General features: G+C 48.8%; 2 protein-coding genes across 3 annotated transcripts; one reads left to right on the forward strand and one right to left on the reverse strand.

Annotated features, from left to right (window-relative positions):
* Positions 1–922: 922 nt before the first annotated feature.
* On the reverse strand, positions 923–22,924 carry LOC134984341 (zinc finger protein ZFP2-like). The gene is made up of 6 exons (XM_063949943.1): positions 22,705–22,924; positions 21,507–21,538; positions 11,412–11,490; positions 11,196–11,293; positions 10,305–11,040; positions 923–2,325 (listed from the first exon to the last, which is right to left on the reverse strand). The coding sequence occupies exons 3-6, from the start codon at positions 11,443–11,445 to the stop codon at positions 1,019–1,021; spliced, it is 2,175 nt and encodes a 724-aa protein (XP_063806013.1). The 5' UTR covers positions 11,446–11,490; positions 21,507–21,538; positions 22,705–22,924; the 3' UTR covers positions 923–1,018.
* A 396-nt stretch (positions 22,925–23,320) lies between these two features.
* LOC134984340 (zinc finger protein ZFP2-like) lies at positions 23,321–91,556 on the forward strand. 2 transcript variants are annotated; one of them, XM_063949941.1, is made up of 5 exons: positions 23,321–23,361; positions 41,783–41,860; positions 41,980–42,077; positions 42,234–43,329; positions 88,898–91,556. In XM_063949941.1, the coding sequence occupies exons 2-5, from the start codon at positions 41,827–41,829 to the stop codon at positions 90,295–90,297; spliced, it is 2,628 nt and encodes an 875-aa protein (XP_063806011.1). In that variant the 5' UTR covers positions 23,321–23,361; positions 41,783–41,826; the 3' UTR covers positions 90,298–91,556. The 2 variants fall into 2 exon arrangements, with proteins under 2 accessions (XP_063806011.1, XP_063806012.1); XM_063949942.1 differs by having other exon boundaries at positions 88,901–91,556.
* The last annotated feature ends 52,623 nt before the right edge of the window (positions 91,557–144,179 follow it).

Raw genomic sequence — 144,179 nt, forward strand, 5'->3', positions numbered from 1 at the left:
TCTGAGGTGGTTTGTTTTGGGGGGGTTGTTTTGATTTAGTTAGAGACTGTAGGGTTTTGTTTTATTCTGCTTAGATTTATGGCAGATGTCTCCGGAATTATATATATATTTTTTCAATATTCCTTCACTCTATGCCTATTCTATTCATGGTCTGCAATATAGTTATCTCTGTATCTCTATATTCCTCAGCTATAGGTTACTCTCACTTTATCCTAGATATGTGAGCTCACATGGCGCCTGTGTGCTCCTATTGCTTAATGTTATACTGATGAGTGCTTTATATATCCTGTTTTTGTTGGGCATGTATTGTAATTTTATTTGGTATACATTGTCTGACAGTACTCCTGTCTGCATATTGCATGCTCTACTGTATCTGCCATGATTGTGACGCACAAAACGCGTTGGAGGCACAGAGCTACAGTTTACCATCTGACCGGCCCGAATTCCCTGACGCCGAGCCGCAGTGTGACGTCATTGAGCCGCGACTTAACAACTAACCGCAATCTCCCACCGCTGGACGCAGTGGCACGGGAGAAGAGGACTTACCATACTACATCTTGGAGCCCTGCATGGTACCGGTTAGCAGTTAGGGAAAGTTAGAACTTCCACATTTTGTGAAATCGTGACGGACTGAGCTTAAATTCTCCAAAAGGAGCTGTAAACACGTTTTGTATTAACAATTTTTTCTTACAGGTGCCACTTTCTTATAATTCTCATAATTTTAATAATTGTTTGTTGTATTATTTTTTTTTTTTTGGGGGGGGGGGGGGTTAAAAAACTTACAATAAAGAATACACAATTTTGGAAAAAAAAGAGCTTATTTCCCACACCCAGAACAGGAATATGGCTTCTCACCTGTGTGAATTCTCTGATGTGTAACAAGAGCTGATTTCTGTGCGAAACATTTCCCACACTCAGAACAGGAATACGGCTTCTCACCTGTGTGAATTCTCTGATGTGTAACAAGAGCGGATTTCTGTGCGAAACATTTCCCACACTCAGAACAGGAAAATGGCATCTAACCTGTGTGAGCATGCTGATGAATAACAAATTGTGATTTGTGTGCAAAACATTTCCCACACTCAGAACAGGAATATGGCTTCTCACCTGTGTGACTTCTCTGATGACTAACAAGATCTGGTTTCGATGAAAAACATTTCCCACACTCAGAACAGGAATACGGCTTCTCACCTGTGTGACTTCTCTGATGTATAACAAAATGTGATTTGTGTGCAAAACATTTCCCACACTCAGAACAGGAATACGGCTTCTCACCTGTGTGACTTCTCTGATGTATAACAAGATGTGATTTCCGTGCAAAACATTTCCTACACTCAGAACAGGAATATGGCTTCTCACCTGTGTGACTTCTCTGATGTATAACAAGATCTGGTTTCGATGAAAAACATTTCCCACACTCAGAACAGGAATATGGCTTCTCACCTGTGTGACTTCTCTGATGTATAACAAAATGTGATTTGTGTGCAAAACATTTCCCACACTCAGAACAGGAATACAGCTTCTCACCTGTGTGACTTCTCTGATGTATAATAAGAGCTGATTTCCGTGCAAAACATTTCCTACACTCAGAACAGGAATATGGCTTCTCACCTGTGTGACTTCTCTGATGACTAACAAGATGGTATTTCGATGAAAAACATTTCCCACACTCAGAACAGGAATACGGCTTCTCACCTGTGTGACTTCTCTGATGTGTAACAAAATGTAATTTCTGTGCAAAACATTTCCCACACTCAGAACAGGAATATGGCATGTCACCTGTGTGACTTCTCTGATGTGTAACAAGAACTGATTTACATGCAAAACATTTCCCACACTCAGAACAGGAATACGGCTTCTCACCTGTGTGACTTCTCTGATGTGTAGCAAGAAATGATTTTGTTGCAAAACATTTCCCACACTCAGAACAGGAATACGGCTTCTCACCTGTGTGACTTCTCTCATGTCTAACAAGATATGATTTATATGTAAAACATTTCCCACACTCAGAACATGGAAATGGCCTCTCACCTGCCTTAGCTGGCTGATGAGTAATAAGGTTTGTGTTCTGTGTAAAACATATGGCATCTATAGAACAGGGAAACACTGTATCTACTCTCAGAGCTGTAACAGATGCACCAATATCAGAGTGATCAGGAGAACATTTCCCAGGATCAGAGGGATCAGCTGATAGAGCTGGATGAATAATTGGGGTAATGGGGTTAGCTCCTGGAGAATCCTGTCTACTGTCATTATCTGTTATTTCAGAATCCAGGGATAGCATTAGATGTCCTTCTGAGATATTCCTGCTTGTGTGTCCATCTGCTGGAAATAAAATACATTAATATATATAATGAGTAGACAAGACCCAGGGTGTTACAGCATACAATAAATAATTCTATAACTGACATTTTTATCTGTAATCATTGCTTTTATGTTTATTAAAAAACAAATAAAGCTAGGATGCTTAGACTGGACCTTGATCAACACTGAACGCTCATGTGAGTTTACTAGAGGGGACGTGGACGCTCATGTGGGATTACTAGAGGTGACGTGGACGCTCATGTGGGATTACAAGAGGTGACGTGGACGCTCACGTGGGATTACAAGAGGTGACGTGGACGCTCACGTGGGATTACTAGAGGTGATGTGGACACTCACGTGGGATTACTAGAGGTGTCACGGGCGATCACGTGGGATTACTAGAGGTGACACGGGCGATCACGTGGGAATACTAGAGGTGACACGGGCGATCACGTGGGATCACTAGAGGTGACACGGACGCTCATGTCGGATCACTAGAGGTGACACGGACGCTCATGTGGGATCACTAGAGGTGACATGGATGCTCATGTGGGATTACTAGAGGTGACATGGACGCTCATGTAGGATTACTAGAGGTGACATGGACGCTCATGTGGGATTACTGGAGGTGGCACGGACGCTCATGTGGGATTACTAGAGGTGACATGGACGCTCACGTGGGATTACTAGAGGTGACATGGGCTTTGCAATAATAAAACACCAAAGAAGAGATAGTGCTGTCCTGTTTGCACACTAATAAATAATATATAACCTTTATTAAGTACAGTAAAGTATGTAAGATAAATCAGTGATATATTAAACACAAAGGTAAATGTATAAAGGTGAATAATGTAATAAACAAACAAGTGTATTTGTTGTTAAACATCGGCATGTATATTATATTGGGTGATAACTGATTCAGTGCTAATAATCCTGTTCAGTAAGAATATATTTATATATTACACCCATACGAGGATGGGATAAATTACATTCAATTATATTGTGGCAGAGTTTCCTCCAGCGGTAATCTCAATGTAACATCACACTGTATGTATAAACATTTTATGGGGGGGATTCAGTTCATCGCAAAAACTCCCTATCCAATTAGCCGCAAAAAGTTATTGGTGATAATTCTCCATAGGTTTTTTATTTTGCTCACAAATATCTGCGCACTGAGCAGTTGTGCGGTGTTAGGAGGAACTCATTTATAAAGGCTTTTTAGATGTTTCCTACTGTATTGTCTTACTGACCAATAGTTTCCTACTGTAATGTCTTACTGACCTATAGTTTCTTACTGTATTGTCTTACTGACCTATAGTTTCCTACTGTATTGTCTTACTGACCTATAGTTTCCTACTGTATTGTCTTACTGACCTATAGTTTACTACTGTATTGTCTTACTGACCTATAGTTTCTTACTGTATTGTCTTACTGACCTATAGTTTCCTACTGTATTGTCTTACTGACCTATAGTTTCCTACTGTATTGTCTTACTGACCTATAGTTTCCTACTGTATTGTCTTACTGACCTATAGTTTCCTACTGTATTGTCTTACTGACCTATAGTTTCTTACTGTATTGTCTTAATGACCTATAGTTTGTCTTACTGACGTATAGTGGCTTACTGTAGTCTTTCTGACCTATAGTTTATTCTGTATTGTCTTACTGACCTATAGTTTCTTCTGTATTGTCTTACTCACCTATAGTTTCTTCTGTATTGTCTTACTGACCTATAGTTTCTTCTCTATTGTCTTACTGACCTATAGTTTCCTATATACATAGTTTTCCTGTCTATGTATGATAGGTATGGAAGGGATACCTACCATACATAGACAGTATATATAAGCCTCAGCCTCTCCCTTCTGAAAATGATAATGAATAAGGTGTATGTGTGGATACCATGCACATGTAACTGATTCTATTTACAGGAAACAATAGGGAGAGCGCACGGCTGTCTGGCAGTGTTCTAGATGGTAAAGTATTACACATATGAATATATTTCTTCTAAATAAAATCATTTTCACCCTGATTGATATAATACTGATAGTAAGACAATTCAGTCAATAGTAATCTTTCTTTTAATTAAGTAGGATCAATTTATATGAATTTTTAGTGAATATTTCCTAAAGGTTATATTTTATTTGCAATTAAATTAACAAGAGTGCTCCCAAAAAAACGTCCGAACTTACAGTCTACGGACCCAAAGGTATCAAACTTGTCAAATTTCACGAACGTGTGGGCTGAGGACCACGTCGCCGCTCTGCAAAGTTGAGTAGTGGAATTGAATGGGAGCAGCATTTGGAAGGCATGCTGTTCCTTGTAGTGCCAATGGGAGATCCTGGGGGTGACTCCAGGGTAAGTTAGCTCTCTGTCTGGAAGTGTTTTAGTAATAGCCTTTATCATGAGGCCTACTGTGACAAATTACATGGCCCTATGTGGGCACTGCTATTATGTAGGTTAGGACTGCTGTATCAGAGAAGGCGTGACGTGGCTCAGCAGCTAAACATGTGTTTGCAAACATTTGTGACTAATTCTCTGAATTTTATTAACAGATAGGTTCAGGTATGGTTACAGGGTAATTTTCAGTGTGCGGAAGGGAATTTAGGGGAGGGGATTTGCACCCACTCCTCTTTGTCTGTTGAGTAGTGGAAACACGTCTGGCAGCCGCCCATGAGGCACCCACTGATCTGGTGGTATAAGCACCCGTCTGAACCGTAACCTGTTTGCCACAGGAAATATAAGCTTGCCGAATGGCAAGTCGAATCCATCTAGACAAAGGCTGTTTAGATGCTGGCACCCCTTCTTTGGCCCATCATAAAGAACAAACAATGGTCCGACTTTCTGAAGGACGACGTAACTTGTACATATACCCTTAAAGCTCAGACAACATCCAAGGACACTTCCCCATCTGCGAGACCCTGAAAAGATGGGACCACAATTGGCTGGTTTACGTGAAACAAACCTTAGGAAGGAAACCTGCTCCTGTACGGAGTTCTGCCCTATCCTCATGAAACATTCATAGGACTCTTACACGATAAGGCTCCCAACTCAGAAACCCGCCTGGCCGAAACCAAGGCAATCAATAATGTGACCTTCCAAAAGAGATATTTCAGGTCTGTTCTTGCTAACGGCTCAAAAGTTGGAGATCTCAAAAATTCCAACACCAAATTTAAGTCCCATGGCGCAGTGGTAGGACAAAAAGGGGGTTGTATCCTCAGAACCCCCTGTAAAAAGGTTTGAACCTCTGGCAAGAATGCTAACCGCTTGTTGAAATAGTATAGAGAGAAACGAAATTTGAACCTTCAGAGGGCCTAGCCTCAGTCCTACATCTAGACCGGCCTGAAGGAAAAGTAGAAGTCTGGATAAGTGGAAGATCGTTGAATTCCACCCACATTCTTGACATAAGTCCATGTACCTCTTCCAAATCCTGTAGTAGTGCATGGCTGTGACCGGCTTCCTAGCAGCAAACATTGTAGGAATGGCCGTTCTTGGTATCCTTCTGTTTCTTAAGATCCGGGTTTCAATAGCCACGCCGTTAAATGCAGCCTGTGCAGGTGTGGGTGTTGGAACAGTCCCTGAGATAGCAGGTCCTCCCTCTGAGGTAACCGCCAAGGATCTTCCACTAGTAACCCTCGCAGGTCTGAGTACCAACTCTTGCGGGGCTAATCTAGTGCGATTAGAAATGCCCACACTCGTTCTCGTTTCAACCGTTTCAGAACCCTGGGTATGAGTGGGAAAGGTGGAAAAATGTAAACCCTCCTGTAACACCAAGGAAGTGTTAATGCGTCCACTCCTTCTGCTGCTGGATCTTTTGTCCTGGACACATATCTAGGCAGCTGATGGTTTTGCCAAGACGCCATTAGATCGACTTGAGATAGACCCCATCTCCTCACAACCATTTCGAAAATCCGTGGATGTAGGCACCACTCTCCCGGATGCATGTCCTGGCGGCTGAGATAATCTGCTTCACAGTTTTCTACACCTGGAATGAACACTGCCGAGAGGATGATGTTTCGCCTTTTTGCCCACAAAAAGATCTTTGTGGCTTCCTTTAACGCCATCCTGCTCTTTGTTCCTCCTTGATGGTTTATGTAAGACGTCATCGTGACATTGTCCGACTGTATCTTTAAGTGTTGACCCATGACTAGGTCTGCGGCTAAGAGAAGCACATTGTAAACTGCTCTCAGTTCGAGAATGTCTATGGGTAGGCTGCTCTCCTGTAACGTCCATCCTTTATGTCCATGGATACCATGACCCCTTCATGTTCTAAACCCACAATAACTGACTGGATTTATTCCATCTTGAATCTGCAAACCATTAGGAATTTGTTCCACTAGGACGGCACCGCAACCTCTGAGAGTGGTGTCCGTTGTCAGGATCCTCCAATCCCAAATGCCGAATCTCTTGCCTGCTGCGAGATTCTTGTGCAACGACCACCAAATCAAGTAGGTTCGTATGTGTGGTGGAAGCTGGATTCTTCGATGTAGAAGCCAGTGCGAACCTGCTCCCTGAGCAATGAGTTTCATCTGGAATGGTCAGGAATGAAGTCCGCCGTACCGGAGAGCTGCGAACGGCGCCACCCTCTTCTCGAGAAGTAGCACAGAGGTGTAGAGAACCCGTCTGTGTCCTTAGTACCTGAGCCACTAACCTCTGTGGGTCCTAGATCTAGTTCTCTGGTAGGAATACTCTTAATTGTATCGTGTCCAAGATGAAATCGAGGAAATGAATCTGTGGAGTTGGCATGTGGTTGGATTTCTGGAGGTTCACAATCCACCCATGTTGAATGAGAAATTGATGAGATGCCTGAGCATCCTTTATCAGCTGTTTCTGAGATGAGGCCTTGATCAGTAGATTGTCTAGATAAGGTATGATCGTGACCCCTGTCTCAATCCTGTCACCACTATTGCTTTGATCTTTATAAAGATTCTTGGAGCTGATGATAGACCGAATGGCAGGGCACTGATTCGGTAGTGATCCCACACCGGTGCAAATCTTAAGTAAGCTTGGTGAGGGGTCCAAATCGGGATATGAAGGTATTTTGCACTACCAAAAGTTTTGAATAAAATCCTGTTCCTCATTGAGGATATGGGACTGGCGACTTAACCCTTTGTATGCAGGAGTCTTTGAAGTTGCCTCCTGTAACGCTCCTGCTCACAACGGGCACCTAGGCCCTCGCGCTGCAAATAAATGGACTGTGTGGACGCTCTTGTAACTATCCTGTAACCCTGGGAAATATCTGGATGATCCAGACGGCTGGTGATGTTTTGGTCCAGGCGTCCCGAAAACCTTCCAACTCTGCGCCCCCCAAGGGGGACCCCAGGTGAGCAGGAAAACCATCATACCACGGGTTTGTCAGCAGGTCTGTCCTGCTTTTCTGGTGTCGACTGTGAATGACCTCTACCTCTGGTTCCACGAGTCTGTTGCTCCAAAACCTCTTCTGGCTCGGTACGACAGCGATCAAATGAATTTAAACACTGGTCCCGAGCAACCTCCTCTAACGTGTGACGTGGTGCTCGAGTAAGAAGTAGGTAGAAACGTAGATGTCACTGCAGTTGCTTGCGAAATCCACTTGTCTAACTCATCAAACATCATCTAACCCCCAAATGGAATAGCCTCTACTCTCTATAAAAGGGGAGCGGCGGAGGAGCTGCGCTGCTAGCCTACCAGGTCTTAAGTTATAAGGCAGCAGCGTATGAGAAGCCGCTGCTGCTCGTTCCCCCGTCATCTTTTCCAGCCCTCCGCGCCCTCGTACTAGCGCCGACGGTGGGAGGAAGTGTGCGGGGGATATAGCCCGGGTCCCGGCGAGTGCAGGAGAAGCTGCGGCTGCAGCCATGAGAGATATGTCGTTTCAGCGGGCGGCGGGAGGGGATGCTCTTTTCAAGCGCCCCGCTGTGTGTTTAAGAGGCGGCGGTATACGCTGCCACTGACATCCGCGCTGCGTCTCCCTCAGCCCTCTGTCGGTAGAGGAAGGAGGGCGGGGAAGCTGACATGAAGCGGGAGTGTATAGCCGGCCAGGAAGTGTTTCAGACCGATTGTTCTGTTACAGCGGCAGCGGAAGGAGGGGGGCGGCGGGGAATCTGCGCTGCTGAGTCCCAGGGCTAAGAGCCAGAAGGTAGCAGCGTTGTGTGCGGTCCGTGGGAGGAAGTCTGTCAAACTGCCTCCTGGATCCATGAAGAAGCTATGGTTACCGTAAGTGTAACTGTAACTAGGGCCCCTTTACAACCAGTACTCACTGCTGACTCTGCGCTCCGGATTTTCAGAGGAGAGATGCAGATCCCCTTTAGTAGGGATCATTGTCTCTCTATTCTGAAGACTTTCGTCCCCCTTTACATTAGGGTAACTCAGTCTCAGTACTGAAATGGAGGAGGAGCTCCCTTCTTGTGCTTGTACCTCCTTGGCACAATTTTTCAAACTGAGGGATGTGAAGGGGGAGGAGCCGGCTGTGCAGACAATACTAATTTTTAGATTGTGCCACACCTCCGGTTGCAAGCTTCACACCCCTACTGTATAAGACTCCAGTGTCCCCTAGTGGATGAAAGAGAAAGGATGTTTACTTCTTTCTTTCCCGACCGCTCTTCTATGCAGAAGGGAAATATCTGCTGTTTATTGAGAGATGCTCCCTGTAAGGAATATAGAAATTTGCCACTTGTAGCTGAACTTGAAAAATACCCCTCCCAATTTGCATCAGTTAAACTAAAAGTCTCCCATGATTATGACTTCTCCATTTAAAGCCATTTTAGTGATGTCCAACAATAGATTCCTGTCCAAATCCTGCCCCTGGCCAGGTGGTCTAGAGATCACCCCAATGCGAATAATGGGGGGTAATTCCAAGTTGATCGCAGCAGGAAATATTTTAGCAGTTGGGCAAAACCATGTGCACTGCAGGGGGGGGGGGGGGGGGGCAGACATAACATTTGCAGAAAGAGTTAGATTTTAGTGGGTTATTTTGTTTCTGTGCAGGGTAAATAATGGCTGCTTTATTTTTACACTGCAATTTAGATTGCAGATTGAACGCACCACACCCAAATCTAACTCTCTCTGCACATGTTATATATCTGCCTCCCCTGCAGTGCACATGGTTTTGCCAAACTGCTAAAAAAAATTCCTGCTGCGATCAACTTGGAATTACCCCCAATGTCCTTCTCCCCGGTTTCTGTGGTGACCCAAAGGGCCTCAGATTTGTCTTCAATGTTTTGTATTAATTGAAGTAGCATTTATGCTTTTTCCCCACATACATGGTTACCCTTCCTCCTATACTGACCATTCTATCCTTCCTAAATAAATTGTATCCTGCTATAGCTATGTCCCAGTCATGATTCTCATTGCACCATGACTCTGTAATTGCCACAATATCCAGGTTATCCCTGGTCATTATCACAATTAGCTCTGGAATTTTGTCTCCTAAGCTCCTAGCATTTGCACACATAGCTTTAAGAATTATGTCTGTGCATATGTTAGTAGCAGCCATGTCCAGACAGTACAAAATAAATGACAAGTTTAAAGTTGAAATTACCTGTTTGGTGATGTTGCTCTGTATTTGGTATTTGTTTTTTTAACTAATCAGGAATCACACTCTGTCCTTTACACCACGATTACACCTCGCTAAATGTAATGATATAAACCTGACCACAAATGGCCAAATAGGTCTACTATATACAAGGAGTTATTTAATACCTGCATCATCTAACAAAATGAAGGTTATTTAATAAAAGGTTGCTAAACTGAGAAATTTAGATCCCATACAAATTAGACGCTCCACAAAAAACACACTACTACTTATATATGATCCCTAAAAATAAACTTCTGCTTGTTACTTTTAATAACAGTATAGTGATGTGTGTAATAACTCTCTTCATCTGATGTTTGTCATGGATAACCTTGTGTTATAAACACCCAACTGAGAACAGGGCTGGTGGCGGAGGAGGGTGTAGAATAAAAGATTGCTGTAGTGACTGAGCAATGAGAATATGTGACTTCTGTAATAAGTGTTTATTACTCACCTGTGCTGATATCTGTAGGGATCTCCTCCTCCTTACACTGCTGGTCACCCCTCACATACATCTCTTCTTCTCCATCTATATCTTCTGCCTTTATATCAGTCACATACGTCTCTTCTTCCTTCTGTATATCTTCTGCCTTCATATCAGTCACACACGTCTCTTCTTCTCCCTCTATATCTTCTGCCTTTATATCAGTCACATACGTCTCTTCTTCCTTCTGTATATCTTCTGCCTTCATATCAGTCACACACGTCTCTTCTTCTCCCTCTATATCTTCTGCCTTTATATCAGTCACATACGTCTCTTCTTCTTCCTCTGTATCTTCTACCTTCATATCAATCACATACGTCTCTTCTTCTCCCTCTATATCTTCTGCCTTTATATCAGTCATATACGTCTCTTCTACTCCCTCTATATCTTCTGCCTTTATATCAGTCACATACATCTCTTCTTCTCCCTCTGTATCTTCTGCCTTTATATCAGTCACATACGTCTCTTCTTCTCCCTCTGTATCTTCTGCCTTTATATCAGTCACATACATCTCTTCTTCTCCCTCTATATCTTCTGCCTTTATATCAGTCACATACGTCTCTTCTACTCCCTCTATATCTTCTGCCTTTATATCAGTCACATACGTCTCTTCTTCTCCCTCTATATCTTCTGCCTTTATATCAGTCACATACGTCTCTTCTTCTCTCCTTATATCTTCTGCCTTTATACGAAAAAGACGTTCTACCTAAATAACCCAAAAAATACAATGGCATTTGCATACTGTTTGATTAAATTGAGGTGAAACAGTATAATATCAGTGTATAAGACACACAGCTTCTCTAAACATCATATAGTGACAGTCACTTTGGTGTATTGGATGATACCCTAAATCCCACCCACCTGATCCTCCTGTGGGGTCCTGTGATTATTCTCTGTACAATCCTGGGAATACAGAGGACGGGGACATCTCTCTGGGGTATCTCTGTTACTGGGTCCATCTGTAGGAGACACACAATGACTGAGTACAGTGTGTATATGTGATTATCAGGTGATGTGTGTATATAGGGGCCCCCATACCTGCTCTCCCCTGTACAATACATGACAGTCTCCTCTTACCCAGTGATGTGAGGGGCCGGTGATTCTCCATCATCACGTCCTTGTACAGACCCCTGTGTTCCTCTATATACTCCCCCTCCTGCATGGAGACATAGACAGTGACATCCTGATACCTTATAGACACCAGACACACACAGTGATAGAGTCATCACCCATACACATCCCCTGGTGTTACTGTATAATGTCCCATTCCCAGCAGTCACCTCTCCAGTCATCACCCAGACACTTCCTCTGGTGTTACTGTATAATGCCCCATTCCCAGCAGTCAACTCTCCAGTCATCACCAAGACACTTCCTCTGGTGTTACTGTATAATGCTGCATTCCCAGCAGTCACCTCTCCAGTCATCACCCAGACACATCCCCTGGTGTTACTGTATAATGCCCCATACCCAGCAGTCACCTCTCCAGTCATCACCCAGACACGTCCCCCGGTGTTACTGTATAATGCTCCATTCCCAGCAGTCACCTCTCCAGTCATCACCCAGACACATCCCCTGGTGTTACTGTATAATGTCCCATTCCCAGCAGTCACCTCTCCAGTCATCACCAAGACACTTCCTCTGGTGTTACTGTATAATGCTCCATTCCCAGCAGTCACCTCTCCAGTCATCACCCAGACACATCCCCTGGTGTTACTGTATAATGCCCAATTCCCAGCAGTCACCTCTCCAGTCATCACCCAGACACGTCCCCCGGTGTTACTGTATAATGCTCCATTCCCAGCAGTCACCTCTCCAGTCATCACCCAGACACATTCCCTGGTGTTACTGTATAATGCCCCATTCCCAGCAGTCACCTCTCCAGTCATCTCCCAGACACATCCCCTGGTGTTACTGTATAATGCCCCATTCCCAGCAGTCACCTCTCCAGTCATCACCCAGACACATCCCCTGGTGTTACTGTATAATGCCCCATTCCCAGCAGTCACCTCTCCAGTCATCACCCAGACACGTCCCCCGGTGTTACTGTATAATGCTCCATTCCCAGCAGTCACCTCTCCAGTCATCACCCAGACACGTCCTCTGGTGTTACTGTATAATGTCCCATTCCCAGCAGTCACCTCTCCAGTCATCACCAAGACACTTCCTCTGGTGTTACTGTATAATGCTCCATTCCCAGCAGTCACCTCTCCAGTCATCACCCAGACACATCCCCTGGTGTTACTGTATAATGCCCCATTCCCAGCAGTCACCTCTCCAGTCATCACCCAGACACATCCCCTGGTGTTACTGTATAATGTCCCATTCCCAGCAGTCACCTCTCCAGTCATCACCCAGACACATCCCCTGGTGTTACTGTATAATGCCCCATTCCCAGCAGTCACCTCTCTAGTCATCACACAGACACATCCCCCGGTGTTACTGTATAATGTCCCATTCCCAGCAGTCACCTCTCCAGTCCTCACCCAGACACATACCCGGTGCTACTGTACTCCCAAGTCTCCTCAGACCCCAGTCATGTCCCTGTATTATTACTATAGATATAAGTGACGTTATTGTGACGCTCCCAGATCCCCTCACCTCCCCAGTCATGTCCCTGTATTATTACTATAGATATAAGTGATGTCACTGTGACACTCCCGGTCCCCTCACCTCTCCAGTCATGTCCCTGTATTATTACTATAGATAGAAGTGACGTTATTGTGACGCTCCCAGATCCCCTCACCTCCCCAGTCATGTACCTGTATTATTACTATAGATATAAGTGATGTCACTGTGATGCTCCCAGATCCCCTCACCTCCCCAGTTATGTCCCTGCATTATTACTATAGTTAGAAGTGACGTTATTGTGATGCTCCCAGATCCCCTCACCTCCCCAGTCATGTCCCTGTATTATTACTGTAGTACTCTAGTGATCTGAAGGCCTTGGGACACTATGAGGGGGCAAATCAATTAATTAATGTGTAGATCTATAAGGTAATAGAGATGCTGCCAACTGATGTATACCATATATGTGATAATAACTTGGATCTTTCTAGTGATCCAATAATGTATAGTGTGTTTATGCATGTTATTATTCTGTGCCTGCTGAAGGTGAGGGGACTCTGGTAAGCGCGCAGTGCGGGGGAGATCATGGAGAAGCTTCCAGAGGTCCCGTGTGCTGAGAGAGGTGGCTGGGCGCGTGTACTGGCGGTTTTGTTGGTGGGCTGACTAAGGGGAGAGAAAAAGGCTGGCGGCTGAGACGAGGGAGCTTACAGGAAGGCGGTTCCCTGCGAGTGAGAGAGCCCCTGTGGGGGAAAGGAATTGGATGTCTCCCGCTGCGGGTGAGAAGCGCTGTGTTAATTTCCCCTGGTGGACGCCGAGCAGGGACGTCCCGGTGCATGGCTGTCACGGAGAGTGCTGGGAGGCGGAGCGCTGGCGGGGCAGGCTAGTACATGGAAGGAGATCGCAGTGCGGGCAGCAGCTACCAGGAGTCCAGCAGTAGCAGACAGTGTCCCCCCGAGGCAGAGCTGTGTCCCTCATTCCATCCAACCCATAGGAAGAGCCCGGTTGTTGGTGGAGGCGGAGTCGGGGGGGGAGGTCCAGACCGGGCACACTATCATTGTGCAGGATGCCCCCATATAAATCCTGCTAATCTGCATACTCCCTTATCATCCTTTAACTATTAAAGTACCAGCCCCCAGCACAGTAGCACAGGGACCAGCAGCATCGGTGGATCGGAGGAGTATAAATATCACCTCTAGAGACTCCATATCCATTAGATAATGACCAGCCGGGTACCAGTCATAGAGTGCGGTGGTGTATAATGATGAAAGCAGCTCGGAGAGGGCGCAGGGTCACCTAAACTTGGAAATGATACACTAGGAAGACTAAGCACCCCTCACCTATCAGAGACAGGTGCCAATAACCGGGATTTCTGTATGTTCTGGAGCCACCCCCACGGATCTACTGTGGGGCTGTGCTTATACTGGGACAGGTAACACAGATCATCACCCCACTATATGTAACGAGTAGACCATGGGTGTCAGGGATTCCAGGGTGGAGAGCTCCACGTACTACATTCCTGTTTCAGGTTGTCTAGGAGCACTACAATTAGATCTTCCATGGAAACCATGCTATTCATTGCCATGAAGTAGGGATTGCTCAACAATCGTGAGGACAATTGCTCCAAGTGTGTTAGGCGCCGAGGGTCCGCTCGTCAGTGCGGCCCGGTGCCTAGCAACGGGGACGCCACTGTCGGACCGCGTTCCCCGTTGCTGGGTCTAAGTTAATCACCTCATTGGTTTCCTGGCTGTGTAGCATGCAGCTGCACGGCATGTTGTAATTAATCACTCATCTGTTTCCCTGGCCAGGCAGCTTGGCAGCTGCATGGCATTTAATCCAATCAGCCTCCAAACAGCTGGTTGGAGGACTCTCTGTTAAGAACACTTCCTGGGCTTCTCACAGACGCCGGTAATAGCTTCCTGTTTGCTGTCTCAGTTACAGAGAGTTTCCAGTCCTGCTCTATCCGGTTGTTCCTGTCCTCAGTGGTCCAGTACTCGGAAGTTGTCATCTATTCCTGGAGTCCGACCGAGCACCTTTAACATCCTGTGGTGTTCGTGAGTCACGGCGTAGCCGTGTGTTGCGGCTTGACCGCTTACTGTTTATTATTTAGTTATATTGTGTTCGGAGCTTTTGCGGAGGATTCCGCTCCCACAAATCCACTCTGGTATCCAGCGGTGCTGGATAGGAGTAACGGATTAGTGGATTTTTGGTTGTTCTTTTCCCTGGCGGTTGTCCGCACATACTTTTGGTTTAAGTTAGTTAGCTTGTAGCCCCTGGCCTGGTTGCTTAGTCAGAGGGCCCCTTGTTATCACCCTGTCTCGGATTTCCCTTTGTCTCCCATTAAGACCTGAGGGGGCATCGAAGTTGGGCAGACATAATCCGCCCTTCAAACGCGGCTGCCATGGGCTCAAGCAACCATAGTCTCGCAGGGGATTTCTGATAACACGGGCGAGACAACGGAGTTAGGGCGCCAGGGGTTACTAGGCTTTCCTGATCCCGTTACCAGCATATCTTTCCAGTACTCAGACCTCTGTCATAAGATCTCCTCTGGTCTGGAGTACGGGAATCATAACATTATTACCGGCCAGACTAAAATTTAAAATTAAACAGGATTTAATTTTTTCCCTTATTCAGTTGGAAGATTTGTCGGCCTCATGAATCCCACCGGTGTTGGGCCAAATCCTGGCCAGCTTCTAGTTAGCCAGATTCAAGAACTAACTCAGATGGTTCAGGATCTGTCCCTTCGGGTGAGGTCACAGGAAGATCTGTTACGGACTTCCCCGAGGGTCATTCCTGAACCAAAAATGCATTTGCCGGACCGTTTTTCTGGGGATAGAAAGCAGTTTTTTAATTTTAAAGAATCCTGTAAACTGTATTTTCGTTTAAGACCAGTCTCCTCAGGTACGGAATCCCAGCAGGTTGGAATTATTATTTCTTTACTTCAGGGGGATCCCCAGACCTGGGCTTTTGGTTTAAGATCAGACGATCCGGCATTATTGTCTGTAGACGCCTTTCTGGGGTCTTTAGGGCTATTGTATGACGACCCTGATAGAGAGGCATCCGCCGAGAGTCAGTTGCGTGCTCTCAGACAGGGTAGGAATCCCGCAGAGATTTATTGTACGGAGTTTCGCCGTTGGTCGAACGACTGTGGATGGAATGACCCAGCCCTGCGCAGTCAGTTTCGCCTCGGCTTATCTGAGTCTATAAAAGACAGTCTCCTTCAGTATCCCGCTCCTGAGACTCTCGATAAACTCATGGAGCTCTCTATTAAGATTGATCGTCGTCTCAGAGAGCGGAGGGCTGAAAAAGGAGCACCTGTCGGGTCTACTCCTTGTGTGTTTTCCATTCCGGTGGACATGGAGGAGCCCATGCAGATAGGCCTCTCCAAACTGTCTCCTGAAGAAAGAACCAGAAGGCAAAATTCTGGTCTTTGTTTATACTGTGGAGGTAAGGGACATTTTGCCCGTAATTGTCCGAATAAGTCGGGAAACGCCTCGACCAAGTGAATTGTGAGGGGGTTCACTTTGGTCTGCAGCTTATCTCCTCAAATAATTCACTGTTAGTCCCAGCTAAAGTTTCCTTTGGCAGCCTCTGTTCCTCGGTGTCAGCTTTTGTGGACAGTGGAGCTGCAGGGAACTTTATGGACTTAACATGGGCCAAGGCCTTAGGTATTCCTCAGTTAGCCTTAGGTAGGTGTATCACCATGCATGGTTTAGATGGGAGTCCCTTGTCCAATGGGGTTATTTCTCTCTGTACACCTCCTGTTCTACTTTCGGTAGGAGCTCTGCATTCTGAAAAGATTGAGTTTTTCCTTACCCATTGCCCAGCAGTTCCAGTGGTTCTGGGTCACCCTTGGCTGGCCTTTCATAATCCCATCATTGATTGGCAGTCGGGGGAGATCTCACAATGGGGTACCATCTGTAATAAGGAATGTATTACGTTTCCCATCAGAATAGCTGCTGTCATTCCCGCACCCATTCCTGTAGAATACCAGGATTTTGTTGATGTATTTTCCAAGGGCAATGCGGACATTCTGCCTCCCCATCGGCCTTATGATTGTGCTATTGAGCTAATTCCTGGTGCCACTTTGCCTAAGGGAAGGTTATATGCATTGTCCGGACCAGAAACTGTGGCCATGAATGAGTGGTATCCGGACTCCAGGTCGACAGCACAATGGTCGACACACCTTAGGTCGACACCAATTGGTCGACACACATTAGGTCGACAGGGCCAAAAGGTCGACAGGGTCAAAAGGTCGACAGGAAAAAGGTCGACATGGAAAAAGGTTGACATGAGTTTTTCATAATTTTTTTCTTTTTTTGAACCTTTTCATACTTAACGATCCACGTGGACTACGATTGGAACGGTAAAGTGTGCCGAGCGAAGCGGTAGCGTAGCGAAGGCACCATGCCCGAAGCATGGCGAGCGAAGCGAGCCATGCGAGGGGACGCGGTGCACTAATTCGGGTTCCCGGTCACTCTACGAAGAAAACGACACCAAAAAAACATAAAAAACTCATGTCGACCTTTTTCCATGTCGACCTTGTTCCTGTCGACCTTTTGACCCTGTCGACCTTTTGACCCTGTCGACCTAATGTGTGTCGACCAATTGGTGTCGACCTAAAGTGTGTCGACCTTTGTGCTGTCGACCCTGAGTCCCAGACCCGAATGAGTATGTTAAAGAAAGCCTAGGGAAAGGATTTATCAGGCCATCTAAATCCCCTTTAAGTGCAGGCTTCTTCTTCGTGGAGAAGAAGGATGGATCACTCAGACCGTGCACTGACTTTAGAGCCTTGAATAAGATCTCAGTAAAAAATACTTACCCTTTGCCGCTGATTTCTGTCCTCTTTGATCAGCTACGTTCGGCTGTCATTTTTTCTAAGATTGACCTGAGAGGAGCATATAACCTTATCCGAATCAAGTCAGGGGATGAGTGGAAAACGGCATTCAGTACTCAGTCGGGTCACTATGAGTATCTGGTCATGCCATTCGGCCTGTCTAACGCTCCGGCAGTCTTCCAGGATCTCATTAACGATGTGCTCCGTGAATTTCTTGGAAGATTCGTTGTAGTCTACTTAGACGATATCTTGATATATTCTGACTCTATAGAAAAACATGTTACCCAGGTGCGTCAGGTTCTAAAAAAATTACGTGAAAATCACCTTTATGCCAAGCTGGAGAAGTGTGAATTTCATGTCACGGAGGTATCCTTTTTAGGGTACATTATTTCCCCTCGGGGATTCTGTATGGAACCAAAGAAGCTTCAAGCCATCCTTAGTTGGGCGCAACCCACCAACTTAAAAGCAATTCAGCGCTTTTTAGGGTTTGCGAATTACTATAGAAGATTTATTCACTCTTTCTCCGACCTAGTTGCTCCCATTGTGGCACTGACTAAGAAGGGAGCAGATTCCACCAATTGGTCACGAGAAGCTGAGTTATCTTTTCAGGCCTTGAAACAAGCCTTTGTCTCAGCCCCAGTCCTCAGACATCCCAACCCAGAATTGCCTTTCATTGTTGAGGTTGATGCCTCGGAGGTTGGAGTAGGGGCTCTCCTATCTCAGAAGGATCCGGATTCTCTAGAATTACATCCTTGTGCCTTTATGTCCAGGAAATGCTCATCTGCTGAATCCAACTACGATGTTGGTAACCGGGAATTACTGGCTATCAAATGGGCTTTCGAGGAGTGGAGGCATTGGCTTGAAGGAGCCACTCATACCATTTCAGTTTTGACTGATCACAAAAATCTTCAATACATTGAATCAGCTAAACGGCTGAATGCCCGGCAAGCTCGTTGGGCTTTATTTTTTACTCGTTTCAAGTTCATTATCACCTTCAGGCCAGGTTCCAAGAATACCAAGGCAGATGCCCTGTCACGCAGTTTTCTCCCAGTTCAAGATAACAGTCCTGTTACTCCCATACTTCCGTCTTCAGTCATCCGGGCAGGCCTTACACAAGATTTATTTACCCAGTTAAAGCAGCTTCAACATCAAGCTCCTGGAAATACTCCTGCCGGTCGTCTTTATGTCCCTGAGTTTTTGAGAGCAACTGTTTTGACGGAGTTTCATGATAGCAAAGTTGCTGGGCATCCGGGGATCGCTAAGACTTTGGAATTAGTTTCCCGCTCAGTATGGTGGCCTGGTCTTTCCAAAGACGTTAAGGAATTTGTTTTTTCTTGTCAGGTTTGTGCACAGCATAAAGTTCCCCGTTCCTTGCCTATCGGTCAACTTATGCCCTTGAATGTTCCTCTTAGGCCATGGTCTCATATTTCCATGGATTTTGTGGTGGACCTTCCTCTGTCAGCCGGATGCCGAGTCATATGGGTGGTAGTGGACCGTTTTAGCAAGATGGCCCATTTTGTTGCTCTTCCCCGATTGCCATCCGCCCAGGGATTGGCAGTCTTGTTCCTCCGCCATGTTTTCAGACTCTATGGGTTACCCACTGATATTGTTTCTGATCGGGGTCCATAATTCATTGCTCAATTTTGGAAGTCTTTTTGTGCCTCATTAAAGATTAAATTATCTTTAACGTCTGGCTACCATCCCCAATCCATCGGGCAGACTGAGCGAGTTAATCAGTCATTGAAACAATATCTGCGTTTGTACTAGGCCAAACTCCAAAATGACTGGTCTGAGTTTCTTCCGTTGGCGGAGTTTGCTTACAACAATGCCTGTCATTCCTCCACCAATGTGTCTCCATTTTTTACAGTTTTTGGTTTTCACCCCCGAGCTAATTCCTTTTTTCAACATTCCTCTGTCTCCTCGCTGACCTTGACCTCTCATCTCAGACTCATTTGGAGAAAAGTGCACCTTGCTCTCAGAAAAGCAGCATTTCGGGAGAAATTTTTTTCTGACAGGCTCCGGCGACCGTGCACTTTTAAAGTAGGAGATAGGGTATGGTTGTCGACTCGCAACATTAAACTTCGACAAACCTCAGCCAGATTGGGCCCTAAATTTATTGGACCATTTCATATTATAAAAAAAGTCAATCCAGTTGCTTTCCGGTTACGTTTACCAAAAACTTTACGGATCGGAAATACCTTCCATTGCTCCTTGTTGAAACCATATGTTTCGTCCAGTAGATTTCCTCGCAAGATCTCTCAGGGGAAATCACCAATAGATGTACAGGGTCAGCAGGAGTTCTTGGTGGAGAAGGTTCTCGATTCCAGGTTGTCCCGGGGAAGGCTTTATTTTTTGGTACATTGGAAAGGTTATGGTCCAGAAGAAAGGTCTTGGGTCCTGGATGAGGATCTCCATGCCCCAAGGCTCAAAAAGGAATTTTTTCGAGAATTTCCTCAGAAACCCGGCCTTAGGGGTTCCCTGACCCCTCCTCAAGGGGGGGGTACTGTTAGGCGCCGAGGGTCCGCTCGTCAGTGCGGCCCGGTGCCTAGCAACGGGGACGCCACTGTCGGAACGCGTTCCCCGTTGCTGGGTCTAAGTTAATCACCTCATTGGTTTCCTGGCTGTGTAGCATGCAGCTGCACGGCATGTTGTAATTAATCACTCATCTGTTTCCCTGGCCAGGCAGCTTGGCAGCTGCATGGCATTTAATCCAATCAGCCTCCAAACAGCTGATTGGAGGACTCTCTGTTAAGAACACTTCCTGGGCTTCTCACAGACGCCGGTAATAGCTTCCTGTTTGCTGTCTCAGTTACAGAGAGTTTCCAGTCCTGCTCTATCCGGTTGTTCCTGTCCTCAGTGGTCCAGTACTCGGAAGTTGTCATCTATTCCTGGAGTCCGACCGAGCACCTTTAACATCCTGTGGTGTTCGTGAGTCACGGCGTAGCCGTGTGTTGCGGCTTGACCGCTTACTGTTTATTATTTAGTTATATTGTGTTCGGAGCTTTTGCGGAGGATTCCGCTCCCACAAATCCACTCTGGTATCCAGCGGTGCTGGATAGGAGTAACGGATTAGTGGATTGTTGGTTGTTCTTTTCCCTGGCGGTTGTCCGCACATACTTTTGGTTTAAGTTAGTTCGCTTGTAGCCCCTGGCCTGGTTGCTTAGTCAGAGGGCCCCTTGTTATCACCCTGTCTCGGATTTCCCTTTGTCTCCCATTAAGACCTGAGGGGGCATCGAAGTTGGGCAGACATAATCCGCCCTTCAAACGCGGCTGCCATGGGCTCAAGCAACCATAGTCTCGCAGGGGATTTCTGATAACACGGGCGAGACAACGGAGTTAGGGCGCCAGGGGTTACTAGGCTTTCCTGCTCCCGTAACCAGCATTTCCTTCCAGTACTCTGGCCTCTGTCATAAGATCTCCTCTGGTCTGGAGTACGGGAATCATAACAAAGTGGATACCCATATAACCCAGAGGACTTCTTATACACAGACACGAAAGGGCCCCAACCGTGCACGATTATAGTAAGAGATCCCGGGTGGTTTTTCAAACACAACCCCACAACTTTCTTGTGGAATCGTATTTTTTGTATTGCATGTATTACCTTATGTATAGGTGGGGTATATTATTATGTATAGGTGGGGTATATTATTATGTATAGGTGGGGTATATGATTATGTATAGGTGGGGTATATTATTAGAACGGTTCATGGTTTGAGTATTATATGATATAAGGTGGCCTATAACGTCTTACATATGAAAGCTAGTATACTTACCTGTGGAATTGTCTCCGTATCTGTGGAAGAGCCTGAAATCACAAAGTAAAAAGGTCTGATAGGTAAATGTGCATAGTCCTATCTGGTTACATCACATACTAATGTTATAAGCGACCCCTACAGGGGTAGGTTATTTCTTAGGTGATTAGAGTATTGGGCTCTAAATAGCTTGGGTGGAGGCACATTGCATATACACTGTACCCCCATGTAAAAGAGGGGTTACATTACTATAGATATTAGCGATGTCACTGTGGCACTCCCAGTTCCCCTCACCTCCCCAGTCATGTCCCTGTATTATTACTATAGATATGTGATGTCACTGTGACACTCCCAGTTCCCCTCACCTCCGCAGTCATGTCCCGGTATTATTACTATAGATATAAGGGGTGATCTCTGGAGGGAGAATAAAATAGCGTGGCGCGCCACTGTGCCCGTAGCGTGGCGAGCCCGCAAGGGGCTCATTTGCGCTTGCCACACTGTCAGTAAGCCGGCGGTCGGGCTCCCGGCGCCGGTATGCTGGTCGCCAGGAGCCCTACCGCTGGCATACCATACTGAACCCGATATAAGTGATGCCACAGTGACACTCCCAGATGTGTGATATACATTTGCTTCATACTGAGCAAAATTTTCAATCCCCACAATTAATAATAATAATAATAACGACACTAAAGGCTGCACCCCAGTATAAAAATAATAACAGATGTCTTTAAAAGCAGGACACCTCAGACCATTCATCCTCTATTGTAGGAAATCACCATCACTCCCAATGTATAATAATAATACCAGGACACCACAAGATGCTCCACCAGTATAATAATAATAAAAACAATAATAATAATAATAATAATAATAAGAGGACACCACAGGCCGCTCCCTCTGTATAATAATAACAACAGGACAACACAGGCTGCTCCCCCTGTATAATAATAACAACAGGACACCAAAGGCTGCTCCCCCTGTATTATTATTATTATTATTATAACAACAACAACAATAAAAACACACCACAGGCTGCTCCCCCTGTATAATAATAATAACTGGACACCACAGGCTGCTTCCCCTGTATAGTATTAATAACAGAACACCTCAGGCTGCTCCCCTGTATAATAATAACAGGACACCACAGGCTGCTCCCCCTGTGTAATAATAATAACAGGACACCACAGGCTGCTCCCCCTGTATAGTAAGACGCCATTACCTGATGGTAGATGCTAGAATCAAGTGGGCTAAGGGACCTTTTCCGTAAGGGGGAGGAGTTACGACGCAAGGGGGAGGAGCTAGGCCAGCGGGATAGTTCCTCTACTATCCACGCCACCAACTATTACCTTTAGTAATTAGGTGGTGAGCGAAGCGAGCCCGCGAGGGTACTTTTCGGGTACCCTGTTCGCCCGTAGCTCCTCCCCCTGGTGACGTAGCTCCTCCCCTCAATACGTCACAAGGTCCCTTCAGCCCCTCCGATATAGAACTAACCATTACCTGATCTCCACGGACACTGGGAGGCTGCAGCAGTCGATGAAAACTCACTTCCTGTATGTGGAACGCACAGTCCGGAAGTAAGGTGGAACGCACATGCAGGAAGTAGGGCATGGTTGCCACAGGCTGCTTCCTGGTTACTGGCCCCTCCCCTCCTCCACCCTGCCCACAGCCCCGCCCTCTGTACTAGTCAGCAGTCCTCAGTGCAGGAGGCCGGCGGCCATTTTCTTGTGGACTAGTCCAGCAGCAGCAATAGGTTCCCTGGCCGTGTAGTGACGTCAGGAGCGGCGGCCATTTTCCCCTGGTCTGAGCTCCGCCTTCCTTCTATCATTCCCACAAGGCAGCAGGAGCAGAGAGCAGCCATTGCTGTGTCTGGCAGCAGGTAATGATATTATTATTATTATTATTCTATAGGCTGAGCAGCTCTGGTGTCAGGTTCTGTACTACAGGGGGAGCAGCCTCTGGTGCCTTGTTATAGTGCAGCTGGAGCAGCCTCTGGTGCTGCATTATCCCTGTAGAGGTGGCTGACACTCTAGTGTCCTATTACTGTAATACAGGTGGCGCAGACCCCGCCGTTACCGTAATACAGGTGGCGCAGACCCCGCCGTTACCGTAATGCAGGTGGCGCACACCCTGCCGTTACCGTAATACAGGTGGCACAGACCCCACCGTTACCGTAATACAAGTGACGCAGACCCCACCATTAACATAATACAGGTGGCGCAGAGCCCGCAGTTACCATAATACAGGTGGCGCAGACCCCGACGTTACCGTAATGCGGGTGGTGCAGACCCCGCCGTTACCGTTACACAGGTGGCGCAGACTCCGCCGTTACCGTAATACAGGTGGCGCAGACTCCGCCGTTACCATAATATATGTGGCGCAGACCCCGCCGTTACCGTTATACAGGTGGCGCAGACCCCGCCATTACCGTAATACAGGTGGCGCAGACCCAGTCTTTACCGTAATACAGGTGGCGCAGACCCCGCCGTTACCGTAATACAGGTGGCGCAGACCACGCCGTTACCGTAATACAGGTGGCGCAGACCCCGCGTTACCGTAATACAGGTGGCGCAGACCCCGCCGTTACCATAATACAGGTATCGCAGACCCCGTCGTTACCGTAATACAGGTGGCGCAGACCCCGCCGTTAACGTAATACAGGTGGCGCAGAGCCTGCCGTTACCGTAATACAGGTGGCGCAGACCCAGTCTTTACCGTAATACAGGTGGCGCAGACCACGCCGTTACCGTAATACAGGTGGCGCAGACCCCGCGTTACCGTAATACAGGTGGTGCAGACCTCGCCGTTACCGTAATACAGGTATCGCAGACCCCGTCGTTACCGTAATACAGGTGGCGCAGACCCCGCCGTTACCGTAATACAGGTGGCGCAGACCCCGCGTTACCGTAATACAGGTGGCGCAGACCCCGCCTTTACCGTAATACAGGTATCGCAGACCCCGTCGTTACCGTAATACAGGTGGCGCAGACCCTGCCGTTAACGTAATACAGGTGGCGCAGAGCCTGCCGTTACCGTAATACAGGTGGCGCAGACCCCGTTGTTACCGTAATACAGGTGGCGCAGACCCAGTCTTTACCGTAATACAGGTGGCGCAGACCCCGCCGTTACCGTAATACAGGTAGCGCAGACCACGCCGTTACCGTAATACAGGTGGCGCAGACCCCGCGTTACCGTAATACAGGTGGTGCAGACCTCGCCGTTACCGTAACAGGTATCGCAGCGCCCGTCGTTACCGTAATACAGGTGGCGCAGACCCCGCCGTTAACGTAATACAGGTGGCGCAGAGCCTGCCGTTACCGTAATACAGGTGGCGCAGACCCCGTTGTTACCGTAATGCGGGTGGCGCAGACCCCGACGTTACCGTAATACAGGTGGTGCAGACCCCGCCATTACCGTAATACAGGTGGCGCAGATCCCGCCGTTACCGTAATACAGGTGGCGCAGACCCCGCCGTTACCGTAATGCGGGTGGTGCAGACCCCGCCGTTACCGTAACACGGGTGGCGCACACCCCGCCGTTACCGTAACACAGGTGGCGCAGACTCCGCCGTTACCGTAATACAGGTGGCGCAGACCCCGCCGTTACCGTTATACAGGTGGCGCGGACCCCGCCATTACCGTAATACAGGTGGTGCAGACCCAGTCTTTACCGTAATACAGGTGGCGCAGTTCCCGCCGTTACCGTAACACAGGTGGCGCAGACCACGCCGTTACCGTAATACAGGTGGCGCAGACCCCGCCGTTACCGTAATACAGGTGGCGCAGACCCCACCGTTACCGTAATACAGGTATCGCAGACCCCGCCGTTACCGTAATACAGGTGGCGCAGACCGCACCGTTACCGTAATACAAGTGACGCAGACCACGCCGTTAACGTAATACAGGTGGCGCAGAGCCCGCCGTTACCGTAATACAGGTGGCGCAGACCCCGTAGTTACCGTAATGCGGGTGGCGCAGACCCCGACGTTACCGTAATACGGGTGGAGCAGATCCCGACGTTACCGTAATACAGGTGGCGCAGACCCCGCCGTTACTGTAATACAGGTGGAGCAGACCCCGCCGTTACTGTAATACAGGTGGCGCAGACCCCGCCGTTACCGCTATTCTATACATATAATGGCATTGTACTATATAGGGGAGCGCTATGTGTTGTCCTACTCTACAGGGGGAGCGACCTGTGTTGCCCTTTTATACAGGGGGAGGTGCCTGTGGTGTCATGTTACTATTATTATATAGGGTAAGCGGCATGTATTGTCTTTCTATACAGAAGGAGTGGCCTGTGTTGTCATAATTTACAGGGGTAGCATCCTGTGCTTTCATAGTATACAGGGGGAGTGGCCTGTGTTGTCATACAGGTGGCGCAGACCCCGCCGTTACCGTAATACAGGTGGCGCAGACTCCGCCGTTACCGTAATACAGGTGGCGCAGCCCCCACCGTTACCGTAATACAAGTGACGCAGACCCCGCCGTTACAGTAATACAGGTGGCGCAGACCCCGCCATTAACATAATACAGGTGGCGCAGACTCCGCCGTTACCGTAATACAGGTGGCGCAGAGCCCGCCGTTACCGTAATACAGGTGGCGCCAACCCCGCTGTTACCGTAATAAAGGTGGCGCAGACCCCGCCGTTACCGTAATACAGGTGGCGCAGACCCCGCCGTTACAGTAATACAGGTGGCGCAGACCCCGCCGTTACCGTAATACAGGTGTCGCAGACCGCACCGTTACCGTAATACAAGTGACGCAGACCCCGCCATTAACATAATACAGGTGGCGCAGAGCCCGCAGTTACCGTAATACAGGTGGCGCAGACCCCGACGTTACCGTAATGCGGGTGGTGCAGACCCCGCCGTTACCGTAACACAGGTGGTGCAGACTCCGCCGTTACCGTAATACAGGTGTCGCAGACTCCGCCGTTACCGTAATACATGTGGCGCAGACCCCGCCGTTACCATTATACAGGTGGCGCAGACCCCGCCATTACCGTAATACAGGTGGCGCAGACCCAGTCTTTACCGTAATACAGGTGGCGCAGACCCCGCCGTTACCGTAATACAGGTGGCGCAGACCCCACCGTTACCGTAATACAAGTATCGCAGACCCCGCCGTTACCGTAATACAGGTGGCGCAGACCGCACCGTTACCGTAATACAAGTGACGCAGACCACGCCGTTAACGTAATACAGGTGGCGCAGAGCCCGCCGTTACCGTAATACAGGTGGCGCAGACCCCGTTGTTACCGTAATGCGGGTGGCGCAGACCCCGACGTTACCGTAATACGGGTGGAGCAGATCCCGACGTTACCGTAATACAGGTGGCGCAGACCCCGCCGTTACTGTAATACAGGTGGAGCAGACCCCGCCGTTACTGTAATACAGGTGGCGCAGACCCCGCCGTTACCGCTATTCTATACATATAATGGCATTGTACTATATAGGGGAGCGCTATGTGTTGTCCTACTCTACAGGGGGAGCGACCTGTGTTGCCCTTTTATACAGGGGGAGGTGCCTGTGGTGTCATGTTACTATTATTATATAGGGTAAGCGGCATGTATTGTCTTTCTATACAGAAGGAGTGGCCTGTGTTGTCATAACATACAGGGGTAGCATCCTGTGCTTTCATAGTATACAGGGGGAGTGACCTGTGTTGTCATACAGGTGGCGCAGACCCCGCCGTTACCGTAATACAGGTGGCGCAGACTCCGCCGTTACCGTAATACAGGTGGCGCAGCCCCCACCGTTACCGTAATACAAGTGACGCAGACCCCGCCGTTACAGTAATACAGGTGGTGCAGACCCCGTCATTAACATAATACAGGTGGCGCAGACTCCGCCGTTACCGTAATACAGGTGGCGCCAACCCCGCTGTTACCGTAATAAAGGTGGCGCAGACCCCGCCGTTACCGTAATACAGGTGGCGCAGACCCCGCTGTTACAGTAATACAGGTGGCGCAGACCCCGCCGTTACCGTAATACAGGTGTCGCAGACCGCACCGTTACCGTAATACAAGTGACGCAGACCCCGCCATTAACATAATACAGGTGGCGCAGAGCCCGCAGTTACCGTAATACAGGTGGCGCAGACCCCGACGTTACCGTAATGCGGGTGGTGCAGACCCCGCCGTTACCGTAACACAGGTGGCGCAGACTCCGCCGTTACCGTAATACAGGTGGCGCAGCCCCCACCGTTACCGTAATACAAGTGACGCAGACCCCGCCGTTACAGTAATACAGGTGGTGCAGACCCCGCCATTAACATAATACAGGTGGCGCAGACTCCGCCGTTACCGTAATACAGGTGGCGCAGAGCCCACCGTTACCGTAATACAGGTGGCGCCAACCCCGCTGTTACCGTAATAAAGGTGGCGCAGACCCCGCCGTTACCGTAATACAGGTGGCGCAGACCCCGCTGTTACAGTAATACAGGTGGCGCAGACCCCGCCGTTACCGTAATACAGGTGTCGCAGACCGCACCGTTACCGTAATACAAGTGACGCAGACCCCGCCATTAACATAATACAGGTGGCGCAGAGCCCGCAGTTACCGTAATACAGGTGGCGCAGACCCCGACGTTACCGTAATGCGGGTGGTGCAGACCCCGCCGTTACCGTAACACAGGTGGCGCAGACTCCGCCGTTACCGTAATACAGGTGTCGCAGACTCCGCCGTTACCGTAATACATGTGGCGCAGACCCCGCCGTTACCGTTATACAGGTGGCGCAGACCCCGCCATTACCGTAATACAGGTGGCGCAGACCCAGTCTTTACCGTAATACAGGTGGCGCAGACCCCGCCGTTACTGTAATACAGGTGGCGCAGGCCACGCCGTTACCGTAATACAGGTGGCGCAGACCCCGCGTTACCGTAATACAGGTGGCGCAGACCCCGCCGTTACCATAATACAGGTATCGCAGACCCCGTCGTTACCGTAATACAGGTGGCGCAGACCCCGCCGTTAACGTAATACAGGTGGCGCAGACCCCGTTGTTACCGTAATACAGGTGGCGCAGACCCAGTCTTTACCGTAATACAGGTGGCACAGACCCCGCCGTTACCGTAATACAGGTGGCGCAGACCCCGCCGTTACCGTAATACAGGTGGCGCAGATCCCGCCGTTACCGTAATACAGGTGGCGCAGACCCCGCCGTTACCGTAATACAGGTATCGCAGACCCCGTCGTTACCGTAATACAGGTGGCGCAGACCCCGCCGTTAACGTAATACAGGTGGCGCAGAGCCTGCCGTTACCGTAATACAGGTGGCGCAGACCCCGCTGTTACCGTAATGCGGGTGGCGCAGACCCCGACGTTACCGTAATACATGGTGGTGCAGACCCCGCCGTTACCGTAATACAGGTGGCGCAGATCCCGCCGTTACCGTAATACAGGTGGCGCAGAACCCGCCGTTACCGTAATACAGGTGGCGCAGACCCCGCCGTTACCGTAACACGGGTGGCGCACACCCCGCCGTTACCGTAACACAGGTGGCGCAGACTCCGCCGTTACCGTAATACAGGTGGCGCAGACTCCGCCGTTACCGTAATACAGGTGGCGCAGACCCCGCCGTTACCGTTATACAGGTGGCGCAGACCCCGCCATTACCGTAATACAGGTGGTGCAGACCCAGTCTTTACCGTAATACAGGTGGCGCAGTTCCCGCCGTTACCGTAATACAGGTGGCGCAGACCACGCCGTTACCGTAATACAGGTGGCGCAGACCCCGCCGTTACCGTAATACAGGTGGCGCAGACCCTGCCGTTACCGTAATACAGGTGGCGCAGACCCCACCGTTACCGTAATACAGGTATCGCAGACCCTGCCGTTACTGTAATACAGGTGGCGCAGACCGCACCGTTACCGTAATACAGGTGGCGCAGACCCTGCCGTTACTGTAATACAGGTGGCGCAGCCCGCACCTTACCGTAATACAAGTGACGCAGACCACGCCGTTAACGTAATACAGGTGGCGCAGAGCCCGCCGTTACCGTAATACAGGTGGCGCAGACCCCGTTGTTACCGTAATGCGGGTGGCGCAGACCCCGACGTTACCGTAATACGGGTGGAGCAGATCCCGACGTTACTGTAATACAGGTGGCGCAGACCCCGCCGTTACTGTAATACAGGTGGCGCAGACCCCGCCGTTACAGTAATACAGGTGGCACAGATCCCGACGTTACCGTAATACAGGTGGCGCAGACCCCGCCGTTACTGTAATACAGGTGGAGCAGACCCCGCCGTTACTGTAATACAGGTGGCGCAGACCCTGCCGTTACCGCTATTCTATACATATAATGGCATTGTACTATATAGGGGAGCGCTATGTGTTGTCCTACTCTACAGGGGGAGCGACCTGTGTTGCCCTTTTATACAGGGGGAGGTGCCTGTGGTGTCATGTTACTATTATTATATAGGGTAAGCGGCATGTATTGTCTTTCTATACAGAAGGAGTGGCCTGTGTTGTCATAATATACAGGGGTAGCATCCTGTGCTTTCATAGTATACAGGGGGAGTGGCCTGTGTTGTCATACAGGTGGCGCAGACCCCGCCGTTACCGTAATACAGGTGGCGCAGACTCCGCCGTTACCGTAATACAGGTGGCGCAGCCCCCACCGTTACCGTAATACAAGTGACGCAGAGCCCGCCGTTACAGTAATACAGGTGGCGCAGACCCCGCCATTAACATAATACAGGTGGCGCAGACTCCGCCGTTACCGTAATACAGGTGGCGCAGAGCCCGCCGTTACCGTAATACAGGTGGCGCCAACCCCGCTGTTACCGTAATAAAGGTGGCGCAGACCCCGCCGTTACCGTAATACAGGTGGCGCAGACCCCGCCGTTACAGTAATACAGGTGGCGCAGACCCCGCTGTTACCGTAATACAGGTGGCGCAGACCCCGCCATTACCGTAATACAAAGTGCGCAGACCCCGACGTTACCGTAATACAGGTGGCGCAGACCCCGGCGTTACGGTAATACAAGTGACGCAGGCCCCACCCTTACCGTAATACAGATGGCGCAGACTCCGCTGTTCCTGTAATACAGGTGGCGCAGACCCCACCGTTACTGTAATACAGGTGGAGCAGACCCCGCCGTTACAGTAATACAGGTGGCGCAGACCCCGCTGTTACCGTAATACAGGTGGCGCAGACCCCGCTGTTACAGTAATACAGGTGGCGCAGACCCCGCCGTTACCGTAATACAGTTGGCGCAGATCCCGCCGTTACCGTAATACAGGTGACGCAGGCCCCACCCTTACCGTAATACAGATGGCGCAGACTCCGCTGTTACTGTAATACAGGTGGCGCAGACCCCACCGTTACTGTAATACAGGTGGCGCAGACCCCGCCGTTACCGCTATTCTATACATATAATGGCATTGTACTATACAGGGGAGCGCTATGTGTTGTCCTACTCTACAGGGGGAGCGACCTGTGTTGCCCTTTTATACAGGGGGAGGTGCCTGTGGTGTCTTGTTACTATTATTATATAGGGTAAGCGGCATGTGTAGTCTTTCTAAACAGAAGGAGTGGCCTGTGTTGTCATAATATAAACGGGTAGCATCCTGTGCTTTCATAGTATACAGGGGGAGTGGCCTGTGTTGTCATACAGGTGGCGCAGACCCCGCCGTTACCGTAATACAGGTGGCGCAGACTCCGCCGTTACCGTAATACAGGTGGCGCAGCCCCCACCGTTACCGTAATACAGGTGGCGCAGACCGCACCGTTACCGTAATACAAGTGACGCAGACCCCGCCATTAACATAATACAGGTGGCGCAGAGCCCGCAGTTACCGTAATACAGGTGGCGCAGACCCCGACGTTACCGTAATGCGGGTGGTGCAGACCCCGCCGTTACCGTAACACAGGTGGCGCAGACTCCGCCGTTACCGTAATACAGGTGGCGCAGACTCCGCCGTTACCGTAATACATGTGGCGCAGACCCCGCCGTTACCGTTATACAGGTGGCGCAGACCCCGCCATTACCGTAATACAGGTGGCGCAGACCCAGTCTTTACCGTAATACAGGTGGCGCAGACCCCGCCGTTACCGTAATACAGGTGGCGCCAACCCCGCTGTTACCGTAATAAAGGTGGCGCAGACCCCGCCGTTACCGTAATACAGGTGGCGCAGACCCCGCCGTTACAGTAATACAGGTGGCGCAGACCCCGCCGTTACCGTAATACAGGTGTCGCAGACCGCACCGTTACCGTAATACAAGTGACGCAGACCCCGCCATTAACATAATACAGGTGGCGCAGAGCCCGCAGTTACCGTAATACAGGTGGCGCAGACCCCGACGTTACCGTAATGCGGGTGGTGCAGACCCCGCCGTTACCGTAACACAGGTGGTGCAGACTCCGCCGTTACCGTAATACAGGTGTCGCAGACTCCGCCGTTACCGTAATACATGTGGCGCAGACCCCGCCGTTACCATTATACAGGTGGCGCAGACCCCGCTATTACCGTAATACAGGTGGCGCAGACCCAGTCTTTACCGTAATACAGGTGGCGCAGACCCCGCCGTTACCGTAATACAGGTGGCGCAGACCCCACCGTTACCGTAATACAAGTATCGCAGACCCCGCCGTTACCGTAATACAGGTGGCGCAGACCGCACCGTTACCGTAATACAAGTGACGCAGACCACGCCGTTAACGTAATACAGGTGGCGCAGAGCCCGCCGTTACCGTAATACAGGTGGCGCAGACCCCGTTGTTACCGTAATGCGGGTGGCGCAGACCCCGACGTTACCGTAATACGGGTGGAGCAGATCCCGACGTTACCGTAATACAGGTGGCGCAGACCCCGCCGTTACTGTAATACAGGTGGAGCAGACCCCGCCGTTACTGTAATACAGGTGGCGCAGACCCCGCCGTTACCGCTATTCTATACATATAATGGCATTGTACTATATAGGGGAGCGCTATGTGTTGTCCTACTCTACAGGGGGAGCGACCTGTGTTGCCCTTTTATACAGGGGGAGGTGCCTGTGGTGTCATGTTACTATTATTATATAGGGTAAGCGGCATGTATTGTCTTTCTATACAGAAGGAGTGGCCTGTGTTGTCATAACATACAGGGGTAGCATCCTGTGCTTTCATAGTATACAGGGGGAGTGACCTGTGTTGTCATACAGGTGGCGCAGACCCCGCCGTTACCGTAATACAGGTGGCGCAGACTCCGCCGTTACCGTAATACAGGTGGCGCAGCCCCCACCGTTACCGTAATACAAGTGACGCAGACCCCGCCGTTACAGTAATACAGGTGGTGCAGACCCCGCCATTAACATAATACAGGTGGCGCAGACTCCGCCGTTACCGTAATACAGGTGGCGCAGAGCCCACCGTTACCGTAATACAGGTGGCGCCAACCCCGCTGTTACCGTAATAAAGGTGGCGCAGACCCCGCCGTTACCGTAATACAGGTGGCGCAGACCCCGCTGTTACAGTAATACAGGTGGCGCAGACCCCGCCGTTACCGTAATACAGGTGTCGCAGACCGCACCGTTACCGTAATACAAGTGACGCAGACCCCGCCATTAACATAATACAGGTGGCGCAGAGCCCGCAGTTACCGTAATACAGGTGGCGCAGACCCCGACGTTACCGTAATGCGGGTGGTGCAGACCCCGCCGTTACCGTAACACAGGTGGCGCAGACTCCGCCGTTACCGTAATACAGGTGGCGCAGCCCCCACCGTTACCGTAATACAAGTGACGCAGACCCCGCCGTTACAGTAATACAGGTGGTGCAGACCCCGCCATTAACATAATACAGGTGGCGCAGACTCCGCCGTTACCGTAATACAGGTGGCGCAGAGCCCACCGTTACCGTAATACAGGTGGCGCCAACCCCGCTGTTACCGTAATAAAGGTGGCGCAGACCCCGCCGTTACCGTAATACAGGTGGCGCAGACCCCGCTGTTACAGTAATACAGGTGGCGCAGACCCCGCCGTTACCGTAATACAGGTGTCGCAGACCGCACCGTTACCGTAATACAAGTGACGCAGACCCCGCCATTAACATAATACAGGTGGCGCAGAGCCCGCAGTTACCGTAATACAGGTGGCGCAGACCCCGACGTTACCGTAATGCGGGTGGTGCAGACCCCGCCGTTACCGTAACACAGGTGGCGCAGACTCCGCCGTTACTGTAATACAGGTGGCGCAGACTCCGCCGTTACCGTAATACATGTGGCGCAGACCCCGCCGTTACCGTTATACAGGTGGCGCAGACCCCGCCATTACCGTAATACAGGTGGCGCAGACCCAGTCTTTACCGTAATACAGGTGGCGCAGACCCCGCCGTTACTGTAATACAGGTGGCGCAGGCCACGCCGTTACCGTAATACAGGTGGCGCAGACCCCGCGTTACCGTAATACAGGTGGCGCAGACCCCGCCGTTACCATAATACAGGTATCGCAGACCCCGTCGTTACCGTAATACAGGTGGCGCAGACCCCGCCGTTAACGTAATACAGGTGGCGCAGAGCCTGCCGTTACCGTAATACAGGTGGCGCAGACCCCGTTGTTACCGTAATACAGGTGGCGCAGACCCAGTCTTTACCGTAATACAGGTGGCACAGACCCCGCCGTTACCGTAATACAGGTGGCGCAGACCCCGCCGTTACCGTAATACAGGTGGCGCAGATCCCGCCGTTACCGTAATACAGGTGGCGCAGACCCCGCCGTTACCGTAATACAGGTATCGCAGACCCCGTCGTTACCGTAATACAGGTGGCGCAGACCCCGCCGTTAACGTAATACAGGTGGCGCAGAGCCTGCCGTTACCGTAATACAGGTGGCGCAGACCCCGCTGTTACCGTAATGCGGGTGGCGCAGACCCCGACGTTACCGTAATACATGGTGGTGCAGACCCCGCCGTTACCGTAATACAGGTGGCGCAGATCCCGCCGTTACCGTAATACAGGTGGCGCAGAACCCGCCGTTACCGTAATACAGGTGGCGCAGACCCCGCCGTTACCGTAACACGGGTGGCGCACACCCCGCCGTTACCGTAACACAGGTGGCGCAGACTCCGCCGTTACCGTAATACAGGTGGCGCAGACTCCGCCGTTACCGTAATACAGGTGGCGCAGACCCCGCCGTTACCGTTATACAGGTGGCGCAGACCCAGTCTTTACCGTAATACAGGTGGCGCAGTTCCCGCCGTTACCGTAATACAGGTGGCGCAGACCACGCCGTTACCGTAATACAGGTGGCGCAGACCCCGCCGTTACCGTAATACAGGTGGCGCAGACCCTGCCGTTACCGTAACACAGGTGGCGCAGACCCCACCGTTACCGTAATACAGGTATCGCAGACCCTGCCGTTACTGTAATACAGGTGGCGCAGCCCGCACCTTACCGTAATACAAGTGACGCAGACCACGCCGTTAACGTAATACAGGTGGCGCAGAGCCCGCCGTTACCGTAATACAGGTGGCGCAGACCCCGTTGTTACCGTAATGCGGGTGGCGCAGACCCCGACGTTACCGTAATACGGGTGGAGCAGATCCCGACGTTACTGTAATACAGGTGGCGCAGACCCCGCCGTTACAGTAATACAGGTGGCTCAGACCCCGCCGTTACCGTAATACAGGTGGCGCAGACCCTGCCGTTACCGCTATTCTATACATATAATGGCATTGTACTATATAGGGGAGCGCTATGTGTTGTCCTACTCTACAGGGGGAGCGACCTGTGTTGCCCTTTTATACAGGGGGAGGTGCCTGTGGTGTCATGTTACTATTATTATATAGGGTAAGCGGCATGTATTGTCTTTCTATACAGAAGGAGTGGCCTGTGTTGTCATAATATACAGGGGTAGCATCCTGTGCTTTCATAGTATACAGGGGGAGTGGCCTGTGTTGTCATACAGGTGGCGCAGACCCCGCCGTTACCGTAATACAGGTGGCGCAGACTCCGCCGTTACCGTAATACAGGTGGCGCAGCCCCCACCGTTACCGTAATACAAGTGACGCAGAGCCCGCCGTTACAGTAATACAGGTGGCGCAGACCCCGCCATTAACATAATACAGGTGGCGCAGACTCCGCCGTTACCGTAATACAGGTGGCGCAGAGCCCGCCGTTACCGTAATACAGGTGGCGCCAACCCCGCTGTTACCGTAATAAAGGTGGCGCAGACCCCGCCGTTACCGTAATACAGGTGGCGCAGACCCCGCCGTTACAGTAATACAGGTGGCGCAGACCCCGCTGTTACCGTAATACAGGTGGCGCAGACCCCGCTGTTACAGTAATACAGGCGGCGCAGACCCCGCCATTACCGTAATACAAAGTGCGCAGACCCCGACGTTACCGTAATACAGGTGGCGCAGACCCCGGCGTTACGGTAATACAAGTGACGCAGGCCCCACCCTTACCGTAATACAGATGGCGCAGACTCCGCTGTTCCTGTAATACAGGTGGCGCAGACCCCACCGTTACTGTAATACAGGTGGAGCAGACCCCGCCGTTACAGTAATACAGGTGGCGCAGACCCCGCTGTTACCGTAATACAGGTGGCGCAGACCCCGCTGTTACAGTAATACAGGTGGCGCAGACCCCGCCGTTACCGTAATACAGTTGGCGCAGATCCCGCCGTTACCGTAATACAGGTGACGCAGGCCCCACCCTTACCGTAATACAGATGGCGCAGACTCCGCTGTTACTGTAATACAGGTGGCGCAGACCCCACCGTTACTGTAATACAGGTGGAGCAGACCCCGCCGTTACCGCTATTCTATACATATAATGGCATTGTACTATACAGGGGAGCGCTATGTGTTGTCCTACTCTACAGGGGGAGCGACCTGTGTTGCCCTTTTATACAGGGGGAGGTGCCTGTGGTGTCTTGTTACTATTATTATATAGGGTAAGCGGCATGTATTGTCTTTCTATACAGAAGGAGTGGCCTGTGTTGTCATAATATAAACGGGTAGCATCCTGTGCTTTCATAGTATACAGGGGGAGTGGCCTGTGTTGTCATACAGGTGGCGCAGACCCCGCCGTTACCGTAATACAGGTGGCGCAGACTCCGCCGTTACCGTAATACAGGTGGCGCAGCCCCCACCGTTACCGTAATACAGGTGGCGCAGACCGCACCGTTACCGTAATACAAGTGACGCAGACCCCGCCATTCACATAATACAGGTGGCGCAGACTCCGCCGTTACCATAATACAGTTGGCGCAGAGCCCGCCGTTACCGTAATACAGGTGGCGCAGACCCCGCCGTTACCGTAATACAGGTGGCGCAGACCACACCGTTACCGTAATACAAGTGACGCAGACCCCACCATTAATATAATACAGGTGGCGCAGACTCCGCCGTTACCGTAATACAGGTGGCGCAGAGCTCACCGTTACCATAATACAGGTGGCGCCGACCCCGCCGTTACCATAATACAGGTGGCGCAGACCCCGCCGTTACCGTAATACAGGTGGCGCAGACCCCGCCATTACCATAATACAAGGTGCGCAGACCCCGCCGTTACAGTAATACAGGTGGCGCAGACCCTGCCGTTACCGCTATTCTATACATATAATTGCATTGTACTATATAGGGGAGCGCTATGTGTTGTCCTACTCTACAGGGGGAGTGACCTGTGTTGCCCTTTTATACTTGGGGAGGTGCCTGTGGTGTCTTGTTACTATTATTATATAGGGTAAGCGGCTTGTATAGTCTTTTTATACAGAAGAAGTGGCATGTGTTGTCATAATATACAGGGATAGCATCCTGTGCTTTCATAGTATACAGGTGGAGTGGCCTGTGTTGTCATAATATACAGGGGTATCATTCAGTGTCATCATAGTATACAGGGGGAGCGGCCTGTGTTGCTATAATATACAGAGGTAGCATCCTGTGCTGTCATAGTAAACAGGGGGAGCGGCCTGTGTTGTCATACAGGTGGCACAGACCCCGCCGTTACCATAATACAGGTGGCGCAGACTCCGCCATTACCATAATACAAGGTGCGCAGACCCCGCCGTTACAGTAATACAGGTGGCACAGATCCCGACGTTACCGTAATACAGGTGGCGCAGACCCTGCCGTTACCGCTATTCTATACATATAATTGCATTGTACTATATAGGGGAGCGCTATGTGTTGTCCTACTCTACAGGGGGAGTGACCTGTGTTGCCCTTTTATACTTGGGGAGGTGCCTGTGGTGTCTTGTTACTATTATTATATAGGGTAAGCGGCTTGTATAGTCTTTTTATACAGAAGAAGTGGCATGTGTTGTCATAATATACAGGGATAGCATCCTGTGCTTTCATAGTATACAGGTGGAGTGGCCTGTGTTGTCATAATATACAGGGGTATCATTCAGTGTCATCATAGTATACAGGGGGAGCGGCCTGTGTTGCTATAATATACAGAGGTAGCATCCTGTGCTGTCATAGTAAACAGGGGGAGCGGCCTGTGTTGTCATACAGGTGGCACAGACCCCGCCGTTACCATAATACAGGTGGCGCAGACTCCGCTGTTACCGTAATACAGGTGATATATACAGGTGGAGTGGCCTGTGTTGTCATGATATATAGGGGGAGCGGCCTGTGTTATCATAATATACATGCGGAGGGGCCTGTGGTGTCTTGTTAATATTATTATATAGGGTGAGCGGCATGTATTGACTTTCTGTACAGAAGGAGTGGCCTGTGTTGTCATAATATACAGGGGTAGCATCCTGTGCCATCATAGTATACAGGGGGAGTGGCATATTATACAGGGGTAGCATCCTGTGTTGTCATAGCATACAGGGGGAGCAGCCTGTGTTGTATTTATTATTTATTAGCAGTTTCTTACATAGCGCAGCATATTCTGTTGCGGTTTACAATTACAACATCAGTTATTGAACAAAACTGGGTAAAAACAGACAGACATAGAGGTAGGAAGGACCTGCTTGCATGCTTACAATCTATGGGGAAATAGGCATTGATACACAAGGATAGATGCTACCTGTTGCATAATGGTCCACCAGCTTGCTAGGTTCTTAATGGGTTGTATGATATGATCACCCAGCGATGAGATGAGGTATAGATTGAGAACAGCAGAGGTCCCAAGACTGAGCCTTGCGGTACTCCAACTGATAGAGGTAGAGAAGAAGAGGTAGAATCAGAGAAGTGAACACTGAAAGAGCGATTAGATAGGTAGGATGAGAACCAGGAGAGGGCTGTGTACCTGAAGACCTAGAGATTGTAGTATTTGTATGAGAAGAGAGTGGTCAACAGAGTCATAAGCAGCAGAGAGATCTAGAAGAATGAGTAGTGTGTAGTGGCCTTTAGATCTAGCAGTGACCAGACCATTCACTACTTTGGTCAGTGCCGTCTCTGTGGAGTGTTGGGCATGAAAGCCTGACTGAAGTGGGTCCAATAAATTGTGGGAGTTAAGAATGTGTGTAAGGCGAGTGTAGGCAAGTCTCTCAAGTAGCTTGGAGGGACCTGGTAGCTGAGAAATGGGACGGTAGTTAGGGAGTGTGTTTGGGTCAGAGTTGTGTTTGTTTAGTAATGGGAGTAATCAGTGCATGCTTAAACAGAGAAGGAAAGATACCAGTAGAGAGAGAGATTACAGATTTTAGTTAAGGTTGGGATAAGCACAGGAGACAAAGTTTTACTGACCAGTGAGGGTATAGGATCAAGAGGAGAGGTAGTGGAGTAGGAGGATGGAGGATGGAAAGAGTGTTGATACTTAATCTTCACTTGTGGGATCAAATGAAGAGAATGTGCCAGAGGGTTCAGGTAGGGAATTGAGCAGGTCACTGGCTGAGGAAGAGCATACCATTTCATCTCAGATTTTATCACTCATCCTTGAAGTAGGAAGCAAGTTCTTGTGCACTGATAGTAACTAGTGGGGGAGGTGAGGGAGGGTAAATAAGTGATTTAAATGTATTAAAAAGTAGCTTGGGGTTGGTGGCATGAGAAGAGATTGGAAATATGTTTGTTTGGCAGTGTCCAGGGCCTGATGATAGGAGTGGCAGGTGGTCTTATATGTGAGGAAGTCACTTGGATTCTTAGATTTACACCACTGACATTCTACTTTACGTGACAGTTTTTGTAGGTGTCTTGATGATTTAGAGTGCCACGGTTGGAATCTAAGCCTACGTGGAGCGTGATGGGTAGCTGGAGCCACTTCATCAAGGGCACTCTCTAGGGTCTTGTGCAGGTGGGATACAACAGTGTCCTGTGTGGTAAATGTAGAGATTGACGAGAACAGTTGTTGCAGAGAAGTGGAAAGTTGTTGAAAATGTATATTGTTAGTATTTCTGCGGGTTAGAGGAGGCTTGCTAGGTTTTAGTGTTATAGAATTTAAAGTAATAGAAGAGATTGTGAATGTGATCAGGTTGTGATCAGAGAGAGGGAAAGGAGTGTTAATGATTTCAGAAACTGAGCAGAGCCTGGTGAACACAAGATCAAGGCAGTGGCCCTCCTGGTGAGTAGAGGAGTCAGACCATTGGGTGAGGCCTAGAGAGGAGGTTAGAGAGAGAAGTTTGGAGGCATGAACAGATTGTGGACTGTCAAGAGCTATATTGAAATCGCCAATAATGATGGTGATGTCAGAGGATAAGATGCGTAGGAGCCAGGCAGAAAAATCTTTTAAAAATTGGTGTTCGGGTTGCCCAGGAGGGCGATAGATAGCTGCAACACGCAGAGAGAAGGGGGTGAAAATCCTGATAGAGTGAACTTCAAATGATGTGAATGCGAGTGATGGAACCTGAGGTAGAACAGTGTATGTGAAAAATTGGGACAGTAAAATTCCAACTCTACCACCTTTACTATTACCAGGCCTGGGGGTGTGTGTGAAGTGGAAACCACCGTGTGACAGTGCTGCAGGGGAGGCCGTGTCTGATTGTGTGAGCCAGGTTTCTGTTATAGTCAGCAGATTAAAGTTGTGAGATATGAAGAGGTCATGGATGGATGGTAATTTGTTACAAGCAGATCGTGCATTCCATAAGCCACATTTTAGTGACTTGGAGGGGGATGGGAGACACGTGATATTTATGAGATTAGATGGAGTTCTATGTTGTTTTGAGATAGCTGAGTGTGAGAGGGACAGGTGGCTGGGGCCTGGATTTGGTGATATGGCACCAGCTAATAAAAGCAGAAGAGTGAGATAAATATTGGTGGATGTTCACGAGTGTTTATTCTGGTGGCCAATTGTGGTTGTCAAAGTACTTGCAGAGAAGTAAGTATAAAGCTCATGAGTGGTTAGAAGAGGGGAGTGGAGAATAGAAGCTGTAATGTGCACAGAGGGGTGAGTTTTAGGGTGAGTGGAGAATGTGTTACATTTGGTGAGAATTCCATGAATTGAAATAAGAAACAGTAGTTTGATGAACATGCTGTGGTCGTTTGTGAGATCATTTTGGGTTAAGTGGTGTAGGAATAAGTTGTTTAAGTAAGTTACCTTTCCTTGATGGTGCTCAATGTATGTTCAACTGTTTTTTTAACTGTTCGGATAACACTTCTTATTTCCACACTTATTAAATTCCATGCAAGCTACCCCCAGCAAGCTGACCCCTTGACATTACACAGTGACACCGGGGGACTTGTCTGGGTGATGACTGGAGAGGGGACTGCTGGGAATGGGGCATTATACAGTAACACGGGGGATGTGTCTGGGTGATGACTGGAGAGGTGACTGCTGGGAATGGGGCATTATACAGTAACACCAGGGGGCGTGTCTGGGTGATGACGGGAGAGGTGACTGCTGGGAATTGCACAATATACGGCAACACCAGGGGATGTGTCTAGGTGATGACTGGAGAGGTGACTGCTGGGAATGAGACATTATACAGTAACACCAGGGGACGTGTCTGGGTGATGACTGGAGAGGTGACTGCTGGGAATGGGACATTATACAGTAACACCAGGGGACGTGTCTGGGTGATGACTGGAGAGGTGACTGCTGGGAATGGGGCATTATACAGTAACACCAGGAGACGTGTCTGGGTGATGACTGGAGAGGTGATTGCTGGGAATGGGGCATTATACAGTAACACCAGGGGATGTGTCTGGGTGATGACTGGAGAGGTGACTGCTGGGAATGGGTCATTATACAGTAACAACAGGGGACGTGTCTGGGTGATGACTGGAGAGGTGACTGCTGGGAATGGGGCATTATACAGTAACACCGGGGGACGTGTCTGGGTGATGACTGGAGAGGTGACTTCTGGGAATGGGGCATTATACAGTAACACCAGGGGATGTGTTTGGGTGATGACTGTATCACTGTGTGTGTCAGGTGCCTATAAGGTGTCAGGATGTCACTGTCTATGTCTCCATGCAGGAGGGGAGTATATAGAGGAACACAGGGGTCTGTACAAGGACGTGATGATGGAGAATCACCGGCCCCTCACATCACTGGGTAAGAGGAGACTGTCATGTATTGTACAGGGGAGAGCAGGTATGGGGGACCCCTATATACACACATCATCTGATAATCGCATATATACACAGTACTCAGTCACTGTGTGTCTCCTACAGATGGGTCCAGTAACAGAGATACCCCAGAGAGATGTCCCCGTCCTCTGTGTTCCCAGGATTGTACAGAGGAGAATCACAGGATCCCACAGGAGGATCAGGTAGGTGGGATTTAGGGTCTCCCCAATATACCAAAGTGACAGTCACTATATGATCTGTAGAGGAGCTATGTGTCTTATACACTGATATTATACTGTTTCACCTCAGTTTAATCTAACACTATGCAAGTGCTATTGTATTATTTTTTTGTTATTTAGGAAGAACGTCTGTCTGATATTAAAACAGAAGATAAAGAGGGAGAAGAAGAGAAGTATGTGACTGATATAAAGGCAGAAGATACAGAGGGAGATGAAGAGATGTATGTGACTGATATAAAGGCAGAAGATGTGACTGATATAAAGGCAGAAGATATAGAGGGAGAAGAAGAGACGTATGTGACTGATATGAAGGCAGAAGATATAGAGGGAGAAGAAGAGACGTATGTGACTGATAGAGAGACAGAAGATATAGAGGGAGAAGAAGAGACGTATGTGACTGATATAAAGGTAGAAGATACAGAGGGAGAAGAAGAGACGTATGTGACTGATATAAAGACAGAAGATATAGAGGGAGAAGAAGAGACGTATGTGACTGATATAAAGGCAGAAGATATAGAGGGAGAAGAAGAGACGTATGTGACTTGTATAAAGGCAGAAGATACAGAGGGAGAAGAAGAGACGTATGTGACTGATAGAGAGACAGAAGATATAGAGGGAGAAGAAGAGACGTATGTGACTGATATGAAGGCAGAAGATATAGAGGGAGAAGAAGAGACGTATGTGACTGATATAAAAGCAGAAGATATAGAGGGAGAAGAAGAGACGTATGTGACTGATATAAAGGCAGAAGATATAGAGGGAGAAGAAGAGACGTATGTGACTGATATAAAGGCAGAAGATACAGAGGGAGAAGAAGAGACGTATGTGACTGATATAAAGGCAGAAGATACAGAGGGAGAAGAAGAGACTTATGTGACTGATATAAAGGCAGAAGATATAGAGGGAGAAGAAGAGACGTATGTGACTGATATGAAGGCAGAAGATATAGAGGGAGAAGAAGAGACGTATGTGACTGATATAAAGGCAGAAGATATAGAGGGAGAAGAAGAGACGTATGTGACTGATATAAAGGCAGAAGATATAGAGGGAGAAGAAGAGACGTATATGACTGATATGAAGGCAGAAGATATAGAGGGAGAAGAAGAGACGAATGTGACAGATATAAAGGCAGAAGATATAGAGGGAGAAGAAGAGACGTATGTGAGGGGTGATCAGCAGTGTAAGGAGGAGGAGATCCCTACAGATATCAGCACAGGTGAGTAATAAACACTTATTACAGAAGTCACATATTCTCATTGCTCAGTCACTACAGTAATCTCTTATCCTACACCCTCCTCCGCCATCAGCCCTGTTCTCAGTTGGGTGTTTATAACACAAGGCTATCCATGACAAATATCACATGTAGAGAGTTATTACACACAACACTATAATGTTATTAAAAGTAACAAGAAGAAGTTTATTATTAGTGATTATATATAAATGTGTATATATGTATGTATGTATATAATATAATTAGTATTTTTTTTGTGGAGTGCCTAATTTATATGCATTTTGTTAGATGATGCAGGTGTGAAATATTTCCTGCTATACAGTAGACCTGAGCTCACCAAATACAATTTGCATAAGATTCAGAAATAAAATTAAATTTGAATCTAGAACTACAAGTAAAACAGAGTAAAAGCTTATCACAGGTACATATCTGTATAATCATAAGACAAGCATTTTGCACTTGTTCTCACCCTTGCATGGGCAGGCTCGTTCTTATCCACTCCATTTAAATCTAAATCCAAATTGCATGTCACCAACGCGTTTCCTCAATAGTGACTTCTTCAGGGGTGTTTTCTGTTAAAGGCTTTATCCTCAAATATCAATTGTGTAGACTTGAAATAATTGTGTAACCTTCATACGGTAATTGTGGACTTGTTCATGATGAACACATTCCTAATTACTTGTGAATAATAGTTCCTGCTCTGTGCAGTTCTGAGGTTATGACTTTAGGGAATGTAATGGCCAGGTCCAATATTGCTCAATCTAAGGTCTCCCAGGAGCCTTACTACATACATAAATGTGTCTTGCACTCACTATATTAACTAACAATAATAAACAGTGGAGTTTTAGCTCATGTATTGCTCAGTGCATTTAAGCCTGCAGCCCCCGACAAGGGACCCCACTATACTGCAGGTCCTTCTCTATTGCTCAAAATAATTACCATAAAAACAGCAATCACATTAGTGTTAAACTTTAGATGTGCTCGCAGCGGAGGAACAGTGGCCAAAAGGCTTGAATTGTTTTTTAGAGCACCAGTCTGGCGTGCCACCACATCTAACGTGGCCCTCCAATTCACCAGATCTGGGACTGCTTGGCTGGGTCCGGCATTGTACTGTTGGTGCAGTTCCTGATGCATTTGGAACGATTGGTGGTTGCTAGGGGTCCTTGATGCCTGTGGTCCCGATTTGTCATGATCTACTTTCGCCCACTGTTTCGCCGCTGAGATACTTGGTGTCCATGCTTCTTCCACTGTAGATGGATACTACTCACTGTCTACGAGGGATCACCAACAAACAAATGCCGCCACCTCCTCCAGGCTATGGCCATGGTCTCGGCCAAAACCAATGGCTCCCATTTGCCAGTCGCATCACGTGCACGACCCATGGTTCCATCTGAAAAAGAAACAATATCTCAACAAATTTGCATTGTATCAATACCTCATACATTGACAATGATCATCCAGTAGTTTTAGTGTCACCATCTACACGCATGTGCACGTCCCGTGTCGTTGAACTTTATTTATTTATATCTGTTTTAAAGCCGCGCTCACATCCTCCATGAAAAGCTTCCACCTGGGTGTCATCCAAGGAGCCCCAAACAGTGGTGACCAAATGTAGAGAAGAGTGAAGGAGCACTCACCAGATTTCTAATGCACAGTCACTTTATTGCATACTTGCTAAATCCCGGGCTGACAATAGGGAAGCAGCTTGGGTTATCAGCCTCTGATACACGTGTCCTTTCTAATCCACAAGGTACAGACCAGCACTCAGATTTCAGCTCCTCACTCTCCAAATTGCTAAGTGGGAACAATAATTCATAATTGTCTTGTCAGCTGAATATGCTGGTCAGCCTGGGGCATGATGCCACCCTCGACTGGTGGTCAGGAAGTAGGACAATAATACCCCATCCATGGTTATTTCCTCTTGGACACAGTCCTCATAGATCCCCTGTCAGCTGGTTAATAGGTGTCCATCTTCCATATCAGTAAATGGGAAGGTGTAGTTGTGCAATACCCACTGCTTGCCACCAAATGTGAAGGTCCTAGGTCTATGTATGTGCCAAACTGGCACCCTGGTTCCTTCTCCAAGTCCTACAGATCACACAGGACACAAGAGCAAAGATACAAATGATACCTCTATTTTCTGCTGCGGGGTACACTGGGCTCCACAAGGAATAACATTGGGGTGTAGAGTAGGATCTTGATCCGAGGCACCAACAGGCTCAAAGCTTTGACATTCTTCCCAAGATGCTCAGCGCCGCCTCCTATATCACCCCGCCTCCGTGCACAGGAGCTCAGTTTGTAAGTTGGTGCCATGCAGTGCAGGTAGCTAACAGGTAGGGCTGCTCCAGCAGTCCGGATTATAAGCGTTTATTTGAAGAAAGAAGAACTTTGAAGACTTCAGGGGATGCAGCAGTGTTGAATGTCAGTCAGACATCCCCTGCTGCAGCTCCATCACTCCACCAGCGGCGCTGTATACTCCCATGCCCTGGTTGCCGGGTAACTACAGCAGAGACTCCGGTGTTCTTCTCTAGTCACACACACACGCCGCTGCCCTCCGGGATCGCGTGGCCGCTGGTAGAAGGGGAGGTAAGGGGTCTCTTCGGCCCGCTGTAATCGCTATCCGGCGCGACCGTGGGAGGCGGGCTGCGCGCGCTGGTGTGGACACTTTTAGGGGCGGGCGCTCCACTAATCACCGGGACACATGGCACAGGTGGGGGTTTTTCTCCTATAAAAATCTAGTTTTTAACAGTCCACAGTGCCCGGTGGGGATGTCAGCAGGGGGATAAGGCCTAACCTGCAGCCCCTCCCCCAGCCCCAGGGCGCCATTTGGGTAAATGTTCCTGCCCTGGAGCTGCATACAGTGATCGTGCCGAGCAGGAAAAATTGTGGGTCCCGGGGACCCCTCACTTTAAAAAATTGGGGTCCTACTTCACAGTTTCTGGGTCCCATACCAATGTATGCTTTTGAGCTCCCCTTATGCCTCTCCACATAGCATTAGACCACCCAACATGGTAGATAGCAGTTATGGCAGTATTGGGAGGCAAGTAGGGGGTTAGGTGCAGGTAGTACTGTAGGCAGTGTTAGGGGTAGGGAGGCATCAGTACCCAGGATTCGGTGCTTCCTGCTCCCCGTCAACTTTTAAGATCAGCTTCTCTGTGTCCTTCTTGAAGCCCTACCGCTATAACACGAGGTGTGTGCGTATGCTGGGCACTGTCTGAGTATGGGGTTGGTGCGTATGCTGGGCACTGTCTGAGTATGGGGTTGGTGCGTATGCTGGGCACTGTCTGAGTATGGGGTTGGTGCGTATGCTGGGCACTGTCTGAGTATGGGGTTGGTGAGTATGCTGGGCACTGTCTGAGTATGGGGTTGGTGAGTATGCTGGGCACTGTCTGAGTATGGGGTTGGTGAGTATGCTGGGCACTGTCTGAGTATGGGGTTGGTGCGTATGCTGGGCACTGTCTGAGTATGGGGTTGGTGCGTATGCTGGGCACTGTCTGATTATGGGGTTGGTGAGTATGCTGGGCACTGTCTGAGTATGGGGTTGGTGAGTATGCTGGGCACTGTCTGAGTATGGGGTTGGTGAGTATGCTGGGCACTGTCTGAGTATGGGGTTGGTGAGTATGCTGGGCACAGTCTGAGTATGGGGTTGGTGAGTATGCTGGGCACAGTCTGAGTATGGGGTTGGTGAGTATGCTGGGCACTGTCTGAGTATGGGGTTGGTGAGTATGCTGGGCACTGTCTGAGTATGGGGCTGGTGAGTATGCTGGGCACTGTTTGAGTATGGGGTTGGTGAGTATGCTGGGCACTGTCTGAGTATGGGGTTGGTGAGTATGCTGGGCACTGTCTGAGTATGGGGTTGGTGAGTATGCTGGGCACAGTCTGAGTATGGGGTTGGTGAGTATGCTGGGCACTGTCTGAGTATGGGGTTGGTGAGTATGCTGGGCACTGTCTGAGTATGGGGTTGGTGAGTATGCTGGGCACTGTATGAGGATGGGGCTGGTGAGTATGCTGGGCACTGTCTGAGTATGGGGTTGGTGAGTATGCTGGGCACTGTTTGAGTATGGGGTTGGTGAGTATGCTGGGCACTGTCTGAGTATGGGGCTGGTGAGTATGCTGGGCACTGTTTGAGTATGGGGTTGGTGAGTATGCTGGGCACTGTCTGAGTATGGGGTTGGTGAGTATGCTGGGCACTGTCTGAGTATGGGGTTGGTGAGTATGCTGGGCACAGTCTGAGTATGGGGTTGGTGAGTATGCTGGGCACTGTCTGAGTATGGGGTTGGTGAGTATGCTGGGCACTGTCTGAGGATGGGGTTGGTGAGTATGCTGGGCACCGCTTTGGTTTGGGGATTGTTTGTGTCTATGCTTAGCACTGTGTGTGGATATTGGATTTTATGTATGCTGGTCACTGTGTATGGGGGGATGTATCCTGGGCACTGTGGGTATTGAGTACCCATATACTAGGCGCTGTGTGTATAATGAGCACTGTGTGGGTATGGGGTGTGCGTATGATGGCCACTGTGCAGGTGTGTGGGTATAGAGGGTGCTATGAGCATTGTAAGTGTGTATAATGAGCACTGTGTGGGTATAGAGTGTTCTGAGAGCTGTGGGGGGTGTATAATAGGCACTGTGTGGTATAGGGGTGTGCAGATGATGGTCACTATGGGGGTTTGAATACTGAGCACTATGTGGGTATGGGGGTGTTTATAATGGGCACTGTGTGGGTATGTGGGGTAGAATGGGTGCAGTAGAGGTGGAAGGTGGTAGGATAGGTGCAGTACTGGTAGCATGATGGGTGCAGTAGTGGTAGCAGGGGGAAGGATAGGTGCAGTAGTGGTAGCAGGGGGTAGGATAGGTGCAGTAGTGGTAGCAGGGGGTAGGATAGGGGCAGTAGTGGTAGGGGGTAGGATAGGTGCAGTAGTGGTGGTATCAGCATGGGTGCAGTAGTGGTAGGGGGTAGGATAGGTGCAGTAGTAGTAACAGGGGGTAAGATAGGTGCAGCAGTGGTAGCAGGGGGTAGGATAGGTGCAGTAGTGGTAGCAGGGGGCAGGATAGGTGCAGTAGTGGTAGCAGGGGGCAGGATAGGTGCAGTAGTGGTAGCAGGGGGAAGGATAGGTGCAGTAGTGGTAGCAGGGGGCAGGATAGGTGCAGTAGTGGTAGCAGGGGGTAGGATAGGTGCAGTAGTGGTAGCAGGGAGTAAGATAGGTGCAGTAGTGGTAGCAGGGGGTAGGATAGGTGCAGTAGTGGTAGGGGGCAGGATGGGTGCAGTAGTGGTAACAGGGGGTAAGATAGGTGCAGTAGTGGTGCTAACAGAGGGCAGGATGGGTGCAGTAATGGTAAGGGGCAGGATGGGAGCAGTAGTAGTGGTAGCAGGGGGCAGGATGGGTGCAGTAGTGGTAGCAGGGGGTAGGATAGGGGCAGTAGTGGTAGGGGGTAAGATAGTTGCAGTAGTGGTGGTAGCAGGATGGGTGCAGTAGTGGTAGGGGGTAGGATAGGTGCAGTAGTGGTAACAGGGGGTAAGATAGGTGCAGCAGTGGTAGGGGGCAGGATGGGTGCAGTAGTGGTACCAGGGGGTAGGATAGGTGCAGTAGTGGTGCTAACAGAGGGCAGGATGGGTGCAGTAATGGTAAGGGGCAGGATGGGAGCAGTAGTAGTGGTAGCAGGGGGCAGGATGGGTGCAGTAGTGGTAGGGGGCAGGATGGGAGCAGTAGTGGTGGTAGCAGGGGGCAGGATGGGTGCAGTAGTGGCAGGGGGCAGGATGGGTGCAGTAGTGGTAGGGGGCAGGATACGTGCACCAGTGGTAGCAGGGGGTAAGATAGGTGCAGGATGGGTGCAGTAGTGGTAGTAGCAGGGGGCAGGATGGGTGCACTAGTGGTAGCAGGGGGTAAGATAGGTGCAGCAGTGATAGGGGGCAGGATGGGTGCAGTAGTTGTGGTAGCAGGGGGCAAGATGGGAGCAGTAGTGGTAGTAGCAGGGGGCAGGATGGGTGCAGTAGTGGTAGTAGCAGGGGGCAGGATGGGTGCAGTAGTGGTAGCAGGGGGTAAGATAGGTGCAGCAGTGGTAGGGGGTAGGATGGGTGCAGTAGTGGTAGTAGCAAGGGGCAGGATGGGTGCAGTAGTGGTAGTAGCAGGGGGCAGGATGGGTGCAGTAGTGGTAGCAGGGGGTAAGATAGGTGCAGCAGTGGTAGGGGGCAGGATGGGTGCAGTAGTGGTAGTAGCAGGGGGCAGGATGGGTGCAGTAGTGGTAGCAGGGGGTAAGATAGGTGCAGGATGGGTGCAGTAGTGGTAGCAGGGGGTAAGATAGGTGCAGCAGTGGTAGGGGGCAGGATGGGTGCAGTAGTGGTAGTAGCAGGGGGCAGGATGTGTGCAGTAGTGGTAGTAGCAGGGGGCAGTAGTGGTAGCAGGGGGTAAGATAGGTGCAGCAGTGGTAGGGGGCAGGATGGGTGCAGCAGTTGTGGTAGCAGGGGGCAGGATGGGTGCAGTAGTGGTAGCAGGGGGTAAGATAGGTGCAGTAATGGTAGCAGGGGGTAAGATAGGTGCAGCAGTGGTAGGGGGCAGGATAGGTGCAGTAATGGTAGCAGGGTGTAAGATAGGTGCAGCAGTGGTAGGGGGCAGGATAGGTGCAGTAGTGGTAGTAGCAGGGGGCAGGATGGGTGCAGTAGTGGTAGCAGGGGGTAAGATAGGTGCAGGATGGGTGCAGTAGTGGTAGCAGGGGGTAGGATAGGTGCAGTAGTGGTAGGGGGTAGGATGGGTGCAGTAGTGGTAGCAGGGGGTAGGATAGGTGCAGTAGTGGTAGCAGGGGGCAGGATGGGTGCAGTAGTGGTAGGGGGTAGGATAGGTGCAGTAGTGGTAGCAGGGGGCAGGATAGGTGCAGTAGTGGTAGCAGGGGGCAGGATAGGTGCAGTAGTGGTATGGGGTAGGATAGGTGCAGTAGTGGTAGCAGGGGGTAAGATAGGTGCAGTAGTGGTAGCAGGGGGTAGGATAGGTGCAGTAGTGGTAGCAGGGGGTAGGATGGGTGCAGTAGTGGTAGCAGGGGGTAGGATAGGTGCAGTAGTGGTAGCAGGGGGTAAGATAGGTGCAGTAATGGTAAGGGGCAGGATGGGAGCAGTAGTGGTGGTAGCAGGGGGCAAGATGGGTGCAGTAATGGTAGCAGGGGGCAGGATGGGTGCAGTAGTGATAGTAGCAGGGTGCAGGATGGGTGCAGCAGTGGTAGTAGCAGGGGGCAGGATGGGTGCAGCAGGGGGTAAGATAGGTGCAGGATGGGTGCAGTAGTGGTAGTAGCAGGGGGCAGGATGGGTGCAGTAGTGGTAGCAGGGGGTAAGATAGGTGCAGTAATGGTAGCAGGGGGTAAGATAGGTGCAGCAGTGGTAGGGGGCAGGATAGGTGCAGTAATGGTAGCAGGGGGTAAGATAGGTGCAGCAGTGGTAGGGGGCAGGATAGGTGCAGTAGTGGTAGTAGCAGGGGGCAGGATGGGTGCAGTAGTGGTAGCAGGGGGTAAGATAGGTGCAGGATGGGTGCAGTAGTGGTAGCAGGGGGTAGGATAGGTGCAGTAGTGGTAGGGGGTAGGATGGGTGCAGTAGTGGTAGCAGGGGGTAGGATAGGTGCAATAGTGGTAGCAGGGGGTAGGATAGGTGCAGTAGTGGTAGCAGGGGGTAAGATAGGTGCAGTAATGGTAAGGGGCAGGATGGGAGCAGTAGTGGTGGTAGCAGGGGGCAAGATGGGTGCAGTAATGGTAGCAGGGGGCAGGATGGGTGCAGTAGTGATAGTAGCAGGGTGCAGGATGGGTGCAGCAGTGGTAGTAGCAGGGGGCAGGATGGGTGCAGCAGGGGGTAAGATAGGTGCAGGATGGGTGCAGTAGTGGTAGTAGCAGGGGGCAGGATGGGTGCAGTAGTGGTAGCAGGGGGTAAGATAGGTGCAGTAATGGTAGCAGGGGGTAAGATAGGTGCAGCAGTGGTAGGGGGCAGGATAGGTGCAGTAATGGTAGCAGGGGGTAAGATAGGTGCAGCAGTGGTAGGGGGCAGGATAGGTGCAGTAGTGGTAGTAGCAGGGGGCAGGATGGGTGCAGTAGTGGTAGCAGGGGGTAAGATAGGTGCAGGATGGGTGCAGTAGTGGTAGCAGGGGGTAGGATAGGTGCAGTAGTGGTAGGGGGTAGGATGGATGCAGTAGTGGTAGCAGGGGGTAGGATAGGTGCAATAGTGGTAGCAGGGGGTAGGATAGGTGCAATAGTGGTAGCAGGGGGTAGGACAGGTGCAGTAGTGGTAGCAGTGGGTAGGATAGGTGCAATAGTGGTAGCAGGGGGTAGGATAGGTGCAATAGTGGTAGCAGGGGGTAGGTGCAGTAGTGGTAGCAGGGGGTAAGATAGGTGCAGTAGTGATAGTAGCAGGGTGCAGGATGGGTGCAGCAGTGGTAGTAGCAGGGGGCAGGATGGGTGCAGCAGTGGCAGCAGGGGATAAGATAGGTGCAGGATGGGTGCAGTAGTGGTAGTAGCAGGGGGCAGGATGGGTGCAGTAGTGGTAGTAGCAGGGGGCAGGATGGGTGCAGTAGTGGTAGCAGGGGGTAGGATAGGTGCAGTAGTGGTAGGGGGTAGGATAGGTGCAGTAGTGGTAGCAGGGGGCAGGATGGGTGCAGCAGTGGTAGTAGCAGGGGGCAGGATAGGTGCAGTAGTGGTAGCAGGGGGTAGGATAGGTGCAGTAGTGGTAGCAGGGGGCAGGATGGGTGCAGTAGTGGTAGTAGCAGGGGGCAGGATGGGTGCAGTAGTGGTAGCAGGGGGTAGGATAGGTGCAGTAGTGGTAGCAGGGGGTAGGATAGGTGCAGTAGTGGTAGCAGGGGGTAGGATAGGTGCAGTAGTGGTAGCAGGGGGCAGGATAGGTGCAGTAGTGGTAGCAGGGGGCAGGATAGGTGCAGTAGTGGTAGCAGGGGGTAAGATAGGTGCAGGATGGGTGCAGTAGTGGTAGGGGGTAGGATGGATGCAGTAGTGGTAGCAGGGGGTAGGATAGGTGCAATAGTGGTAGCAGGGGGTAAGATAGGTGCAGTAGTGGTAGGGGGTAGGATAGGTGCAGTAGTGGTAGCAGGGGGTAGGATAGGTGCAGTAGTGGTAGCAGGGGGCAGGATAGGTGCAGTAGTGGTAGCAGGGGGCAGGATAGGTGCAGTAGTGGTAGCAGGGGGCAGGATAGGTGCAGTAGTGGTAGCAGGGGGTAAGATAGGTGCAGGATGGGTGCAGTAGTGGTAGTAGCAGGGGGCATGATGGGTGCAGTAGTGGTAGCAGGGGGCAGGATGGGTGCAGTAGTGGTAGGGGGTAGGATGGGTGCAGTAGTGGTAGCAGGGGGTAGGATAGGTGCAATAGTGGTAGCAGGGGGTAAGATAGGTGCAGTAGTGGTAGCAGGGGGTAGGATAGGTGCAATAGTGGTAGCAGGGGGTAAGATAGGTGCAGTAGTGGTAGGGGGTAGGATAGGTGCAGTAGTGGTAGCAGGGGGTAGGATAGGTGCAGTAGTGGTAGCAGGGGGCAGGATAGGTGCAGTAGTGGTAGCAGGGGGCAGGATAGGTGCAGTAGTGGTAGCAGGGGGCAGGATAGGTGCAGTAGTGGTAGCAGGGGGTAAGATAGGTGCAGGATGGGTGCAGTAGTGGTAGTAGCAGGGGGCATGATGGGTGCAGTAGTGGTAGCAGGGGGCAGGATGGGTGCAGTAGTGGTAGGGGGTAGGATGGGTGCAGTAGTGGTAGCAGGGGGTAGGATAGGTGCAATAGTGGTAGCAGGGGGTAAGATAGGTGCAGTAGTGGTAGGGGGTAGGATAGGTGCAGTAGTGGTAGCAGGGGGTAGGATAGGTGCAGTAGTGGTAGCAGGGGGCAGGATAGGTGCAGTAGTGGTAGCAGGGGGCAGGATAGGTGCAGTAGTGGTAGCAGGGGGCAGGATAGGTGCAGTAGTGGTAGCAGGGGGTAAGATAGGTGCAGGATGGGTGCAGTAGTGGTAGTAGCAGGGGGCATGATGGGTGCAGTAGTGGTAGCAGGGGGTAAGATAGGTGCAGTAGTGGTAGCAGGGGGAAGGATAGGTGCAGTAGTGGTAGCAGGGGGTAGGATGGATGCAGTAGTGGTAGCAGGGGGTAGGATAGGTGCAATAGTGGTAGCAGGGGGTAGGATAGGTGCAATAGTGGTAGCAGGGGGTAGGATAGGTGCAGTAGTGGTAGCAGGGGGTAGGATAGGTGCAATAGTGGTAGCAGGGGGTAGGATAGGTGCAATAGTGGTAGCAGGGGGTAGGATAGGTGCAGTAGTGGTAGCAGGGGGTAAGATAGGTGCAGTAGTGATAGTAGCAGGGTGCAGGATGGGTGCAGTAGTGGTAGTAGCAGGGGGCAGGATGGGTGCAGCAGTGGCAGCAGGGGATAAGATAGGTGCAGGATGGGTGCAGTAGTGGTAGTAGCAGGGGGCAGGATGGGTGCAGCAGTGGTAGTAGCAGGGGGCAGGATAGGTGCAGTAGTGGTAGCAGGGGGTAAGATAGGTGCAGGATGGGTGCAGTAGTGGTAGCAGGGGGTAGGATAGGTGCAGTACTGGTAGCAGGGGGTAGGATAGGTGCAGTAGTGGTAGCAGGGGGCAGGATGGGTGCAGTAGTGGTAGGGGGTAGGATAGGTGCAGTAGTGGTAGCAGGGGGCAGGATAGGTGCAGTAGTGGTAGCAGGGGGCAGGATAGGTGCAGTAGTGGTATGGGGTAGGATAGGTGCAGTAGTGGTAGCAGGGGGTAAGATAGGTGCAGTAGTGGTAGCAGGGGGTAGGATAGGTGCAGTAGTGGTAGCAGGGGGTAGGATGGGTGCAGTAGTGGTAGCAGGGGGTAGGATAGGTGCAGTAGTGGTAGCAGGGGGTAAGATAGGTGCAGTAATGGTAAGGGGCAGGATGGGAGCAGTAGTGGTGGTAGCAGGGGGCAAGATGGGTGCAGTAATGGTAGCAGGGGGCAGGATGGGTGCAGTAGTGATAGTAGCAGGGTGCAGGATGGGTGCAGCAGTGGTAGTAGCAGGGGGCAGGATGGGTGCAGCAGGGGGTAAGATAGGTGCAGGATGGGTGCAGTAGTGGTAGTAGCAGGGGGCAGGATGGGTGCAGTAGTGGTAGCAGGGGGTAAGATAGGTGCAGTAATGGTAGCAGGGGGTAAGATAGGTGCAGCAGTGGTAGGGGGCAGGATAGGTGCAGTAATGGTAGCAGGGGGTAAGATAGGTGCAGCAGTGGTAGGGGGCAGGATAGGTGCAGTAGTGGTAGTAGCAGGGGGCAGGATGGGTGCAGTAGTGGTAGCAGGGGGTAAGATAGGTGCAGGATGGGTGCAGTAGTGGTAGCAGGGGGTAGGATAGGTGCAGTAGTGGTAGGGGGTAGGATGGGTGCAGTAGTGGTAGCAGGGGGTAGGATAGGTGCAATAGTGGTAGCAGGGGGTAGGATAGGTGCAGTAGTGGTAGCAGGGGGTAAGATAGGTGCAGTAATGGTAAGGGGCAGGATGGGAGCAGTAGTGGTGGTAGCAGGGGGCAAGATGGGTGCAGTAATGGTAGCAGGGGGCAGGATGGGTGCAGTAGTGATAGTAGCAGGGTGCAGGATGGGTGCAGCAGTGGTAGTAGCAGGGGGCAGGATGGGTGCAGCAGGGGGTAAGATAGGTGCAGGATGGGTGCAGTAGTGGTAGTAGCAGGGGGCAGGATGGGTGCAGTAGTGGTAGCAGGGGGTAAGATAGGTGCAGTAATGGTAGCAGGGGGTAAGATAGGTGCAGCAGTGGTAGGGGGCAGGATAGGTGCAGTAATGGTAGCAGGGGGTAAGATAGGTGCAGCAGTGGTAGGGGGCAGGATAGGTGCAGTAGTGGTAGTAGCAGCGGGCAGGATGGGTGCAGTAGTGGTAGCAGGGGGTAAGATAGGTGCAGGATGGGTGCAGTAGTGGTAGCAGGGGGTAGGATAGGTGCAGTAGTGGTAGGGGGTAGGATGGATGCAGTAGTGGTAGCAGGGGGTAGGATAGGTGCAATAGTGGTAGCAGGGGGTAGGATAGGTGCAATAGTGGTAGCAGGGGGTAGGACAGGTGCAGTAGTGGTAGCAGTGGGTAGGATAGGTGCAATAGTGGTAGCAGGGGGTAGGATAGGTGCAATAGTGGTAGCAGGGGGTAGGTGCAGTAGTGGTAGCAGGGGGTAAGATAGGTGCAGTAGTGATAGTAGCAGGGTGCAGGATGGGTGCAGCAGTGGTAGTAGCAGGGGGCAGGATGGGTGCAGCAGTGGCAGCAGGGGATAAGATAGGTGCAGGATGGGTGCAGTAGTGGTAGTAGCAGGGGGCAGGATGGGTGCAGTAGTGGTAGTAGCAGGGGGCAGGATGGGTGCAGTAGTGGTAGCAGGGGGTAGGATAGGTGCAGTAGTGGTAGGGGGTAGGATAGGTGCAGTAGTGGTAGCTGGGGGCAGGATGGGTGCAGCAGTGGTAGTAGCAGGGGGCAGGATAGGTGCAGTAGTGGTAGCAGGGGGTAGGATAGGTGCAGTAGTGGTAGCAGGGGGCAGGATGGGTGCAGTAGTGGTAGTAGCAGGGGGCAGGATGGGTGCAGTAGTGGTAGCAGGGGGTAGGATAGGTGCAGTAGTGGTAGCAGGGGGTAGGATAGGTGCAGTAGTGGTAGCAGGGGGTAGGATAGGTGCAGTAGTGGTAGCAGGGGGCAGGATAGGTGCAGTAGTGGTAGCAGGGGGCAGGATAGGTGCAGTAGTGGTAGCAGGGGGTAAGATAGGTGCAGGATGGGTGCAGTAGTGGTAGGGGGTAGGATGGATGCAGTAGTGGTAGCAGGGGGTAGGATAGGTGCAATAGTGGTAGCAGGGGGTAAGATAGGTGCAGTAGTGGTAGGGGGTAGGATAGGTGCAGTAGTGGTAGCAGGGGGTAGGATAGGTGCAGTAGTGGTAGCAGGGGGCAGGATAGGTGCAGTAGTGGTAGCAGGGGGCAGGATAGGTGCAGTAGTGGTAGCAGGGGGCAGGATAGGTGCAGTAGTGGTAGCAGGGGGTAAGATAGGTGCAGGATGGGTGCAGTAGTGGTAGTAGCAGGGGGCATGATGGGTGCAGTAGTGGTAGCAGGGGGCAGGATGGGTGCAGTAGTGGTAGGGGGTAGGATGGGTGCAGTAGTGGTAGCAGGGGGTAGGATAGGTGCAATAGTGGTAGCAGGGGGTAAGATAGGTGCAGTAGTGGTAGCAGGGGGTAGGATAGGTGCAATAGTGGTAGCAGGGGGTAAGATAGGTGCAGTAGTGGTAGGGGGTAGGATAGGTGCAGTAGTGGTAGCAGGGGGTAGGATAGGTGCAGTAGTGGTAGCAGGGGGCAGGATAGGTGCAGTAGTGGTAGCAGGGGGCAGGATAGGTGCAGTAGTGGTAGCAGGGGGCAGGATAGGTGCAGTAGTGGTAGCAGGGGGTAAGATAGGTGCAGGATGGGTGCAGTAGTGGTAGTAGCAGGGGGCATGATGGGTGCAGTAGTGGTAGCAGGGGGCAGGATGGGTGCAGTAGTGGTAGGGGGTAGGATGGGTGCAGTAGTGGTAGCAGGGGGTAGGATAGGTGCAATAGTGGTAGCAGGGGGTAAGATAGGTGCAGTAGTGGTAGGGGGTAGGATAGGTGCAGTAGTGGTAGCAGGGGGTAGGATAGGTGCAGTAGTGGTAGCAGGGGGCAGGATAGGTGCAGTAGTGGTAGCAGGGGGCAGGATAGGTGCAGTAGTGGTAGCAGGGGGCAGGATAGGTGCAGTAGTGGTAGCAGGGGGTAAGATAGGTGCAGGATGGGTGCAGTAGTGGTAGTAGCAGGGGGCATGATGGGTGCAGTAGTGGTAGCAGGGGGTAAGATAGGTGCAGTAGTGGTAGCAGGGGGAAGGATAGGTGCAGTAGTGGTAGCAGGGGGTAGGATGGATGCAGTAGTGGTAGCAGGGGGTAGGATAGGTGCAATAGTGGTAGCAGGGGGTAGGATAGGTGCAATAGTGGTAGCAGGGGGTAGGATAGGTGCAGTAGTGGTAGCAGGGGGTAGGATAGGTGCAATAGTGGTAGCAGGGGGTAGGATAGGTGCAATAGTGGTAGCAGGGGGTAGGATAGGTGCAGTAGTGGTAGCAGGGGGTAAGATAGGTGCAGTAGTGATAGTAGCAGGGTGCAGGATGGGTGCAGTAGTGGTAGTAGCAGGGGGCAGGATGGGTGCAGCAGTGGCAGCAGGGGATAAGATAGGTGCAGGATGGGTGCAGTAGTGGTAGTAGCAGGGGGCAGGATGGGTGCAGCAGTGGTAGTAGCAGGGGGCAGGATAGGTGCAGTAGTGGTAGCAGGGGGTAAGATAGGTGCAGGATGGGTGCAGTAGTGGTAGCAGGGGGTAGGATAGGTGCAGTACTGGTAGCAGGGGGTAGGATAGGTGCAGTAGTGGTAGCAGGGGGCAGGATGGGTGCAGTAGTGGTAGCAGGGGGCAGGATGGGTGCAGTAGTGGTAGCAGGGGGTAAGATAGGTGCAGTAGTGGTAGCAGGGGGTAAGATAGGTGCAGTATTGGTAGCAGGGGGTAAGATAGGTGCAGTACTGGTAGCAGGGGGTAGGATAGGTGCAGTAGTGGTAGCAGGGGGTAAGATAGGTGCAGTAGTGGTAGCAGGGGGTAAGATAGGTGCAGGATGGGTGCAGTAGTGGTAGCAGGGGGTAAGATAGGTGCAGGATGGGTGCAGTAGTGGTAGTAGCAGGGGGCAGGATGGGTGCAGTAGTGGTAGTAGCAGGGGGCAGGATGGGTGCAGCAGTGGTAGTAGCAGGGGGCAAGATGGGTGCAATAATGGTAGCAGGGGGCAGGATGGGTGCAGTAGTGATAGTAGCAGGGTGCAGGATGGGTGCAGCAGTGGTAGTAGCAGGGGGCAAGATGGGTGCAATAATGGTAGCAGGGGGCAGGATGGGTGCAGTAGTGATAGTAGCAGGGGGCAGGATGGGTGCAGCAGTGGTAGTAGCAGGGGGCAAGATGGGTGCAATAATGGTAGCAGGGGGCAGGATGGGTGCAGCAGTGGTAGTAGCAGGGGGCAGGATGGGTGCAGCAGTGGCAGCAGGGGATAAGATAGGTGCAGGATGGGTGCAGTAGTGGTAGCAGGGGGTAAGATAGGTGCAGGATGGGTGCAGTAGTGGTAGCAGGGGGTAAGATAGGTGCAGTAGTGGTAGGGGGTAGGATAGGTGCAGTAGTGGTAGCAGGGGGTAGGATAGGTGCAGTAGTGGTAGCAGGGGGTAGGATAGGTGCAGTAGTGGTAGCAGGGGGCAGGATAGGTGCAGTAGTGGTAGCAGGGGGCAGGATAGGTGCAGTAGTGGTAGCAGGGGGTAAGATAGGTGCAGGATGGGTGCAGTAGTGGTAGTAGCAGGGGGCATGATGGGTGCAGTAGTGGTAGCAGGGGGCAGGATGGGTGCAGTAGTGGTAGGGGGTAGGATGGGTGCAGTAGTGGTAGCAGGGGGTAGGATAGGTGCAATAGTGGTAGCAGGGGGTAAGATAGGTGCAGTAGTGGTAGGGGGTAGGATAGGTGCAGTAGTGGTAGCAGGGGGTAGGATAGGTGCAGTAGTGGTAGCAGGGGGCAGGATAGGTGCAGTAGTGGTAGCAGGGGGCAGGATAGGTGCAGTAGTGGTAGCAGGGGGCAGGATAGGTGCAGTAGTGGTAGCAGGGGGTAAGATAGGTGCAGGATGGGTGCAGTAGTGGTAGTAGCAGGGGGCATGATGGGTGCAGTAGTGGTAGCAGGGGGTAAGATAGGTGCAGGATGGGTGCAGTAGTGGTAGCAGGGGGTAGGATAGGTGCAGTAGTGGTAGGGGGTAGGATGGATGCAGTAGTGGTAGCAGGGGGTAGGATAGGTGCAATAGTGGTAGCAGGGGGTAGGATAGGTGCAATAGTGGTAGCAGGGGGTAAGATAGGTGCAGTAGTGATAGTAGCAGGGTGCAGGATGGGTGCAGCAGTGGTAGTAGCAGGGGGCAGGATGGGTGCAGCAGTGGCAGCAGGGGATAAGATAGGTGCAGGATGGGTGCAGTAGTGGTAGTAGCAGGGGGCAGGATGGGTGCAGCAGTGGTAGTAGCAGGGGGCAGGATAGGTGCAGTAGTGGTAGCAGGGGGTAAGATAGGTGCAGGATGGGTGCAGTAGTGGTAGTAGCAGGGGGCAGGATGGGTGCAGTAGTGGTAGCAGGGGGTAGGATAGGTGCAGTAGTGGTAGCAGGGGGTAGGATAGGTGCAGTAGTGGTAGCAGGGGGTAGGATAGGTGCAGTAGTGGTAGCAGGGGGCAGGATAGGTGCAGTAGTGGTAGCAGGGGGCAGGATAGGTGCAGTAGTGGTAGCAGGGGGTAAGATAGGTGCAGGATGGGTGCAGTAGTGGTAGGGGGTAGGATGGATGCAGTAGTGGTAGCAGGGGGTAGGATAGGTGCAATAGTGGTAGCAGGGGGTAGGATAGGTGCAGTAGTGGTAGCAGGGGGTAGGATAGGTGCAGTAGTGGTAGCAGGGGGTAGGATAGGTGCAGTAGTGGTAGCAGGGGGTAGGATAGGTGCAGTAGTGGTAGCAGGGGGCAGGATAGGTGCAGTAGTGGTAGCAGGGGGCAGGATAGGTGCAGTAGTGGTAGCAGGGGGCAGGATAGGTGCAGTAGTGGTAGCAGGGGGTAAGATAGGTGCAGGATGGGTGCAGTAGTGGTAGTAGCAGGGGGCATGATGGGTGCAGTAGTGGTAGCAGGGGGTAGGATAGGTGCAGTAGTGGTAGCAGGGGGTAGGATAGGTGCAGTAGTGGTAGCAGGGGGCAGGATAGGTGCAGCAGTGGTAGCAGGGGGTAGGATAGGTGCAGTAGTGGTAGCAGGGGGTAGGATAGGTGCAGTAGTGGTAGCAGGGGGTAGGATAGGTGCAGTAGTGGTAGCAGGGGGTAGGATAGGTGCAGTAGTGGTAGCAGGGGGTAGGATAGGTGCAGTAGTGGTAGCAGGGGGTAAGATAGGTGCAGTAGTGGTAGCAGGGGGTAAGATAGGTGCAGTACTGGTAGCAGGGGGTAGGATAGGTGCAGTAGTGGTAGCAGGGGGTAGGATAGGTGCAGTAGTGGTAGCAGGGGGTAGGATAGGTGCAGTAGTGGTAGCAGGGGGTAAGATAGGTGCAGTAGTGGTAGCAGGGGGTAAGATAGGTGCAGTACTGGTAGCAGGGGGTAGGATAGGTGCAGTAGTGGTAGTAGGGGGTAGGATAGGTGCAGTAGTGGTAGCAGGGGGTAGGATAGGTGCAGTAGTGGTAGCAGGGGGTAGGATAGGTGCAGCAGTGGTAGCAGGGGGCAGGATGGGTGCAGTAGTGGTAGTAGCAGGGGGTAAGATAGGTGCAGTAGTGGTAGCAGGGGGTAAGATAGGTGCAGTACTGGTAGCAGGGGGTAAGATAGGTGCAGTAGTGGTAGCAGGGGGTAAGATAGGTGCAGTAGTGGTAGCAGGGGGTAGGATAGGTGCAGTAGTGGTAGCAGGGGGTAGGATAGGTGCAGTACTGGTAGCAGGGGGTAGGATAGGTGCAGTAGTGGTAGCAGGGGGCAGGATGGGTGCAGTAGTGGTAGCAGGGGGCAGGATGGGTGCAGTAGTGGTAGCAGGGGGTAAGATAGGTGCAGTAGTGGTAGCAGGGGGTAAGATAGGTGCAGTATTGGTAGCAGGGGGTAAGATAGGTGCAGTACTGGTAGCAGGGGGTAGGATAGGTGCAGTAGTGGTAGCAGGGGGTAAGATAGGTGCAGTAGTGGTAGCAGGGGGTAAGATAGGTGCAGGATGGGTGCAGTAGTGGTAGCAGGGGGTAAGATAGGTGCAGGATGGGTGCAGTAGTGGTAGTAGCAGGGGGCAGGATGGGTGCAGTAGTGGTAGTAGCAGGGGGCAGGATGGGTGCAGCAGTGGTAGTAGCAGGGGGCAAGATGGGTGCAATAATGGTAACAGGGGGCAGGATGGGTGCAGTAGTGATAGTAGCAGGGTGCAGGATGGGTGCAGCAGTGGTAGTAGCAGGGGGCAAGATGGGTGCAATAATGGTAGCAGGGGGCAGGATGGGTGCAGTAGTGATAGTAGCAGGGGGCAGGATGGGTGCAGCAGTGGTAGTAGCAGGGGGCAAGATGGGTGCAATAATGGTAGCAGGGGGCAGGATGGGTGCAGCAGTGGTAGTAGCAGGGGGCAGGATGGGTGCAGCAGTGGCAGCAGGGGATAAGATAGGTGCAGGATGGGTGCAGTAGTGGTAGCAGGGGGTAAGATAGGTGCAGGATGGGTGCAGTAGTGGTAGCAGGGGGTAGGATAGGTGCAGTAGTGGTAGCAGGGGGTAGGATAGGTGCAGTAGTGGTAGCAGGGGGTAGGATAGGTGCAGTAGTGGTAGCAGGGGGCAGGATAGGTGCAGTAGTGGTAGCAGGGGGCAGGATAGGTGCAGTAGTGGTAGCAGGGGGTAAGATAGGTGCAGGATGGGTGCAGTAGTGGTAGTAGCAGGGGGCATGATGGGTGCAGTAGTGGTAGCAGGGGGTAGGATAGGTGCAGTAGTGGTAGCAGGGGGTAGGATAGGTGCAGTAGTGGTAGCAGGGGGTAGGATAGGTGCAGTAGTGGTAGCAGTGGTAGGATAGGTGCAGTAGTGGTAGCAGGGGGCAGGATGGGTGCAGTAGTGGTAGCAGGGGGTAGGATAGGTGCAGCAGTGGTAGCAGGGGGTAAGATAGGTGCAGTAGTGGTAGCAGGGGGTAAGATAGGTGCAGTACTGGTAGCAGGGGGTAGGATAGGTGCAGTAGTGGTAGCAGGGGGTAAGATAGGTGCAGTAGTGGTAGTAGCAGGGGGCAAGATGGGTGCAATAATGGTAGCAGGGGGCAGGATGGGTGCAGTAGTGATAGTAGCAGGGTGCAGGATGGGTGCAGCAGTGGTAGTAGCAGGGGGCAGGATGGGTGCAGCAGTGGTAGCAGGGGATAAGATAGGTGCAGGATGGGTGCAGTAGTGGTAGTAGCAGGGGGCAGGATGGGTGCAGTAGTGGTAGCAGGGGGTAGGATAGGTGCAGTAGTGGTAGCAGGGGGTAGGATAGGTGCAGTAGTGGTAGCAGGGGGTAGGATAGGTGCAGTAGTGGTAGCAGGGGGCAGGATAGGTGCAGTAGTGGTAGCAGGGGGCAGGATAGGTGCAGTAGTGGTAGCAGGGGGTAAGATAGGTGCAGGATGGGTGCAGTAGTGGTAGTAGCAGGGGGCATGATGGGTGCAGTAGTGGTAGCAGGGGGTAGGATAGGTGCAGTAGTGGTAGCAGGGGGTAGGATAGGTGCAGTACTGGTAGCAGGGGGCAGGATAGGTGCAGTAGTGGTAGCAGGGGTAAGATAGGTGCAGTACTGGTAGCAGGGGGTAGGATAGGTGCAGTAGTAGCAGGGGGCAGGATGGGTACAGTAGTGGTAGTAGCAGGGGGTAGGATAGGTGCAGTAGTGGTAGCAGGGGGTAGGATAGGTGCAGTAGTGGTAGCAGGGGGTAGGATAGGTGCAGGATGGGTGCAGTGGTAGCAGGGGGTAGGATAGGTGCAGTAGTGGTAGCAGGGGGTAGGATAGGTGCAGCAGTGGTAGCAGGGGGTAAGATAGGTGCAGTAGTGGTAGTAGGGGGTAAGATAGGTGCAGTACTGGTAGCAGGGGGTAGGATAGGTGCAGTAGTGGTAGCAGGGGGAAGGATAGGTGCAGTAGTGGTAGCAGGGGGTAGGATAGGTGCAGTAGTGGTAGCAGGGGGAAGGATAGGTGCAGTAGTGGTAGCAGGGGGTAAGATAGGTGCAGTAGTGGTAGCAGGGGGTAGGATAGGTGCAGTAGTGGTAGCAGGGGGTAAGATAGGTGCAGTAGTGGTAGCAGGGGGTAAGATAGGTGCAGTAGTGGTAGCAGGGGGTAGGATAGGTGCAGTAGTGGTAGCAGGGGGTAGGATGGGTGCAGTAGTGGTAGCAGGGGGTAAGATAGGTGCAGGATGGGTGCAGTAGTGGTAGCAGGGGGTAAGATAGGTGCAGGATGGGTGCAGTAGTGGTAGCAGGGGGTAAGATAGGGGCAGGATGGGTGCAGTAGTGGTAGCAGGGGGCAGGATGGGTGCAGTAGTGGTAGTAGCAGGGGGCAGGATGGGTGCAGTAGTGGTAGGATAGGTGCAGTAGTGGTAGGGGGTAGGATGGGTGCAGTAGTGGTAGTAGCAGGGGGCAAGATGGGTGCAATAATGGTAGCAGGGGGCAGGATGGGTGCAGTAGTGATAGTAGCAGGGTGCAGGATAGGTGCAGTAGTGGTAGTAGCAGGGGGCAGGATGGGTGCAGTAGTGGTAGCAGGGGGTAGGATAGGTGCAGTAGTGGTAGGGGGTAGGATAGGTGCAGTAGTGGTAGGGGGTAGGATAGGTGCAGTAGTGGTAGCAGGGGGTAGGATAGGTGCAGTAGTGGTAGCAGGGGGTAGGATAGGTGCAGTAGTGGTAGCAGGGGGTAGGATAGGTGCAGTAGTGGTAGCAGGGGGCAGGATAGGTGCAGTAGTGGTAGCAGGGGGTAAGATAGGTGCAGGATGGGTGCAGTAGTGGTAGTAGCAGGGGGCATGATGGGTGCAGTAGTGGTAGCAGGGGGTAGGATAGGTGCAGTAGTGGTAGCAGGGGGTAGGATAGGTGCAGTAGTGGTAGCAGGGGGTAGGATAGGTGCAGTAGTGGTAGCAGGGGGTAGGATAGGTGCAGTAGTGGTAGCAGGGGGCAGGATAGGTGCAGTAGTGGTAGCAGGGGGTAAGATAGGTGCAGGATGGGTGCAGTAGTGGTAGTAGCAGGGGGCATGATGGGTGCAGTAGTGGTAGCAGGGGGTAGGATAGGTGCAGTAGTGGTAGCAGGGGGTAGGATAGGTGCAGTAGTAGTAGCAGGGGGTAGGATAGGTGCAGTACTGGTAGCAGGGGGTAAGATAGGTGCAGTAGTAGTAGCAGGGGGTAGGATAGGTGCAGTACTGGTAGCAGGGGGCAGGATAGGTGCAGTAGTGGTAGCAGGGGGTAGGATAGGTGCAGTAGTGGTAGGGGGTAGGATAGGTGCAGTAGTGGTAGCAGGGGGCAGGATGGGTGCAGTAGTGGTAGCAGGGGGTAGGATAGGTGCAGTAGTGGTAGCAGGGGGTAAGATAGGTGCAGTAGTGGTAGCAGGGGGTAAGATAGGTGCAGTAGTGGTAGCAGGGGGTAGGATAGGTGCAGTACTGGTAGCAGGGGGTAGGATAGGTGCAGTAGTGGTAGCAGGGGGTAAGATAGGTGCAGTAGTGGTAGCAGGGGGTAAGATAGGTGCAGGATGGGTGCAGTAGTGGTAGCAGGGGGTAGGATAGGTGCAGTAGTGGTAGCAGGGGGTAAGATAGGTGCAGTACTGGTAGCAGGGGGTAAGATAGGTGCAGTAGTGGTAGCAGGGGGTAAGATAGGTGCAGTAGTGGTAGCAGGGGGTAAGATAGGTGCAGGATGGGTGCAGTAGTGGTAGCAGGGGGTAAGATAGGTGCAGGATGGGTGCAGTAGTGGTAGCAGGGGGTAAGATAGGTGCAGTAGTGGTAGCAGGGGGTAAGATAGGTGCAGGATGGGTGCAGTAGTGGTAGCAGGGGGAAGGATAGGTGCAGTAGTGGTAGCAGGGGGTAAGATAGGTGCAGTAGTGGTAGCAGGGGGTAAGATAGGTGCAGTAGTGGTAGCAGGGGGCAGGATAGGTGCAGTAGTGGTAGCAGGGGGCAGGATAGGTGCAGTAGTGGTAGCAGGGGGTAGGATAGGTGCAGTAGTGGTAGCAGGGGGTAGGATAGGTGCAGTAGTGGTAGCAGGGGGTAGGATAGGTGCAGTAGTGGTAGCAGGGGGTAAGATAGGTGCAGTAGTGGTAGCAGGGGGTAAGATAGGTGCAGGATGGGTGCAGTAGTGGTAGCAGGGGGTAAGATAGGTGCAGGATGGGTGCAGTAGTGGTAGCAGGGGGTAAGATAGGTGCAGTAGTGGTAGCAGGGGGTAAGATAGGTGCAGGATGGGTGCAGTAGTGGTAGCAGGGGGTAAGATAGGTGCAGGATGGGTGCAGTAGTGGTAGCAGGGGGTAAGATAGGTGCAGGATGGGTGCAGTAGTGGTAGCAGGGGGTAGGATAGGTGCAGTAGTGGTAGGGGGTAGGATGGGTGCAGTAGTGGTAGCAGGGGGTAGGATAGGTGCAATAGTGGTAGCAGGGGGTAGGATAGGTGCAGTAGTGGTAGCAGGGGGTAAGATAGGTGCAGTAATGGTAAGGGGCAGGATGGGAGCAGTAGTGGTAGTAGCAGGGGGCAAGATGGGTGCAGTAATGGTAGCAGGGGGCAGGATGGGTGCAGTAGTGATAGTAGCAGGGTGCAGGATGGGTGCAGCAGTGGTAGTAGCAGGGGGCAGGATGGGTGCAGCAGGGGGTAAGATAGGTGCAGGATGGGTGCAGTAGTGGTAGCAGGGGGTAAGATAGGTGCAGTAGTGGTAGCAGGGGGTAAGATAGGTGCAGGATGGGTGCAGTAGTGGTAGCAGGGGGAAGGATAGGTGCAGTAGTGGTAGCAGGGGGTAAGATAGGTGCAGTAGTGGTAGCAGGGGGTAAGATAGGTGCAGTAGTGGTAGCAGGGGGCAGGATAGGTGCAGTAGTGGTAGCAGGGGGCAGGATAGGTGCAGTAGTGGTAGCAGGGGGTAGGATAGGTGCAGTAGTGGTAGCAGGGGGCAGGATAGGTGCAGTAGTGGTAGCAGGGGGTAGGATAGGTGCAGTAGTGGTAGCAGGGGGTAAGATAGGTGCAGTAGTGGTAGCAGGGGGTAAGATAGGTGCAGTACTGGTAGCAGGGGGTAAGATAGGTGCAGTAGTGGTAGCAGGGGGTAAGATAGGTGCAGTAGTGGTAGCAGGGGGTAAGATAGGTGCAGGATGGGTGCAGTAGTGGTAGCAGGGGGTAAGATAGGTGCAGGATGGGTGCAGTAGTGGTAGCAGGGGGTAAGATAGGTGCAGTAGTGGTAGCAGGGGGTAAGATAGGTGCAGGATGGGTGCAGTAGTGGTAGCAGGGGGAAGGATAGGTGCAGTAGTGGTAGCAGGGGGTAAGATAGGTGCAGTAGTGGTAGCAGGGGGTAAGATAGGTGCAGTAGTGGTAGCAGGGGGTAGGATAGGTGCAGTAGTGGTAGCAGGGGGCAGGATAGGTGCAGTAGTGGTATGGGGTAGGATAGGTGCAGTAGTGGTAGCAGGGGGTAGGATAGGTGCAGTAGTGGTAGCAGGGGGTAAGATAGGTGCAGTAGTGGTAGCAGGGGGTAAGATAGGTGCAGGATGGGTGCAGTAGTGCTAGCAGGGGGTAAGATAGGTGCAGTACTGGTAGCAGGGGGTAAGATAGGTGCAGTAGTGGTAGCAGGGGGTAAGATAGGTGCAGGATGGGTGCAGTAGTGGTAGCAGGGGGTAAGATAGGTGCAGGATGGGTGCAGTAGTGGTAGCAGGGGGTAAGATAGGTGCAGGATGGGTGCAGTAGTGGTAGCAGGGGGTAAGATAGGTGCAGTAGTGGTAGCAGGGGGTAAGATAGGTGCAGGATGGGTGCAGTAGTGGTAGCAGGGGGAAGGATAGGTGCAGTAGTGGTAGCAGGGGGTAAGATAGGTGCAGTAGTGGTAGCAGGGGGTAGGATAGGTGCAGCAGTGGTAGCAGGGGGTAAGATAGGTGCAGTAGTGGTAGCAGGGGGTAAGATAGGTGCAGTACTGGTAGCAGGGGGTAAGATAGGTGCAGTAGTGGTAGCAGGGGGTAAGATAGGTGCAGTAGTGGTAGCAGGGGGTAAGATAGGTGCAGGATGGGTGCAGTAGTGGTAGCAGGGGGTAAGATAGGTGCAGGATGGGTGCAGTAGTGGTAGCAGGGGGTAAGATAGGTGCAGTAGTGGTAGCAGGGGGTAAGATAGGTGCAGGATGGGTGCAGTAGTGGTAGCAGGGGGTAAGATAGGTGCAGGATGGGTGCAGTAGTGGTAGCAGGGGGTAAGATAGGTGCAGGATGGGTGCAGTAGTGGTAGCAGGGGGTAAGATAGGTGCAGTAGTGGTAGCAGGGGGTAAGATAGGTGCAGGATGGGTGCAGTAGTGGTAGCAGGGGGAAGGATAGGTGCAGTAGTGGTAGCAGGGGGTAAGATAGGTGCAGTAGTGGTAGCAGGGGGTAGGATAGGTGCAGCAGTGGTAGCAGGGGGTAAGATAGGTGCAGTAGTGGTAGCAGGGGGTAAGATAGGTGCAGTACTGGTAGCAGGGGGTAAGATAGGTGCAGTAGTGGTAGCAGGGGGTAAGATAGGTGCAGTAGTGGTAGCAGGGGGTAAGATAGGTGCAGGATGGGTGCAGTAGTGGTAGCAGGGGGTAAGATAGGTGCAGGATGGGTGCAGTAGTGGTAGCAGGGGGTAAGATAGGTGCAGTAGTGGTAGCAGGGGGTAAGATAGGTGCAGGATGGGTGCAGTAGTGGTAGCAGGGGGAAGGATAGGTGCAGTAGTGGTAGCAGGGGGTAAGATAGGTGCAGGATGGGTGCAGTAGTGGTAGCAGGGGGAAGGATAGGTGCAGTAGTGGTAGCAGGGGGTAAGATAGGTGCAGTAGTGGTAGCAGGGGGTAAGATAGGTGCAGTAGTGGTAGCAGGGGGTAGGATAGGTGCAGTAGTGGTAGCAGGGGGCAGGATAGGTGCAGTAGTGGTATGGGGTAGGATAGGTGCAGTAGTGGTAGCAGGGGGTAGGATAGGTGCAGTAGTGGTAGCAGGGGGTAAGATAGGTGCAGGATGGGTGCAGTAGTGGTAGCAGGGGGTAAGATAGGTGCAGTACTGGTAGCAGGGGGTAAGATAGGTGCAGTAGTGGTAGCAGGGGGTAAGATAGGTGCAGGATGGGTGCAGTAGTGGTAGCAGGGGGTAAGATAGGTGCAGTACTGGTAGCAGGGGGTAAGATAGGTGCAGTAGTGGTAGCAGGGGGTAAGATAGGTGCAGGATGGGTGCAGTAGTGGTAGCAGGGGGTAAGATAGGTGCAGGATGGGTGCAGTAGTGGTAGCAGGGGGTAAGATAGGTGCAGGATGGGTGCAGTAGTGGTAGCAGGGGGTAAGATATGTGCAGTAGTGGTAGCAGGGGGTAAGATAGGTGCAGGATGGGTGCAGTAGTGGTAGCAGGGGGAAGGATAGGTGCAGTAGTGGTAGCAGGGGGTAAGATAGGTGCAGTAGTGGTAGCAGGGGGTAGGATAGGTGCAGCAGTGGTAGCAGGGGGTAAGATAGGTGCAGTAGTGGTAGCAGGGGGTAAGATAGGTGCAGTACTGGTAGCAGGGGGTAAGATAGGTGCAGTAGTGGTAGCAGGGGGTAAGATAGGTGTAGTAGTGGTAGCAGGGGGTAAGATAGGTGCAGGATGGGTGCAGTAGTGGTAGCAGGGGGTAAGATAGGTGCAGGATGGGTGCAGTAGTGGTAGCAGGGGGTAAGATAGGTGCAGTAGTGGTAGCAGGGGGTAAGATAGGTGCAGGATGGGTGCAGTAGTGGTAGCAGGGGGTAAGATAGGTGCAGGATGGGTGCAGTAGTGGTAGCAGGGGGTAAGATAGGTGCAGGATGGGTGCAGTAGTGGTAGCAGGGAGTAAGATAGGTGCAGTAGTGGTAGCAGGGGGTAAGATAGGTGCAGGATGGGTGCAGTAGTGGTAGCAGGGGGAAGGATAGGTGCAGTAGTGGTAGCAGGGGGTAAGATAGGTGCAGTAGTGGTAGCAGGGGGTAGGATAGGTGCAGCAGTGGTAGCAGGGGGTAAGATAGGTGCAGTAGTGGTAGCAGGGGGTAAGATAGGTGCAGTACTGGTAGCAGGGGGTAAGATAGGTGCAGTAGTGGTAGCAGGGGGTAAGATAGGTGCAGTAGTGGTAGCAGGGGGTAAGATAGGTGCAGGATGGGTGCAGTAGTGGTAGCAGGGGGTAAGATAGGTGCAGGATGGGTGCAGTAGTGGTAGCAGGGGGTAAGATAGGTGCAGTAGTGGTAGCAGGGGGTAAGATAGGTGCAGGATGGGTGCAGTAGTGGTAGCAGGGGGAAGGATAGGTGCAGTAGTGGTAGCAGGGGGTAAGATAGGTGCAGTAGTGGTAGCAGGGGGTAAGATAGGTGCAGTAGTGGTAGCAGGGGGTAGGATAGGTGCAGTAGTGGTAGCAGGGGGCAGGATGGGTGCAGTAGTGGTAGCAGGGGGCAGGATAGGTGCAGTAGTGGTATGGGGTAGGATAGGTGCAGTAGTGGTAGCAGGGGGTAAGATAGGTGCAGTAGTGGTAGCAGGGTGTAAGATAGGTGCAGTAGTGGTAGCAGGGTGTAAGATAGGTGCAGTAGTGGTAGCAGGGGGTAAGATAGGTGCAGTAGTAGTAGCAGGGGGTAGGATAGGTGCAGTAGTGGTAGCAGGGGGTAAGATAGGTGCAGTAGTGGTAGCAGGGGGTAGGATAGGTGCAGTAGTGGTAGCAGGGGGTAGGATAGGTGCAGTAGTGGTAGCAGGGGGTAAGATAGGTGCAGGATGGGTGCAGTAGTGGTAGCAGGGGGTAAGATAGGTGCAGGATGGGTGCAGTAGTGGTAGCAGGGGGTAAGATAGGTGCAGTAGTGGTAGCAGGGGGTAGGATAGGTGCAGTAGTGGTAGCAGGGGGTAGGATAGGTGCAGTAGTGGTAGCAGGGGGTAGGATAGGTGCAGTAGTGGTAGCAGGGGGTAGGATAGGTGCAGGATGGGTGCAGTAGTGGTAGCAGGGGGTAAGATAGGTGCAGTAGTGGTAGCAGGGGGTAGGATAGGTGCAGTACTGGTAGCAGGGTGTAAGATAGGTGCAGTAGTGGTAGCAGGGGGTAGGATAGGTGCAGTAGTGGTAGCAGGGGGCAGGATGGGTGCAGTAGTGGTAGCAGGGGGCAGGATAGGTGCAGTAGTGGTAGCAGGGGGTAAGATAGGTGCAGGATGGGTGCAGTAGTGGTAGTAGCAGGGGGCAGGATGGGTGCAGTAGTGGTAGGATAGGTGCAGTAGTGGTAGGGGGTAGGATGGGTGCAGTAGTGGTAGTAGCAGGGGGCAGGATGGGTGCAGTAGTGGTAGCAGGGGGTAGGATAGGTGCAGGATGGGTGCAGTAGTGGTAGCAGGGGGTAAGATAGGTGCAGTAGTGGTAGCAGGGGGTAAGATAGGTGCAGTAGTGGTAGCAGGGGGTAAGATAGGTGCAGTAGTGGTAGCAGGGGGTAGGATAGGTGCAGTAGTGGTAGCAGGGGGAAGGATAGGTGCAGTAGTGGTAGCAGGGGGTAAGATAGGTGCAGTAGTGGCAGCAGGGGGAAGGATAGGTGCAGTAGTGGTAGCAGGGGGTAAGATAGGTGCAGTAGTGGTAGCAGGGGGTAGGATAGGTGCAGCAGTGGTAGCAGGGGGTAAGATAGGTGCAGTAGTGGTAGCAGGGGGTAAGATAGGTGCAGTACTGGTAGCAGGGGGTAAGATAGGTGCAGTAGTGGTAGCAGGGGGTAAGATAGGTGCAGTAGTGGTAGCAGGGGGTAAGATAGGTGCAGGATGGGTGCAGTAGTGGTAGCAGGGGGTAAGATAGGTGCAGTAGTGGTAGCAGGGGGTAAGATAGGTGCAGGATGGGTGCAGTAGTGGTAGCAGGGGGAAGGATAGGTGCAGTAGTGGTAGCAGGGGGTAAGATAGGTGCAGTAGTGGTAGCAGGGGGTAAGATAGGTGCAGTAGTGGTAGCAGGGGGTAAGATAGGTGCAGTAGTGGTAGCAGGGGGTAGGATAGGTGCAGTAGTGGTAGCAGGGGGCAGGATAGGTGCAGTAGTGGTAGCAGGGGGCAGGATAGGTGCAGTAGTGGTATGGGGTAGGATAGGTGCAGTAGTGGTAGCAGGGGGTAAGATAGGTGCAGGATGGGTGCAGTAGTGGTAGCAGGGGGTAAGATAGGTGCAGGATGGGTGCAGTAATGGTAGCAGGGGGCAGGATGGGTGCAGTAGTGGTAGTAGCAGGGGGCAGGATGGGTGCAGTAGTGGTAGCAGGGGGCAGGATAGGTGCAGTAGTGGTAGCAGGGGGTAAGATAGGTGCAGTAATGGTAGCAGGGGGTAAGATAGGTGCAGTAGTGGTAGGGTGCAGAAAGAAGGTGTTTCTCCCGGAGGAGAAAGCCAGGGAGTTATCCGAGCTAGTCAGGAACCTCCTAAAACCGAACCAAGTTTCAGTACATCAATGCACAAGGGTTCTGGGTAAAAATGGTGGCTTCCTAAGAAGCAATCCCATTCGGCAGATTCCACGCACAGTGGAACCTACTGGACAAATGGTCCGGGTCGCATCTTCAGATGCTTCAGCGGATAGCCCTGTCACCAGGGACAAGGGTATCCCTCCTGTGGTGGTTGCAGAGTGCTCATCTTCTAGAGGGCCGCAGATTCGGCATTCGGGACTGGGTCCTGGTGGCCACGGATGCCAGCCTGCGAGGCTGGGGAGCAGTCACACAGGGAAGGAATTTCCAGGGCTTATGGTCAAGCCTGGAGACATCTCTTCATATAAACATTCTAGAACTAAGGGCCATTTACAATGCCCTAAGTCAAGCGAAACCCCTGCTTCAGGGTCAGGCGGTATTGATCCAATCGGACAACATCACGTCAGTCACCCACGTAAACAAACAGGGCGGCACGAGAAGCAGGAGGGCAATGGCAGAAGCTGCAAGGATTTTCGCTGGGCGGAAAATCATGTGATAGCACTGTCAGCAGTGTTCATTCCGGGAGTGGACAACTGGGAAGCAGACTTCCTCAGCAGACACGTCCTTCACCCGGGAGAGTGGGGACTTCACCCAGAAGTCTTCCACCTGATTGTAAACTGTTGGGAAAAACCAAAGGTGGACATAATGGCGTCCCGTCTAAACAAAAAACTAGACTGATATTGCGCCAGGTCAAGGGACCCTCAGGCAATAGCGGTGGACGCTCTGGTAACACCGTGTGTGTACCAGTCAGTGTATGTGTTCCCTCCTCTGCCTCTCATACCAAAAGTACTGAGAATCATAAGAAGGAGAGGAGTAAGAACTATACTCGTGGTTCAGGATTGGCCAAGAAGGGCTTGGTATCCGGAACTTCAAGAGATGCTCACGGACGAACCGTGGCCTCTACCTCTAAGAAAGGACCTGCTCCAGCAGGGGTCTTGTCTGTTCCAAGACTTACCGCGGCTGCGTTTGACGGCATGGCGGTTGAACGCCGGATCCTGAAGGAAAAAGGCATTCCAGATGAAGTCATCCCTACCCTGGTCAAGGCCAGGAAGGACGTAACAGCAAAACATTATCACCGCATTTGGCGAAAATATGTTGCGTGGGGTGAGGCCAAGAAGGCCGTCTACAGAGGAATTTCAACTGGGTCGTTTCCTCCATTTCCTGCAAACAGGACTGTCTATGGGCCTAAAATTAGGGTCCATTGAGGTTCAAATTTCGGCCCTGTCGATTTTCTTCCAAAAAGAACTGGCTTCAGTGCCTGAAGTTCAGACATTTGTAAAAGGGGTACTGCATATACAGCCTCCTTTTGTGCCTCCAGTGGCACCTTGGGATCTCATGTTGTGTTGAGTTTCCTAAAGTCACATTGGTTTGAACCACTCACCACTGTGGACTTAAAATATCTCACATGGAAGTGACGAGTTAGCCCTGGCTTCAGCCAGGCGTGTGTCAGAATTGGCGGCTTTATCATATAAAAGCCCTTACTTAATATTTCATTCTGACAGGGCAGAATTGAGGACTTGTCCTCAATTTCTACCTAAGGTGGTTTCTGCATTTCACATGAACCAACCTATTGTGGTACCTGCGGCTACTAAGGACTTGGAGGGTTCCAAGTTGCTTGACGTGGTCAGGGCCCTGAAAATATATGTTTCCAGGACGGCTGGAGTCAGAAAATCTGACTCGCTGTTTATCCTGTATGCACCCAACAAACTGGGTGCTCCTGCTTCTAAGCAGACGATTGCTCGTTGGATTTGTAGTACAATTCAGCTTGCACATTCTGTGGCAGGCTTGCCACAGCCAAAATCTTAAAATGCCCACTCCACAAGGAAGATGGGCTCATCTTGGGCAGCTGCCCGAGGGGTCTCGGCTTTACAACTTTGCCGAGCAGTTACTTGGTCAGGAGCAAATACGTTTGTAAAATTCTACAAATTTGATACCCTGGCTGAGGAGGACCTGGAGTTCTCTCATTTGGTGCTGCAGAGTCATCCGCACTCTCCCGCCCGTTTGGGAGCTTTGGTATAATCCCCATGGTCCTTACGGAGTTCCCAGCATCCACTAGGACGTCAGAGAAAATAAGAATTTACTTACCGATAATTCTATTTCTCGTAGTCCGTAGTGGATGCTGGGCGCCCATCCCAAGTGCGGATTGTCTGCAATACTGGTACATAATTATTGTTACCAAAAAATTCGGGTTATTGTTGTAGTGAGCCATCTTTTCTAGAGGCTCCTCTATTATCATGCTGTTAACTGGGTTCAGATCACAAGTTGTACAGTGTGATTGGTGTGGCTGGTATGAGTCTTACCCGGGATTCAGAATCCTTCCTTATTGTGTACGCTCGTCCGGGCACAGTATCCTAACTGAGGCTTGGAGGAGGGTCATAGGGGGAGGAGCCAGTGCACACCAGGTGATCCTAAAGCTTTCTTTAGATGTGCCCAGTCTCCTGCGGAGCCGCTAATCCCCATGGTCCTTACGGAGTTCCCAGCATCCACTACGGACTACGAGAAATAGAATTATCGGTAAGTAAATTCTTATTATTACCTCCTCCCAATCCACCGCTGTCCTGTACACATCCTCTGAGGAGGATGGTGCATATACTGATCCCACAGACACTGACTCAGATGCTTCTGATGGGTAGGAAAGTCTATGGTGGATGTCCCTGATTTGTGGAGGCTTTCAGGCTCATTCTTCAGGTCTCTGATGAACCTGGGCCTGTGGCTGTCTCTAAAAATCCGGACAGATTTAAACGTATGAAAATGGTTAAACAGGTTTTACCTCTTTTTCAACACTTGGCTGACATACTTCAGGAATCCTGTGAAAACCCGGGAACAAAATTCACACTGCATAAGAGACTGTTGGCTAGCTATCCTCTCTCTGCAGAGCTATGTAAAAATTGGGAAATTCCTCCGCCTGTAGATTCTCATGTGGCACGCATGGTAGTTTCCTCTGCTCTGCCAGTAACTACCGTCTCCTCTCTGAGGGCACCGACGGATAGACGTGTGGAGGGTTGTTTGAAAGCGATTTACACCCGAACGGGGGCTGTGCATAGGCCAACCATTGCAGCAACATGGGCTGCTGAAGTTGAGGCGTGGGCTCCAGAACTAGAGGCAGAGCTGCCTTCCAACGCATCTGAGCATGCTCGACAATGACTCTCTTATATTGCCACGGCTTCTCTGTACCTTAAGGAGGCGGCCTCCGATGCCGGGGTGCTGGCAGCCAAGGCTACTACTACGTCCGTCTTGGTCAGATGTATCCTTTGTTTGAGATCCTAGTTGGTGGATATGGATTCCAAGAAAACCCTGGCGGTGCTTCCTTTCAAGGGAGACATTCTCTTGGAGACCTCAATAAGATTGTGGCTGATCTAGCTTCCGCACAAACAGCCTGCCTACCTAGTACTGCTCCGAAGGCTAAAAGTACTTTTCCCTCATCCTTTTCATCCTCCAGGAAAAGCAAAAGGTCAGGCGTACCCGAAACAAGCTTGTGCTTCCAAACCTGCCAAGCCCAGACCTAAGCGGGCCTGGGCTGCCCGTCAGCCTGCATCCAAGACTGACAAGCTGGCCGCATGACGGGGCGGGCCTCCCCCTGGGGGATCCCAGAGTAGGGTACCGACTTCTAGGTTTTGCCCAGGAATGGTTGAAGACCACTTCAGATGCCTGGGTCTGGGAATTCGTCACTCGAGGTTACGCCGTCTCCTTCAAGAAACATCCCCCTCAATGATTTTGCCTGACAGATGTCCCTCTGGATCCGGTAAAAGCAAACACTCTTCATTAGGTAGTACATTCCCTCCTGACTACAGGAGTGGTGGTACAGGTGCCTCTGACTCAGAGGCAAGGGGTACTATTCACCACTGTTCCCAGTCCCGAAACCAAATGGGTCCTCTCTGCCCATTCTCAATCTCAAGGCATTAAACAAGTATGTGGAAGTCTCCAAGTTTCGTATGGAAACTCTCCGCTCTATTGTTCTGGCCTTGGAGCCTGGGGACTATATGGTCTCCCTGGACATACAGGATGCCTGCCTCCATATTCCTATTGCACTGTCACATCAGCAGTGCCTGCGGTTTGCAGTGGGCAACCTCCATTACCAATTTCGGGTGTTGCCTTTTGGTTTGACAACGGCTCCTCGTGTTTTCACCAAAGTTATGGCTGTGATGACGGCTGCACTCCATCGTCAAGGAGTCAGGATCCTGCCGTATCTGGACGATTTGTTGATCCTAGCAAATTCTCCAGAAGTTCTCCTGTGCACCTGGGAACGTTATTGGACACTCACAACCAGCGGTTGTTCTTGTCTCAGGAGAAAGCCCTGAAGCTTCAGGATAAGATTCGATGCTTCCTATCCGCAAGTGCCAATTCATTCGGCAATGCAAGTACTAGGTCTCATGGTGTCGGCATTCGACATGGTGGAGTACGCTCAATTCCATTCTCGCTCTCTGCAGAGGCTGATTCTTGCCAAGTGGGACGGCCTTCCTCACCGGATCAGATCTCAAATGATATCTCCTTGTCTCCGGAGGTCTGTATGTCACTGAGCTAGTGGCTTCAGGACCAACGATTGAGCAGGGGTCGTCCCTTCTGGATATCCAGCTGGGTCCTGCTGACGACTGATGCCAGTCTGAGAGGTTGGGGCGTGGTGTTGGAGCAACACTCCCTTCAGGGTCGGTGGACCAAGGAGGAGTCTCTCCTCCCGATCAACATTCTGGAAATGCAGGCAGTGTCCAATGTACTGAACCTGGCCCAGCATTTGGTACAGAACAGGCCTGTTCAAGTACAGTCAGACAACGCCACCACGGTGGCCTACATAAATCATCAAGGCGGCACTTGAAGCCGCATGGCAATGAGGGATGTATCATGGATTCTTCAGTGGGCAGAACGCCATCTGCCGGCCATATCCGCAGTGTTCATTCCGGGAGTCCTCAACTGTGAAGCCAACTATCTCAGTCGTCAGGACATACATGCCGTAGAGTGGAGCCTTCATTCGGAAGTATTTCAACTCATAGTGGACAAGTGGAGCCTACCAGATGTAGACCTGATGGCGTCTCGACACAATTACAAGGTTCCAGTCTTCGGAGCAAGGTCGAGGGATCCTCAAGCAGCGTTCGTGGATGCTCTGGCATGCTCTGGCAATTTCATGGAACTTTCGGCTGCCGTACGTGTTCCCTCCGGTGTCACTCCTGCCCAGAGTAATATGGAAGTTCAAGCAAGATGGAGGTGTTTGTACACGTGTGGTGAAAATATCTGAGGTTGAATGTTCTTCCCAGGAAGAGCCTGTACTGGGAGCACAGATAACATTTGGGGTGGCCCCGTCGACACAACCGACTCCTGACTGGGCCTATAATGTCTTGAATGCTTTAAATGTGAATATGGCTCTTATTAATAAGAGGTTGGATAAGGCTGAGGCTCAGACCCAAGCTTATAAGAAATCTGTGGATGATGTATTGACTCAGGTTCAGGACTCTGCGGGGTCACGTAAGCGTACATTTGACCAGTTAGCTGATACCAATACCGACACGGATACTGACTCCAGTGTCGATTATGCTGATTCTAGATTGAATCCAAAATTAGCTAAGAGCATTCAGTACATGATTGTTAGAGATATTTTACATATAAAAGACGACCCGACTGTTCCTGATACTAGGGTCTGTATGTATAAGGGGAAGAAAACTGAGGTAACATTTCCCCTTTCTCATGAACTGAACGCTCTTTTTGAGAAGATATGGGACACTCCTGACAAGAAATTTCAGATTCCCAAAAGAATTCCAGTGGCATATCCTTTCCCCACTGCTGATCGGGAAAAATGGGAGTCGGTCCCTGTGGTTGATAAGGCCCTGTCGCATTTATCAAAACAGGTGGCTTTATCGTCCTCTGGTACAACGACCCTTAAATACCCTGCGGATCATAAGCAGGAAGCTACTCTTAAATCCATCTATGAGACCACGGGTACACAACTCAGGCCAGTCATTGCTTCTGCGTGGGTCAGTAGTGCTATTGAGAAATGGGCAGATTCCTTGTTAACGGATATAGATACCCTAGACAGAGACATCATAATGCTGACGCTGGGTTACATCAAGGACGCTGGGAGCAAAAGCCAATGCAATGGCGGTAGCTGCTAGGCGAGCATTGTGGATTCACCAGTGGAATGCGGATTCTGATTCCAAAAGAAATATGGAATCTATGCCTTATAAAGGAGGTGCGTTGTTTGGGGACGGCCTTACAGACCTCGTCTCTACAGCTACCACTGGAAAATCATCATTTTTACCTTATGTTCCCCCAAAACATGAGAAAATGCATTATTATCAAATGCAGTCCTTTCGGCCCAATAGATACCGAAGAGGAAGAGACTCTGCCTTCCTTGCTGCTAGAGGCAGGGGAAGAGGTAAAAGAAACCCAGGCTTCTCTGCCTCCCAAGAACAGAAGTCCTCCCCGGCTTCTGCCAAGTCCACCGCATGACGCTGGGGCTCCCCTGCGGGAGTCCTCGCCGGTTGGGAACGTCTCAAGCTCTTCAGCCAGGTCTGGGTTCGCTCGGGCCTGGAACCTTGGATTTAAAAAATTGTGTCACAAGGGTACAAACTAGAATTTTAAGACGTTCCCCCTCGCCTATTTTTCAAATCAGCCTTGCCAGCTTCTCTGACTGGCAGAGAGGTAGTGTGTGACGCAATACAAAAATTGTGTCAGAACCAGGTCATTATCACAGTTCCCCCTGCGCAACAGGGACAAGGCTTTTATTCCAACTTATTCGTGGTTCCGAAGCCGGACGGCTCGGTCAGACCGATCCTCAACCTAAAAGACCTAAATTTCTTTCTGCAGAAATTCAAATTCAAGATGGAGTCTCTCAGAGCAGTGATCTCCAGTCTGGAGGAAGGGGACTTTATGGTCTCCTTAGACATAAAGGATGCCTACCTACATGTTCCCATTTATCCTCATCAGGCCTTCCTGCGCTTTGCGGTTTAGGATTGTCATTACCAATTTCAGACGTTGCCGTTTGGGCTGTCCACGGCTCCGAGGATTTTCACCAAAGTGATGGCGGAGATGATGATTCTTCTTTGCATGCAAGGTGTCATGATTATCACATACTTGGACGATCTCCTGATGAAAGCCAGATGCAGGGACAAGTTGTTACAGAACATTGCATTGTCCCTGAAGGTGTTGCAACAACATGGTTGGCTACTCAACCTGCCGAAATCTCAGTTGATCCCTGTCGTTTCTGGGGATGAATCTGGACAGAGAACTACAGAGAGTTTTTCTTCCAGAAGAAAAAGCTTGGGAACTTCAGACTCTGGTAAAACAAATCTTAAAACCAACCAGAGTGTCGATCCATCAATGCACTCGCTTGTTGGGAAAGATGGTGGCGGCCTATGAGGCCATTCAGTTTGGCAGATTCCATGCCAGAGTATTCCAGAGGGACCTGTTGGACAAGTGGTCCGGTTCCCACCTACACATGCAACGGACGATAGTCCTGTCCTCAAAGACAAGGATATCACTCCTGTGGTGGCTGCACAGTTCTCACCTACTCGAGGGATGCAGGTTCGGAATTCAGGATTGGATTCTAGTGACCACGGATGCAAGTCTCCGGGGTTGGGGTGCAGTCACACGGGGAAAACTTCCAAGGAAGATGGTCAAGTCAGGAGACTTGTCTCCACATAAACGTTCTGGAATTAAGGGCCATTTACAATGGCCTTCTACTAGCGGAACGCCTTCTTCAAAGTCGACCCGTCCTCATCCAGTCGGACAATGTAACAGCAGTAGCTTACATCAACCGCCAGGGCAGAACAAAAAGCAGAGCAGCAATGGCAGAAGCCACAAGGATTCTCCACTGGGCGGAGAAACATCTAAGCGCTCTGTCAGCGATCTTCATTCCAGGAGTGGACAACTGGGAAGCAGACTTCCTCAGCAGACACGATCTCCATCCAGGAGTCTGGAGACTTCATCCAGAAGTCTTCACAGAAGTGACAAGTCGCTGGGGTACTCCCCAAGTAGACATTTCGGCGTCTCGTCTCAACAAGAAACTCCAAAATTATTGCGCCAGGTCAAGGGACCCTCAAGCCATAGCGGTGGATGCTCTGGTGACACCATGGGTGTTTCAGTCGGTATGTGTTCCCTCCACTTCCTCTCATTCCGAGAGTGTTAAAAATTATAAGAAGAAGAAAGGTTCAGACGATCCTCATTGTTCCAGATTGGCCAAGGAGGGCTTGGTATCCTGATCTTCAGGATTTACGCATAGGAAATCCCTGGCCGCTTCCTCTACGAGAGGACCTGTTACAGCAGGGGCCATGTCAGCATCAAGTTTTACCGCGGCTACGTTTGACGGCATGGCGGTTGAACGCCAGATACTAGCCCAGAAGGGTATTCCCAGTGAAGTCATTCCCACTCTTATTCAGGCTAGAAAGGGTGTTACGTCAAAACACTATCACCGCATTTGGAGGAAATATATTTCCTGGTGCGAGTCCAAGAAGGCTTATGCGGAAAAATTTAACTTGGACGTTTTCTCCACTTTTTACAAGCTGGAGTGGATGCGGGCCTTAAATTAGGATCCATTAAAGTACAGATTTCTGCATTGTCAGTTTTCTTTCAGAAACAATTTACCTCACTTCCTGAGGTGCAAACGTTTGTAAAGGGGGTGTTACACATCCAACCTCCTTTTGTGCCTCCTGTGGCAGCTTGGGACCTTAACGTGGTGTTACAGTTCCTTCAATCTCATTGAACCTTTACAAAAGGTGGATTTGAAATTCCTCACTTGGAAAGTGGTCATTTTATTGGCCTTGGCATCCACATGGCGGGTGTCTGCATTGGAGGCCTTGTCTCACAAGAGCCCTTATTTGATCTTCCATGAAGATAGAGCAGAGTTGAGAACTCGTCAACAGTTTCTGCCGAAGGTGGTTTCCTCTTTTCATATAAACCAACCTATGGTGGTGCCAGTGGCTACTGACACTTTAGCTGAGTCAAAGTCTCTGGATGTGGTCAGAGCTTTAAAAATCTATGTCGCCAGAACGGTTCAGATTAGGAAAACACAGGCTCTGGTTGTCCTGTATGCTCCCAACAGGATTGGGTGTCCTGCTTCCAAGCAGACCATTGCCCACTGGATCTGTCATACGATTCAGCAGGCTCATTCAACGGCTGGATTGCCGTTGCCAAAATCGGTAAAGGCCCATTCCACTAGGAAGGTGGGCTCATCCTGAGCGGCTGCCCGAGGGGTCTCAGCATTACAGCTTTGCCGAGCTGCTACTTGGTCAGGGTTAAACACTTTTGCTAAGTTTTACAAGTTTGATACCTTGGCCGATGATGACCTAAAATTTGGTCAATCGGTGCTGCAGAGTCATCCGCACTCTCCCGCCCATTCTAGAGCTTTGGTATAACCCCATGGTTGTATTGATGACCCCAGCATCCTCTAGGATGAAAGAGAAAATAGGACTTTAATACAATGGAAGAAATTGCGGTGTAGATCCTCTCCTGGGTGCGCACTAGTTCTAGCAGCTCCGTAACGTGTAGTGATAACTCAGAGGTGACTCCCTGAAACAACCTCCACCCTAACAGATAGGATACATGCAAAAACAAAAATGGTACCAATACATACAACCAGGCGCATTACAATTGGGAGATTTTGTAGTCAAACGCCCACTGTACTTAATTATTCATTCCCATGAATTTGGAACAGGTATCCAAAGGAAAGAAATGGAAAGTGCATATAGTGAAGCACACTAAAACAAATTTATTCACAATCACATCAGATAAAAAGACAGCATAAAGTGCAAATGTATATGGTGGCAGATAACAGCAATTACTGATATAACACAAAATGCAATGTGTATAATGGCAGTGGTAATGGCAGTAATTAACACAATGGCAGTGTGTTAAACCACAGATGGTCTGTTCAGCCAGGGAGTCCAATCTAGATAGTTACCGGAAATCGGTGCAGAATGAGCATGTAGGTTGAAATGTTTATCCACGGCAACCACGACACTTCTTTCACCTTTCGTCCGGTACACAGTCCGAGATCTCCCAGGGTCAGTCAAATGGATATAGCCTTTTTTTTGCTAGATGGGTGTTATGCACACCAGTGCCTGCAGGAATGTACTGGTGTCTGAACGGAGAGGGATGCAAAACAAATGAACTCACAGACAGACTGGGGAATATGACATTACGTACACAGAAGGTGATAGGGTAACAAAATAAACACAAAGTGAACAGAGAAGCCCAGAGGCTAAGAAACTGGGTGTCTCCCTAGTATTAGAAATGCTCAGATGGAATGAAGCGAGATGTTGTGTTTTAATACGTAGAGAACCCGAAATGCTGTTGCAAAGGGAAACAGCAAAACCCTAAAGGGTTACCAACGGGTGTGGCAGTAAACTCCTTGGTCAGAGATGGAATAATAGACACAAGGAGAGTCTCCACAATCCTAGTCCTCACTTTTACTGCCACTAAGCTGACACCTGAACACCTTGCACAGTGAGAAAGGATTTTGGCAGGCAAGTCTGAGAATACAGCCGCAAACTTGCTAAGTTCACAGAGTAGCAAAAGAACCCCAGCAAGTTAAACGACTGACTCCAGTCTTGCTGCTAGGTCTGGATTGGCAGAGTGTAGTACCAAATCCCAAGGCCTATTTGCAGTAAGCAACAAACAAATACAAAGTTACACAGTACTGGCTAACTTTCAGAAACTGACTAACCAACAAAGATTCAGCAGCATCTGCTTAACCTGAGAAGAGGGTTTATAAAGCAGGTGCTGTCCACGCCCCACTCAGACCTCACAGACTGTGAGCACAAAAACCAGCACCGGATCCCCTGCCGTGCACAGAGCCTGTAACCACTGCACAGCAAAAGACCTGAACCGGAGTATCAGCTGCGCTCAGGTTACTCCGCTAGCACTTGTCTCCCGGTTGCCATGATGACGTGGCAGCACAGGACAGGAGACCCTAACAGTACCCCCCTCTGACGAGGGGTCAAAGAACCCCTACCACCGGGTTTATCGGGGAACTGCGAGAAGAAAGAGCGTATCAGTCTGGGGGCATGAAGATCACAACTGCGCACCCACGACCGCTCCTCCGGACCATACCCCTTCCAGTGCACCAAAAATGACAGCCGACCCCGAACCATCTTGGAGTCAAGAATCCTTTCAACAACAAACTCCCTCTGGCCACGTATCAAAAGAGGAGAAGGTCTTCCACTGGAAAAAGGATTACTAATCGCCCGTTTTAAAAGGGAACAATGAAATGTTTTATTGATACCCAAAGAACGGGGCAGATCTAACTGAAATGCCACCGGATTGATAACCCTGGTGATCTTATAAGGGCCGATGAACCAGGGGCCTAACTTATGAGATGGCTTTCTCAACTTCAAATTCTTGGTAGACAACCAGACGAAGTCTCCTAATTTAAAGCTGCAGGGTCTTTTCCGCTTATCAAAATCCCTTTTGGTCACTAATGACACAGACACAAGGGCTTTCTTCACTTTCCTCCAAATACCTCTAAGGACCGAAACCACAGAGGAACCACCAGGCGTGGAATCCAGGGGGTCAAAAGAATTGGCCTTAGGATGATGCCCATACACACAAAGGAAGGGAGAGATTCCTGTAGCAGAGTGAGCCGCGTTGTTATAGGCAAACTCCGCCATGGACAGATGAGCAACCCAGTCAGTCTGACACTTGGAGACATAACACCTGAGGAACTGCTCCAAGGACTGGTTCACCCTTTCAGTCTGCCCATTAGACTGCGGATGGTAGCCTGACGACAAGCTGACAGAAATATGGAGATCGGAACAAAATGCCCTCCAGAATTGGCCCCAAACTGGGATCCGCGGTCAGAGACCACATCAAGTGGCAACTCGTGGAGGCGCACAACATGCAGCATAAATAATTCAGACAGGCGTCTGGCCGATGGCAGCCCAACCAGTGGAACGAAGTGCGCCATTTTCGAAAACCTGTCAACGACAACCCAGATGGCTGTCATCCCCGAGGATTTGGGCAAGTCCACCACAAAATCCATTGAAATGTGGGTCCATGGCTTAGATGGAATAGAGAGTGGATGTAATGGGCCAACAGGAACCCCTCTAGGAGTCTTATTTCGGGCACAGATGTCACATGCCCGAACCCACTGATCCACATTCTTAGCCACCGAGGGCCACCACACCGCCCTAGATAGCAACTCCCGAGTTCTGGCAATACCCGGGTGACCTGCCGACTTCTTGGCATGGAATTCCAGGAACACTCGCTGTCTTAACCTAGGAGGCACAAACAAAAGACCTACCGGAAGGTCTGGAGGAGCCTGCTCCTGTGCTCTAAGGACTAATGACAAGAGGTCCTGGGTAATGCACAATGGGCAATGGCTCCTCGGTGGTCTCCTGGATTGGAGAAAAACTCAGCGAGAGCGCACCAGCCTTGATGTTTTTTGACCCAGGGCGAAATGTTATCAAAAAATTAAAGCAAGCAAAAAACAAAGCCCATCGTGCCTGCCTGGCATTGAGACGCTTCGCTGACTCTAAATATGCCAAATTCTTATGGTCGGTGAGAATTGAGACCACAAACTTAGCCCCCTCAAGCCAGTGTCTCCACTCCTCGAGTGCATCCTTAATAGCCAACAATTCCTGGTTACCCACATCATAATTCATCTCGGCAGGCGAAAATTTATGGGAAAAGTAAGCACAGGGATGAAGGCGATTATCAGACACTCCCATCTGAGAGAGCACTGCCCCAATACCCATCTCAGAGGCATCCACCTCCACCACAAAAGGACGCTCTGGATCTGGGTGTCGCAGCACCTTGGCCGAGACAAATGCCCTTTTGAGACGGGCAAAAGCCGCTTTGGCCTCACAAGACCAGTGAGCAACATCCGCCCCTTTCTTAGTGAGTGCCACCAAGGGCGCCACTATAGATGAAAATCCAGCGATAAATCGTCTATAAAAATTTGCAAAGCCCAGGAAACGCTGAAGCGCCTTCAAACTAGTGGGCTGCACCCAATCCAGGACTGCCTGTACCTTGGAACCCTCCATTTGGAAACCTTCTGGGGAGATAATATATCCTAGAAATGCGATTTGCTGAACTTCAAATTCGCACTTCTCCAGCTTTGCCCCAAGCCGGTGGTCTCTGAGTTTCTAGAGGACTAAGCGTACATGCTTCCGATGTTCCTCCAGGGAATGGGAGAAGATTAGGATGTCATCTAAGTATACAACTCAGAATCTACCCAAATATTCCCTGAGCACATCGTTCATGAAATCCTGGAAGTCTGCCGGGGCATTACAGAGCCCAAAAGGCATCACCAAATATTCATAATGCCCTGAGTGGGTATTAAAGGCAGTCTTCCATTCACCCCCCTCTCTTATTCGGATTAGATTGTACGCACCGCGTAGGTCAATCCTAGAAAAAATGGTGGCAGTACGAAGCTGGTCAAACAAGACCGAAATGAGAGGCAGTGGGTATGAGTTTTTAATCGTGATACGGTTCAACGAACCGTCCTTTTTACCCACGAAGAAGAACCCCGACCCAACTGGAGACTGTGAAGGTCTGATAAATCCCTTAGCCAAGTTCTCCTGAATGTACTCTGCCATAGCCTGAGTCTCAGGACGTGACAGGGAGTACAACCTGCTCTTGGGAAGCTTAGCATTCGGCAACAAATCAATGGCACAGTCATAGGGGCGATGGGGAGGTAGTACCTCTGCAACTTTTTGGAGAACACGTCCGCAAAATCTGCATAACATCCTGGCAATCCTGGCAAACTTAGCTGCAAAAGCCTGACTGGAAGGCTCAAGCAACTCCTGAAACAATCCGTACCCCAACTAAGAATCTCCCCAGAGACCCAGTCAAATTGAGGATTGTGGGCCCTTAACCAGGGTAACCCCAACACCAATGGGGCAAAAGTACAGACAGTCACATAAAAGGACAATTCTTCAGAGTGTGTGGCTCCAATAAACAAAGAAATCTGGCTAGTGCAAGAGGTAATTTTACCCTGGGATAATGGTTCCCCGTTTAACCCACAGATCTCAATTTCCGATGCCAGGGGTACTAAGGGAACAGTGTTTCAGGGCGAATTGGCGGTCCATAAAAACCCTGTCGGCCCCACTGTCCACAAAGGCCTCAGTCTTGACAGTTTGACCGAGGATCTACAAGGTCACCGGAATGATAAAAGTCTTCTTGGGAAATTCTGACTTCTGGCCTGACAGGATATTTCCCATCACCCTCAGGCCCTGAAGTTTTCCGGCTTTTCTGGGCATGATACTACCACATGACCTTTATTCCCACAGTACAAACACAACCCCTGCTGTCTCCTCCGCGTCTTCTCACGCGAGGAGAGGCGAGTAGCCCCAATCTGTATAGGCTCCTCTGTAAATCCTCAGAGTCTGAGGTTCCCTTGGGAAAGAAGGAAACCTCAGTCTCCCTTTCAAGCCTACGCTCTCTCAGCCGTCTATCCACCCGGATGGATAACTGCATGAGCTGATCCAAGCTATAGGGCAAGGGATATTGTACCAGTTGATCTTTTATCTGGTTAGAAAGACCTCTTCGGTACTGGTGTCTCAGGGCTGGGTCATTCCACTGGGTATCATGGGCCAACCTCCGAAACACCGTACAGTAAACCTCAACTGGCCTTTGCCCTTGCTTAAGGATCGAAATCTGAGCCTCGGCTGAGGCCGTCTTGTCAGGGTCATCATACAACATGCCCAGTGCCGTAAAAAAAGCATCAACACTTTTAAGCGACGGACAGTCAGGCTGCAACCCATATGCCCAGACCTGTGGGTCTCCTTGTAGCAAGAAAATCATATGCCCACCCGCTGAATCTCCGACCCAGAAGACTGAGGCCTAAGCTGGAAATATAGCTTGCAGCTCTCCTTGAAACAAAAGAACTGCGAGCGATCTCCAGAAAAACGATCTGGGAGATTTACTTTCGGCTCCTTAAGCCCTGAATGTGCTGCTGCTGCGGGAGCTCCACCAGCGGCCTGGGAGGTGTGCATTTTAATGGACAAATCATTAAATTGTCTAGTCAAGACCTGCACCTGATCAACCACCTGTTGCAAAGTATTTTGAGGGGTATGCTCCATATTCCCACAAAATTTCAACAGGAGTATTTGGGCTGCTGAATATGTTATGCACACCAGTGCCTGCAGGAATGTACTGGTGTCTGAACTGTTATGCACACCAGTGCCTGCAGGAATGTACTGGTGTCTTAACGGAGAGGGATGCAAAACAAATGAACTCACAGACAGACGGGGGAATATGACATTACGTACACAGAAGGTGATAGGGTAACAAAATAAACACAAAGTGAACAGAGAAGCCCAGAGGCTAAGAAACTGGGTGTCTCCCTAGTATTAGAAATGCTCAGATGGAATGAAGCGAGATGTTGTGTTTTAATACGTAGAGAACCCGAAATGCTGTTGCTAAGGGCAACAGCAAAACCCTAAAGGGTTACCAACGGGTGTGGCAGTAAACTCCTTGGTCAGAGATGGAATAATAGACACAAGGAGAGTCTCCACAATCCTAGTCCTCACTTGCAGTGCACTGGTTCAGTTTACTGCCACTAAGCTGACACCTGAACACCTTGCACAGTGAGAAAGGATTTTGGCAGGCAAGTCTGAGAATACAGCCGCAAACTTGCTAAGTTCACAGAGTAGCAAAAGAACCCCAGCAAGTTAAACGACTGACTCCAGTCTTACTGCTAGGTCTGGATTGAAAGAGTGTAGTACCAAATCCCAAGGCCTATTTGCAGTAAGCAACAAACAAATACAAAGTTACACAGTACTGGCTAACTTTCAGAAACTGACTAACCAACAAAGATTCAGCAGCATCTGCTTAACCTGAGAAGAGGGTTTATAAAGCAGGTGCTGTCCACACCCCACTCAAACCTCACAGACTGTGAGCACAAAAACCAGCACCGAATCCCCTGCCGTGCACAGAGCCTGTAACCACTGCACAGCAAAAGACCCGAACCGGAGTATCAGCTGCGCTCAGGTTACTCCGCTAGCACTTGCCTCCCGGTTGCCATGACGATGTGGCAGCACAGGACAGGAGACCCTAACATTGGGTAGACGGATCCCTCTGTCTCTAATGTCCTTTTATCCATTGGATTCCTATAAACCTTTTAATCGCAGATGGACACTTATTATGAATTAAGCGAAAATGGTCGGATAGGGCGTGTATTGTCAGCCCGTTCCTAATATTTCTTACATGTTCACTTATCCGGACCTTCAAGGGTCTCGAGGTCCTCCCTATGTAAAAGAGGCCGCACGTGCATTCTACAGCATACACCACATTCTTGGTGTTACAAGTAAAGAATTCCCTCACGGTGATCTTTTTTTTCCATTTATTGTCAATACACTAATCTTGCTGCTGCCGTCACCCCTTATGGTTCGGCATCCCATGCACGTGCCGCAGCGGAAAAACCCTTTTGATTTAATAGTAGGAAGAGATTTCACTGGGGGTATTGCGCCCCTTACCAGGGCACTACTGATGTTAGGTGCCCTCCTGTATATTCACTTAGTTTTTTTGGGAAGTTATCTGGTTTGTTTGTTTGTTCTGGTTACACACATCTAGTTGTGTTCTAGTTATGTTCAGCCTGTTGCTGACATTGTTGGTGCTGTTGGCTTGTGTTCTATGGAATGCCACGTTGTACGGCATGGTTCTGGTGTGAGCTGGTATGTATCTCACCTTTAAAAATAAATCATAAATCCTTTCCTCAAAATGTCCGTCTCCCTGGGCACAGTTCCTATAACTGAGGTCTGGAGGAGGGGCATAGAGGGAGGAGCCAGTTCACGCCCTTATTAAAGTCTTAAAGTGCCCATGTCTCCTGCGGATCCTGTCTATACCCCATGGTTATATTGATGACCCCAGCATCCTCTACGGACTCAGAGAAAAGGATTTACCTGTAGGTATTAAAATCCTATTATTTATTAGTGCGCATCCATGTCGCCTCTAGTAATCCCACACGAGCGTCCATGTCTCCTCCAGTAATCCCACATGAGCGTCCATGTCACCTCTAGTAATCCCACACGAGCGTCCATGTCTCCAGTAATCCCACATGAGCGTCCGTGTCACATCTAGTAATCGCACATGAGCGTCCATGTTACCTCTAGTAATCCCACATGAGCGCCCGTGTCACCTCTAGTAATCCCACAAGAGCGTCCGTGTCACCTCTAGTAATCCCACATGAGCGTCCATGTCACCTCTAGTAATCCCACATGAGCGTCCATGTCACCTCTAGTAATCCCACATGAGCGTCCGTGACACCTCTAGTAATCCCACATGAGCGTCCGTGTCACCTCTAGTAATCAAACATGAGCGCCCATGTCGCCTCTAGTAATCTCACATGAGCGTCCATGTCACCTCTAGTAATCCCACATGAGCGTCCATGTCACCTCTAGTAATCCCACATGAGCGCCCATGTCACCTCTAGTAATCCCACATGAGCATCCATGTCACCTCTAGTAATCCCACGTGAGGATTCAGTGTTGATCAAGCTCCAGTCTAAGCATCCTATCTTTTTTTTGTTTTTTTAATAAACATAAAAGCAATGATTACAGGTAAAACATGTCAGTTATAGAATTATATATTGTATCATGTAACACCCTGTGTCTTGTCTACTCATTTTATATTTATTAATGTATTTTATTTCCAGCAGATGGACACACAAGCAGGAATATCTCAGAAGGACATCTAATGTTATCCCCGGATTGTGATATAAAAGATGACAGTAGACAGAATTCTCCAGGAGATAACCCCATTACCCCAATGATACATCCAGCTATATCAGCTGGTCCCTCTGATCCTGGGAAATGTTCTCCTGATCACTCTGATATTGGTGCATCTGTTACAGCTCTGAGAGTAGATACAGTGTTTCCCTGTTCTATAGATGCCAAATGTTTTACACAGAACACAAACCTTATTACTCATCAGCCAGCTAAGGCAGGTGACAGGCCATTTCCATGTTCTGAGTGTGGGAAATGTTTTACATATAAATCAAATCTTGTTACACATCAGAAAAGTCACACAGGTGAGAAGCCATTTCCATGTTCTGTGTGTGGGAAATGTTTTACACACAAATCAGCTCTTGTTGTACATAAGAGAATTCACACAGGTGAGAAGCCATATTCCTGTTCTGAGTGTGGGAAATGTTTCTCACATAAATCAGCTCTTGTTACACATCAGAGAAGTCACACAGGTGAGAAGCCATATTCCTGTTCAGAGTGTGGGAAATGTTTCTCACAGACTTCAGCTCTTGTTACACATCAGAGAAGTCACACAGGTGAGAAGCCATATTCCTGCTCTGAGTGTGGGAAATGTTTTGCACAGAGATCACATTTTGTTACTCATCAGCATGCTCACACAGGTGAGAGGCCATTTTCCTGTTCTGAGTGTGGGAAATGTTTCGCACATAAATCAGCTCTTGTTACACATCAGAGAAGTCACACAGGTGAGAAGCCATATTCCTGTTCTGAGTGTGGGAAATGTTTCTCACAGACATCAGCTCTTGTTACACATCAGAGAAGTCACACAGGTGAGAAGCCATTTTCCTGCTCTGAGTGTGGGAAATGTTTTGCACAGAGATCATATTTTGTTACTCATCAGCATGCTCACACAGGTGAGAGGCCATTTTCCTGTTCTGAGTGTGGGAAATGTTTCGCATATAAATCAGCTCTTGTTACACATCAGAGAAGTCACACAGGTGAGAAGCCATTTCCATGTTCTGAGTGTGGGAAATGTTTTTCATCGAAATCACATCTTGTTACACATCAGAGAAGTCACACACGTGAGAAGCCGTATTCCTGTTCTGTGTGTGGGAAATGTTTCTCACAGACATCAGCTCTTGTTACACATCAGAGAAGTCACACAGGTGAGAAGCCATTTTCCTGTTCTGAGTGTGGGAAATGTTTTGCATATAAATCACATCTTGTTACACATCAGAGGAGTCACACAGGTGAGAAGCCATTTTCATGCCATGAGAGAAATAAATCCGCTCTTGTTGAACATATTAGACAATACCCAAGTACGGAACTATTTAAATCTTCTGTAGTATAATTATCACTATCATGCAATGTTCCTCAAGGGTCAATCCTATCTCCTATGCTTTATAAAATATACATGCTACCACTGGGTTATATAATCAGACATCATGGCCTGGTCTACCACTGCTATGCTGATTACCTGCTTTTTGCTCCATGTACTGAGAACCTAATACCAATCCTAAATGGTTGTCTAGCTGAGCTCCAGAGGTGGATGATGCCAGTTGGCTGTGATTCAGTCTTTGTGAAACATAATAGAAGCTCCCCAACAAAGGACAAGACTACGGCTTTACCAACCATCTGGATTTATGCTTTGGTGTTCAGAATTGCAAAACACTGAATCTTTGTGTTGTCCTGGTATGTGGCTGACACAGACATCAGGTATCTGCCACATACAAATCCTCATTCTTCCATCTGTGGACCATAGCCAGAATCAAGCACTTGATTCCCTCAGAAGTTCATAGACTACTGCAATGCCATCTACCTGGGTCACCCAGCAAAAGAATTACAGAGCTTGCAGCTAGTACATAATGCAGCAGCCAAGCTGTTACCTAACCAGCTCATTCCTGCCACATAACACCCATTCTCTACTCCCTTCACCGGCTGCCTGTAAGATGACAAATCTATTTCATAATTGGCTAACTGACCTTCCCAGCCCAACATTACATGGTCCAAGGTACTAGAAACAGCTTCTGCCTCCTTACTGCCCTGCTTGCTTGCTTCTACAGATGGACTGTTACCAGCAGTACCAAGAATCTCCTGTCATTCATTTAAGGGTTGAATGTTTAGTTTTGCAGCCCTGACCATGGAACTCACTGCCTTGCACAGTCCAAGAGGCCTCCACTCTAGAGACCTTCACAAGCAGACTGATGACTGTTACTCATGCTTTTCATTAATGTATCTCTATTTACTTCCTAAATAATACATCCCAAATGCTTAGGTCTTTTTTCTGCTGTTTATTTTGTATCTTGTGCTTTGTGTAAATGTGAATGTCTAATACCAGTTTGCACAATCTGTATTGCTGCACGACAGTATGGCGGCCATTGGAACGTGTTTTCACTTCTTCTAGTTTGCCTAACTTGTTGCTGACACTCATCTTGATAAGGAGTGCCGAGTGTTTTCAGATACAAGATCCTATCCATATATACCCTGTACATTATCATGTGCATTAGAGTCACCCGGGTTCCATCTGCGGTGGTTTGTTGTATGTTACATCTATATGGTGCGGATACTCCCCTGTATGATTTCATAATAAAAGCTTTTGTTTGCATCTAATTATTACATTAAAGCTTTTATTTTTTTATCTGTTTTATATTCCCGTCAGAGTAATTACGCCATAATGTCTAATCTCGGAGTGGACCCCAGAAGATGTAAAGAAACCGTGTAAGTTTTCCATCATTCTGTTTCGTGTAAGCATACAGGTAAGTGATGGCACGGTGGTCACTGTCCGTCACATTCAGGTGGTATAATGGAAGTGTACAGAAATGGGTTCTCTGTTAGTCTGAGGCGGGGTGTGCTGCTGGTAATGAGGGGTGTCCCACCCCCCCTTAAATGGTAAGTATACAGATGTGGATAAATCCACAGGGAACCAGCGCTCATACCCTATTTGTAGCGGTGAATGATACGGTTATAAAGTTAAACTAGAAACAATAATGAAAAAGCAGGTAATATACTTAAGGTTGTTTATTCTAAGATGCTGAGATACTTTCTTTCCCAAAAGGTATAAATTCGGTTTAAAAGTCAATCAGTGATTGGAGCACGCTCATGACATCATCACAGTGCTTTAGAGTGTGCCCAGTATTATCTGGCTTTGTGATTGGCTCACAGCTTGTCAATCAAAGTTTATGGGAGGATGTGACATCATCACGGTGCTTTAGAGTGTGCCCAGTATTAAAAATAGGAAAATAATGGAAAAATATATCCGTAGTGAAAAGGATATATATAAAGTTACAATATAGCAGTTATATGAATCAATCTTGCAGAATGGTGTTAATGCTCAAAATAATGAACCTTGGGATATTTTGATGCTATGTTCAAATGCATGAGAATAATGATTAACCCTCTACAGCATTAACCAATGCCTGCCACTACTTTGGTGTAAGATATCATAGAATAGTGAATGTAGCTGCTGTTGCATTGACTTGAAATGGGATATGTCTTCATTTGCATATGACAGACCTAATTTCGTTGTCCATGTTGAGCCCTTTGGGGGCCAGTGTCCCTAAATTAATCATCATGCACAGTTCTTCCTTATTGATTCTGAAGATGTAATCACCTCCTCTCCAGTTCTTTTTGACCTCTTTTACACCAGTGAACTTAAGTAGAGCAGGGTTTGAGTTGTGAAACTCTTTGAAATGTTGGGATAATGGGTGGTCTTCTGTGCCGTTCCTAATGTTGCGTACGTGTTCCCCAATTCTGACTTTCAGTGGTCGTATTGTTCTTCCTACGTATTGTTTAACACATGGGCATTGGAGGATGTATATAATGCCCTTGCTGTGGCATGTCAACCTATCCCTTATCTTATACTCATGTGTATTCGCCTCAGATATTATGCTATATGTTGGTGTAGTACTCCTGGAATTGGTTACCTCACAACCTACACATGAGAACTGGGCATGATGATTCAAAGCCAGATCAGAGGACCAATGGGAATTGATCCCACCCTATCAGGACACCTTAAATTCCTGCAACCTAAACACACAAATGACTCCCAGAGGAAGACCCTAACAGGTCGAAATGCGTTGGAGCTACCCATCTATACTACATTGGACTGAGGATGAATGTTCACTGCAAAGAAGGACAGTACTGCTAATCCTTTCCGCAAACCATCCGGTCACGTGATCCGGAGTTCCGGAAGCAACCGGTTGCCAGGCGACGGAAGAAGCCCGAGACAGCATAGAGTGGAAGGCGGAGGGGAAGGGAGAAGGTAAGTCCCTGTAGGAGGAGGAGAGGCACGGCCAGCCGCTCGGAGAGCTCCGGCAGGGTCCACTTCACCTCCATGACAGGCGCACACCCCAGGTCAGCGGCCCCGCAGAGAGGGCCTTATTCGGGCACTCTACTGTGGGACGTGCTGCAGGAGGAATAGCGCCAGTCCAGGGTCCTTATTCTCCACTCTAACCAAAGCATACACTACCGCTGTCAACTGTTCATCACTTCACAAGAGAATCCTTCACTTCAGAGCACAGATTAGCGGGACGCCGCAGTTTGTATAGACTTGTAAACCGTTTGGACTTTAGTACATATTATCATTATTATTTTTTTGTGGCATTTTTCTTTTTTTCGACTTTACAAAGAGTACAGCATTTGTTCTTTCAATTGAACCTTGCACTTCAGAATTTAAGCTCAAACCAGGAGCGTGCTCCAATCACTAATTGTCTTTTAAACCGAATTTATACCTTTTGGGAAAGAAAGTATCTCAGCATCTTAGAATAAACAACCTTAAGTATATTACCTGCTTTTTCATTATTGATTTTAGTTTCACTTTATAACCGTATCATTCACCACTACAAATAGGGTTTGAGCGCTGGTTCCCGGTGGATTTATCCACATCTGTATACGTATAATGGAAGTGGGACTGTCTGGGCTTATTCTAGTCTACTGCAAAAATAAAAAAATCAGCCTTTATCCTGCTTAAAAAAATAACAATGCCCATAAATCAAGCTTGGTTGCACAAGACAGAAGCCACATTAATGGTGGCACATCATATAGGCTGAAGACCCATGCTTCTGGGATATACGGCATAACTCCCTCTTTGCCCACAAAAACATTCCCTTCACCATTCACAATGTACAACATTGCCCCTTCAGAAGGGACACAACTTTCCTTTGCTTGTTCCACCTCCTCCTTCACAGAGCCCAGGACCGTCTCCATGACCATTTCATGTTTATCTGGACGCCAGGCATCTGGGAGGTTTATGGCCTGAGATGACCACAGAACCACCAGGTAGAGGGCAAGAAGAATCCCCAGGATCTGGAAAGTCCAAGGATCCACCCCACATGAGGCAGAGAAGGGTCAACCAGAGGGACTGGCTCACCAATTTCCTTCCTGAAAGCTGCTCTTTACCCAGTTTGATACCTATGGGATCCCACTCTAATTTTCCTTGAGAGTCCTTACCCTCACTAATCCCTTCTGAACCTACCAGATCCTTCCCCTTCCAACCACTCCTACTTTTTAAGCTTTACACCACCTGCTCTGTGAGTCCCATTTATCTACTCCATTCCTTTACTCATTGGTGTAGCAACCCCCTTGGTCCACCCACCCCTACCACACTGCTTCACTGCAGTTAAGCTGTGAGGCTTGCTGCTAGCAGTACTCACTACTCAGCACACACACTCACATCATGATTACACAGCTGTTCCAGAGACACTGTCTCACTGACAACCAGGACGAGACACTCCCAGAAAGGCATGTATGTATGAGTACGGAGAGAGTGGGCGCAGTGGGCTGCATGACTGACAGCTGAGCCTGTCACATCAGTGAGGTGGATGGGGTATCCCATTCCCAGCTGAAAGAGCACACTATATGTAAGAGCCGGAGCGGTGCAGGGCTACTGGCTGACAGCCTATTATCTTGGTGCAGCGGCAGAAGTCTGTAAATGATGGGAAATAACATCTGGCCCATGGCTACTGTGAGGAAATGAGAGGTCTGTTACAATATAGCTATGCCTCATTTCTCATGTCAAATATGTACTTTTTATCCCCATATCCCTATACATTCATCTGTTTCCTCATTCTCCATAACATGTCCATTACTGCTCACCCAATATTGTGTTTAAATCAACCTTAATATTGTTAATATATGCAATTGTGTCACGTTATCTCTTACCCTTTGGATAATGTATTCATGTTAGACCTAGTTTTCTATTGTTTACTACCACCACAGTGGACACTCAAAGGGTGAGTCATATAAGGTACCATTGTCCCTTTTTGTTTGCTCCCTATTGTCCAACAGTGATCTGACCAGACATGGTTGCTCTCTGGCTGACGTAATCACCTTGATTAGAATATGTATTGTATTCCAATGCTGTAAGATCCTTAGTCAAAGAAGTCACACACACCCCATGTAATATGAAGCTTCTGGGGGTATAAGTAGAGCTAACCAGAGAGCTGAAAGAGATTCTATGCTCCTTGACTAAGAAGTGATGTTGTGTCAGGAGTTTGTGGTGGGAATTGTCATGTGGAATTGGATTACAGAGGTGTGCTGAGTGGTTTATAACCCATTCAGTTCAATAAACCACTGTTGGTGTTTCATCTACCACTGTGACTGAGTGATTTGGAACACAGTATCTACACAGCTACTATCGATGGTGGGCACCAAACGGTCAAAGCTTTTGGCCTCCCAGCATGCAGTGGGCCCATCCATATATCCCCACCTCCTGGCTCAGGCAAATGAGTTTTTTGTTTGGTGTGGCAGGAGCCAGTCCATGATACAAATAAATATATGGATTAGAAAATAGCGCTTGGTGGAAAGAAGCAGCCTAGATATATTCTAGTGATTCCCAATCACTATAAACAAAACAGTAAAAAGACAAATATTTGAAGATATCTTTGGCGCTACCACCTTATGTTAAGTTGCAGAGAAAGGATTGAAATAACACATATCAATTATGATATGGAGGAGTAGTAATAAAGTCTATTCAAATGTCCCAGATCGTTTCTCTGTGTGACTTTAATCTTGCTTTCCTCCAAAATTCTTCAGACCGTGAAATTCCTTATAAGTATATATCCATGCAAATAGAGAGAAAAATAACATATAGTGTAGTATTTTGTATAAAAAAAGTCACATTTATTTCATATGGCAAAAAAATATATAAAAACTTTTTCTTTCATCCAATTAAAAGTGTGGTCCTTCACTTTATATAAATATGATTGGAACCGTACCGTGCCAAGCTCCCAGCATGGAGCAATTGAAAGAGCAAAAAATTGGAGTCTCCGGAATTCCTCCTTACTCCTTCCAGGCTAAACACCGGTAGCCGGACCAGGTAAGTTCCTTTCCAGATGTGGATGCAGGTAGATGGATCAATTAGCCGCCAACGCGTTTCGAGTTATGGTAAACTCTTCCTCAGGGCAGAATGATCCCTACCTGCATGCCTTTTTGATACTAAAATTAACCCGGAAGTGAAACATCAATTTCCGATTTCCCAAATTAAAAGTATTCTGTTATGCACACCAGTGCCTGCAGGAATGTACTTGTGTTTGAACTGTTATGCACACCAGTGCCTGCAGGAATGTACTGGTATCTGAACAGAGATGGATGCAAAACAAATGAACTCACAGACAGACTGGGAAATATGACATTACGTACACAGGAGGTGATAGGGTAACAAAACCAACACAGAGTGAACAGAGAAGCCCAGAGGCTAAGAAACTGGGTGTCTCCCTTGTATTAGAAATGCTCAGATGGAAAAAGCAAGATGTTGTGTTTTAATACGTAGAGAACCCGAAATGCTGTTGCTACGGGCAACAGCAAAACCCTAAAGGGTTACCAACGGGTGTGGCAGCAAACTCCTTGGTCAGAGATGGAATAGTAGACACAAGGAGAGTCTCCACAATCCTAATTCTCACTTGCAGGGCCCAGGTTCAGCTTACTGCCACTAAACTGACACATGGACGCCCTGCACAGTGAGAGAGGATTAAGCATGCAGGTCTGAAAGTACAGCCACAAACCTGCTGGGTTCACAGAATAGCAAAAGAACCTCAGCAGGCTAAACGACTGACTCCAGTCTTACTGCTAGGTCTGGATTGGCAGAGTGTAGTACCAAATCCCCAGGCCTATTTGCAGTAAGCAATAACAAATACAAAGCTACACAGTACTGGCTAATTTTCAGGAACTGACTAACCAACAAAGATTCAGCAGCATCTGCTTAATCTGAGAAGAGGCCTTATATAGCAGGTGCTGTCCACGCCCCACTCAGACCTCACAGACTGTGAGCACAAAAACCAGCACCGGATCCCCTGCCTGTAACCACTGCACAGCAAAAGACCCGAACCGGAGTATCAGCTGCGCTCAGGTTACTCCGCTAGCACTTGTCTCCCGGTTGCCATGACGACGTGGCAGCACAGGGCAGGAGACCCTAACAGTACCCCCCCTCTGACGAGGGGTCAAAGAACCCCTACCACCGGGTTTATCGGGGAACTGCGAGAAGAAAGAGCGTATCAGTCTGGGGGCATGAAGATCACAACTGCGCACCCACGACCGCTCCTCCGGGCCATACCCCTTCCAGTGCACAAAAATGACAGCCGACCCCGAACCATCTTGGAGTCAAGAATCCTTTCAACAACAAACTCCCTCTGGCCACGTATCAGAAGAGGGGAAGGTCTTCCTCTGGAAGAAGGATTACTAATCGCCCGTTTTAAAAGGGAACAATGAAATGTTTTATTGATACCCAAAGAACGGGGCAGATCTAACTGAAATGCCACCGGATTGATAACCCTGGTGATCTTATAAGGGCCGATGAACCGGGGGCCTAACTTATGAGATGGCTGTCTCAACTTCAAATTCTTGGTAGACAACCAGACGAAGTCTCCTAATTTGAAGCTGCAGGGTCTTTTCCGCTTATCAAAAACCCTTTTGGTCACTAATGACACAGACACAAGGGCTTTCTTCACTTTCCTCCAAATACCTCTAAGGACCGAAACGACAGAGGAACCACCAGGCGTGGAGTCCAGGGGGTCAAAAGAATTGGCCTTAGGATGATGCCCATACACAAAGGAAGGGAGATATCCCTGTAGCAGAGTGAGCCGCGTTGTTATAGGCAAACTCCGCCATGGACAGATGAGCAACCCAGTCAGTCTGACACTTGGAGACATAACACCTGAGGAACTGCTCCAAGGACTGGTTCACCCTTTCAGTCTGCCCATTAGACTGCGGATGGTAGCCTGACGACAAGCTGACAGAAATCTGGAGATCGGAACAAAATGCCTCCAGAATTTGGCCACAAACTGGGATCCGCGGTCAGAGACCACATCAAGTGGCAACCCGTGGAGACGCACAACATGCAGCATAAATAATTCAGACAGGCGTCTGGCCGATGGCATCCCAACCAGTGGAACGAAGTGCGCCATCTTCGAAAACCTGTCAACGACAACCCAGATGGCTGTCATCCCCGAGGATTTGGGCAAGTCCACCACAAAATCCATTGAAATGTGGGTCCATGGCTTAGATGGAATAGAGAGTGGATGTAATGGGTCAACAGGAACCCCTCTAGGAGTCTTATTTCGGGCACAGATGTCACATGCCCAAACCCACTGATCCACATCCTTAGCCACAGAGGGCCACCACACCGCCCTAGATAGCAACTCCCGAGTTCTGGCAATACCCGGGTGACCTGCCGACTTCTTGGCATGGAATTCCAGGAACACTCGCTGTCTTAACCTAGGAAGCACAAACAAAAGACCTACCGGAAGGTCTGGAGGAGCCTGCTCCTGTGCTCTAAGGAATAATGACAAGAGGTCCTGGGTAATGCCCACTTTAACACAATGGGCAACGGCTCCTCGTGGTCTCTTGGATTGGAGCAAAACTCTGCGAGAGCGCATCAGCCTTGATGTTTTTTGACCCAGGGCGATATGTTATCAAAAAATTAAAGCGAGCAAAAAACAAAGCCCATCGTGCCTGCCTGGCATTGAGACGCTTCGCTGACTCTAAATATGCCAAATTCTTATGGTCGGTGAGAATTGAGACCACAAACTTAGCCCCCTCAAGCCAGTATCTCCACTCCTCGAGTGCATCCTTAATAGCCAACAATTCCCGGTTACCCACGTCATAATTCATCTCGGCAGGCGAAAATTTACGGGAAAAGTAAGCACAAGGATGAAGCCGATTATCAGACACTCCCATCTGAGAGAGCACTGCCCCAATACCCATCTCAGAGGCATCCACCTCCACCACAAAAGGACGCTCTGGATCTGGGTGTCGCAGCACCTTGGCCGAGACAAATGCCCTTTTGAGACGGGCAAAAGCCGATTTGGCCTCACGAGACCAGTGAGCAACATCCGCCCCTTTCTTAGTGAGTGCCACCAAGGGCGCCACTATAGACGAAAATCCAGCGATAAATCGTCTATAAAAATTTGCAAAGCCCAGGAAACGCTGAAGCGCCTTCAAACTAGTGGGCTGCACCCAATCCAGGACTGCCTGTACCTTGGAACCCTCCATTTGGAAACCTTCTGGGGAGATAATATATCCTAGAAATGCGATTTGCTGAACTTCAAATTTGCACTTCTCCAGCTTCGCCCCAAGCCGGTGGTCTCTGAGTTTCTGGAGGACTAAGCGTACATGCTTCCGATGTTCCTCCAGGGAATGGGAGAAGATTAGGATGTCATCTAAGAATACGACAAAGAATCTATCCAAATATTCCCTGAGCACATCGTTCATGAAATCCTGGAAGACTGCCGGGGCATTACAGAGCCCAAAAGGCATCACCAAATATTCATAATGCCCTGAGTGGGTATTAAAGGCAGTCTTCCATTCATCCCCCTCTCTTATTCGGATTAGATTGTACGCACCGCGTAGGTCAATCTTAGAAAAAATGGTGGCAGTACGAAGCTGGTCAAACAAGACCGAAATAAGAGGCAGTGGGTATGAGTTTTTAATCGTGATACGGTTCAATTCCCTGAAGTCGATGCAGGGTCGCAATGAACCGTCCTTTTTACCCACGAAGAAGAACCCCGACCCAACTGGAGACTGTGAAGGTCTGATAAATCCTTTAGCCAAGTTCTCCTGAATGTACTCTGCCATAGCCTGAGTCTCAGGACGTGACAGGGAGTACAACCTGCTCTTGGGAAGCTTAGCATTCGGCAACAAATTAATGGCACAGTCATAGGGGCGATGGGGAGGTAGTACCTCTGCAACTTTTTTGGAGAACACGTCCGCAAAATCTGCATAACACCCTGGCAATCCTGGCAAACTTAGCTGCGAGAGCCTGACTGGAAGGCTCAAGCAACTCCTGAAACAATCAGTACCCCAACTAAGAATCTCCCCAGAGACCCAGTCAAATTGAGGATTGTGGGCCCTTAACCAGGGTAACCCCAACACCAATGGGGCAAAAGTACAGACAGTCACATAAAAGTGTGTGGCTCCAATAAACAAAGAAATCTGGCTAGTGCAAGAGGTAATTTTACCCTGGGATAATGGTTCCCCGTTTAACCCACAGATCTCAATTTCCGACGCCAAGGGTACTCTGGAAACAGAGTGTTTCAGGGCGAATTGGCGGTCCATAAAAACCCCGTCGGCCCCACTGTCCACAAAGGCCTCAGTCTTGACAGTTTGACCGAGGATCTTCAAGGTCACGGAATGATAAAAGTCTTCTTGGGAAGACTTGACAGGATATTTCCCATCACCCTCAGGCCCTGAAGTTTTCCGGCTTTTCTGGGCATGATACTACCACATGACCCTTATTCCCACAGTACAAACACAACCCCTGCTGTCTCCTCCGCGTCTTCTCACGCGAGGAGAGGCGGGTAGCCCCAATCTGCATAGGCTCCTCGGAAAATTCCTCAGAGTCTGAGGTTCCCTTGGGAAAGAAGGAAACCTCGGTCTCCCTTTCAAGCCTACGCTCTCTCAGCCGTCTATCCACCCGGATGGATAACTGCATGAGCTGATCCAAGCTATCAGGCAAGGGATATTGTACCAGTTGGTCTTTTATCTGGTTAGAAAGACCTCTTTGGTACTGGTGTCTCAGGGCTGGGTCATTCCACTGGGTATCATGGGCCAACCTCCGAAACTCCGTACAGTAAACCTCAACTGGCCTTCGCCCTTGCTTAAGGATCGAAATCTGAGCCTCGGCTGAGGCTGTCTTGTCAGGGTCATCATACAACATGCCCAGTGCCGTAAAAAAACATCAACACTTTTAAGCGACGGACAGTCAGGCTGCAACCCATATGCCCAGACCTGTGGGTCTCCTTGTAGCAAGGAAATCACTATGCCCACCCGCTGAATCTCTGACCCAGAAGACTGAGGCCTAAGCTGGAAATATAGCTTGCAGCTCTCCTTGAAACAAAAGAACTGCGAGCGATCTCCAGAAAAACGATCCGGAAGATTTACTTTCGGCTCCTTAACCCCTGAAGGTGCTGCTGCTGCGGGAGCTCCGCCAGCGGCCTGGGAGGTGTGCATTTTAATGGACAAATCATTAAATTGTTGAGTCAGGACCTGCACCTGATCGACCACCTGTTGCAACGTATTTTGAGGGGTATGCTCCATATTCCCACAAAATTTCAACAGGAGTATTGGGCTGCTGAATATGTTATGCACACCAGTGCCTGCAGGAATGTACTGGTATTTGAACTGTTATGCACACCAGTGCCTGCAGGAATGTACTGGTGTCTGAACAGAGAGGGATGCAAAACAAATGAACTCACAGACAGACTGGGAAATATGACATTACGTACACAGGAGGTGATAGGGTAACAAAACCAACACAAAGTGAACAGAGAAGCCCAGAGGCTAAGAAACTGGGTGTCTCCCTAGTATTAGAAATGCTCAGATGGAAAAAGCAAGATGTTGTGATTTAATACGTAGAGAACCCGAAATGCTGTTGCTAAGGGCAACAGCAAAACCCTAAAGGGTTACCAACGGGTGTGGCAGTAAACTCCTTGGTCAGAGATGGAATAGTAGACACAAGGAGAGTCTCCACAATCCTAATTCTCACTTGCAGGGCACAGGTTCAGCTTACTGCCACTAAACTGACACATGGACGCCCTGCACAGTGAGAGAGGATTAAGCATGCAGGTCTGAAAGTACAGCCACAAACCTGCTGGGTTCACAGAATAGCAAAAGAACCTCAGCAGGCTAAATGACTGACTCCAGTCTTACTGCTAGGTCTGGATTGGCAGAGTGTAGTACCAAATCCCCAGGCCTATTTGCAGTAAGCAACAACAAATACAAAGCTACACAGTACTGGCTAACTTTCAGGAACTGACTAACCAACAAAGATTCAGCAGCATCTGCTTAATCTGAGAAGAGGCCTTATAAAGCAGGTGCTGTCCACGCCCCACTCAGACCTCACAGACTGTGAGCACAAAAACCAGCACCGGATCCCCTGCCTGTAACCACTGCACAGCAAAAGACCCGAACCGGAGTATCAGCTGCGCTCAGGTTACTCCGCTAGCACTTGTCTCCCGGTTGCCATGACGACGTGGCAGCACAGGGCAGGAGACCCTAACATATTCACATAAAAACAAACAAATTCATATTTCTATTTCCTATTCACTAACAAGTATTATGTCTTATAATTCATTACATATTCATATAAAATTTTCTTATTAGGTCAATCTTGATTTATAGTGGTTTTGTTTCAAATCACAAAAATATGTTGAAAATATCTATTTATAATTCATACTCCTTACTTTAATCCATGTCATAGAGAAAGCAGATACACACATTGAAAGGTTTTTGTTCATAAATCGGAACGCTGTGCGTTCCACTGCGGCCCGTCCAGAAGTCTTATGCGTTCCACCGACCTTTACGGTGATGCACTTCCACCGGGGGAGGCTTGCGGTTCACCTAACTGATGGTGTGTTACCGCTTCCTATAGCAGCGGTACACACTACTCGTAGCCCCCGTTTTCATACACAATAACTGGCTACAAATACAACAGGATAAATACTATACTGGACTTTCAAAAAAATATTAATACTCAAAAGATAAAATACCGGACACATCGGACCGGAAGTGATATGCGTTCCACCGATATAGTATCACTTCCTGGTTGCACAAATTGTCATTTAAAATAACTGAGTGATATATATTACTTTATTGCTCTCTTCAATAGTAATAATTAATAATATCTAGTGCCCAAATAACAAATATATAAAACTAGGGTTATATACAGGCTCTCCGTATAATCTCATTTCTCAACCCTAAAATATACGGTACATAAAATTAATAATAAATAGCTTCATTTTTTGTGTATGTTTTTTATGTATGTTTTATAGGCAGTCAAATAAACATTTACTTAAGACTAGGGGGTTTGGTGTTCGTTTTTTAGAAAGTATATAATATAAAAAATAAATGAATTAAAGAAACAATTTTATCTCGAATTCTTTATTTAGTCCATCAGGAATGATGGTTCTTAAATTGTGGATCCATTTCATTTCGACCCCGCCAACATGCTCTCTGAATCCCTATCCTTCCAATTTATTTTCACATGTTGGATCCCTAAAAAGCGTTTTATTGCATTTACCTTACATTTACGCTTTATTTTAAAGTGATTGGATAGATTGTGGGTTTCTAATCCTTTACCGATATTTCTAACATGTTCTCCCATGCGTGTCTTCAGTGCTCTTGACGTACGCCCTATGTAGAGCAATCCGCATTCACATTCAATTAAGTAAATTACATTGCTGGTATGACACGTTATGAAGTTTCAAATCTTGTATTCTTTGATTCCTTTATGGAAACTTGAGATTTTTTGATTGTTACCCAGGACTAACTGGCACATAGTGCAACTCCCGCATCTATAGAAACCTTCTGATCTTATCGGGTTTACTAGATGTTGAGGTAATGAACTCCTTACTAGATTGGATTTCAGATTATTGGATCTTCGATAAATACATTTCGGGGTGTCTGGAATTATTTCCCTTAGTACCGGGTCCTTTCTAAGGATACACCAATGTTTTTTAATGATTGATTCTACTTTTTTAGAATCGGCTCCAAAAGTAGTAATGAAGGCCAAATTGTGTTTATCTTTTTCTTTAAGATTTGGTTTCCTTTTTGTAATAAATCTTTTCTATTCATCGCCTTCACTTCTTCCTTTGCTTTTATTAGATGTTCTTCTGTATAACCCTGCGATCGAAAATTATCCATCATAGCTTCACTTTGTTTGATGTATTCCTCTGGATTGTTGCAGTTTCTTTTTATGCGTATAAGTTGGCTTTTGGGTATGCTTTTGATCCAGTTTGGATGGTGTTGACTCTCCTTACTTATATACTGTTGGGAATCTGTTGGTTTCACATATCCTTTGGTGTTTAATTGGTTATTCTCTTTGTAGATAGTGATGTCTAAAAAGTTTACACTCGTCTTATTGATGTCAAAAGTTAAATTGATGCCTGCATCGGTCATGTTGTGTTAGGGTCTCCTGCCCTGTGCTGCCACATCGTCATGGCAACTGGGAGACAAGTGCTAGCGGAGTAACCTGAGTGCAGCTGATACTCCGGTTCGGGTCTTTTGCTGTACAGTGGTTACAGGCTCTGTGCACGGCAGGGGATCCGGTGCTGGTTTTTGTGCTCACAGTCTGTGAGGTCTGAGTGGGGCGTGGACAGCACCTGCTATATAAACCCTCCCCTCAGGTTAGGCAGATGCTGCTAAATCTTTGTTGGTTAGTCAGTTCCTGAAAGTTAGCTAGTACTGTGTAACTTTGTATTTGCTTGTTGCTTACTGCAAATAGGCCTTGGGATTTGGTACTACACTCTGCCAATCCAGACCTAGCAGTAAGACTGGAGTCAGTCGTTTAACTTGCTGGGGTTCTTTTGCTACTCAATGAACCTAGCAAGTTTGCGGCTGTATTCTCAAACTTGCCTGCCTAAATCCTTTCTCACTGTGCAAGGTGTCCAGGTGTCAGTTTAGTGGCAGTAAGCTGAACCGGTGCACTGCAAGTGAGGACTAGGATTGTGGAGACTCTCCTTGTGTCTATTATTCCATCTCTGATCAAGGAGTTTACTGCCACACCCATTGGTAACCCTTTAGGGTTTTGCTGTTGCCCTTAGCAACAGCATTTCGGGTTCTCTACGTATTAAATCACAACATCTCGCTTCTTTCCATCTGAGCATTCCTAATACTAGGGAGACACCCAGTTTCTTAGCCTTTCGGCTTCTCTGTTCACTTTGTGTTTATTTTGTTACCCTATCACCTTCTGTGCATGTAATGTCATATTCCCCAGTCTGTCTGTGAGTTTGTTTGTTTGTTTTGCATCCCTCTCCGTTCAGACACCAGTACATTCCTGCTGGCACTAGTGTGCATAACATGTTGAGATCATTGCACAAAGTCAATAAGTCATCTTCTGGACCTTCCCATAACAGTATGATGTCGTCAATAAGACCATGGTCAAGAGGGCTGCTGTTTTTTAGCAGCCATAAGCTTTCTTATTTTGTTTTTATAGTCTATTTTTCTTGAGTGATCTTTCTAAAAGGGATCATAGGCTCCAGAGGTAGTATAAGGCCACGATCCCTGGGACTGATGTCAGCCGTGGGTAGTCAGACGGTCCCCTACTCACCCCTCCTATGAACCATTTTCTGGCTTCAGTCTGAGACGCTGTGTATCTAAAAGAACCCAGTCGTAGCATAGGCGGCTGTGTGACTGGTGCGTCACTTGGGCGTCTCTGCACATGTTATATCTGCCTCCCCTGCAGTGCACATAGTTTTGCCCAACTGCTAAAAAATTTCCTGCTGCGATCAACTTGGAATTACCCCCCAAGTACGGACCCTTGTGGTATTTTGCTGACTACTGGTGCCCAGCTGGAGAACATCCCGTTGACCATTACTTGTTATCCAGCCAATTACCTATCCATGTACAAATAGTATATCCTAGACCAAGTTCCCTTAATTTGATGATCAGTCTCCTGTGAGGCACTGTATCGAAGGCTTTTGCAAAATCTAATTATACCACATCCACTGCTTTTCCCTGATCAAGATTCTCGCTCACTTCCTCATAGAAGCTAATTAAGTTAGTTTGACATGATCTGTCCCTTACAAACCCAGGCTGACTTTTGCTAATAATCTTATTAACCTGCAGATAATTCTCTATGCTATCCCTCAATATACCTTCCAATAATTTGGCCACTATAGAGGTTAAACTAACTGATCTATAATTACCAGGATAATTTTTAGTTTAAATAAAGGCACTACCTCTGCTATGTGCCAATCCTTAGGTACCTTGCCTTATCCGATTGAACTGTGGAAAATCAAGTATAGGGGTTTTGCTAGCTATGACCTAAGCTCCGTAATAACCCTCGGATGAAAACCATCTGGGCCTGGTGATTTATTAATCTTTATTTTGCTTAGTCTCTCCAGGACAACAAGTATCCAGCCAAGAGTCATTACCTTCACTATCTTTATGCACTACTTTCTCTGACTAATCCTCCCTGGTGAATACTGGGGGGGGGGGGGGGAATTGTTCAGTATTTCCGCTTTTATCATCGTTTATCAAAGCTCCCAATTCATCTTTTAATGGGCCTACATTCTCCTTTAACCTTTTACTGTTTATGTATTTATAAAACTTTTTAGAATTGTTAAAAGTTATAGCGATTTGCTTTTCGTTTACAATTTTTGCTGCGATTATTACTTTTTTACATTTTTTTATTACATTCCTTGTAATGCTGGAATGACTCCTCCCCTCCATTAGATTTAAATGTTTTGAAAGCACACCTCTTTTTAGTCATTGCTTTTTTGACCCCCTTATTAAGCCACATTGGTTTGTATTTAGTACTCCTGTGTTTACTGCTCATGGGAATGAATTTATGAATATGCTCATGGGAATGAATTTGTGAATATTGCTATCAAGCAACCCTTTTAAAGCATCCCACATTACCGTTGTGTCTTTACCATGAAACAAAACTTCCCAGTCAATCTCGTTTAGTGCCTGTCTCAGCATATTGAAATTAGCTTTTCTAAAGTTAAATGTTTCAGTTGTTCCCTTATAGCTGTTTCTTGAAACTGATGTCGAATGTGATCATATAGTGGTCACTGTTTCCCAAAGTCTCCCCAACTTTAGTGTTTTATATAATGTCCACATTATTGGTAATAACTAGGTCCAGAATAGTTTTACCTCTAGTTGGGTCCTCGACTAATTAAGTTAAGTATTGATCCTTTAATGTATTTAAGAACTTGCTGCTCCTAGTTTTTGCACATGAATCATTACTCCAATTTATATCAGGATAGTTAAAATCCCCTAACACTAGGATGTCCCCCATTCCCGCAGCTTTTTCAATTTGGTGTAAGAGTTGTTCCACGTCATGTACACTAATATCTGGTTGCTTGTAGCACGTGCCAATGACTAGTTTCTTTGCCTCTATGCCCCCACTTGTGATCTCAACCTATAGCGACTCCACGTTATCTCCAGCGTCCCCGAAAATACCCTCTATTAAGTATGGTCTTAGAGATGGTTTAACAAAGAATCACACCCCTCCTCGTCTTTTGGTAGCCCTATCCCTCCTGAAAAGAGAATATCCCTCCCAATTCACAACCCAGTCGTGAGAGTCATCCCACCATGTTTCTGTAATACCTATAATATCATACTGAGACTTTGATACAAGCCATTCCAATTCCTCCATTTTACCCGATAGGCTTCTTGTGTTCACAAGCATACATCTTAGCTTAGCCTCTCCATTGGCCGTTTGTTTTAGTGGTATCTTATCTATATTTACAAGTGTCTTTCTAGACTTACCCTTACTGACTGTTATTCTCCTCCCTCCCTTTCCACCCCATCATGCTTAATACAGTCTTCCTCACTACTATCTCTATCTGACATATTAAGACTTTCTAACCCCCTCCCTGATGTTAGTATCCTCCCTTATGCTATGCACATTATTTTCTATATACCGTATTGCTGAGCCATATTTGTCATTAGGTAATAAATTGGGAATATCTTGGCAATACCTGTGTCAGTATTTCCGATGTCAATACCAATGCAAATACCCTTGCCATCTGATCTTACGCTCCCCCCTTCTCCACCCCCAAATTGTTCACTACCCCCATCCTTACTGCTCTCACTAATTAACCCGCAGCTTCTAGCTAAACCCTCCCCCCAGGCTACTAGTTTAAAAGCTCCTCCAACCTTCTAACCACCCAGCACCATAGCCCCCTCCTCATTCAATTGCAATCCATCATGACAAAGATGGTGCCTGACTGAGAAGTCCGCCCAGTGTTCCAGGAACATAAACCCCTCCTTCCTACACCAGTCTCTAAGCCACACATTTACCTCCCTAATCTCCCTCTGCCTCCCTGGGCTAGCGCATGGCAGTGGTAATATTTCAGAGAATATTACCCTAGATGTCCTTGCCTTAAGTTTCTTGCCTAAGTCCCTATAGTCTTTCTTAAGGACATCACACCTACCACTAACTTTGTCATTGGGGCCAATATGCACCAAGACCACCGGGTCTTTACCAGCCCTTCCCAACAATCTATCCTGTCTGCGATGTGCTGCACCCGAGCACCCGGAAGACAACAGACTACGACGATCATGTTCCCGGTAGCAGATTGTCCTATCTTCCTGATAATAGATCCCCTACTACCACAATCTGAATAGGTACCTCATTATCTTTTCTCCCATCTGCACCAGAGGGACCGCTCCTTTGTCTCCTCCGGTTCCATCATTTCCTCACTGCCATCCTATGAATCTTCATCAAATTGGGCAAATTTATTGGGGTTTGGCAGATCGGAGATGTCCTGTCTTCCCCTCCCCCTCTTCTTGCTTCTAACCATGACCCAGCTGTCTACCTGATCTTCCTCGTCTACCAGTGATCCCCCCTGTAACTACCCCATCATTCTGTATAAACTTTTCTTGAGATTGTGAATGCTCCTCAGTCGCATAACGGTCCACTCTAGATCAGTTACCTGGGCTTCCAGGGTGGCTGTACGGTCACATCTCGCACAGATGTACCCGCACTCGGACTGTTGTGCCAGGTGCGCATACATCATGCATGACGCGCATTGAGTGAGATCCTCAATCTCGGCCACACCCATTTTTAAATTAGTGCTAACTCCCTGTTACCTTCAGAAAATCAAAAAGAGGGAGACAATCAATATATAAGGAATATATAAGGAACAATAAACAAATAAAATAAAGGAATAAAGGACAATACATCAATAAAAATATAAATAAATGGATAGAATAAGGATACATTTAGTACAAATACAGCGACTCAACAATAAAATGCAGTAATGGACAAAGGAAGACAATCGGTTATACAACACAGTGGGAAAAGCTAATAGGGAAAGTTAATACTTATCTGCTCCACTGATCTCTGCACAGAAGTTGTTCTCCCCTGCTGCAGGCTCCCTTCCCCACCAGCTGCTGGCTCCCTCCGGCCGCTGCTTCCTCCTGGCCACTGGCTCTCCCCGTAATCTGGCTTCCCCCTTGCTGCCGGCTTCTGGCTCCCCCGACTCGTGGCTCTAGCACCTTGCCGCTCCATCCTCGTGCACGCCCTCATGTGTGCACCCGTCACTTCTGGTTCTGGTCACTCGATGCTCTATCTCAGTAATAGGTTTCTCCTACATACTTGAAATGTATTTGTAGTTGATTATGTGCTCATATTGCTTATTCTAATGTTTAACCTGTGACTGCTGAATGTACAATAATTCTATCAGTTTTTTCTGTCTATTCCGATCTTCAATGCTTGTGCAAAGCAGAATAGAGTCAGATTTTATGTCACTTTAACAAAATTTAAAGTGATTACAGTCACAAATTGTGTAGTACACTGTGCAAGTGTGTGATTATTTATCATGTCTAAGAGCAGCAAGGGTGAGGAAAATACACTCACAGCAGCACCAACACTCATATCATGTCTGTCAAAGCTGGGTGAAGCTCTCAGGATCTGGTTCAGAAAAATTGTTTTAGCTTTCACCAAAGTCTCTTGAAAAATCCAAGGAGGACACAGGTGCAAGTTGAACCCCCATGGGCTACCTTTGTACACGCAGTATCCAGTATAGCTGAGCGGATAATTCCAACTTCTGTACCAGGGTTAGGCTACACTATTAACCCTTACATGCAGCATTCCTCCTGGGGTTTATCAGCAGGGGAAGCAGCAGCCTCTCAACAAAAACAGGCTGAAAGGCTAGTGGTAAGTAAAGCACATAGACATGAAACAACATCTTCACAGTCTACACATGCTTCAGATGAGGATTCGTTGGAGAATGAAGACTCATTACACTCTGGTTCTGCATACGAAGCTGAGGAGGAAGGTCTCAGCTCAGTGGACGTATCTGAGTTAATGCGATGAAAGCCATTCTATCCTTAGAATAATCAGCAGAGCCTGTGTTAAAATCCAAGTCACCTGTGTGTAAATGTCCCAAAACAGTCAGGACTGAGTTTCCTGGGTCAGAACAGCTGAAGAAAATTATGGAGTGCAATAAATAAATATGCAGGTGCGCAACCAACAGCAGCAGGTAGGAGGAAGGTCAGTTCCTCAAAAAACAAGCAGTAAATAGAGGTGAATACCTGCGCTGGCTGCACAAATATTTAATAATAATTAATAATAATTAAAATTAATAATAATTACAGGGATGGTTTGTTCAGTGTAAAAAGTAACAATTTATTTATAAATCACATATAGAAAGATCTAAAAGAAAAAGGAATTCCTATTACCACAAGGTGGCGATAAACTTGAAATGTCTTTCTCAGAATAAGACTTAGTGGATTTCACATTCTCCTACATAAAGGATTTTCATTCCTGAAGGCTAGGGCAACCTCCCCTTGTGCATTCACTGTGTTGAGTAGATAGCTACTGGGCTTCTCCCAGTAAGAAATTTAGAATTCCAAGGAAATGGAATTCCAATTATCCTCTGCCGGCTGAGGACTGTTTAAACAGGGAGGTGGCCCCCAAAGTAGATATGCATGTCATTTGATTAGTGGGAATATCTACATTACCTCTGCCTTCGACATCATTAAATGATGTCACGGATAGGAGAGTTGATGTTTTTCTAAAACAAAAAAAACATTTTTTCCCTATCTGGGGCAATCATAAGACCAGTCATGGCTTCAGCCTGGCTGGCAAAAGCAGTGGCTGCCTGGGCTGATGCATTAGAATGGGATCTTTCAGTTGCATCTAGAGAGAAAAACTCTCATGTAGCACATATCAAGCAGGCTGCAATGTGTATGGAAGAAGCAGCCTTGAATATGGGTACTATTGCCTCTCAGGCATCAGCTTCAGCAGTAGCCGCTCGCAGAGCAGTTTGGCTACATACATGGAAAGCTGATTCAGAATCCAAAAAGGTTTTGGAGTCTTTTCCTTTTACTGGAGATATTCTTTTTGGTAAAGACTTAACCAGTATCTTGGAGTCAGAAGCAGACTCCAAAAAAGTAAAGTTTCCTTCCACATACAAATTCAAGACTAAAGTTCCAGCTTTTCAGCCCTTTCCGTCTCAAGCGAAAACAAAAGGAAAAGGAGATGGAAACAGTCCCAATACAACAAGTCTGGTGGTAAAGCCGAATTATAATAATAATAAATGAGAGTTCTCCATTGTGATGATATTCAGCATATAGAATTTATTATCAAAGAGGGAACCACTCCCAATATTCTGCGCAGAGGAGCGTGGACCAAGATAGAATTCATCAATGAGCCTGTGTCTTTAGAACACTGACTTTATATTATTTATACCATAACATTATACAATTATTCATACCTTATTTACACACAAGGCGTACATATAGATTAAATCATGGAGATACATTGGTTGATGAACAATAAGGGGAAATTCCAAATATGGTCAGATTAGCTAATTAAAGAGAGTGGTTTTATCCATAAGATGGCAGACTTGTCCATAAATCTTGAATCTTCTATACATATTAAGTTCTCTAATAGTCTTTATTGTCATAAAGGTCATTCTTGTTCATAATAATGTGTTGTTGTCCAAAGTGAAGGTCCATCAGATATTTCATGATATGTCCTTGTTCTGCCACAAAGTCTCATACAACATCATTGAGCACTCGTTATCTACACAAAGGCCTTGCTACTAGCCACGTAAAACACCTAATCAAATGATGCTCAAGGGTTGAGGGAGAATATTACTCTATACTAAAAGAAGACACTGTTTAAGGGAACATTAGAATATCAAGAATCATAGCACAATTAATGAGACAATACAGGATATTTTATTTAACTTCAACACAGTAAACTTTACATCACTGTCTGCAAGGTATATGTCTACAAACAGGTCACTTAACCATTAGGCTATGGAGCTTGCCAATGTTTTTGTACAGCAGGGAAACTTCTCAAGGTGTATTCTGAGACTGTTACCACTATCAGGTTGAAAATTACCAAAACTATAAACACAGGTTGAACTGAGGGATGGACACTTAACCATTAGACTATGGAGCCTGCACAAGAATTTGCACAGCAGAGAGACTTTTCTCAAGGTGTATTCTGAGACTATACCAATATCAATATGATTTGGAAAATGAACAACATTGTCAAGTCGAATTCCTGGATTCGAACAAGTGATCCTGAGCCTGTCCTTGTTATTACACAGCAGAGAGACTTTTCTCAAGGTGTATTCTGAGACTGTTACCAATATCGATATAAGGCGGAAATTGACCAACACTATAAACACAGGTCGAAAACCGGGATTTGAACTAGTGACCCAAACATCACTGTCCATAAGGTATATCTCTACAAACAGGACACTTAACAATTAGGCTATGGAGCCTTCCCTTGTTTTTGCACAGCAGAGAGACTTTTCTCAATTTGTATTCTGAGACTGTACCAATATCAACATCAGGCGGAAAATAACCAATACCATCAGGTCAAACCTGGGATTCGAACCGATGACCCTGATATCACTGTCTGCAAGGAATATCATGGTGGGCAGGACATTTAACCATTAGGCTATAGAGCCTGCCCATGTGCTTGCACATCAGAGAGACTTTTCTCAAGGTGTATTCTGTGTATTTAATGTTGATGTTGAAATGTAATAAAATCAGTAATAATAATAAACACAGTGCAACATCCATCCGAGGATACAACCATCATCCACAAGCCTAGGGTACTCTAAAGGGCCCTACACACTAATAGAACTAGAACTCCTTCATATCGTTTAGTGTGTAGGCACCAACGATGAACAATGCGTGGACTCTCACTCGTCCATCGTTGGTGCACCATCGCTTATGCATGCAGGCCAATATGGATGAGATTGTCCGTATTAGCATGTACTGCTATGGAGCTAGGTGATGGGGGAGTGAAGAAACTTCACTCCCTCAATCACCTCCTCCCCGCAGCTGGGTTGCCCGTCGGCCAGCTCGGCGACATATCAATGAATGTGTAGGGTCTTTAGCCATGTGGAAGCATTTCCAAGGTACTCACTGAGCCACCACATGGCCAATAATGTTCTGAGACTGTTACCACTATCAGATGGAAAATAAACACTATGACGTTGAACCAGGGATTCAAGCCAGTGACCCCGATATTGTCTGCACAGTACATCACTGTGGGAAGCACACTTAACCATTACACTATGGATCCTGCTTAGATTTTTGAATAGCAGAGAGACTTTTCACAAGGTGAATTATGAGACTGATATCAATATCAATATTAGGTGGAAAATGACCAATACTTTAAAAGCAGGTCGAACAAGGGATTCAAACCAGCAACCCTGATATCACTATCTGCAGTGTATAACACTGAGGGCAAGACACTTAACCATTAGGCTACAGAGCCTACAAATGTTTATGCACAGCAGAGATACTTTTCTCAAGGTGTATTCTGAGACTGTACCAATATCAGGAGGAAAATGACCAATACTATAAACACAGGTTGAACTCAGGATTTGAAGCAGTTACCCTGACATCACTGCTATTTAGGATGAATGTCAGACTGATATTAAGACAGAGGGAGAAGAAGAGACTTATGTGACTGATATGAAGGCAGAAGATATAGATGGAGAAGAGACGTATGTGACTGATATAAAGGCAGAAGATATAGATGGAGAAGGAGAGACGTACGTGACTGATATAAAGGCAGAAGATATAGAGGGAGAAGAAGAGACGTATGTGACTGATATAAAGGCAGAAGATACAGAGGGAGAAGAAGAGATGTATGTGACTGATATGAAGGCAGAAAATATAGAGGGAGAAGAAGAGACGTATGTAACTGATATAAAGGCAGAAGATATAGAGGAAGAAGAAGAGACGTATGTGACTGATATAAAGGCAAAAGATACAGAGGGAGAAGAATAGATGTATGTGACTGATATAAAGGTAGAAGATATAGAGGGAGAAGAAGAGACATGTGAGGAGTGATCAGCAGTATAAGGAGGAAATGCCTACAGATATTAGCACAGGTGAATAATAAACAATTATTACAAAAGAGTCACATTCTCCCTTCTCATTCACTACATCAGTCTCTTATACTACACCCTCCTGTGTCAGTTTAAACTGAGGGAAATGTATCTGCCCAGTGGGGGAGTCAGGAGACATCAGCACATATTATACTCCTACTCTCCCCCTCACATCATGTCACTGTGTGTTACCAGCCCAGAGATCTGACCAGTCTCCTCCCCACACTCTGTGGTGTATCTCATACATCAGGAGACATCAGCCCTTATTATACTCCTGCTCTCCCTCTCACAACATGTCACTGTGTGTTACCAGGCCAGAGATCTGACCAGTCTCCTCCCCACACTCTCTGGTGTATTTCATACATCAGGAGCCATCAGCCCCTATCATACTCCTGCTCTCCCCTCACATCATGTCACTGTGTGTTACCAGCCCAGAGATCTGACCAGTCTCCTCCCCACACTCTCTGGTGTATCTTATACATCAGGAGCCATCAGCCCCTATTATACTCCTGGTCTCCCCTCACATCATGTCACTGTGTGTTACCAGCCCAGAGATCTGCCCAGTCTCCTCCCCACACTCTCTGGTGTATCTCATACATCAGGAGCCATCAGCCCCTATTATACTCCTGCTCCCCCCTCACATCATGTCACTGTGTGTTACCAGCCCAGAGATCTGACCAGTCTCCTCCCAACACTTTCTGGTGTATCTCATACATCAGGAGCCATCAGCCCCTATTATACTCCTGCTCTCCCCCTCACATCATGTCACTGTGTGTTACCAGCCCAGAGATCTGACCAGTCTCCTCCCCACACTCTCTGGTGTATCTCATACATCAGGAGCCATCAGCCCCTATTATACTCCTGCTCTCCCCCTCACATCATGTCACTGTGTGTTACCAGCCCAGAGATCTGACCAGTCTCCTCCACACTCTTTCAGTGTATGTTATACTCCAGTCCAACCTTCATTGTATTTTTAATTAAACATAAAAGCAATGCCAGAACTATAGTACTGGTTATTGTCAATTACAGAAATATATAATGTACCATGTAACATCCTGGGTCTTCTCAACTTATTTATAGTAATTTGCCATTTTTGAACATAACCTATACATTATTTGTTTCATGAAAATTCATATTTCCATAATGTATTTTATTTCCAGCAGATGGACACACAAGCAGGAATATCTCAGAAGGACATCTCATGTTATCCCCGGATTGTGACATAAAAGATAATGACAGCAGACAGGATTCTCCAGGAGATAACCCCATTACCCCAATTATACATCCAGCTCTATCAGCTGATCCCCCTGATCCTGGGAAATGTTCTCCTGATCACTCTGATGTTGGTGCATCTGTTACAGCTCTGAGAGTAGATACAGTGTTTCCCTGTTCTATAGATGCCAAATGTTATACACAGAACACAAAGCCTATTAACCCACACACAGGTAAGGCAGGTGAGAGGCCACTGATATGTTCTGAGTGTGGGAAATGTTTTACATACATATCAGATCTTGTTATACATCAGAGAAGTCACACAGGTGAGAGGCCATTTCCATGCTCTGAGTGTGGGAAATATTTTGCACAGAAATCAGATCTTATTACACATCAGCGAAGTCACACAGGTGAGAAGCCATTTCCATTCTCGAAGTGTGAGGAATAAATCAGCTATGCTGCACACAATAGACATCACACAAGTGAAGAACCTGTTCAATCTCATCACCATTGCCATGCAATGTTCCTCAAGGTCCTGTCCTATCTCTTATGCTTTTTGTAATATACCTGCTGCCACTAGGTGAAACAATCAGACTTCATGCTCCTGTCTACCACTGCTGTGTAGATGATATGTCTTTTGCTCTGGATACTGAGAACCAAATGGCAATCTTAAATGGCTGTCTAGCTGAGCTCCAGGTGTGGGTGATACCAGTTGTCTGTGACTCAGTCCTGGTGACACAGAGGTCATTATGGTAGAAGCTCACCAACAAAGGGCAGGGCTACAGCGTTGCCAATCAACTGAACTTATGCATGTGGGTTTCGTAGGAGTCATAGAAATTGTAGTGAGATAACCAAAAGTCAGGAACAAATAGAATTTTATGGCAAATGCTTTCTAGAAAATTGATATCCAAAAACCGTAGTTAAACAAGCATCAAAAGAGGCCCTAAGTCTGAAAAGGGAGGAATTATTAAAATATAGAACTAAACCTGATAATAGACCAGAAGGGAATTCATTACGAGGTATAACACTTATGAAAAGCTCATCAAAGGGGTCCTGAATAAGCATTGGAATAATTTACTCCTAGACCCCGGACTTGGAGGTGTATTACCACATGAACCTCAGGTCTTCAGAAGGGCTCAGAATTTTAAGGAGGTTTTGGCTCCTAGTAAGGTCACTACAAGAGAGACGAGGAAGCCCTTAGATTGTCATGGGTGTTTCCAATGTGGTAAATGTATCATCTGTGAGCATATTGGGGGGAATTCAGACCTGATCGCTGCTTAGTATTCGCATCACAAGTGGCGGGTTTTAGCCAAATGAAGCCAGAAGTGCACGTGTGCTGCCTCGCTGTGCGATGAATGTGCAGCAATACAGTTCACTGTCAGGCAACGACAAAGAGGCGTGAAGGTGGTGCGTGGACGTGGCTTTGCAGGATAGTGAAAAGGGGCGTGAAGGTGGGTGTCTTACAGGGGAGTGTGCTAGGGACTGCAGGCGTGGTTTTTACACAGCTGCAAAGCAAATCGCTGCGTTCACAGCTGGCGAGTAAGTCTTGGGCTGTGCAAACGCTCAGCGCGGGTGTCCTGTCCGGCATCATCCAGCGATTAGTTCCAAATCACACACACCTGTATGCAATTCATCCGCCTCCACAGCTCATTTCACCTCCAGCTCCCTCTGATATGGTATGTAGGTTATGAAACCCTGCAACACACAATCTGCAACACACACCACACCCTGCAACACACATGTGCAACACACACCACACCCTGCAACACACATGTGCAACACACAATCTACACACATGTTTGGTTACAACTGTTAAATGTGCACTGCACATGTACAAAATGTGTTGGTTGTCCAGCAATTATACACATATCACAGAACTGTGTATGTTATTTGGAAGGCCCTCTTTCTGTGGTCACATTGCTTTGAGTTGTCTATCAGACTGCATTGTACATCCAGAATACACATACTGTATTTCTATATCCCACATACATGCCATGTTTTCTTGATTAATACATATGTGTGTGTTCCATGAAACAACATTCCCTCACACATGGATTACACAGGTTCTGGGGCTGGCTGACTTCACGCCTACATTTCAGCTGGTAACTGTGCTGCAGATCTGTAACAATTGTGTTTCCTCTTTTCCATCTTGTGGAGACTTAATAAATACAGACAAGTTATATAAAATCTAAAGGGGTCTCTGCAGACTGGAAACATCTATACATAAAAATGTGCATTTGGGGAAAGGTGGGATTTACATTATTCTTATTTGACTGGTATATTCTAAAGTGGATGAATAAAGAGTTTTATAAATTTTTATGCAGCTTGCCAGCGCTTTCTATTTGTCTGGTTTTTATGGTAAGTATATACATGCTCATTGTAAGTATATGCATGCTCATTGGCCCTCATTCCGAGTTGATCGCTCGCAAGGCGAATGTAGCAGAGTTACACACGCTAAGCCGCCGCCTACTGGGAGTGAATCTTAGCTTCTTAAAATTGTGACCGATGTATGCGCAATATTGCGATCACAAACTAGTTAGCAGTTTTTGAGTAGCTTCAGACTTACTCTGCCTGTGCGATCAGTTCAGTGCTTTTCGTTCCTGGCTGACGTCATAAACACACCCAGCGTTCGCCCAGGCACACCCACCGTTTCCCCGGCCACTCCTGCGTTTTTTCCGGAAACGGTAGCGTTTTCAGCCACACGCCCCTAAAACGCCGTGCATCCGCCCAGTAACACCCATTTCCTGTCAATCACAATGCGAACGTCGGAGCGATGAAAAAGCCGTGAGTAAACTTACTTACTTCATAGTAAAGTTACTTGGCGCAGTCGCAGTGCGAACATTGCGCATGCGCACTAAGAGAATTCTCACTGCGATGCGATGAAAAACTCAGAGCGAACAACTCGGAATGAGGGCCATTGTAAGTATATACATGCTCATCGTAAGTATATACATGCTCATTGTAAGTATATGCATGCTCATTGTAAGTATATGCATGCTCATTGTAAGTATATACATGCTCATTGTAAGTATATACATGCTCATCGTAAGTATATACATGCTCATCGTAAGTATATACATGCTCATCGTAAGTATATACATGCTCATTGTAAGTATATACATGCTCATTGGCCCTCATTTCGAGTTGTTCGCTCGGTATTTTTCATCGCATCGCAGTGAGAATTCTCTAAGTGCGCATGCGTAATGTTCGCACTGCGCATGCGCCAAGTAACTTTACTAAGAAGAAAGTATTTTTACTCACGGCTTTTTCATCGCTCCGGCGATCGCATTGTGATTGACAGGAAATGGGTGTTACTGGGCGGATGTACGGCGTTTTAGGGGCGTGTGGCTGGAAACGCTACCGTTTCCGGAAAAAACGCAGGCGTGTCCGGAGAAACGGTGGGAGTGCTTGGGCGAACGCTGGGTGTGTTTATGACGTCAGCCGGGACCGAAAAGCACTGAATTGATCGCACAGGCAGAGTAAGTCTGGAGTTACTCTAAAACTGCTAACTCGTTTTTGATCGCAATATTGCGCATACATCGGTCGCACATTTAAGAAGTTTAGATTCACTCCCAGTAGGCGGCGGCTTAGCGTGTGTAACTCTGCTGAAATCGCCTTGCGAGCGAACAACTCGGAATGAGGGCCATTGTAAGTATATGCTAGAGATGAGCGGGTTCGGTTTCTCTGAATCCGAACCCGCACGAACTTCACTTTTTTTTTCACGGGTCCGAGCGACTCGGATCTTCCCGCCTTGCTCGGTTAACCCGAGCGCGCCCGAACGTCATCATGACGCTGTCGGATTCTCGCGAGACTCGGAATCTATATAAGGAGCCGCGCGTCGCCGCCATTTTCACTCGTGCATTGAGATTGATAGGGAGAGGACGTGTCTGGCGTCCTCTCCATTAGAATAGAGAGATAGATAGATTAGATAGAGATTGTGCAGAGTCGCAGACAGAGTTAGTTTACCACAGTCAGTGACCAGTGCAGTTGCTAACTTTTATTTAATATAATATATCCGTTCACTTCTCTCTGCTATATCCGTTCTCTGCCTGAAAAAAAAAACGATACACAGCACAGTCAGTCACACAGTGTGACTCAGTCTGTGTGCACCCACTCAGCTCAGCCCAGTGTGCTGCAGTCATCAATGTATAAATTAAAAGCTTATAATTAATTGTGGGGGAGACTGGGGAGCACTGCAGGTTGTTAGCAGGAGCCAGGAGTACAATTATATTAATTAACAGTGCACACTTTTGCTGCAGGAGTGGTGACCAGTGCCTGACCACCAGTATAGTATTGTTGTATACTACTAATATCTCTTTAAATATCAACCAGTCTATATTAGCAGCAGACACAGTACAGTGCGGTAGTTCACGGCTGTGGCTACCTCTGTGTCGGCACACGGCAGGCAGTCCGTCCGACCAGAATTGTATTATTTATTAATACACCTACCACCTAACCGTGGTTTTTTTTCCATTCTTTATACCGTCATAGTGTCATCCTAATTGTTACGAGTATACTACTATCTCTTTATCAACCAGTGTACAGTGCGGTAGTTCACGGCTGTGGCTACCTCTGTGTCGGCACACGGCAGGTAGTCCGTCCGACCAGAATTGTATTATTTATTATACACCTACCACCTAACCGTGGTTTTTTTTTCATTCTTTATACCGTCATAGTGACTGTCATCCTAATTGTTACGAGTATACTACTATCTCTTTATCAACCAGTGTACAGTGCGGTAGTTCACGGCTGTGGCTACCTCTGTGTCGGCACACGGCAGGCAGTCCGTCCGACCAGAATTGTATTATACACCTACCACCTAACCGTGGTTTTTTTTTCATTCTTTATATACCGTCATAGTGTCATCCTAATTGTTACGAGTATACTACTATCTCTTTATCAACCAGTGTACAGTGCGGTAGTTCACGGCTGTGGCTACCTCTGTGTCGGCACACGGCAGGCAGTCCGTCCGACCAGAATTGTATTATACACCTACCACCTAACCGTGGTTTTTTTTTCATTCTTTATACCGTCATAGTGTCATCCTAATTGTTACGAGTATACTACTATCTCTTTATCAACCAGTGTACAGTGCGGTAGTTCACGGCTGTGGCTACCTCTGTGTCGGCACACGGCAGGCAGTCCGTCCGACCAGAATTGTATTATACACCTACCACCTAACCGTGGTTTTTTTTTCATTCTTTATACCGTCATAGTGACTGTCATCCTAATTGTTACGAGTATACTACTATCTCTTTATCAACCAGTGTACAGTGCGGTAGTTCACGGCTGTGGCTACCTCTGTGTCGGCACACGGCAGGCAGTCCGTCCGACCAGAATTGTATTATACACCTACCACCTAACCGTGGTTTTTTTTTCATTCTTTATATACCGTCATAGTGTCATCCTAATTGTTACGAGTATACTACTATCTCTTTATCAACCAGTGTACAGTGCGGTAGTTCACGGCTGTGGCTACCTCTGTGTCGGCACACGGCAGGCAGTCCGTCCGACCAGAATTGTATTATACACCTACCACCTAACCGTGGTTTTTTTTTCATTCTTTATACCGTCATAGTGTCATCCTAATTGTTACGAGTATACTACTATCTCTTTATCAACCAGTGTACAGTGCGGTAGTTCACGGCTGTGGCTACCTCTGTGTCGGCACACGGCAGGCAGTCCGTCCGACCAGAATTGTATTATACACCTACCACCTAACCGTGGTTTTTTTTTCATTCTTTATATACCGTCATAGTGTCATCCTAATTGTTACGAGTATACTACTATCTCTTTATCAACCAGTGTACAGTGCGGTAGTTCACGGCTGTGGCTACCTCTGTGTCGGCACACGGCAGGCAGTCCGTCCGACCAGAATTGTATTATACACCTACCACCTAACCGTGGTTTTTTTTTCATTCTTTATACCGTCATAGTGTCATCCTAATTGTTACGAGTATACTACTATCTCTTTATCAACCAGTGTACAGTGCGGTAGTTCACGGCTGTGGCTACCTCTGTGTCGGCACACGGCAGGCAGTCCGTCCGACCAGAATTGTATTATACACCTACCACCTAACCGTGGTTTTTTTTTCATTCTTTATACCGTCATAGTGTCATCCTAATTGTTACGAGTATACTACTATCTCTTTATCAACCAGTGTACAGTGCGGTAGTTCACGGCTGTGGCTACCTCTGTGTCGGCACACGGCAGGCAGTCCGTCCGACCAGAATTGTATTATACACCTACCACCTAACCGTGGTTTTTTTTTCATTCTTTATACCGTCATAGTGACTGTCATCCTAATTGTTACGAGTATACTACTATCTCTTTATCAACCAGTGTACAGTGCGGTAGTTCACGGCTGTGGCTACCTCTGTGTCGGCACACGGCAGGCAGTCCGTCCGACCAGAATTGTATTATACACCTACCACCTAACCGTGGTTTTTTTTTCATTCTTTATACCGTCATAGTGACTGTCATCCTAATTGTTACGAGTATACTACTATCTCTTTATCAACCAGTGTACAGTGCGGTAGTTCACGGCTGTGGCTACCTCTGTGTCGGCACACGGCAGGCAGTCCGTCCGACCAGAATTGTATTATACACCTACCACCTAACCGTGTTTTTTTTTTCATTCTTTATACCGTCATAGTGACTGTCATCCTAATTGTTACGAGTATACTACTATCTCTTTATCAACCAGTGTACAGTGCGGTAGTTCACGGCTGTGGCTACCTCTGTGTCGGCACACGGCAGGCAGTCCGTCCGACCAGAATTGTATTATACACCTACCACCTAACCGTGGTTTTTTTTTCATTCTTTATATACCGTCATAGTGTCATCCTAATTGTTACGAGTATACTACTATCTCTTTATCAACCAGTGTACAGTGCGGTAGTTCACGGCTGTGGCTACCTCTGTGTCGGCACACGGCAGGCAGTCCGTCCGACCAGAATTGTATTATACACCTACCACCTAACCGTGGTTTTTTTTTCATTCTTTATATACCGTCATAGTGTCATCCTAATTGTTACGAGTATACTACTATCTCTTTATCAACCAGTGTACAGTGCGGTAGTTCACGGCTGTGGCTACCTCTGTGTCGGCACACGGCAGGCAGTCCGTCCGACCAGAATTGTATTATACACCTACCACCTAACCGTGGTTTTTTTTTCATTCTTTATACCGTCATAGTGACTGTCATCCTAATTGTTACGAGTATACTACTATCTCTTTATCAACCAGTGTACAGTGCGGTAGTTCACGGCTGTGGCTACCTCTGTGTCGGCACACGGCAGGCAGTCCGTCCGACCAGAATTGTATTATACACCTACCACCTAACCGTGGTTTTTTTTTCATTCTTTATACCGTCATAGTGACTGTCATCCTAATTGTTACGAGTATACTACTATCTCTTTATCAACCAGTGTACAGTGCGGTAGTTCACGGCTGTGGCTACCTCTGTGTCGGCACACGGCAGGCAGTCCGTCCGACCAGAATTGTATTATACACCTACCACCTAACCGTGGTTTTTTTTTCATTCTTTATATACCGTCATAGTGTCATCCTAATTGTTACGAGTATACTACTATCTCTTTATCAACCAGTGTACAGTGCGGTAGTTCACGGCTGTGGCTACCTCTGTGTCGGCACACGGCAGGCAGTCCGTCCGACCAGAATTGTATTATACACCTACCACCTAACCGTGGTTTTTTTTTCATTCTTTATATACCGTCATAGTGTCATCCTAATTGTTACGAGTATACTACTATCTCTTTATCAACCAGTGTACAGTGCGGTAGTTCACGGCTGTGGCTACCTCTGTGTCGGCACACGGCAGGCAGTCCGTCCGACCAGAATTGTATTATACACCTACCACCTAACCGTGGTTTTTTTTTCATTCTTTATATACCGTCATAGTGTCATCCTAATTGTTACGAGTATACTACTATCTCTTTATCAACCAGTGTACAGTGCGGTAGTTCACGGCTGTGGCTACCTCTGTGTCGGCACACGGCAGGCAGTCCGTCCGACCAGAATTGTATTATACACCTACCACCTAACCGTGGTTTTTTTTTCATTCTTTATACCGTCATAGTGACTGTCATCCTAATTGTTACGAGTATACTACTATCTCTTTATCAACCAGTGTACAGTGCGGTAGTTCACGGCTGTGGCTACCTCTGTGTCGGCACACGGCAGGCAGTCCGTCCGACCAGAATTGTATTATACACCTACCACCTAACCGTGGTTTTTTTTTCATTCTTTATACCGTCATAGTGACTGTCATCCTAATTGTTACGAGTATACTACTATCTCTTTATCAACCAGTGTACAGTGCGGTAGTTCACGGCTGTGGCTACCTCTGTGTCGGCACACGGCAGGCAGTCCGTCCGACCAGAATTGTATTATACACCTACCACCTAACCGTGGTTTTTTTTTCATTCTTTATATACCGTCATAGTGTCATCCTAATTGTTACGAGTATACTACTATCTCTTTATCAACCAGTGTACAGTGCGGTAGTTCACGGCTGTGGCTACCTCTGTGTCGGCACACGGCAGGCAGTCCGTCCGACCAGAATTGTATTATACACCTACCACCTAACCGTGGTTTTTTTTTCATTCTTTATATACCGTCATAGTGTCATCCTAATTGTTACGAGTATACTACTATCTCTTTATCAACCAGTGTACAGTGCGGTAGTTCACGGCTGTGGCTACCTCTGTGTCGGCACACGGCAGGCAGTCCGTCCGACCAGAATTGTATTATACACCTACCACCTAACCGTGGTTTTTTTTTCATTCTTTATACCGTCATAGTGACTGTCATCCTAATTGTTACGAGTATACTACTATCTCTTTATCAACCAGTGTACAGTGCGGTAGTTCACGGCTGTGGCTACCTCTGTGTCGGCACACGGCAGGCAGTCCGTCCGACCAGAATTGTATTATACACCTACCACCTAACCGTGGTTTTTTTTTCATTCTTTATACCGTCATAGTGACTGTCATCCTAATTGTTACGAGTATACTACTATCTCTTTATCAACCAGTGTACAGTGCGGTAGTTCACGGCTGTGGCTACCTCTGTGTCGGCACACGGCAGGCAGTCCGTCCGACCAGAATTGTATTATACACCTACCACCTAACCGTGGTTTTTTTTTCATTCTTTATATACCGTCATAGTGTCATCCTAATTGTTACGAGTATACTACTATCTCTTTATCAACCAGTGTACAGTGCGGTAGTTCACGGCTGTGGCTACCTCTGTGTCGGCACACGGCAGGCAGTCCGTCCGACCAGAATTGTATTATACACCTACCACCTAACCGTGGTTTTTTTTTCATTCTTTATATACCGTCATAGTGTCATCCTAATTGTTACGAGTATACTACTATCTCTTTATCAACCAGTGTACAGTGCGGTAGTTCACGGCTGTGGCTACCTCTGTGTCGGCACTCGGCAGGCAGTCCGTCCGACCAGATCAGTCCGTCCGTACACATTTTCCGGATCACCTAGCTGGTGCACAGGTGTAGTCATTACTAATTAAGATGTGCTGCATTATTCATTCCTAACTGACAATTCTACAGGTCTCCAGGAGGCCTGGAAAACATGAACTGTTGGTAGATCTTGAGGACCGGTTTGGCCAGCCCTGTTATATACAGTGCGGTTTTTTTATACCGTGGTTTTTTTATACCGTGGTTTTTTTATACCGTGGTTTTTTTATACCGTGGTTTTTTTATACCACCTAACCGTGGCAGTCCGTCCATAATTTTATATATAGTATACTAGTATCCAATCCATCCATCTCCATTGTTTACCTCAGGTGCCTTTTAGTTCTGCCTATAAAATATGGAGAACAAAAAAGTTGAGGTTCCAAAATTAGGGAAAGATCAAGATCCACTTCCACCTCGTGCTGAAGCTGCTGCCACTAGTCATGGCCGAGACGATGAAATGCCAGCAACGTCGTCTGCCAAGACCGATGCCCAATGTCATAGTACAGAGCATGTCAAATCCAAAACACCAAATATCAGAAAAAAAAGGACTCCAAAACATAAAATAAAATCGTCGGAGGAGAAGCGTAAACTTGCCAATATGCCATTTACCACACGGAGTGGCAAGGAACGGCTGAGGCCCTGGCCTATGTTCATGGCTAGTGGTTCAGCTTCACATGAGGATGGAAGCACTCAGCCTCTCGCTAGAAAAATGAAACGACTCAAGCTGGCAAAAGCACAGCAAAGAACTGTGCGTTCTTCGAAATCCCAAATCCACAAGGAGAGTCCAATTGTGTCGGTTGCGATGCCTGACCTTCCCAACACTGGACGTGAAGAGCATGCGCCTTCCACCATTTGCACGCCCCCTGCAAGTGCTGGAAGGAGCAGCCGCAGTCCAGTTCCTGATAGTGAGATTGAAGATGTCAGTGTTGAAGTCCACCAGGATGAGGAGGATATGGGTGTTGCTGGCGCTGGGGAGGAAATTGACCAGGAGGATTCTGATGGTGAGGTGGTTTGTTTAAGTCAGGCACCCGGGGAGACACCTGTTGTCCGTGGGAGGAATATGGCCGTTGACATGCCAGGTGAAAATACCAAAAAAATCAGCTCTTCGGTGTGGAGGTATTTCACCAGAAATGCGGACAACAGGTGTCAAGCCGTGTGTTCCCTTTGTCAAGCTGTAATAAGTAGGGGTAAGGACGTTAACCACCTCGGAACATCCTCCCTTATACGTCACCTGCAGCGCATTCATAATAAGTCAGTGACAAGTTCAAAAACTTTGGGTGACAGCGGAAGCACTCCACTGACCAGTAAATCCCTTCCTCTTGTAACCAAGCTCACGCAAACCACCCCACCAACTCCCTCAGTGTCAATTTCCTCCTTCCCCAGGAATGCCAATAGTCCTGCAGGCCATGTCACTGGCAATTCTGACGATTCCTCTCCTGCCTGGGATTCCTCCGATGCATCCTTGCGTGTAACGCCTACTGCTGCTGGCGCTGCTGTTGTTGCTGCTGGGAGTCGATGGTCATCCCAGAGGGGAAGTCGTAAGACCACTTTTACTACTTCCACCAAGCAATTGACTGTCCAACAGTCATTTGCGAGGAAGATTAAATATCACAGCAGTCATCCTACTGCAAAGCGGATAACTGAGGCCTTGACAGCCTGGGTGGTGAGAAACGTGGTTCCGGTATCCATCATTACTGCAGAGCCAACTAGAGACTTGTTGGAGGTACTGTGTCCCCGGTACCAAATACCATCTAGGTTCCATTTCTCTAGGGTTGCGATACCGAAAATGTACACAGACCTCAGAAAAAGAGTCACCAGTGTCCTAAAAAATGCAGCTGTACCCAATGTCCACTTAACCACGGACATGTGGACAAGTGGAGCAGGGCAGGGTCAGGACTATATGACTGTGACAGCCCACTGGGTAGATGTATGGACTCCCGCCGCAAGAACAGCAGCGGCGGCACCAGTAGCAGCATCTCGCAAACGCCAACTCGTTCCTAGGCAGGCTACGCTTTGTATCACCGGTTTCCAGAATACGCACACAGCTGAAAACCTCTTACGGCAACTGAGGAAGATCATCGCGGAATGGCTTACCCCAATTGGACTCTCCTGTGGATTTGTGGCATCGGACAACGCCAGCAATATTGTGCGTGCATTACATCTGGGCAAATTCCAGCACGTCCCATGTTTTGCACATACCTTGAATTTGGTGGTGCAGAATTTTTTAAAAAACGACAGGGGCGTGCAAGAGATGCTGGCGGTGGCCAGAAAAATTGCGGGACACTTTCGGCGTACAGGCAGCACGTACAGAAGACTGGAGCACCACCAAAAACGCCTGAACCTGCCCTGCCATCATCTGAAGCAGGAGGTGGTAACGAGGTGGAATTCAACCCTCTATATGCTTCAGAGGTTGGAGGAGCAGCAAAAGGCCATTCAAGCCTATACAACTGACCACGATATAGGAGGTGGAATGCACCTGTCTCAAGCGCAGTGGAGAATGATTTCAACGTTGTGCAAGGTTCTGATGCCCTTTGAACTTGCCACACGTGAAGTCAGTTCAGACACTGCCAGCCTGAGTCAGGTCATTCCCCTCATCAGGCTTTTGCAGAAGAAGCTGGAGACATTGAAGGAGGAGCTAAGACAGAGCGATTCCGCTAGGCATGTGGGACTTGTGGATGGAGCCCTTAATTCGCTTAACAAGGATTCACGGGTGGTCAATCTGTTGAAATCAGAGCACTACATTTTGGCCACCGTGCTCGATCCTAGATTTAAAACCTACCTTGGATCTCTCTTTCCGGCGCACACAAGTCTGCTGGGTTTCAAAGACCTGCTGGTGAGAAAATTGTCAAGTCAAGCGGAACGCGACCTGTCAACATCTCCTCCTTCACATTCTCCCGCAACTGGGGGTGCGAGGAAAAGGCTCAGAATTCCGAGCCCACCCGCTGGCGGTGATGCAGGGCAGTCTGGAGCGACTGCTGATGCTGACATCTGGTCCGGACTGAAGGACCTGACAACCATTACGGACATGTCGTCTACTGTCACTGCATATGATTCTATCACCATTGATAGAATGGTGGAGGATTATATGAGTGACCGCATCCAAGTAGGCACGTCACACAGTCCGTACTTATACTGGCAGGAAAAAGAGGCAATTTGGAGGCCCTTGCACAAACTGGCTTTATTCTACCTAAGTTGCCCTCCCACAAGTGTGTACTCCGAAAGAGTGTTTAGTGCCGCCGCTCACCTTGTCAGCAATCGGCGTACGAGGTTACATCCAGAAAATGTGGAGAAGATGATGTTCATTAAAATGAATTATAATCAATTCCTCCGCGGAGACATTGACCAGCAGCAATTGCCTCCACAAAGTACACAGGGAGCTGACATGGTGGATTCCAGTGGGGACGAATTGATAATCTGTGAGGAGGGGGATGTACACGGTGATATATCGGAGGATGATGATGAGGTGGACATCTTGCCTCTGTAGAGCCAGTTTGTGCAAGGAGAGATTAATTGCTTCTTTTTTGGTGGGGGTCCAAACCAACCCGTCATTTCAGTCACAGTCGTGTGGCTGACCCTGTCACTGAAATGATGGGTTGGTTAAAGTGTGCATGTCCTGTTTATACAACATAAGGGTGGGTGGGAGGGCCCAAGGACAATTCCATCTTGCACCTCTTTTTTCTTTTATTTTTCTTTGCGTCATGTGCTGTTTGGGGAGGGTTTTTTGGAAGGGACATCCTGCGTGACACTGCAGTGCCACTCCTAGATGGGCCCGGTGTTTGTGTCGGCCACTAGGGTCGCTAATCTTGTCATGTGCTGTTTGGGGAGGGTTTTTTGGAAGGGACATCCTGCGTGACACTGCAGTGCCACTCCTAGATGGGCACGGTGTTTGTGTCGGCCACTAGGGTCGCTAATCTTGTCATGTGCTGTTTGGGGAGGGTTTTTTGGAAGGGACATCCTGCGTGACACTGCAGTGCCACTCCTAGATGGGCACGGTGTTTGTGTCGGCCACTAGGGTCGCTAATCTTGTCATGTGCTGTTTGGGGAGGGTTTTTTGGAAGGGACATCCTGCGTGACACTGCAGTGCCACTCCTAGATGGGCACGGTGTTTGTGTCGGCCACTAGGGTCGCTTATCTTTCTCACACAGTCAGCTACCTCATTGCGCCTCTTTTTTTCTTTGCGTCATGTGCTGTTTGGGGAGGGTTTTTTGGAAGGGACATCCTGCGTGACACTGCAGTGCCACTCCTAGATGGGCACGGTGTTTGTGTCGGCCACTAGGGTCGCTAATCTTGTCATGTGCTGTTTGGGGAGGGTTTTTTGGAAGGGACATCCTGCGTGACACTGCAGTGCCACTCCTAGATGGGCACGGTGTTTGTGTCGGCCACTAGGGTCGCTTATCTTTCTCACACAGTCAGCTACCTCATTGCGCCTCTTTTTTTCTTTGCGTCATGTGCTGTTTGGGGAGGGTTTTTTGGAAGGGACATCCTGCGTGACACTGCAGTGCCACTCCTAGATGGGCACGGTGTTTGTGTCGGCCACTAGGGTCGCTAATCTTGTCATGTGCTGTTTGGGGAGGGTTTTTTGGAAGGGACATCCTGCGTGACACTGCAGTGCCACTCCTAGATGGGCACGGTGTTTGTGTCGGCCACTAGGGTCGCTAATCTTGTCATGTGCTGTTTGGGGAGGGTTTTTTGGAAGGGACATCCTGCGTGACACTGCAGTGCCACTCCTAGATGGGCACGGTGTTTGTGTCGGCCACTAGGGTCGCTTATCTTTCTCACACAGTCAGCTACCTCATTGCGCCTCTTTTTTTCTTTGCGTCATGTGCTGTTTGGGGAGGGTTTTTTGGAAGGGACATCCTGCGTGACACTGCAGTGCCACTCCTAGATGGGCACGGTGTTTGTGTCGGCCACTAGGGTCGCTAATCTTGTCATGTGCTGTTTGGGGAGGGTTTTTTGGAAGGGACATCCTGCGTGACACTGCAGTGCCACTCCTAGATGGGCACGGTGTTTGTGTCGGCCACTAGGGTCGCTTATCTTTCTCACACAGTCAGCTACCTCATTGCGCCTCTTTTTTTCTTTGCGTCATGTGCTGTTTGGGGAGGGTTTTTTGGAAGGGACATCCTGCGTGACACTGCAGTGCCACTCCTAGATGGGCACGGTGTTTGTGTCGGCCACTAGGGTCGCTAATCTTGTCATGTGCTGTTTGGGGAGGGTTTTTTGGAAGGGACATCCTGCGTGACACTGCAGTGCCACTCCTAGATGGGCACGGTGTTTGTGTCGGCCACTAGGGTCGCTAATCTTGTCATGTGCTGTTTGGGGAGGGTTTTTTGGAAGGGACATCCTGCGTGACACTGCAGTGCCACTCCTAGATGGGCACGGTGTTTGTGTCGGCCACTAGGGTCGCTTATCTTTCTCACACAGTCAGCTACCTCATTGCGCCTCTTTTTTTCTTTGCGTCATGTGCTGTTTGGGGAGGGTTTTTTGGAAGGGACATCCTGCGTGACACTGCAGTGCCACTCCTAGATGGGCACGGTGTTTGTGTCGGCCACTAGTGTCGCTTATCTTACTCACACAGCGACCTCGGTGCAAATTTTAGGACTAAAAATAATATTGTGAGGTGTGATGTGTTCAGAATAGGCTGAAAATGAGTGTAAATTATGTTTTTTGAGGTTAATAATACTTTGGGATCAAAATTACCCCCAAATTCTATGATTTAAGCTGTTTTTTAGGGTTTTTTGAAAAAAACACCCGAATCCAAAACACACCCGGTTTTGCCAAAACGCGGTCGAACCCAAAACACGGCCGCGGAACCGAACCCAAAACCAAAACACAAAACCCGAAAAATTTCCGGCGCTCATCTCTAGTATATGCATGCTCATTGTATAGTATATGCATGCTCATCGTAAGTATATGCATGCTCATTGTAAGTATATACATGCTCATTGTAAGTATATACATGCTCATTGTAAGTATATACAGTATTTCCTTAGACTCAGTTAAGGGGTCAGCTTGCTGGGGGTAGCTTGCTGGAATTTAATAAGTGTGGAATTAATAAGTGTGTTATCCGAACAGTTAAAAAAAACAGTTCTTCTTCTTGGGACTGGACTAATCACCTTTTTTTCTTCTCATCTCTCAGGTATGTGAATTCATTGCTACTATGCTACCAGGCTCAGACTGACACACATGCTGCGTACAAACCATATCCAGGGCCGGATTGGCCATTGCTGTTACCGGGGAAGTCCCCGGTGGGCCGAGTGGCGTGAGGGGCCGCATCTCATATGTGGCTCCGCCCCCCCTCCTATGTGTCACCCTGCGCCGCGGCAGCTATAGAGAGCACAGGGCAGGCTCTCTAGGGAGGAGAGACTGTACAGTCCTGCAGCAGAGCCGGCCCCCCCACCACCTCCTCCCCCGGGCTCCAGCCTGCAGCTTGCTATCGGGAAATGTATAAAAGGGGGCGTGGCCACGGGGGTCCGTGATTAGGCCACGCCCCCAACTTTGCCTGGGGTCAAGTGATCGTCTGTGTGTCCCGTAGCCTGCCTCCCTCTGTGCTGTGGGGACCTGGAGGTAACATTTGAGACTTATATGGGTGCATACATACATACATACATATATGGGCCTGTGTGGAGGGTGGGTGAGTGTGTGTGGTGAATGGGATGTAACAGGATGTGTGTGTGTGGTAATTTGGCTGGTAACAGGCTGTGTGTGTGTGTGTGTGTGTGTGTGTGTGTGTGTGTGACTGGGATGTAATAGGCTGTGTGTGTGTATCTGTGAAGTGTAAATGTGCCCCCCCCCCAGTGTCCTGTGAAGTGTCTAACCCCCCCCCGTGTTCTGTGAAGTGTCACCCCCCCCCCCAGTGTTCCGTGAAGGTGTCACCCCCCTAGTGTTCTGTAAAATGTCACCCCCCCCCGTGTTCTGTGAAGCGTCACCCCGCCCCCCAGTGTTCTGTGAAGCGTCACCCCGCCCCCAGTGTTCTGTGAAGTGTCACCGCCCTAGTGTTCCGTGTTCTGTAAAATGTTACCCCACCCAGTGTTCTGTGAAGCGTCACCCCCCCAGTGTTCTGTGAAGCGTCACCCCCCCAGTGTTCTGTGAAGCGTCACCCCCCCAGTGTTCTGTGAAGCGTTACCCCCCCAGTGTTCTGTGAAGCGTCACCCCCCCAGTGTTCTGTGAAGCGTCACCCCCCCAGTGTTCTGTGAAGCGTCACCCCCCAGTGTTCTGTGAAGCGTCACCCCCCCGTGTTCTGTGAAGCGTCACCCCCCCAGTGTTCTGTGAAGCGTCACCCCCCCAGTGTTCTGTGAAGCGTCACCCCCCCAGTGTTCTGTGAAGCGTCACCCCCCAGTGTTCTGTGAAGCATCACCCCCCCCAGTGTTCTGTGAAGCGTCACCCCCCCGTGTTCTGTGAAGCGTCACCCCCCGAGTGTTCTGTGAAGCGTCACCCCCCCCAGTGTTCTGTGAAGCGTCACCCCCCGTGTTCTGTGAAGCGTCACCCCCCCAGTGTTCTGTGAAGCGTCACCCCCCCCAGTGTTCTGTGAAGCGTCACCCCCCCAGTGTTCTGTGAAGCGTCACCCCCCCAGTGTTCTGTGAAGCGTCACCCCCCAGTGTTCTGTGAAGCGTCACCCCCCCCAGTGTTCTGTGAAGCGTCATCCCCCCCAGTGTTCTGTGAAGCGTCATCCCCCCCAGTGTTCTGTGAAGCGTCATCCCCCCCAGTGTTCTGTGAAGCGTCACCCCCCCAGTGTTCTGTGAAGCGTCACCCCCCCAGTGTTCTGTGAAGCGTCACCCCCCCAGTGTTCTGTGAAGCGTCAACCCCCAGTGTTCTGTGAAGCGTCACCCCCCCAGTGTTCTGTGAAGCGTCACCCCCCCAGTGTTCTGTGAAGCGTCACCCCCCCAGTGTTCTGTGAAGCGTCACCCCCCCCAGTGTTCTGTGAAGCGTCACCCCCCCCAGTGTTCTGTGAAGCGTCGTCACCCCCCCCGTGTTCTGTGAAGAGTCAACCCCCCAGTGTTCTGTGAAGCGTCACCCCCCCCAGTGTTCTGTGAAGCGTCACCCCCCCAGTGTTCTGTGAAGCGTCACCCCCCCAGTGTTCTGTGAAGCGTCACCCCCCCCAGTGTTCTGTGAAGCGTCACCCCCCCCAGTGTTCTGTGAAGCGTCACCCCCCCCGTGTTCTGTGAAGCGTCACCCCCCCAGTGTTCTGTGAAGCGTCACCCCCCCAGTGTTCTGTGAAGCGTCACCCCCCCAGTGTTCTGTGAAGCGTCACCCCCCCAGTGTTCTGTGAAGCGTCACCCCCCCAGTGTTCTGTGAAGCGTCAACCCCCCAGTGTTATGTGAAGCGTCAACCCCCCAGTGTTATGTGAAGCGTCACCCCCCCAGTGTTCTGTGAAGCGTCAACCCCCCAGTGTTATGTGAAGCGTCACCCCCCTGTGTGGTGAGTTAACTTGGTGGGTAACAGGCTGTGTGTGTGTGTGTGTGTGTGTGTGTGTGTGTCTGTGAAGTGTAAATGTGCCCCCCAGTGTCCTGTGAAGTGTCTAACCCCCCTGGTGTTCTCTGAAGTGTCACCCCCCCAGTTCTGTGAAGTGTCACCCCCCCTAGTGTTCTGTAAAATGTCACCCCCCCTCCCCAGTGTTCTGTGAAGTGTCACACCCCCCCCAGTGTTCTGTCATTGTGTCACCCCCCCAGTGTTTTGTCACTGTGCCTCCCCCCCAGTGTTCTGTCACTGTGCCTCCCCCCCCCCCCCCAGTGTTCTGTCACTTTGTCACCCCCGCACTGTTCTGGGAAGCTTCCGTCCCCCGTGTTCTGTGAAGCATCACCCCCGTGTTCTGTGAAGAAGTGTTTGACCCCCCCCCCCCAGTGTTCTGTGAAGTGTCACCCCCAAAGTGTTCCGTCATTGTGTCACCCCCCCAGTGTTCTGTCACTGTGCCTCCCCCCCAGGGCCCTGTCACTGTGCCTCCTCCCCCAGTGTTCTGTCACTTTGTCACCCCCCAGTGTTCTGTCACTGTGCCCCCCCCCCAGTGTTCTGTCACTTTGTCACCCCCCTCTGTGTTCAGTCACTGTGTCAACACCCCTGTCTGTGTTCTGTGTCTGTATAGGTCAGGGCCGTAACTAGGTGTGTGCCGATGGTGCCTTGCCCACAGCGCAAGTGCAGTGAAGGCGCACCATCTGGCAGCACACCCCTACCTATGGCTGTTTTGGTCAGTGATGGAGCAGTGAAATTTACGCTGTCCGCCGGTGCCTGCCTCTGTAAGCGACAGGGACCGCGTCATTTGGTGTTACCCTTTGGGCGGTAATTCTGGCTGTGAGCTCCGCTGCCACCTCTGAAGTGGAGAGGGAGCGCTCCTTCAGCCACCTGGTCCCGTATAGGAGCCTCCTCTGCCTCTTTAGATGTCACCAGGGAGACCCGCCGCCGCCACCTCTGAAGTGGAGAGAGAGAGCACTCCTTCAGCCACTTGATGCCGTATAGGAGCCGTTGCTGCTTCTACTCTGACACCCGCCGCAGCCTGAGCACTGGAGAGGGGACTGTGAGCGCCAGTAAATGAGTGTCTGCGCCTGGTAGTCCTGGATGCTGCATCGCCCTAACAGGTGACTTGAGACACAAACACACACACACACACACACACACACACACACACACACACACTCTCTCTCACTGTTGCTGTAATATATAACAAAGGGTGACTCTGCTGCTATAATGTGTAAAACGGGACTCTGCTGCTGTAATGTGTAAAATGGTACTCTACTCTAAAATGGTACTGTGTAAAATACCTGCCTAATGTGTAAAAGTGGACTCTACCTGCCGTACTGTGTAAAAGGGAGCTATGTGGACACGCCTCTTCCCCATAAAGCCACGCTCCTATATTTGGGGGGAGGGGGGGGCGATTCGTTTTTTTTTTTGCACACAGCGCTAAAATGTCTAGGCACTGGTACAGGAGCCTCACCCCTCCATGCCACGCGGGTCAACCTGCCTCACAGGCACCATGCAGAAGCAATGCCTGGCATGGGCTGTCAACTCCGGCACGCTGTCCATTTGTGAAGTATGGGAGGGAGGGCGCAAATGTATAGTTTGCAGGGGGTCGCCGAACACCCTAGCACCGGCCCTGCCCCTATAAGTAAAGTCTAGATCCGCCACTGGTATAAGTCTACTCTGACCTCTGCCTGCACTGTGCTCCCGGCCACCACCAGACTGTAATGCCAGCCTGTCTGCAGGGAGGGGGGAAGAAGCTGAAAGAAATGGTGACATGGAGCCTGCCCTGATTGCAGCAGTCAGACATATCTCCATCTACCACTACACATTTTTTTTAAAGATTGAGAGCTGCAGTGCCAGTGTAACATGGAGATCTGGATGGGGGGGGGGGGGGGTGTAACAGTATGCAGAAGAGGAATACTCTCAGTTCAATTTCCTCCAGCCCACTTTGCCCAGCCATGAGAATTCTTTAGTGCAGCGCTGTAGTGTAGCCGCAGCGCCCACACAAATAAAAGGGACGGTGGGCAGGCAGCGCTAGACTTATACCCTTAGCCCACCTCCCCCTGTCCCCCTCTAATGGTGCTGGACTGCGGAGGGAATAAGGAGCTGGTGGCGCACTGAGAGCAGACACCACTGAGAGATGAGGCAAGTGGGGTGGGGGTGACATTTATTATGTGTAAAAGGGGTATGCTTCCGTGGACATGTGTATAAGCAGCACTGCTACAATGGCCATTATTATGTGTATAAGCGGCACTGCTACCGTGGGCATTATGTGTATAAGTGGCACTGTTACTGTGGGCATTATGTGTTTAAGCGGCACTGCTACCGTGGACATTATGTGTTTATAAGCGGCACTGATACCATGGCCATTATGTGTATAAGTGGCACTGCTACCATTGGCATTATTATGTGTACAAATGGCACTGATACCGTGGGTATTGTATGTAAGCAGCACTGATACCGTGCCCATTATTATGTGTATAAGCGGCACTGCTACCATTGGCATTATTATGTGTACAAATGGCACTGATACCATGGGTATTATTATGTATGTAAGCAGCACTGATACCGTGCCCATTATTATGTGTATAAGTGGCACTGTTACTGTGGACATTATGTGTTTAAGCGGCACTGCTACCGTGGACATTATGTGTTTATAAGCGGCACTGATACCATGGCCATTATGTGTAAAAGTGGCACTGCTACCGTTGGCATTATTATGTGTACAAACGGCACTGATACCGTGGGTATTGTTATGTATGTAAGCAGCACTGATACCATGGCCATTATGTGTATAAGTGGCACTGCTACCATTGGCATTATTATGTGTACAAATGGTACTGATACCGTGGGTATTGTATGTAAGCAGCACTGATACCGTGCCCATTATTATGTGTATAAGCGGCACTGCTACCATTGGCATTATTATGTGTACAAATGGCACTGATACCGTGGGTATTGTATGTAAGCAGCACTGATACCGTGCCCATTATTATGTGTATAAGCGGCACTGCTACCATTGGCATTATTATGTGTACAAATGGCACTGATACCATGGGTATTATTATGTATGTAAGCAGCACTGATACCGTGCCCATTATTATGTGTAGAAGTGGCACTGCTACCATTGGCATTATTATGTGTACAAATGGCACTGATACCGTGGTCATTATGTGTATAAGCGGCACTGCTACCATTGGCATTATTATGTGTACAAATGGCACTGATACCGTGGGTATTATTATGTATGTAAGCAGCACTGATACCGTGCCCATTATTATGTGTATAAGTGGCACTGTTACCTTGGGTATTATTATTTATATAAGCTGCACTGATACTGTGGGCATGTGTATAAGGGGCGCAACGGTGTAGCATAGCGTGAATATAGGGCACTACTCTGTGGTGTAACATGAAATAGAGGCACTATGGGGGTCATTCTGAGTTGATCGCTACGGATTTTCGCAGCGCAGCGATCATGTCAAAACAGGGCTGATCTGCGCATGCACCGCAATATGCATGCGCGTCATACGGGTACAGCAGTTGATGTGCTTTTGCACAGGATCTAGCAACGCTTTGAGTCGCACTGGCGGTCGCAAGAAGATTGACAGGAAGTGAGAGTTTCTGGGTGTCAACTGACCGTTTTCTGGGAGTGTTTGAAAAAATGCAGGCGTGGTTAGGCGTTTGCAGGGCGGGTATCTGACGTCATTACCACGTCACTCGTCGCAGCAATCATCGCACAGAATAAGTAACTACAGGACTGGTCTTGTTTTGCACAAAATGTGTTTGCAGGCGCTCTGCTGCACAAGCGTTCGCACTCCTGCTATGATAAAATACACTACACCGTGGGCGGCGACTATGCATTTGCACGGCTGCTAAAACTAGCTAGCGAGCGATCAACTCGGAATGAGGGCCTATGTACAGTGCAATGACAATAAGGGGGAAATTCAAATGTTTGAAAAGTCGTTTGGGTGTCTGTCTATTAGATAAGAAAAAACAGACACCCAAATGACTTTTCAAACAATTGAATATCCCCCTAAGAGTGTGCTACTGTGTTGCATAATTTGTATTGGGGGTACTATTGTGTGGCCACGCCCTTTCCATGTGATGCCGCACACCTTTTTTGTGACATGCGCCTTCTGCGCGCACTGTTCCTTTAGACAGTATGGGGGTTAGGGCACAAATTTGTAGTTTACGGGGGGGGGAGAATGATATAGGTGTGAAAATGAGAAAAGAGAGGCTGGGAGACACATGCAGGAGATGGACTGAGAGGGAGGAGGAGACGCACGCAGAAGATGGACTAAGAGAGCAAACATATTCAGAAGATGGACTTAGTGGGGGAGATAGACTAAGGGGTTCATTCAATTCAATGCGGATTGGATAGCACCTGGAGGGAGCTTCTGGAGCTAATCAATGCAGCGTGATGCTAAGTCTGAGAATACACATATTCATGGACTAAATAAGGTGTTTAGTCGCGAGAATGGGAATTCTCCGACTAAACTGCCTCGCCGTGATGCTGTTTGCACAGCGTTAGGTCACACAGCAGCACTGCGGACCTAGTTTTGTTGAATTTCGGCTCGCACCCTTAGAAGGGTGCAAGAAGAAATCCTCTAGTCAGGGATAGCATCGCTCTGAATTGAATAGCACCAGGAGCTCCCTCCCAGCGCTATTCAATCCGTGTTGAACTGAATTGACCCCTTAGAAGCAGAGACAAACGAAGATAGATTGAGATATGAGTGTGCAGAGGATTAAATGTCACCCCAGTTTTAATTTAACTACTCCTGCTACAACACAATACTTTCTAAACTTTTAATGTGTTAGGTCCAGCTAATTTGACATACTCCGCCTTTTGTTGGTGTAACTCTGCCTATATTCAATGTTGAAGTAATCCCGCCTACTTTGGTATTGGCCCCGCCTGCAGTTGGTTTGGTGCCGCCCACATGAGGCCACTTCTAGAAACTTTTCCAGGGCCACTTTTGTTTCCCAATCCGTCCCTGACCATATCTTCTATTTGAATGTATGTGATGTTTTTCTTGTAATTTCCTATGTATGTGATTGAATTTATTGTGAATAGCTAGAGTAGTTTTAGTCTGTTGACCCACCCTGTGCAATTTGTTCTCTGATCAATTAGCATTTCAATCAGGTGACCAAATGTTCAGAGGTAGGCCTGTTCCTAATCAGAGACAGTATTTCCTTAGAGTCAGTTAAGGGGTCAGCTTGCTGGGGGTAGCTTGCTGGAATTTAACAAGTGTGGAATTAATAAGTGTGTTATCCGAACAGTTAAAAAAAACAGTTCTTCTTCTTGGGACTGGACTAATCACCTTTTTTTCTTCTCATCTCTCAGGTATGTGAATTCATTGCTACTATGCTACCAGGCTCAGACTGACACACATGCTGCGTACAAACCATATCTTATATTTGAATGTATGTGATGTTTTTCTTGTAATTTCCTATGTATGTGATTGAATTTATTGTGAATAGCTAGAGTAGTTTTAGTCTGTTGACCCACCCTGTGCAATTTGTTCTCTGATCAATTAGCATTTCAATCAGGTGACCAAATGTTCAGAGGTAGGCCTGTTCCTAATCAGAGACAGTATTTCCTTAGAGTCAGTTAAGGGGTCAGCTTGCTGGGGGTAGCTTGCTGGAATTTAACAAGTGTGGAATTAATAAGTGTGTTATCCGAACACTTAAAAAAAACAGTTGAACAAACATTGAAAAACAACAAAAAAGGTAACTTTAACAACTTACTCTAACTCCACTTAACCCAAGAAAACACAAACAACTACAGCATGTTCATCAAACTACTGTGTCTAATTTCAATTCATGGAATTCTCACCAAATTTAACACATTCTACACTCACCCTGAAACTCACCCCTCTGTACACATTACAGCTTCTATTCTCCACTCCCCTCTTTTAAACACTCATGAGATTTATACTTTCCTCTCTGCAAATACTTTGACAACCGCAATTGGCCACCAGTACAAACACTCGCAAACATCCACCAATATTTATCTCACTCTTCTGCTTTTATTAGCTGGGGACATATCACCAAATCCAGGCCCCAACCACCTTTCCCTCTCACACTCTGCTGTCTCAAAACAACAGAGAAATCCATCTAACCTCATAAATATCACGTGTCTCCCATCCCCCTCCAAATCACTAAAATGTGCCTTATTGAATGCACGCTCTGTTTGCAACAAATTAACATCCATCCATGACCTCTTCATATCTCACAACTTTAATCTGCTGGCTATAACAGAAACATGGCTCACACAATCAGACACGGCCTCCCCTGCAGCACTGTCACATGGTGGTTTCCACTTCTCACACACATCTAGGCCTAATAATAATAAAGGTGGTGGGGTCGGAATCTTACTGTCACAGTTTTTCACATACACTGTTCTACCTCAGGTTCCATCACTCGCATTCACCTCATTTGAAGTTCACTCTATCAGGATTTTCACCCCCTTCTCTCTGCGTGTTGCAGCTATCTATCACCCTCCTGGGCAACCTAAACAACAATTTCTAGAAGATTTCTCTGCCTGGCTCCCACACTTCTTATCCTCTGACATCTTCACCATCATTATGGGCGATTTCAATATAGCTCTTGACAGTCCACAATCTGTTCATGCATCCAAACTCCTCTCTCTAACCTCCTCTCTTGGCCTAACCCAATGGTCCGACTCCTCTACTCACCATGAGGGCCACTGCCTTGATCTTGTGTTCACCAGGCTCTGCTCAGTTTCCGAATTCACTAACACTCCTTTCCCTCTCTCTGATCACAACCTGATCACCTTCACAATCTCTTCTATTACTTTAAATTCTAGGACACTAAAACCAAGCAAGCCTCCTCTAACCCGCAGAAATACTAACAATATAGATTTTCAACAACTTTCCACTTCTCTGCAACAACTGCTCTCACCAATCTCTACATTTACTACACTTGACACTGCTGTATCACACCTGCACCAGACCCTAGAGAGTGCCCTTGATGAAGTGGCTCCAGCTACCCATCACACTCCACGTAGGCTTAGATGCCAACCATGGCATTCTAAATCAACAAGACACCTACAAAAACTGTCACGTAAAGTAGAACGTCAGTGGCGGAAATCTCAGAATCCAAGTGACTTTCTCACATATAAGACTACCTACCACTCCTATCGTCAGGCTCTGGACACTGCCAAACAAACATATTTCCAATCTCTCATCTCTTATCATGCCAACAACCCCAAGCGACTTTTTAATACATTTAAATCACTTATTTACCCTCCCTCACCTCCCCCACTAGCTACTATCCATGCACAAGAACTTGCTTCCTACTTCAAGGATAAGATTGATAAAATCCGAGATGAAATGGTATGCTCTAACTCAGCCAGTGACCTGCTCAATTCCCTACCTGAACCCTCTGGCACTTTCTCTTCATTTGATCCCACAAGTGAAGATGAAGTATCAACACTCTTTTCATCCTCCTACTCCACTACATCTCCTCTTGATCCTATACCCTCACAGGTCAGTAAAACTTTGTCTCCTGTGCTTATCCCAAACTTAACTAAAATCTGTAATCTCTCTCTCTCTACTGGTATCTTTCCCTCTCTGTTTAAACATGCAGTCATTACTCCCATTCTAAAAAAACACAACTCTGACCCAAACACACTCTCTAACTACCGTCCCATTTCCCAGCTACCCAGTCCCTCCAAGCTACTTGAGAGGCTTGCCTACACTCGCCTTACACACTTTCTTAACTCGCACAACTTATTGGATCCACTTCAGTCAGGCTTTCGTGCCCAACACTCCACAGAGACGGCACTGACCAAAGTAGTGAATGATCTAGTCACTGCTAGATCAAAAGGCCATTACACACTACTTATTCTTCTAGATCTCTCTGCTGCTTTTGACACTGTTGACCACTCTCTTCTCATACAAACACAACAATCCCTAGGTCTTCAGGATACAGCCCTTTCTTGGTTCTCATCCTACCTATCTAATCGCTCTTTCAGTGTTCACTTCTCTGATTCTACCTCCTCTTCTCTACCTCTATCAGTTGGAGTACCGCAAGGCTCAGTCTTAGGTCCTCTGCTTTTCTCAATCTATACCTCCTCTCTTGGTAAACTAATCAGCTCCTTTGGATTTCAGTATCATTTGTATGCTGATGATACTCAAATCTACCTATCCTCCCCAGATTTGTCACCACCAGTATTGGCTCGTGTCACTGGATGCCTGTCTGCCATTTCATCTTGGATGTCATCTCGCCACCTCAAACTCAACATTTCCAAAACCGAATTAATTATTTTCCCACCAGCTAAGAGTAGTTACCAACCTGATATCTCTATAACTGTTGACAATGCAACTATCCACCCCACCCCACAAGCTCGTTGCCTAGGTGTCTCCCTTGACTCTGAACTGTCCTTTGTTCCACACATTCAATCTGTCTCTAAATCATGTTACATGCACCTTAAAAACATATCCAAAATACGCCCTTATCTTACACAAGACACTGCAAAAACTCTAATCTATGCACTCATCATCTCCCACATTGATTATTGTAATAGTCTCCTTACTGGTCTTCCCAAACATAGGCTCTCACCACTTCAATCCATTTTAAATGCAGCTGCAAGGCTAATCTTCCTCACCAGACGTTCTTCAGCTGCTGATCCGCTCTGTCAGTCCCTCCATTGGTTACCGGTATTCTACCGTGTCAAATATAAAATACTTTTACTTACATACAAGGCTATTAACCAAACTGCACCATCATACATCTCCTCACTCATCTCAAAATATCTCCCTACCAGACCTCTCCGCTCTGCACAAGATCTGCGTCTCTCATCCACATGTATTACCTGTTCCCACTCAAAATTACAGGACTTTACCCGGGCTTCACCCACTCTGTGGAATGCACTCCCACGCACAATAAGACTCTCCTCTAGTCTCCAAACCTTTAAACGTTCTCTGAAAACTCATCTCTTCAGACAAGCCTACCAAATTTCAAACCCACACACATAACCTTCACAGCTTCCCTATCAAGTTACATCCCCATCTGTACGGTCCACATAAACTCACATTTTGTCTTCCAACATTGCTCGGTGATCATATCATATACAACCCATTAAGAACCTAGCAACCTGGGGAACCATTATGTGACAAGTATCATCTATCCTTGTGTATCAATGCCTATTTCCCTATAGATTGTAAGCTTGCGAGCAGGGCCTTCCTACCTCTGTCTGTCTGTCTGTCTTTGCCCAGATTTGTTCTATAATTGTTGTTCTAATTGTACAGCGCAACGGAATATGCTGCGCTATATAAGAAACTGCTAATAAATAAAAAATAAATAATAAATATACATGCTCATTGTAAGTATATACATGCTCATTGTAAGTTTATGCACGCTTATTGTAAGTATATACATGCTCATTGTAAGTATATACATGCTCATTGTAAGTATATACATGCTCATTGCTAGTATATGCATGCTCATTGTATAGTATATGCATGCTCATTGTAAGTATATGCATGCTCATTGTAAGTATATACATGCTCATTGTAAGTATATACATGCTCATTGCTAGTATATGCATGCTCATTGTATAGTATATGCATGCTCATTGTAAGTATATACATGCTCATTGTAAGTTTATGCATGCTCATTGTAAGTATATACATGCTCATTGTAAGTATATGCATGCTCACTGTAAGTATATGCATGCTCACTGTAAGTATATGCATGCTCACTGTAAGTATATGCATGCTCACTGTAAGTATACGCATGCTCATTGTAAGTATACGCATGCTCATTGCTAGTTGTTATGCACACCAGTGCCTGCAGGAAAGTACTGGTGTCAGAACTGTTATGCACTCCAGTGTCTGCAGGAATGTACTGGTGTTTGAACTGTTATGCAAAACAAATGGACTCACAGACAAACTGGGGAATATGACATAACGAACACAGGAGGTAATAGGGTAACAAAATACACACAAAGTGAACAGGGAAGCCCAGAGGCTAAGGAACTGGGTATCTCCCTTGTATTAGAACTGCTCAGATGTAAAAAGCAAGATGTTGTGTTTTAATACGTAGAGAACCCGAAATGCTGTTGCTAAGGGCAACAGCAAAACCCTAAAGGGTTACCAACGGGTGTGGCAGTAAACTCCTTGGTCAGAGATGGAATGATAGACACAAGGAGAGTCTCCACAATCCTATTTCTCACTTGCAGTGCACAGGTTTTAGCTTACTGCCACTAAACTGACCCCTGACACCTAGCACAGTGAGACAGGATTAGACAGGCAAGTCTTAGAATACAGCCGCAAACTTGCTAGGTTCACAGAGGAGTAACAGAACCCCAGCAAGCTAAACGACTGACTCCAGTCTTACTGCTAGGTCTGGATTGGCAGAGTGTAATACCAAATCCCCAGGCCTATTTGCAGTAAGCAACAAACAAATACAAAGCTACACAGTACTGGCCAACTTTCATGAACTGACTAACCAACAAAGATTCAGTAGCATCTGCTTACCCTGAAAAGAGGCCTTATAAAGCAGGTGCTGTCCACGCCCCACTCAGACCTCACAGACTGTGAGCACAAAAACCAGCACCGGATCCCCTGCCGTGCACAGAGCCTATAACCACTGCACAGCAAAAGACCCGAACCGGAGTATCAGCTGCGCTCAGGTTACTCCACTAGCACTTGTCTCCCGGTTGCCATGACGACGTGGCAGCAAAGGGCAGGAGACCCTAACAGTACCCCCCCTCTGACGAGGGGTCAAAGAACCCC

The sequence above is a fragment of the Pseudophryne corroboree genome, assembly GCF_028390025.1.
Source record: "Pseudophryne corroboree isolate aPseCor3 chromosome 3 unlocalized genomic scaffold, aPseCor3.hap2 SUPER_3_unloc_5, whole genome shotgun sequence".
NCBI classification, from domain to species: domain Eukaryota; kingdom Metazoa; phylum Chordata; class Amphibia; order Anura; family Myobatrachidae; genus Pseudophryne; species Pseudophryne corroboree.

Coding starts and splice junctions, on each gene's coding strand:
- LOC134984340 (XM_063949941.1), top strand. CDS start 41,827: ATGATGGAGAATCACCGGCCCCTCACATCACTGG. Junction 41,861..41,979: donor CCGGCCCCTCACATCACTGG/GTAAGAGGAGAC, acceptor TGTCTCCTACAG/ATGGGTCCAGTAACAGAGAT. Junction 43,330..88,897: donor CCCTACAGATATCAGCACAG/GTGAGTAATAAA, acceptor TTTTATTTCCAG/CAGATGGACACACAAGCAGG.
- LOC134984341 (XM_063949943.1), bottom strand. CDS start 11,445: ATGATGGAGAATCACCGGCCCCTCACATCACTGG. Junction 11,294..11,411: donor CCGGCCCCTCACATCACTGG/GTAAGAGGAGAC, acceptor TGTCTCCTACAG/ATGGACCCAGTAACAGAGAT. Junction 2,326..10,304: donor CCCTACAGATATCAGCACAG/GTGAGTAATAAA, acceptor TTTTATTTCCAG/CAGATGGACACACAAGCAGG.